Source organism: Triticum aestivum, chromosome 1A (assembly GCF_018294505.1).
Source record: "Triticum aestivum cultivar Chinese Spring chromosome 1A, IWGSC CS RefSeq v2.1, whole genome shotgun sequence".
Taxonomy (NCBI): Eukaryota; Viridiplantae; Streptophyta; class Magnoliopsida; order Poales; family Poaceae; genus Triticum; species Triticum aestivum.
The window spans coordinates 591,758,060-591,902,238 of record NC_057794.1 but is presented as its reverse complement, the minus strand read 5'-3'; positions in this window follow the sequence as shown (position 1 = coordinate 591,902,238).

Genomic DNA, 144,179 nt, shown 5'->3' with positions numbered 1-144,179 from the left:
ACCGGGATATGCAATGAATCAAGAGTGACACGTATGAAATAATTATGAATGGTGGCTTTGCCACAAATACGATGTCAACTACATGATCATGCTAAGCAATATGACAATGATGAAGCAGAACGGTGGAAAGTTGCATGGCAATATATCTCGGAATGGCTATGGAAATGCCATAATAGGTAGGTATGGTGGCTGTTTTTAGGAAGGTATATGGTGGGAGTATGATACCGGCGAAAGGTGCGCGGTATTAGAGAGGCTAGCAAAGGTGGAAGGGTGAGAGTGCGTATAATGCATGGACTCAACATTAGTCATAAAGAACTCATATACTTATTGAAAAAATCTACAAGTTATCAAAGCAAAGTATTACGCGCATGCTCCTAAGGGGATAGATTGGTAGGAAAAGACCATCACTCGTCCCCGACCGCCACTCATAAGGAAGACAATCAAAAAATAAATCATGCTCCGATTTCATCACATAACGGTTCACCATACGTGCATGCTACGGGAATCAAAAACTTTAACACAAGTATTTCTCAAATCCACAACTACTAAACTAGCGCAAGTTTAATATCAACATCTTTATATCTCAAAACAATTATCAAGTATCAAACTTCTCATAGTATTCAACACACTCATAAGAATGTTTTATTATTAATCTTGTATACCAAGCATATTAGGATTTTAAGCAAATTACCATGCTTTTTAAGACTCTCAAAATAATCTAAATGAACCATGAGAGATCAATAGTTTCTCTAAAACAAATCCACCACCGTGCTCTAAAACATATAAGTGAAGTGCTAGAGCAAAACTACATAACTCAAAAGATATAAGCGAAGCACATAGAGTATTCTAACAAATTCCAAATCATGTATGGCTCTATCAAAAGGTGTGTACAGAAAGGATGATTGTGGTGAACTAAAAATTAAAGACTCAAATCATACAAGATGCTCCATGCAAAACACATATCATGTGGTGAATAAAAATATAGCTCCAAGTAAAGTTACCGATAGAAGTAGACGAAAGAGGGGATGCCTTCCGGGGCATCCCCAAGCTTTGGCTTTTAGGTGTCCATAGATTATCTTGGGGGTGCCATGGGCATCCCCAAGCTTAGGCTCTTGATACTCCTTGTTCTATAATCCATCAAATCTTTACCCAAAACATGAAAACTTCACAACACAAAACTTAAAGTAGAAAATCTCGTGAGTTCCATTAGCGAAAGAAAATAAAAGACCACCTCAAGGTACTATAATGAACTCATTCTTTATTTATATTGTTGTTATACCTAATGTATTCCAACTTCTCTATGGTTTATAAACTATTTTACTAGCCATAGATTCATCAAAATAAGCAATCAACACACGAAAAACAGAATCTGTCAAAAACAGAATAGTCTGTAGTAATCTATAGCTAGCGCAAGATCTGGAACCCCAAAAATTCTAAAATAAATTTATGGACGTGAGGAATTTACCTATTAATCATCTGCAAAAATAATTAACTAAATATCACTCTCCAAATAAAATGGCAGCAGTTCTCGTGAGCGCTAAAGTTTCTGTTTTTTACAGCAAGTGTAACAAGACTTTCCCCAAGTCTTCCCAACGGTTCTACTTGGCACAAACACTAATTAAACACAAAAAACACAACCAAAACAGAGGATATATAAACTATTTATTACTAAACAGGAGCAAAAAGCAATAAATAAAAATAAAATTGGGTTGCCTCCCAACAAGCACTATCGTTTAACGCCCCTAGTTAGGCATAACAAGGAAGGATAGATCTAGGCATTGCCATCTTTGGTAGGCAATCCATAAGTGCCTCTCATAATATATTCATAAGGTAATTTAATTTTCTTTCTAGGAAAGTGTTCCATGCCTTTCTTAATGGAAATTGGAATCTAATATTTCTTTCCTTCATATCAATAATTGCACCAATCGTTCTAAGGAAAGGTCTACCAAGAATAATAGGACATGAAGGATTGCAATCTATGTCAAGAACAATAAAATCTACGGGCACATAATTCCTATTTGCAACAATAAGAACATCATTAATTCTTCCCATAGGTTTCTTAATAATGGAATCCGCAAGGTGCAAGTTTAGAGAGCAATCATCAAAATCACGGAAACCTAACAAAACACACAAAGTCTTTGGAATCGTGGAAACACTAGCACCCAAATCACATAAATCATAGCATTCATGATCTTTAATTTTAATTTTAATAGTTGGTTTCCACTCATCATAAAGTTTTCTAGGGATAGAAACTTCCAATTCACATTTTTCTTCATAAGATTGCATCAAGGCATCAACGATATGTTTAGTAAACGCTTTATTTTGGCTGTAAGCATGAGGATAATTTAGCACGGATTGCAACAAGGAAATACAATCAATCAAATAGCAATTTTCATAGTTAAATTCCTTGAAATCCATAATAGTGGGTTTAGCAACATCTAGGGTTTTAATTTCTTCAATCCCACTTTTATCAATTTTAGCATCAAGATCAAAAAATTCCGAATTCTTGGAACGCCTTCTAGGTAAAGGTGGATCATATTCAGTCCCATCATTATCAAGATTCATATTGAAAAACAAAGATTTAATAGGGGACACATCAATAACTTTTAGATCTTCATCTTTATTTTCATAGGAACTAGAAGAACACGCTCTTATAAAGGCATCTTTCTTAGCACGCATCCTAACGGTTCTTTCTTTGTACTCATCAATGGAAATTCTCATGGCTTTGAGAGACTCATTGATATCATGCTTAGGTGGAATAGATCTAAGTTTCAAAGAATCAGCATCAAGAGAAATTCTATCAACGTTCCTAGCCAACTCATCAATCTTAAGCAATTTTTCTTCAATCAAAGCATTAAAATTATTTTGCGAAGTAATAAATTCTTTAATATTAGATTCAAAATCAGAGGGCGTCTTATTATAATTTCCATTAGAATTGTTGTAGGAATTACCATAATTATTAGAGGGATTACTAGGATAAGGCCTAGGGTTGAAATTTCCTCTATACGCGTTGTTACCAAAATTGTTCCTACCAACAAAATTCACATCCATAGATTTATTATTATTCTCAATCAAAGTAGACAAGGGCATATCATTAGGATCATAAGAAACACTCTTATTAGAAAATAGTTTCATAAGTTCATCCATCTTTCCACTCAAAACATTAATTTCTTCTATCGCTTGCACCTTTTTATTAGTAGATCTTTCAGTATGCCATTGAGAATAATTAACCATAATATTATCTAGGAGTTTAGTAGCTTCTCCGAAAGTGATTTCCATAAAAGTGCCTCCCACGGCCGAATTTAAAAGATTTCTAGAAGAAAAATTCAATCCGGCATAAATTTTTTGTATAATCATCCACAAATTTAAACCATGAGTTGGGAAATTATGTATCATTAGTTTCATTCTATCCCAAACTTGTGCAACATGTTCATGATCAAGTTGCTTAAAATTCATAATATCATTTCTAAGAGAGATGATCTTAGCGGGAGGAAAATACTTAGATATAAAAGCATCTTTGCACTTGTTCCATGTATCAATACTATTTTTAGGCAAAGATGAAAACCAAGCTTTAGCACGACCTCTAAGCGAAAAAGGAAATATCTTCAATTTAACAATATCATTATCCACATCTTTCTTCTTTTGCATATCACACAAATTAATGAAGCTATTTAGATGGGTAGCGGCATCTTCACTAGGAAGGCCAGAAAACGGATCTTTCATGACAAGATTCAGCAAAGCAGTATTAATTTCACAAGATTCAGCATCGGTAAGAGGAGCAATCGGAGTGCTAATAAAATCATTGTTGTTGGTATTGGCGAAGTCACACAATTTAGTATTATCATGAGCCATTGTGACAAGCAAGAAAACTAACACACAAGCAAACAAAAAGCAAGCGGGCAAAAAGAGGCAAATGGAGAAAGAGAGGGAGGATAGAGAGAGAAAGGGCGAATAAAACGACAAGGGTGAAGTGGGGGAGAGGAAAACGAGAGGCAAATGGAAAATAATGTAATGCGGGAGATAAGGGTATGTGATGGGTACTTGGTATGTTGACTTTTGCATAGACCTCCACGGCAACGGCGCCAGAAATCCTTCTTGCTACCTCTTGAGCACTGCGTTGGTTTTCCTCGAAGAGGAAGGGATGATGCAACAAAGTAGTGTAAGTATTTCCCTCGGTTTTTGAGATCCAAGGTATCAATCCAGTAGGTGGGCTACGCGCGAGTCCCTCGTACCTGCACAAAACAAATAAATCCTCGCAACCAACACGAATAGGGGTTGTCAATCCCTACACGGCCACTTACAAGAGTGAGATCTGATAGACATGATAAGATAATATTTTTGGTATTTTTGTGATAAAGATGCAAAGTAAAATAAAGGCAAAGTAAAAATAAAAGGAAATAACTAAGTAGTAGGAGATTAATATAATAAAGATAGACCTGGGGGCCATAGGTTTCACTAATGGCTTCTCTCGAGAGCATAAGTATTCTACGGTGGGTGAACAAATTACTATTGAGCAATTGACAGAATTGAGCATAGTTATGAGAATATCTAGGTATGATCATGTATAAAGGCATCACGTCCGAGACAAGTAGACCGACTCCTGCATGCATCTACTACTATTACTCCACTCATCGACCGCTATCCAACATGCATCTAGAGTATTAAGTTAAAAACAGAGTAACGCCTTAAGCAGGATGACATGATGTAGAGGGATAAACTCATGCAATATGATGAAAAACCCATCTTGTTATCCTCGATGGCAACAATACAATACGTGCCTTGCTGCCTCTACTATCACTGGGAAAGGACACCACAAGATTGAACCCAAAGCTAAGCACTTCTCCCATTGCAAGAAAGATCAATCTAGTAGGCCAAACCAAACTGATAATTTGAAGAGACTTGCAAAGATAACCAATAATACATAAAAGAATTCAGAGAAGATTCAAATATTGTTCATAGATAGACTTGATCATCAACCCACAATTCATCGGTCTCAACAAACACACCGCAAAAAGAAGATTACATCGAATAGTTCTCTACAAGAGAGGGGGAGAACATTGTATTGAGATCCAAAAAGAGAAAAGAAGCCATCTAGCTAATAACTATGGACCCGTAGGTCTGAGGTAAACTACTCACCACTACTAGGGAAAACCTTATACACAGAAATTTAGCAACAGCGCGGGTTAAAAAAGGGTGCTAGTGCTAGATAGCAGTAGTGGTTCAGAATAAACCGCGCTGCAGATACGATCCTAGCAGTAGCGCGTGTTCCCGTAAAAGCGCTACTACTAATATTCCCATTGCAGGAACGATGGGCTACGCATAGCAGTAGCGGCCTTGCAGGAAGCGCGCTACCGCTAGGGCATGAGTAGCAGCGCGTTTCCCTGTAACAGTGCTACTGCTAATGGAAATAAAATAAAATGAAAAACAAATAGAAAAGTAAATGAAAATGAAAGAAACAGAAAAAGGAGAAAGAAAAAAATAAAATGTAAAGCAAAATAAATGAAAAAGCGGAAAAACAGAGAAAGGCTTAGCTGTAGCGTGTGTTAGTAAGAGGCGCTGTAGCTAACGCAGCTGCAGCGCGTTTCCAGGACCCCGCTATAGAAACGGAAAAGGAAATAAAAAAGAGAGAAAATTACATATGTATAGCAGTAGCGCGTTTTCGAAAAAGCGCTATAGCTACCTTAGCTATAGCGCATTCTGCGAAATGCGCTACCGCTAGTTTTCACTTAACCAAAAAACCGTTCCCCCCGGCCACCACTTGCCCCCCAAATCTCTCGACCCACCCTGCCGCCGTCTCCCCGATTCGCCATCGCGCCACTTCGCCGCAGTCTCCTGCCGACGTCGATGCCCCCGGAGCCACCAGACAGTGCGCCGTCGATGCCACCGGAGCCGTCCCCAACGCCACGCAGCCGCGCTACCTCATCAACGCCACCGGAACCGCCGTCGATGCCACCGGATCCTCCCTCGCCACAACCGCCTCCCTCGCCGTCACCGGAGACGCCCCTGCCTCCCTCGCCACCACCGGAGCCATCCTCTGTAAGCCCCCACCCCTCCTCTCTCTCTCATGCATATGTTAGCTAGTTTAATTATGTTAATTATCTAGGTTAGGGCAGAAATTTAGTTAGGGCTTTGATAGAGAAGTGGTTAGGTTAACTAGTTTAATTAGGTTAATTACCTAGGTTAGTGCAAAAATTTAGTTAGGGCTTTGACAGAGAACTAGTCAGGTTAACTAGTTTAATTAGGTTAATTATCTAGGTTATTTAGGCAAGTTTTATTTTAAAGATGATCCCTTCCTAGACTTTTATTGTTGATTATATATTTTCATTGAAGTGGTCATGTTCTTTGTGCCCAAGTGGCTTTGTTGTTTGAATGAAGCTGAGTGGCCTATATATGTTTTGCCGGAATGTTGATTCATTTCCGTTCTGGCAAATTTCAGGTTCTCTATTTGTCCACTTTTTAGCAAAGGTCATGCCGAAATTTTCCGTGAATTTCGGCATGACTTGTGCTACAAACTAGGACATATCGAGTGCCCAGGATTTGCCGTACTAGGAAGGAGTCAATGTTCCTACAAAACATAGGCCTTTTGTATGTCATTATTCATTTTATTAGGTCTAGAATTAATTTACTAGATTTAATCGTAGGAAACATGGCTAGCAACGATGAAGGACAGGGTTCTGGTGATTGCGACGACGTCTACTGGGCAGCAGCCGAATTTTTTAGCCTTGCCGACGATCAACCGGTGGCATCGGGGACTGAGACCGACACGCAGACCGGTGCTGAGACTGAGACCGGTGCTGAGACTCAGACCGGCATCGAGACCGGCGCTGAGACTGAGACCGGTGCTGAGACTCAGACTGGCATCGAGACTGGCGTTGCCGCGGGGAGCGGAGCCGGTGTAGAACAGAAAGCAAAGAGTCAACGGCTTCCTAAGAAACTCAAGACTACTAGACTGGTGGTCACGGAGGTGGACGACGGCAATTTTGAGCCAAAGGCGCCTGAGGAAGCGCGTCGGTGCTATGGCAATCAAATATGCTGCATCGTACGGACAACCGCCACCATCAATGATGAGAAACTACCAAAGATAGAAAATATGAGGAGCTCCCTCCTAAAGAAGTTTCACCATATATTCTTGTTCCGGGCCGGAATGAGAAGGATTATGAAGATCCAGATGAGGACCATGACTAAGTTTAGCAACACGTTGGCCGCTTGGAAAAATCGAGTGAAAGCAAAGATCATCGACAATAAGGAACCCTACTTCGAGATTTGTTGACACATGAACACCTCACGTGTACCCTCGACGCCGGGGGTGATGCACCGCAACTCACGTCAAAGGAGACCCGACCAACAGCGCGATACGCAAGACAGTCGGCGGGCGCTTTTGCAGACCCGAAACCCCGTGCACCCGGGAGGGACCCCATCAGGGATTGTGGCGGCTCTGGGCTGCCCTAGGTCGATTTGCTCGCCCCTAGAGCCTCGGGATTCGCAGCTCTCAAACACGAAGGACAGCGAAGAACGAGAGAGAAAAACGGCGGAGAGATAAAATGTAGATGAAAAAATAGTATATTGATTTGTTCGATTGTGTGTTGTTCAATCGGCTGTCACCCCCAACATATATAAGAGGCGGCTGTACTTCCCGTACAAGCAAAGGATTCATCTAGGCTTTCCTTACAAGAACATTACATCAATTCACGACCTAGAGTCCTAGTTCTGGTTCCACTTAGATTCAGCCCGAATCTGATCCAATGTTCTGTCTTGCTCCTTGTGCGGGCTTGGAATCTGCATATGACTTCCGATGGAGACGGTTCAAATATCAATCTTGTACGCTTCGATGAGGCCAACAATCCGTATGTTGATCACTTTTCCAAATAAGGCCATCTTGAATACTCCACGGGGTCATCTTTAATTTCGAGTCGGACTCGGTCATATGGCTGACTGGACCGTCCGACTCTTGTAGCGTCTCTGCAGGTCGTATACTACGTCGGATGATGATGACTCCAAAAACAAAGTTGACTGTTTCGATGTTACGAATAACTCTCATGTTGAACACTTCTTCATTTGAGTCCATCTAGATAATCATTTGAGCCCATCTTCAGCTTCTGGTCGGATTGGCCTTGACAGTTTCCACCCCAGCAAGCTTTTTCCCGGCAAGCTTTTCAGCCCCGGCAAGGTCTTCGCCCGGCAAGCTCTTCCCCTGGCAAGGTCTTCGCCCGGCAAGATTTTCCTCCCCGGCAAGGTGAAGTTTCTCATGTAAAATACCCTATCACTTGAGGCCATCTATATTGCATTTTGCATTGTGCCAAAATCAGGTGTCAACACATGCCCCCCTATTTTCTGGCAGAGCCTGCGTGCCAGAAAATATTTTGCCTAGTGTAATGTTGAAGCACAATATCAACACTCCATCGGCTGTGTATTTTTCCCAGGGCAATAATTATGTATCGGCCATGTTTGTGCTAAGGGCGATAATCGTATATCGGCCATTGCCTACTTAGGCTTCTTGCCACACACTCGAGTAGTACTTCTTCAAATATTTGCCATTGAGAGCTCGAGGTAACAATGCCCCTTGTATGGATTCCACCAAATAAGAGTTTCCGGGAACTATTCTTGTAATTCTAAAAGGACCTTCCCAACTTGGAGACCACTTCCCGAATTTTCTGTCTCTTGAACCAATCGGGAGAACTACTTTCCAGACGATATCGCCAACTTGAAAATTCTTCAACTTAACCTTCTTATTGTAAGCCCTTTCTACCCTCAACTTGTCCCTCTCTATGGCCTTCAAAGCAGCCAAACCTTTATCGGCAACCTCATCAATATTGTCCATCATCAAGTTATAAAAGTCTACTACCGATAAATCATTTTGTTTGGCTATTCTCAAAGCATTCAAATTCACTTCTACCGGTAAAACAGCCTCTTGACCGTATACTAGCTCATATGGAGTCACCTTCGTAGCACCATGTCTTGAGATCCTACGTTCCCACAAAGCTTCAAACAACAACTCATGCCATCTCCTTGGATTATCCTCAATCTTCTTCTTGATGAGCTTGATTAAAATTTTATTGCTAGACTCATCTTGTCCATTGGCTTGGGCATAATATGGAGAGGAATTGAGCAATTTTATGTTATAAGATTCGGCAAATTCTCTAACTTGGTGTGACATGAAAGAGGAGCCTTGATCTGTAGTCAATGTTTGAGGAATGCCGAATCTATGAATAATGTGCTCGGTTATGAATTTAATCACCTCCATATGTGTCATGTTCTTGAGAGGTACTGGTTCAGACCATTTAGTGAAATAATCGGTTGCCACCAATACGAACCGATGCCCCTTTGAGGAAGACAGATGAATTTGTCCAATAAAGTCTAAACCCCATCCTCTGAAAGGCCACGGCTTGATAATGGGATGTAATATAGGAGCAGGAGCCAACTGAATATCACCAAATTTTTGACAAGCTTCACACCCTTTGTAATATCTGAAGCAATCATTAATCATAGTCGGCCAATAAAATCCAGCACGTCGTAGCAACCATTTCATCTTGGGAGCCGATTGATGAGTGCCACAAATACCTTCATGGACCTCCCCCATAGCAACTCTCGCTTGGTCCTCGTCCAAGCACTTTAGAAGAACATCATCAACCGTTCAGCGATAGAGATCATCATCTCTCATTGTATACTTGAAAGCCATCCGCCGAACAGCCCTGTCCACCCTTCTACTAGGATCACACAAATAATCAACAATGGGTTTCCTCCAGTCTTGACTTTCTCCTGCATTGAATATTTCATTAGTGGCCGAAACGGTGGGCTCCGGTTCGGCCTCCCCTACGTCGGCAAGACTAGACATCGGCTTTTCAGAAATATGAAACACGCCATGATCAACATGGTAGCCGGATGCATGTTGTGCCAACTCATTTGCTTTCCAATTGTCATGTCTATATATATGAGCAATGCTAAAACAATCCAAAGTAGAAATTATATCTAGACATTTATTAAGATAAACATTAAGTGATTCGTCCAAACACTGAAAGACTTTGGATATTTGCTGCACCACTAGTAACGAATCACCATAAGCCTCAATATGTGTAATACCTATAGCAAGCAACATCTCTAAACCGAATAACAATGCTTCATATTCGGCTTGATTATTTGTGCAAAAATACTCTAAGCGGCATGAGGCTTCAAAAACAGCACCATGAGGAGATATGTAAACAATACCAACACCTCGGCCATTGCTATGAACTGAACCATCAAAATATAATCTCCACGGTACTAATGATACAAGGTTTATGTCAATGTCATACTTGTCATCAATCCGATGTTCAGCAATAAATTTAGCAACGATTTGGCCTTTCATGGATTTTAGAGATTCATAAACCAAATCATATTCAATCAAAGCATAAGCCCACTAGCCAATTCTACTGCTAAGAATTGGCCTATGCAACATGTATTTAATGAAATCAGTTTGACAAGCTACTATACAAGCACTCGGCACTAAATAATGTCTCAATTTTGTGCAAGCATAATATAAGCATAGACATAGTTTCTCAATAAATGTATACCTTGTCTCGGCGTCCAACAAGCGTCTGCTCAAATATGTAATAGCATGCTCTTTTCCCTCGGTTTTTTGAGTCAAAACAACACCAATAACTCCTTCTTCTGCTGCAATGTAAAGCCTGAAGGGTTCCCTATGCTTGGGTGCTTTCATCACCGGAGGAGTGCACAAATAATTCTTGATCATATCAAATGTTTCTTGCTGTTTTGCCCCCCAAGTGAAATCAACATCATTCTTTAACCGAAGGATAGGAGTGAACGCATCAACCTTCCCTGACAAATTAGCTATGAACCTCCTCAAGTAATTGACCTTGCCAAGGAACTTTTGCATATCTCTCTTGCATCTTGAAGCTTCCACTTTCTGTATGGCCTCTATATTTTTGGGATCAATCTCTATGCCATCTTCATGGATAATGAAACCCAAAAACTTACCAGCCAACACACCGAATGCACATTTCAAAGGATTCATCTTCAGTCCATACTTTTTCATTCTTTCAAAAGCTAAACGTAAATCGGCCAAGTGGGATTCAAAAACATCCAATTTGACAACAATATCATCAATATAAACTTCAAGTATGACACCGAGTAAATCATGAAAAATCAAATTCATAGCCCTTTGATATGTGGCACCAGCATTTTTTAATCCGAATGTCATCACTGAACATTCGAATAAACCAAGGAAACCAGGGCATCCGAAAGCTGTTTTGGACATGTCCTCTTCGGCCATAAAAATTTGATTGTAGCCGGCATTACCATCAAGAAAGCTAATAACTTTATGTCCAGAAGCATCATTAATAAGCATATCGGCTATTGGCATGGGATACTCATCTTTGGGTGTAGCCCTATTCAAATCTCTGAAGTCAATGCATACTCTCAACTTGCCGGATCCTTTCTTCTCCACTGGGACAATGATAGAAATCCACTCGGCATACCTGCAAGGTCTAATAAAATTAGCTTTAAGCAAACGACCGATCTCTTCCTTGATCCGGTCATATGTTTTTGGATTAAACTTTCTGGCCAATTGTTTATATGGTCCCAAACCAGCCTTTATAGGTAACCGATGCTCCACTAGCTCTCGGCTTAAACCTGGCATCTCATGATATTCCCATGCAAAGCAACAAACATATTCTTTCAATAGCTCGATCAACTTAGCTTTATGATCGGCTCTTAAATTTGCATTTACAAATGTCGGCCTAGGAGTTGAACCATCTCCTATATCTATCTCTTCTAATGGATCGGCCGATGTAAAACCTTGTCCTAATTTATCCATATCATCTAACTCTTCTATGGAATCATACATATCGTTCTCATTGGACCAATATTCTACAAGTCGCTTTTGTAACCACTCTGAGTTAGGATCCATTTAAGCATATCATACCTTGGAGCCGATTGCATTCAGTCGGCTTTAAAGAGACGGGCACGAAACCATTCTTGGTTGCGCTGAGAAAATCAAACTCTGACAAGTCACGTCCTGTCAAGCAAGTAGCATTTGGGTGTTGCCAATCCACTAATGCCTCGGCTAAAGCAACATAGGCCGAGTTATTCGCATGAATGACTTCGACTTCATCATCAACCCACTGGATCAAAAACTGGTGCATAGTGGACGACACGCACTGGTTTGCATGGACCCAATCACGACCTAGTGTGACATTGTAGTTACCTTGCACCTCAGCGACAAAGAATGCGGTAGCCAAAGTTTTACTTCCCACCGTGAGCTCCACATACATCACACCTTTGGCTTCAGTTTTCTCTTTGCCTTCAAATCCATTGAGCACCATGTTGGTCTTTATCAACTCTTCATCATGCAACCCCAATTTTTTTGAAGACCGAATACGACATAAGATTCACCACAGCACCACCATCAACAAGCATCCGAGTGAGCGGTGATCCATTGATATGACCTCTGAGATACAACGGTTTCAGATGCATTACTGGGTCTTTTGGCTTCTCGAATATTGCATTTTTAGGGCCAAAATCCAGCTGAGCCACCTCCCCTTCCTCATCTACAGCTCGAAACTCAGTAGGTAAGTAATACACCATATTGATATCCATACCTTCATGAACCGGCGTAGACTCATAGTCCAACATATCATCCTCTTCTTCAAGTGCATCCACCGATTCTGAAATTTGTCCAAGTGAAAGAGAAGTAAGAAGTGTCGCAGACGATGTAATAGCTGTCGCATCGTCCTCCTTTGGTGGCGCAGGTGCTGCTGTGATAGGTGTAGAAGCGATTGCATCTTGTATTTGTTTAGGCCTCCACACTTGTTTTGTAGGCACCATGGGCCGTGTGTCATTGAACAACTTATCCCTTTGCTTCTCGGCTTCTTGTTTTGTCATCTCTTGACTCCTTAACCTCTGTAGTTTCCTCTTTTGTGTTTTTGTCAGCCCTGGAGGACACCACTTTGGCTGAGTGTATTTAGGATCTCTCATCTTTACTTGGCTGGTGTTTCCTTCAAGGTCATTAGCCATGTACTTTGGCGCAATAGCAAGTATCGGCTCAGTCAGATCGTTATGCATAATCGGCTGTTGTATGGCGAATGTTTCAGAGCGCAAGATGAGTGAGTCGGTATGGGTTTTCTCCTTGCCTTTGCTTGACTCGACCATTGCAGCACTTGGCGATTTAACACGCCATTCTTGCTTGCCGACCCTTTTATGATTATCTTGCATTGGCCGATTTACACCATTGTTCAAACGGCCTCGTGTGGGATAAGAAAGACTCTCACAAACGGGCCTCCTTGGTTCTGCCCAACCCAGATGAAAAGCATAAGGGGCCATTGGGGGCTACCTCCATCCTCCATTGAAGTCCCCCACGTAGTATGGCACATAGGGGGGGTGGCGGCATCCATGGTCCTGGCGCCCACGACCCATATGGCCTTGCATGATGCTGAAATTCTTCCCGAGGAGGTGACCTTGAGCGCTTCTAATTTGATGACCGGTTAGAGCTAGAACCGGCCGCATGATTGGCATTCTTGGATAACAACAACATATCAAAAGTTGGCTTGATTTTCTTGCGCTGCACTTTTGCCTCATTCCTCTTCCACTTGCCAACTTCTGGACTCTTGGGTTTCACAAATATAACTCGAGTATTTTCTAGCACTTGCGGTTGCCCTCCGAGTGTAGGATTCTTGATGGTGACTTTGAACACTTCCTTGCCATCGGGCTGCTTATCAAGCACAACATGTCTCCCCAAGACCTTGTTGCCCTCCTTGTCTTTCCTGGGCTCACCAATAATGACATTAGTTTTATTAGCAGATTCGGCTACCTCCAGCCGAATGAGTGGCTTCTTCAACTCCAAATCCATGGTATTCATTGGAAAAGGTTGTTTATCAACTTGCATCTCAGAAAAGTTCAATCCTCCGTCATTAATGGCTGATTGTATCTGTCGTCGAAAAACATTGCAATCATTAGTAGCATGAGAAAAAGAATTATGATACTTGCAATAAGCGCGCCGTTTCAGCTCTTCAAACAGCGGTAATGTATGAGATATTCTAATAATTAGCCTGTAGCAAAGCATCAAATATTCTATCACACTTAGCAATGTTAAAAGTAAACTTCATCTCTTCATCATGATTCTTATGAATCGGTTTTAGATCATTGCAAGTAAAGGGTTTGGCCTTAGATGGCCAAACAAATTCAGTAGAAAAAACATCACCCTCATCGTCCGAGTGATCACTATCATATTCCACCATATTCATCTTTGGACGATCGGCTTTGTATCTTTGCACTTCTTTGAGGTCTTTGCTTCGTCTTTCCTAAGCCAAAGCCCTTTGTAAGACTTGGTTGATATTGAAGAACTCATAGCCTTCTAGCTTTTCTCTAATGGGAGTTCTCAAACCACTCAGCACTAGGTCCGCCAAGTCCCTCTCGGTTATCACCAAACTAAAACACCGGTTTTTTGTTTCTCTGAATCTCTTGACATAATCGGAGACCGATTCATCATGCGTCTGTTTAAGCGATGTTAGATGTGACAACTTGAGTTCATTGTCGCTGCTATAAAAGTGATCATGAAACTTCTGCTCTAGCTGTGACCAAACCCAAATGGAACCATGTGGTAAAGAAGAAAACCATGAAAATGTGGTACTAGTTAATGATAAAGTAAATAAACGCACTTTCAATTCATTCAGTGAGCCTGCCTCACCTAATTGTGCCAAATATTGACTAACATGATCCCATGTGGTTTTTGTACCTTCTCCATTAAACTTAACAAAATTTGGAATTTTATATCCTGGAGGGCACTGGATGGCATCAAAGTACTCGGGATACGGCTTATGGTAAATCCGATTCCGAGGTAACTCAACTCCAAAATTCTCTCGAAGCATCTTAGCCATCTCTTCTCTAAGATTAGCTAGACCATCATCCATAGTGGACGATGAAGCTTGTGGCAGTGGCATAAGAGGAGTAGGGTTACTAGCTGCAGGTAGGAATTGTGGCATGTATGCCGACCCATAATTTGGTAGTGGTCGAGTGGTTGTAGCTGTAGGTAGGGTTTGGTTCGGCGTTGCCACCGAACCTGGCATGCTCACAATAGGGTTGATGGGTGCAGTCACAATCTGATTTGTTTGGGTAGGATAATAAGCCATCGGCACGGGAGGCGCCGATGCAATAGGTAAAGCCAGATTAGGGTTTTGCACACTAGCAGCTACACCATCATTACCACTAGACAATTGAGATGTATTCTTTTGAGCATTAGTATTTTCTATGAAAGTTTGGTAGACTAGATTGTTAACATCAGCAATACAACTTTCAATCTCAGCACACTGCTCAGGAGAAAAGGCAGTACTTACAGAGGGTTTAACCTACTCGGCTTGAAGAGGAGGGAACTTGATTTCTTCAATCGAAGTGATGTTGCCTTGGCGATCCTTCTTGAACTTTGCAAGGAACTCCTGCAAGTCCTTCTCCTCGCGCGCCTTCTTGTACTCCTCATAAACTTGGCGATGATCGGCTGATATCTCATCAAGACTGGGCTTAATGATGTTATCAGCGTCTACCTCAGATGGCTTGGGAATATCAGACATGGTGGATGATGACGATTGATCTTCGTTCCCCAGCGGACTCGCCAAAAAGTGTGTTGACACACGAACACGTCACGTGTACCCTCGACGCCGGGGGTGATGCACCGCAACTCACGTCGAAGGAGACCCGACCGATAGCGCGATACGCAAGACAGTCGGCGGGCGCTTTTGCAGACTCGAAACCCCGTGCACCCGGGATGGACCCCGTCAGGGATTGCGGCGGCTATGGGCTACCCTAGGTCGATTCGCTCACCCCTAGAGCCTCGGGATTGGCAGCTCTCAAACACGAAGGACAGCGAAGAACGATAGAGAAAAACAGTGGAGAGATAAAACGTAGATGAAAAAATAGTATATTGATTTGTTCGATTGTGTGTTGTTCAATCGGCCATCACCCCCAACATATATAAGAGGTGGCTGGACTTCCTGTACAAGCAAAGGATTCATCTAGGCTTTCCTTACAAGAAAATTACATCAATTCACGACCTAGAGTCCTAGTTCTGGTTCCACTTAGATTCAGCCCGAATTTGATCCAATCTTCTGTCTTGCTCCTTGCGCGGGCCGTGGAATCTGCATATGACTTCCGATGAAGACGGTTCAAATATCAATATTGTACGCTTCGATGAGGCCAACAATCCGTATGTTGATCACTTTTCCAAATAAGGCCATCTTGAATACTCCACAAGGTCATCTTTAATTTCGAGTCGGACTCGGTCATTTAGCTGACTGGACCATCCGACTCTTGTAGCGTCTCTGCAGGTCATATACTACATCGGATAATGATGACTCCAAAAGCAAAGTTGACTGTTTCGATGTTACGAATAACTCTCATGTTGAACACTTCTTCATCTGAGTCCATCTAGGTAATCATTTGAGCCCATCTTCAGCTTCTGGTCGGATTGGCCTTGACAGCTTCCACCCCAGCAAGCTTTTTCCCGGCAAGCTTTTCAGCCCCGGCAAGGTCTTCGCCCGGCAAGCTCTTCCCCCGGAAAGGTCTTCGCCTGGCAAGCTTTTCCTCCCCGGCAAGGTGAAGTTTCTCATGTAAAATACCCTATCACTTGAGGCCATCTCTATTGCATTTTGCATTGTGCCAAAATCAGGTGTCAACAAGATTGTAAAGGATAATCCGACAATCACAGAAGAGCAGTTTCAAATATTCAAGGAGGCTTGCGAGGCCGAAGCTGCCAAAAAAAAGTCTCAGTACATGAAGGGGCTTCAAGAGAGGAACATTGGGAGCCACCACCTCGGAAGCCGTGGTTACGGCGGAAAGAGGTCCAAATGGGCCAAGGAGGATGCGGAAGCCGCGAGTCTTGGCATCCCAGACCGCTTGGCGGATTTCACTGTCCCGCAGGAGCGTGACGTCCTCAGGGCCCGGCACCATTGGGACCTAGTGAACAAGGTTTACGAGACAACACCGGTCATTACGGAGTTCATGAGACTGCTGGTAATATTAGTCTCTGATCAATTCGACTGCACACGTTACTCATATTTGTAAACGATCCTTGTGCCTTTTGCAAAGAGGGCAGCACCGGATTGCGGCCGGAAGCGACTGGCCGTCTGAGGCATTGGCGAGGCCCAAGTGGGACACTCCATTCAACTGGGCATTGAATATATTGAAACGCCAACCGATGGATACTCGACCGTCGTATGGACGCGTGCACGGTGTCGGAGATGGCATCACATGGAAGAAGTACTACCGTGATACCACGGAGGAGAGAAAGGAAAGATAGAGGTTAACTGAAGAAAACATCGACAAGAAGGTTGAGATTGCGGTTGAGAAGAAATCATCTCAAACAGTCGCAACAGCGGTAGCTGCCGCAAAACAGGTGGTTGCAGATTTGCCTACTTCCTTGGTGACGGGCATTATCACTTGGACAAGGCAAAATCCAGAAAAAAATGCAGAGGACTTTCCCCTTGCCGACTTCTTGGGGAGCAGCTCGACTAGCGTTGCACCAGCACCTGCTCCCGCATCGGCTCCCGCACCTGCTCCCGCACCGGCTCCCGCACCGGACGTGCTCGGTGGTGCTTCATCTTTGGCTGATCTCAACGCCCTCACGGTATCTTTCACACCGGCCCCCTTCAATATAAATGTATAATCTCCCGTTTTCATTGCCTTTCGGATGTCTCACGTCGCAGACTTTTCTTTGCAGGCCGACGAAACCCCGTGCACCATATTGTACACCATCGGCGACCAGAAGGTGGACGTGGGGAAGGCGATGATAATGAAGCCGAAGGAACCATTGTTCCACAGCCGGCCGATCCCCCCGAACGTCTTCAAGGTTTCCGTGGCCAGTGTCAAACCGGACCATGAGAATTTGCCTCCTCCAATACTAGCGGGGGATGACGACGAGACACCGTGGTGGCTTGGTGATTGTTACAATGGGTGGGTGCTGTTGTGGCCAAAGAGTCTGCTTCGTCTGGAGGCGGCCGGGAGCACACCCACGAGCACGCAGCCTCAGCGAGGTATGAACATCAACACCCCACCTACCCAATTAGCGTCGGGTGTTGGGTTGGGTGATAGCGGACGGGGTAAGGAGGAGGCTCCATTAGTCTCTGATGACGCCGCCTCAGCCGCCTCAGCAGCCTCGGCTTCAGGACCGTATAGATATCCCCGATGTGGATAAATGGCATATCCCCGGTCAACCAATCCTACCTGCAACAGCGCTATGGGCCAGATTCGGTGATCTAAGGAGACTTCATGACGATGTGCTACGGGTAGAGAAAGGCCTCATCGCCTCGAAAGATCCAGGATACCCACTCTACGTGGTTAATGTTCCGCAGCAAATGTCGTACGTTGATAGCTTCCCCGCGGATAAGTTCTTCCTCCGATTCGATTACATGAAGCTGGATTTTAAGTTTGTCTGCCTTTATGCCTTGCACATGAACTACATCATCGGGGTTGAGAAGCTATCTAATATCTGTGTCGCTGACCCGTACTACATGCACGAGGGCTTCTTGGGAGTCTGCGCAAAGCACCGTGAATACACGAGGGATTACATCGTCACTTTCATGCTCGCCAATAAGGACAAGGAGGCGATTCTCGTGCCTTATCATCCCGTGTAAGTCATCCGCGCTACTATCCTTCCTTCGATTTCAATTATTCATTTGCACGGTGGAGGCTAATTAATTTGAGGTGTACTTATTTTGCGCAGCGGCAAGCGTGCCGTCCTCATCATCCTCTACACCAGATTCTCCCACGCTCTTTACTTGGACTCGTCGAAGAACATTCACAAAAAGGATTACACCCACATCAAGGATGTCCTCGACAGTGCTATGTTTTACTACCAAGCAAGGGGTGGAGAGGTCAGGGACAAGAAGACAAGGGGCGGCAGGGCCGCCTTTGTCCATAACACCGACTTCTGCTACATCCAGCAACTGAACGATTCTCTTAATGATGAATTCTCTATCCTACACCACATGCTGGAGTACAGACGGGATCACCAGAACCTTCACATGTCACCTAGATCCGGCGATGCCCATATTCTTCAATGGGTAAAGGACATAGGAGATATCGAGGATCATCGACTTCGAGCTGAGTTCTATAACATCCAACACGAACTTGCCCAAATCATCATGAAGGAGGTCGTCGGAAAAACAGGGATGTTCTACGGAGAAGGACTAATGTCGCGGGAAGACATCCGAACATGGATAGCCTTTCAGCATCTCGACATGAAGCCTTTCACTAAGCTCAAGGACTATCTCCCTGACTTGGATGGATGGAACGACATGTTGGAGTGATTGTCGATATATGACAATGTGTCCGTTTAGTCCATACTTTCTGTATGGAAAAACTTTGAGTTATGCATGGTGAAACTTTATTTGTGATGTAATTAAACCGTCCTCCTCCTCGACTAGTGAAAATCACTCTAGTTAGGGCATTTTGGGGTACGATGAACTTTGTTATTTATGCTTATGATATGTTGTTTCTATTTTTGCCAAGTCTGTCTCTTTCTGTTGATCAACTATATATGTTGCATATCATCGACTCATGTGACGATGCAGGTGCATAGATCATAGATGGCGAAGAAGTCCTACGCCAGGAGTATATATACGACAAGTGGCCGGAGTGTCAGGCCCAGGTGTACCGGTTTCCGGTTTCCGAGCGACAGGCAGTAGTTAGTTTAGGTTCACGCTAATGCGAGAGAGGGATACGAACTCATGTACTCAAAGTGATAGCTCTTCTCGCGTATATCATTGTTTAGGTGGATGACGATGTATTTGCAAGTAATCGAGACTTGTATCGCTATTTTCGAGATGATGACCAGAGACCACTTTGTGTTGGATGGTGATTATGATGAGACTATTTGTATGTATATGCTATGATTACATCTGTGGTCTCGCAGGAATTTCTATGTGTATCATTAGCAATAGCGAGCTTCCACTAAGCGCGCTGCTGCTACACTTGTGTAGCAGTAGCGCTGGTGAGCACGCGCTACTGCTATGTGTTAGCTGTAGCACACCTAAAACCTGCGCTACTGCTAGCCTTTTCCCTAGTAGTGCACACTTCATCGGAGGGGCTAGCTATGGTGTTTATGTAGAAGCGCTCCGTGATCGATGCCCCCTCCGGCGGAGCTCCGGAACAGGCCCCAAGATGGGATCTCGTGGATACAGAAAGTTGCGGCGGTGGAATTAGGTTTTTGGCTCTGTATCTGATTGTTTCAGGGTACTTAGGAATATATAGGAGGAAGGAGTACGTCAGTGGAGCAACAGGGGGCCCACGAGGGTGGAGGGCGCGCCTGGGGGGGGGGTAGGCGCCCCCTACCTCGTGGCCTCCTCTTTTGTGTCATGACGTAGGGTCCAAGTCTCCTGGATCTTGTTCGTTGAGAAAATCACTTTCCCGAAGGTTTCATTCCGTTTGGACTCCGTTTGATATTCCTTTTCTTCGAAACCCTAAAACAGGCAAAAAACAGCAATTCTGGGTTGGGCCTCTAGTTAATAGGTTAGTCCCAAAAATAATATAAATGTGGATAATAAAGCCCAATAATGTCCAAAACAGTAGAAAATATAGCATGGAGCAATCAAAAATTATAGATACGTTGGAGACGTATCAACACCATTTCTGTTCCTCGCGTTGTCCAGCTAGAAAGAACATGACAAAACAAAACTTTTGGCTTAAAACATAGGCACTAGGATGAGACAACTATGAAAATGATGCCTGAAAAGCAAAAGTATATATAGACACCAAAATCAACCTCAGAAAGAAATAAAAAAATTCGCTCTAGGATTTCAACAGCGCTCTAGGTTGATTGGGTATATGCATGGTCACTATAAAAAACACTCCTGTTGCACAAATAACAAAACAGGGAAACTAGAAAGAGTGAGCATGCCCTCACACGCAAGACCGACTAGGCACGACACACGACAAGAAGATGATGGACCATAGGAGATAGTTTCAACCCCGACGGATAAAGGTAAAAAACTAGAGTTTGCTAGCCTGGTGAGAGCTAGCTTGGACTGACTAACTTACTAGCTCCTTGCCTTTCATAGGTTACAACTATTGTTATCTATAACGACAAGCTAGACGAAGCGCCATTCAGATGGTAACAATGGTTGTTGGATCAAGCATGCTCGTCCTAGACAACGAAACACCGCTGCATCGGTATGCACTTTATTAAACATCCACGCTGGAGGCACCCACCGGCTGCCACTTCTCCCTCCGCCCATCGCCATCCGGAGATAATTACAAGAGGATTTTGTTCTTAGATCATCTGTTTTTTGAGTGTGCTAGGGCAGCCGGACACCACCGAACCATTCGAATAGGTGGGTCGACCCAATTTTGGGTGCCGATAGTTGTAATAGCCATTATCATGAAATGTTCATCAGTGAGGATTGTAAACCTCGTGTATATAGAATTATGTAATGTATTGATCCAAAATCACCTTTCATGCTCGAATAGAAATGAGGCCGCATGTACCACTTATTTTTCTTTTAACCGATAGAATCTAGATATTCTAATAACATGCTAAAAGTGTGTCTACCACTAAATGACGCTATTTGAAATGACAATGTTGTGTTACTACTGTCTAGAGTATATTGGTTCTAAGACGATGCAAAATGATGTTGTTTGGAAGGACAAAGGTACTAGTGTTATTCTAAGTGTGATGTATATATGTCAGACAGGACCTACCTACGTCAGAGAGAGTAAAAGACCGAGGGTGGTGGAGTGTAGGTGACACCATTTTTGTTCCTTGCACTGTCTAGCTAGAAAATAACATCACAAAACGAAACTTTTGCCTCCAAAAATAGGAACTAGCATGAGACAACTAAGCAGATGACGTACGAAGAAGCAAAAGGATAGACACAAAAACCAACCTCGGAAAGAAAGAAACACATGTCAGTGTAAGATTTCTACATCGCTCTGGGTTGATTAGGTATATGCATGCTCACAATGAAAAATACTCCTACTGCACAAACTAGACAACGGGGAAACTAGAAAAGAGTGATGATACCCTCACACGCAAAACCGACAAGGAAATCGTGACGCACAACAAGAAGATGACGGGCCATAGGAGATAGTTTCAACCCCAGCGAATAATGGTAAAACGAAGAGTTTGCTACCTCGTTGAGAGTTAGGTTGGACTAACTAACTAGTTCCTACCTTTCATAGGTTATAACTATTGTTATCTACGACAACAAGCTAGATGAAGTGCTATTCAGATGGTAATAATGGTTGTTGGATCACACATGTAGGTCCTAGATGACGAACTGGCGTGGCATCAGCATGCACTTCATCTGAATCCTGCCACGCTAGAGACACTCATCGGACACCAGTTCTCCATCCGACAATTTCCAGTCGGAGGGAACTAAAAGAGTATGTCCTACCGATATCATCTCTTTTTTGAGTTTGCCAGGGCAGTCGGACACCACTGACCCATCGGAACAGGTGGGTCGACCCAAATTTGGGTGCTGATGGTTGTAATAGCCATTACCATGGCATGCACATTTGTCAGGATAGTTAGCCTCGTGTTTATGGAATTATGTAAATACTCGAATATAAATGAAGTTGCATGTACACCTCATTTTTCTTTTAAACGATGGAATCTAGATATTCTAATAACATGCTAAAAGCGTGTCTACCATTAACTGATGCTATTTGAAAAGACAATGTTGTGTTACTACTGTCTAGAGTCTATAGTTCGAAGATAATGCTAAATGATGCTATTTGGAAAGACATAGGTACTAGTGTTACTCTAGGTGTGATGTACATGTTATACTGGACGTACCTACCATAGAGAGACTGGAAGACTGAGGTAGGTGGAGTGGAGTGGACACCATTTCTGTTCCTTGCGCTGTCCAGCTAGAAATAGCATGACAAAACAAAACTTTTGGCTTAAAAAATAGGCACAAGGATGAGACAACTAAGCAAATGATGCCCAAAGAAGCAAAAGGTTAGACACCAAAATCAACCTCATAAAGAAATTAAAAAAATTCACTCTAGGTATGGGATTTCAACAGTGCTCTGGTTTAATTGGGTATATGTGTGGTCAATATAAAAACACTCCTGCTGCACAACACAACACAACAGGGAAACAAGAATGAGTGAGCATGACCAACTAGGAAATCACGACACACGACAAGAAGATGATGGACCATAGGAGATAGTTTCAACTTTGATGATTAAGGGTAAAAACTAGAGTTTGCTAGCCTGGTGAGAGCTTGGTTGAACTAACTAACTAACTAGCTCCATGCCTTTCACAGGTTACAACTTTTGTTATCTACAACAAACAGCTAGACGAAGCGCCATTCAGATGGTAACAGTGGTTATTGGATCACGCATGCAGGTCCTAGACGACGAATCGCCGCCGCATCGGTATTCTCTTTATCTGAAACAACCACGCTGGAGACACCCGCCGGCTGCCACTTCTCGCTCCGCCCATCACCAGCCGGAGAGAATTAAAAGAGGATGTCCTGCCTAGATCACCTCTTTTTTGAGTGTGCCAGGGCAGCTGGACACCACTAACCCATCCGAACAGGTGGGTTGATCCAAATTTGGGTGTCGATGGTTGTAATAGCCATTACCATGGCATGTCCATCTGTGAGGATAATTAGCCTCGTGTATATAGAATTATGTAATGTATTGATCCAAAATCACCTTTCATGCTCGAATAGAAATGAGGCCGCAAGTACCCCTTATTTTTCTTTAAACCGATAGAATCTAGATATTTTAATAACATGCTAAAAGTGTGTCTACCACTAAATGACGCTATTGGAAATCACAACATTGTGTTACTACTATCTATATTATATTGGTTCTAAGACGATGCAAAATGATGTTGTTTGGAAAGACAAAGGTACTAGTGCTATTACAAGTGTGATGTATAGGTCAGACATGACCTACGTACCTCAAAGAGAGTAGAAGACCGAGGGTGGTGGAGTGGATTGGACACCATTTCTGTTCCTTGCACTGTGCAGCTAGAAAATAACATCACAAAACAAAACTTTTGCCTCCAAAAATAGGCACTAGCATGAGACAACAAAGCAACTGATGCACGAAGAAGAAAAAGGATAGATACTGAAACCAACCTCGGAAAGAAAGAAATTTCACTGTAGGATTTCTACAACGCTCTAGGTTGATTGGGTGCATGCATGGTCACAGTGAGAAACACACCTGCTGCACAAACTAGACAACGACAGGGAAACAAGAAAGAGTGACCATGCACTCACACGCAAGACCGACTAGGAATTCGTGACGCACAACAAGAAGATGATGGGCCATAGGAGATAGTTTCAACCCCGACGAATAATGGTAAGAGGAAGAGTTTGCTACCTCGTTGAGAGCTAGGTTGGACTGACTGACTAGCTCCCTACCTTTCACAGGTATAACTATTGTTATCTATTACAACATGCTAGATGAAGTGTTATTCAGATGGTAATAATGGTTGTTGGATCATGCATGCAGGTCCTAGATGACGAACTGCCATGGCATCAGCATGCACTTCATCCGAATCCTGCCACGCTGGAGACCCTCGTCGGATGCCACTTCTCCATCCGCCCATAGCTAGTCGGTGAGAACTAAAAGAGGATGTCCTACCGAGATCATCTCTTTTTTGAGTTTGACAGGGCAGCTTGATGTCTACTATGCAACTTTATTCTTGTAGACACGTGTTGGGCCTCCAAGCGCAGAGTTTTGTTGGACGGTAGCAATTTTCCCTCAAGTGGATGACTTAAGGTTTATCTATCCGTGGGAGGTGTTGGATGAAGATGGTCTCTCTCAAACAACCCTGCAACCAAATATTAAAAAGTATCTTGTGTCCCCAACACACCAAATACAATGGTAATTTGTATAAGTGCACTAGTTCGGTGAAGAGATGGTGATAAAAGTGTAATATTGATGGTAGAAATATATTTTTATAATCTGAATAAATAAAAACAGCAAGGTAGCAAATAGTAAATGGGCACAAAAACGGTATTGCAATGCTTGAAAATGAGGCCTAGGGTCCTTACTTTCGCTAGTGCAATCTCTCTACAGTGCTAACCACCCCTCAAAGTGTCATGAAGAATCACTCCAAAGTTCCTATCTAGCGGAGAACATAAGAAGAAATCATTTGTAGGGTATGAAACCACCTCGAAGCTATTCTTTTTGATCGATCTATCCAACAGTTCGTACTAAAATAACACCAAATAATTTCAGATTAATAGTACTCAATCCAACACAAAGAACTTCAAAGAGTGCCCCATGATTTCTACCGGAGAAACAAAGACAAGAACGTGCATCAACCCCTATGCGTAGATTACCCCAATGCCACCTCGGGAATCCATGAATTGAGTGCCAAAACATATATCAAGTGAATCAAAATAATACCCCATTGTCACCATGAGTATTCATTTGCAAGACATATATCAAGTGCTCTCAAATCCATAAAAGTATTCAATCTGATAAAATGAAATCTCAAAGGGAAAACTCAATTCATCACAAGATAGAGAGGGGAAAACACCATATGATCCGACTATATTCAACAAGCCCACGATACATAAAGATCATGACATCTCAAGAACACGAGGGACTACTCCCTCTGCATTGCATATGCGGGTGGACTACTCCCTCCGCATCGTGGTGGCCGCCGGGATGATGAAGATGGCCACCGGTGATGATTTCCCCCTCCGGCAGGGTGCCGGAACGGGGTCTAGATTGGTTCTTCGTGCCTATAGAGGCTTCCGGTGGCGAAACGTCTGATCTAGGTTAAACCCCAGGGTTTTCGGGATATTTTTCAATTTATAGGGTAAAGAGGGGGTGCGAGAGGCCACCAAGGTGGGCGCAACCCACCTGGGCGCGCCTGGCCCCCAGGCGCGCCCTGGTGGGTTGTGCCCCCCCCCCCTCTGGGCACCCCCTAGGTGCTACTCTAGCACATTGTTGGTCTTTCTGGTCCATAAAAAATCCACAAAAAGTTTCTCGGTATTTGAACTCTGTTTGATATCGATTTCCTGCGATGTAAAAAACAAGCAAAAAACAATAACTAGCACTGGGCACTGGGACAATAGGTTAGTCCCAAAAAATGATATAAAGTTGCCATAAAATGATTGTAAAACATCCAAGAATGACAATAAAACAGCATGAATACTTCATAAATTATAGATACATTGGGGACGTATCAGCATCCCCAAGCTTAATTCCTACTCGTCCTCAAGTAGGTAAATGATAAAAGAAATAATTTGTGAAGTGTGAATGCTAGCAAGGTGCACAAGTTTGATCAATGATAATTTCAGTCACTTTTCCTATCATCATAACAACAATTCTTTCTTATAAAACTTCTCATGTTATAGTAGCAACCAATTCACATGTTAAGGTTCAAACAATGAATTCTCTTAAGCTCAACAACCTATGTTCTCAGTCACCAAGAAATTGCAATTCAACTTATTCAACAGTGTCTAAGTAAGAGCTCCACATACTCAACCATCATATAGTCTTCTATGATTGCTAGCACTCACCGCATACACATGAGCAAAATGTTTCAACCAGACAAATAGAAAGATAGGGGCTTATAATTTAGCCTCCCAACGTATTCACCTCAAGGGTGATGTCAACAATAATAACTAATGCTACCCATATCCAACTGGATATATGTGCCTAGATCTTTCCTCACCACATGATGCTTGCCAAAAGAGAAAACTAAAAAGGAATAGAGAGAAGAACTTTGACTCTTGCATGAAGGTAAATACATAAAAATAATAGATAGGCCCTTCGCAAAGGGAAGTAGAGGTTGCCATGCGCTTATTTGTTTGTATGCTCAACCCCTTAGTGCAAAAGAACGTCACGTTATATTGCCCCTTATGATAGGAACCTTTATTATGCAGTCGGTCGCTTTTATTCTTTGCCATCACAAGTTCGTACAATGCTCAAGTTTCTCTTACACTAAATGATCTAACACTTTTAGAAGCAATTTTTATTGCCTTATTGCACCGATGACAGCTTACATGAAGGATCTTGCTCAATCCTTAGGTAGGTATGGTGGACTCTTGAAAATAAGATTTGGGTTTAAGGGTTTTTGGATGCACAAGTAGTATCTCTACTTTGTGCGGAATTTTTGTCTAGCAAGGATGGGGGGCAAGCACCACATGTTGATGGATCTATGAAAATATAAATTCTATGTGAATATGAACAAACATAAACCATTACGTTGTCTTCCTTGTCCAATGTCAACAATTTTGGCATATAATATTTTGATGGGGGCTCACAATGACAAAAGATATCCAATATAGTGTATTTGCATGTGAAAGTTCTCTTCCTTATACTAATTATTCATGAATTGTTTGTATGACCAATATTGTGATTGCCAAGCTTCAAAAGATTTCACTTTCTAAACCCAATGTGAATCTACCACTAGGCATGATATAATTTCAACTTCATGATATTCAATTCATTCAACAATTTACTCATAGGATATAAGTGAAGATCATGCGAGTAGTTAAGTAAATGGGTAGCTAATTGAGGGCTCTCTCTTATTAAAAACTTTCAGATCTAAATTTTTTATTAAAAAATCAATCAAAACAACACAAAATGACATTCCAAGAATAGCACACATCATGTGAAGAAGTAAAAACTTAGGCTCAATCGATACTAACCGATAACTATTGAAGAAGAAAGGTGGGATGCCTACCGGGGCATCCCCAAGCTTAGATGCTTGAGACCTCTTGAAATATTATCTTGGGGTGCCTTGGGCATCCCCAAGCGTGAGCTTTTGTGTCCCCTTAATTCATTTTATATCATGGTTTTCCAAAATCTCAAAAGCTTCATCCACAGAAAACTCAACAAGAACTCGTGAGACAAGTTAGTATAAACCAATGCAAAAACCTTATCATTATCTACTATAGCAAATCACTAAAATTATTATTAAACATTGCATACCAAATGCCTCTGCATATTTAATACTCCTATCCTAAAATAGAATCATTAAACAAGCAAACATATGCAAACAATGCAAACATAACAGCAATCTACCAAAAGAGTACAGAATGTAAAGAATGCAAGAGTATCAATACTTATTAAACTTACCACACTGTAGAAAATTTACCACGCTGTAGAAAATTAATCAGAGCTTATTTTGCAAAAAAATTCAACATTTTATCACATTATGACTTTTCTAGGGAATTTTTGCAACATCGATAAACTTTCTGTTTTGAAACAGCAACATGTAGACTTGCAAAATAAGCATGCCAAAGGCTAAACTTGCCACTTTTATTCAAATAAAAGATGAAAAATTTATTCTAAATAACATCAAGAAAATCCTAACAAAATAAATTGACGCTCCAAGCAAAACACATATCATGTGACGAATGAAAACATAGCTCCAAGTGAGGTCATCGATAATGTTGGCGATGAAAAAGGGGATGCCTTCCAGGGCATCACCAAGCTTAGTTGCTTGGATCTTCCTTAAATATTACCTTGGGGTGCCTTGGGAATCCCCAAGCTTAGGGTCTTGTCACTCCTTATTCTCCTCATATCAACATCTCACCCAAAACTTGAAAACTTCAATCACACAAAACTTAACGGAACTTTGTGAGATAGGTTAGTATGATAAAGAGCAAACCATTTCACTTTTGGTACTGTCAAAGACAAGATTCATAATTGTTCTCACACAATGCCTACTATAGCATATCATTTCCACAATTTATATTGAGCAATAAGCCATAGAAACTAGAAAACAAGCAAACTATGCAATCGAAACAGAATCTGTCAAAAATAGAACAACCCGTAGTAATCTGTACTCCAACTATACTTGGCTACAACAAAAATTCTTAAAAATAGGAAAATCTAGGTAATTTGTCTATTAATCCTCTGCAAAAAGTGTCAGCCTTTTATCACGCTTCTGTTAAAAATGAGAATTGTTTTCGTGAGCGCAAAATTTTCTGTTTTTCAGCAAGATCAAATAAACTATGACCCACACTATTCCAAAGGCTTTACTTGGCACTTTATTGAAACAAAAGCAATAAAACATGATCACTATAGTAGCATAATCATGTGAACACACACAAATATTAGGTAAAAGTGTTGGGTTGTCTCCCAACAAGCGCTTTTCTTTAATGCCTTTTAGCTAGGCATGATGATTTCAATGATGCTCAGGTACAAGATAAGAATTGAAACATGAAGAGAGCATCATGAAGCATATGACTAGCACATTTAATTCTAACCCACTTCCTATGCATAGGGATTTTGTGAGAAAACAACTTCTGGGAAAAAGAATCAACTAGCATAGGAAGGCAAAACAAGTGCAACTTCAAAACTTTCAACATAAAGAGATGAAACTTAATATTATTGAGATAATGTAGAAGCATATGTTCATCTATCATAATAATTTCAGTAAAATCATGAATGAATTCAACAAAATAACTATCACATAAAGCATTCTTTTCATGATCCACAAGCATAGAAATTTTATTAGTCTCCACATAAGAAAATTTATTCTCATCAATAATGGTGGGAGCAAACTCAACAAAATAACTATGATGTGATTGAAAATTAAAATCATAATGACAAGTTTCATGGTTATCATTATTCAATATAGCACACATGTCATCACCATAATCATCATAGATAGCAACCTTGTTCTCATAGTTAATTGAAGCCTCATCCAAAATGGTGGATTCATCCTTAAATAAAGTCATGACCTCTCCGAATCTACTTTAATCATTATAATCATCATTAATAGGAGGCATGCAATCATTATAACAAATTTTCACATCAAATGTTGGGGGACTAAAAATATCATCTTCATCAAACATAGCATCCCCAAGCTTATGGATTTGCATATCATTAGCATCATGGATATTCAAAGAATTCATACTAATAACATTGCAATCATGCTCATCATTTATGCCAAACATTTTCTTGAATTCTTTCTCTAACAATTGAGCACAATTTTCCTTTCCATCATTTTCACGAAAGAAATTATAAAGATGAATAATATGATGCAACCTCAATTCCATTTTTAGTTTTCTTTTATAATCCAAACTAGTGATAAACAAGAAACTAAAATATTCGATTGCAAGATCTAAGGATATACCTTCAAGCACTCACCTCCCCGTCAATGACGCCAGAAAAGATCTTCGTTGACGGGATGTGAGTGCCACTTACATAACTTCCCCGGCAACGGCGCCAGAAAAGAGCTTGATGTCTACTATGCAACTTTATTCTTTAGACACGTGTTGGGCCACCAAGCGCAGAGTTTTTTAGGACAGTAGCAATTTTCCCTCAAGTGGATGACCTAAGGTTTATCAATCTGTTGGAGGTGTAGGATGAAGATGGTCTCTCTCAATCCAACACAAAGAGTACATAATGAAACAAAGACAAGAACTTCAAAGAGTTCCCCAAGATTTCTATCGGAGAAACAAAGACAAGAACGTGCATCAACCCCTATGCGTAGATTACCCCAATGTCACCTCGGGAATCCATGAGTTGAGTTCAAAACATATATCAAGTGAATCAAAATAATACCCCATTGTCACCACGAGTATTCATTTGCAAGACATATATCAAGTGCTCTCCAATCCATAAAAGTACTCAATCCAATAAAACAAAATCTCCAAGGGAAAACTCAATTCATAACAAGATAGAGAGGGGAAAATACCATATGATCTGACTATATTAATAAAGCCCGTGATACATCAAGGTCGTGAAATCTCAAGAACATGAGAGAGAGAGACTAAACACATAGCAACTGGTACAAACTCTCAGCTCCGAGGGTGGCTACTCCCTCCTCGTCTTGGTGGCCGCCGGGATGATGAAGATCGCCAACGGTAATGATTTCCCCCTCCGGTAGGGTGCCAGAACGGGTCTAGATTGGTTTTTCGTGGCTACAGAGGCTTGTCGTGGCGGAACTTCTGATCTAGGTTAACCCCTAGGGTTTTCGGAATATTTGGGAATTCATAGGGTAAATAGGGGGTGTGGGAGGACACTGAGGTGGGCACAACCCACCTGGGCGTGCCTGGGCCCCCCAGGCGCACCCTGGTGGGTTGTGCCCCCCCCCCTCGGGGCTCCCCCAGGTGCTGCTCTGGCCCATTGGTGGTCTTCTGGTCCATAAAAAATCCACAAAAAGTTTCGCGGTCTTTGGACTCCGTTTGATATTGATTTCCTGCATTGTAAAAAACAAGCAAAAAACAGCAACTGGCATTGGGCACATGGTCAATGATACGTCTCCAACGTATCTATAATTTTTGATTGCTCCATGCTATATTATCTACTGTTTTGGACATTATTGGTCTTTATTATCCACTTTTATATTATTTTGGGACTAACTTATTAACCGGGGGCCCAGCCCAGAATTGTTGTTTTTTGCCTGTTTTAGGGTTTCGAAGAAAAGGAATATCAAACAGAGTCCAAACGGAATGAAACCTTCGGGAACATGATTTTCTCACCTAATACAACTCAGGAGACTTGGACCCTACGTCAAGGCACGTAACAGGAGGCCACGAGGTAGGGGGGCGCGCCCTACCCTACCAGGCGTGCCCCATCCCTCATGGGCTCCCTATTGCTCCACCGACGTACTTCTTCCTCCTATATATATCCACGTACCCCCGAATGATCAGAGACGGAGCCAAAAACCTAATTCCACCGCCGCAACTTTCTGTATCCACGAGATCCCATCTTGGGGCCTGTTCCGGAGCTCCGCCGGAGGGGGCATCGATCACGGAGGGCTTCTACATCATCATCCAAGCCTCTTCGATGAAGTGTGAGTAGTTTACTTCAGACCTACGGGTCCATAGTTAGTAGTTAGATGGCTTCTTCTCTCCTTTTGGATCTCAATACATTGTTATCCCCCTCTCTTGTGGAGATCTATTCGATGTAATCTTCTTTTTGCGGTGTGTTTGTTGAGACCGATGAATTGTGGGTTTATGATCAAGTCTATCTATGAATAATATTTGAATCTTCTCTGAATTCTTTTATGTTTGATTGGTTATCTTTGCAAGTCTCTTCGAATTATCAGTTTGGTTTGGCCTACTAGATTGGTTGTTCTTGCCATGGGAGAAGTGCTTAGCTTTGGGTTCGATCTTACGGTGTCCTTTCCCAGTGACAGAAGGGGCACCAAGGCACGTATTGTATCCTTGCCATCGAGGATAACAAGATGGGTTCTTTATCATATTGCATGAAACTATCCCTCTACATCATGTCATCTTGCTTAAGGCGTTACTCTATTTTCATGAACTTAATACTCTAGATGCATGCTGGATAGCGGTCGATCAGTGGAGTAATAGTAGCAGATGCAGTCAGGAGTCGGTCTACTTGTCTCGGACATGATGCCTGTATACATGATCATACCTATATATTCTCATAACTATGCTCAGTTCTGTCAATTGCTCAACAGTAATTTGTTCACCCACCATAGAATACTTATGCTCTTGAGAGAAGCCACTAGTGAAACCTATGGCCCCCGGATGAAGATAGACCCGGGGCCATAGGTTTCTCTAGTGGCTTCTCTCAAGAGCATAGGTATTCTATGGTCGGTGAATGAATTACTGTTGAGCAATTGAAAGAATTGAGCATAGTTATGAGAATATCTAGGTATGATCATGTACATAGGCATCACATCCGAGACAAGTGGACCGACTCCTGCCTGCATCTACTATTATTACTCCACTCACCGACCGCTATCCAGCATGCATCTAGATTATTAAGTTCATGAAAACAGAGTAACGCCTTAAGCAAGATGATATGATGTAGAGGGATAAACACATGCAATATGATGATAACCCCATCTTGTTATCCTCGATGGCAACAATATAATACGTGCCTTGCTACCCCTACTGTCACTGGGAAAGGACACCGCAAGGTTGAACCCAAAGCTAAGCACTTCTCCCATTGCAAGAAAGATCAATCTAGTAGGCCAAACCAAACTGATAATTCAAAGAGACTTGCAAAGATAACCAATCATACATAAAAGAATTCAGAGAAGATTCAAATATTGTTCATAGATAGACTTGATCATAAACCCACAATTCATCGGTCTCAGCAAACACACTGCAAAAAGAAGATTACATCGAATAGATCTCCACAAGAGAGGGGGAGAACATTGTATTGAGATCCAAAAAGAGAGAAGAATCCATCTAGCTAATAACTATGGACCGGTAGGTCTGAGGTGAACTACTCACACTTCATCGGAGGGGCTATGGTGATGATGTAGAAGCCCTTCGTGATCGATGCCCCCTCCGGCGGAGCTCCGGAACAGGCCCCAAGATGGGATCTCATGGATACAGAAAGTTGCGGCGGTGGAATTAGGGTTTTGGCTCCGTATCTGATCGTTTAGGGGTACATAGGTATATATAGGAGGAAGGTGTACGTTGGTGGAGCAACAGGGGGCCCACGAGGGTGGAGGGCGCGCTTGGGGGGGGGGGTAGGCGCGCGCCCCTACCTCGTGTCCTCCTCTTTTGTTTCTTGACGTAGGGTCCAAGTCTCCTGGGTCTTGTTCGTTCAGAAAATCACGTTCCTGAAGGTTTCATTCCGTTTGGACACCGTTTGATATTCCTTTTCTTCGAAACCCTAAAATAGGCAAAAAACCAGCAATTCTAGGTTGGGCCTCTGGTTACTAGGTTAGTCCCAAAAATAATATAAAAGTGGATAATAAAGCCGAATAATGTCCCAAACAGTAGATAATATAGCATGGAGCAATCAAAAATTATAGATAGGTTGGAGACGTATCAATGATCTAGGTCGGGCCATTGCCGATGCAGAGAGAAACTGCGCAAGTTGCAGCGCATGTTAGGGGATCACAAGAAATTGTTGTACCTGAATTGTGAAACTAACAATAAAAGCTGGGCACCACACTGGAATTACTGCAATGGAAGGTAGAGAATGGTGTATCTAACAAGGCATTTGGACAGTTGCTGGTAAAGTTAAAGAAGATGCTTCCAAAGGACAACGAATTGCCTGAGAGTACGTGAGGGAGTCCTGGATTAGGGGGTGTCCAGATGGCCGGACTATACCTTCATCCGGACTCCCGGACTATGAAGGTACAAGATTGAAGACTTCGTCCCATGTCCGGAAGGGACTTTCCTTGGCATGGAAGGCAAGCTTGGCGATACGGATATGTAGATCTCCTACCATTGTAACCAACTTTGTGTAACCCTAACCCTCTGCGGTGTCTATATAAACTGGAGGGTTTTAGTCCGTAGGACAACATACAGAACAACAATCATACCATAGGCTAGCTTCTAGGGTTTAGCCTCTCTGATCTCATGGTAGATCTACTCTTGTACTACCCATATCATCAATATTAATCAAGCAGGACGTAGGGTTTTACCTCCATCAAGAGGGCCTGAACCTGGGTAAAACTTTGTGTCCCTTGCCTCCTGTTACCATCCGGCCTAGACGCATAGTTCGGGACCCCCTACCCGAGATCCGCCGGTTTTGACACCGACATTGGTGCTTTCATTGAGAGTTCCTCTGTGTCGTCGCTGTCAGGCTTGATGGCTCCTACGATCATCAATAGCGATGCAGTCCAGGGTGAGATCTTCCTCCCCGGACAGATCTTTGTCTTCGGTGGCTTCACACTGTGGGCCAATTCACTTGGCCATCTGGAGCAGATCGAAAGCTATGCCCCTGGCCGTCAGGTCAGATTTGGAAGTTTAAACTATACGGCTGACATCCGCGGGGACTTGATCTTCGACGGATTCGAGCCACGGCCGAGCGCGATGCACTATCACGACGAGCATGATCTAGCTCTGCCGCCGAACAGTGCCCTGGAGGCCACACCTGCATCGGCTTCGACCCTTAATTCGGAGCCAACTACGTCGATCGAGGATGGGTGGTTGGACGCCACCTCGGGGGCTGCGATCCCAACGGCGATCAAGCCGAACACCAGCCCCGCACTCCGCGAGACTCGTGACTCCAAGGAGCCGGACTCCTCTCCGGACTCCGAACCCTTCGCGCCCCTGCCAATCGAATCCGATTGGGCGCCGATCATGGAGTTTACTGCCGCGGACATCTTTCAGCACTCGCCTTTCGGCGATATTTTGAAGACACTAAAGTCTCTCTCTTTATCAGGAGAGCCCTGGCCGGACTACGGTCAGCAAGGATGGGATACGGACGATGAAGAAATTCAAAGCCCACCCACCACCCACTTTGTAGCCACTGTCGACGATTTAACCGACATGCTCGACTTCGACTCCGAAGACATCGACGGTATGGACGCCAATGCAGGAGACGATGAAGAACCAGCGCCTATTGGGCCCTAGAAAGCCACCTCGTCATATTACATATACATGGTGGACACCCCAAAAGAAGGAGATGGCGATGGAACAGCGGAGGATGACCCCTCCAAGAGGATGACCCCTAAGCGCCGGCGTCAGCAGCGCCGCTCAAAATCCCGCCAAAGCAAATACGGAGATTCCAGCACGGGAGATAATAATACTCCGGGGAGTGCCGAAGAAAACCCCCTGTAGCAAGATTCAGCACAGGAGGATGGAGAAGCCATCCCTCATGAGAGAGCGGCAGACAGAGAGGTCGAGGACGATAATCATACACCTCCCTCTGAAGACGAGGCAAACCTCGACGATGACGAATTTGTCATGCCAGAGGATCCCGTCGAGCAAGAGCGTTTTCAACGCAGGCTTATGGCCACGGCAAGAAGCCTCAAGAAAAAACAGCAACAGCTTAGAGCTGACCAAGATTTGCTAGTTGACAGATGAACTGAAGTCCTTGCGGCCGAAGAGCATAAACTTGAACGCCCCTCCAAGAGCTACCCAAAGCGCAGGTTGCTACCCCGATTAGAGGAGGAAGCACTTAAACCTACATCACCAGCACTTGATACGGCCGACCGGCCACCTCATGGCCGTGACGAGAGGCATCTCGGCCCTCCACTGAAGCCGCACCCCGTACCAAGGCACGGGAAAATGCGCCTGACCTGCGGGATATGTTGGAGGACAAGGCAAGGCAAACGAGATCGATCTACGGATCGCGTGGGCGCCCCACGACTCGAGACGGTAACCGTCACGCCGGACACATATCCGGTAGGGCCGAACATAGTAGACAAAGCTCATTGGAGCTACGTCGTGATATAGCCCACCCACTATGCTTCACAAACGAAGTAATGGATCATCAAATCCCCGAGGGTTTCAAACCCATAAACATCGAATCATATGATGGCAGAACAGATCCTACGGTATGGATCGAGGATTATCTCCTTCATATCCACATGGCCCGCGGCGATGATCTCCACGTCATCAAATACCTCCCACTCAAGCATAAAGGACCAGCTCGGCATTGGCTTAACAGCTTGCCAGCAGGATCAATCAGTTGTTGGGAGGACCTGGAAGCCACATTCCTCGACAATTTCCAGGGCACTTATGTGCGACCACCAGACGCCGATGACCTAAGCCACGTAATTCAGCAGCCAGAGGAATCGGCCAGGCAATTCTGGACATGGTTCCTGACAAAGAAAAATCAAATAGTCGACTATCCGGACGTAGAGGCCCTAGCAGCCTTCAAGCACAATATCCGTGACGACTGGCTTGCCCGGCACCTTGGACAGGAAAAGCTGAAATCTATAGCAGCACTCACGACACTCATGACCCGCTTTTGCGCGGGAGAAGACAGCTGGCTTGCTCATAGCAACAATATGACCAAGAACCCTGGTAATTCGGATACCAGGGACAGTAGTGGCAGGTCGCGTCGCAACAAGCAGAAGCCCGCATTAACGGCGACAATGCTGAGGATACGACAGTTAATGCCTGATTCAGGGGCTATAAATCCGGTCAGCAAAAAAAGCCATTCAAAAGAAATCCTAGGGGCCCGTCCAGTTTGGACAGAATACTCGACCGCTTGTGCCAGATACATGGCACCCCCGAAAAGTCGGCCAATCACACCAACAGGGATTGTTGGGTGTTCAAGCAGGCAGGCAAGTTAAATGCCGAAAAAACCGACAAGGGGCTGCATAGAAATGACGACGAAGAGCCCCGGCCGCCGAACAACAGTGGACAGAAGGGTTTTCCCCCACAAGTGCGGACGGTGAACATGATATACGCAACCCACATCCCCAAGAGGGAGCGGAAGCGCGCGTTAAGGGACGTATACATGGTAGAGCCAGTCGCCCCAAAGTTCAACACATGGTCCTCCTGCCCAATCACCTTTGATCGAAGGGACCATCCCACTAGCACCCATCATGGCGGATTCGCCGCATTGGTTCTAGACCCAATTATTGACGGATTTCATCTCACTAGAGTCCTTATGGACGGTGGCAGCAGCCTGAACCTGCTTTACCAGGATACAATGCGGAAAATGGGCATAGATCCCTCGAGGATTAAGCCCACCAAAACGACCTTTAAAGGCATAATACCAGGTGTAGAGGCCAACTGTACAGGCTCAGTCACACTTGAAGTGGTCTTCGGATCTCCGGATAATTTCCGAAGCGAGGAGTTAATGTTCGACATAGTCGCATTCCGCAGTGGCTATCACTCACTGCTCGGGCGAACCGCATTCGCCAAGTTCAACGCAGTACCTCACTACGCATACCTTAAGCTCAAGATGCCAGGCCCTCGAGGAGTAATTACGGTCAATGGAAACACCTAACGCTCCCTCCGAACGGAGGAGCACACGGGAGCCCTTGCAGCGGAAGTACAAAGCAGCCTCTCCAGGCAGTTCTCCAGTCCGGCCATTAAACGTTCGGACACCATCAAGTGCGCCCGGAGTAACCTACATCAAGATCGCCTGGCACGTTCCGATCAGGCGTAGCAATGCGGCCCCAACCCCAGCCCTCACAAAAACGCAACACCAGTGCTTCGCATACATAACTACGCTCTAGAAATACCATGGGTACAGGGGGAGGGGCACCATCACGGCACGCCCAAAACACGGCTTAAACCGCACCAGGGGCTGCCGATTTTTTAATTTTCTCTTACTTTCAGGACTCCACTCTTCGGAAGGCCGGTTCGGCAGTTCAATTGCCGCACAAACGATGCAAGAACCAGGGAAGCAGATAAGCCATGCCGCATTACGGAACTCCCAGGTGGTCTCTATCACGAGCAGTATACCTGTTTCGCGTACCATTCCGCAACCTGCCCTTAGTGCGGACATGTTAAATAGTCCAACCTTTTGCTTATCGCATTATTTGTATCATTCTGCTTTGATCGCAACCCTTTTTATTAAACAATGCATAGCTTTTGTCTATTTTTGCATTACTCTTTTTTACAAATATATGTTCCTTAACGACATGTTGCACCCGTACACTTTGGTACGGCCAAAATACGCCAGGGGCTTTAGTACCCCTCAATATGGTGTGAGAAGTCCGAACACTTTAACAAGTGCGGCACCCCGAACTTATAGCATTATATGCATTGGCTCCGAATCATGTCTTGGGTCAATAGTTGGGTTTGCCCGGCTCCTATGTTTTGGTGCCTTACGTTCCGCTATATCGGCTAAGGTAGCACTAGGAGAACTACTACGATTGTGCCCCAGTTGAGCTGGGTCGAGCACATCAGTAGAGAAAGCTAAAACCAACTGTCATGATGAAGCGAGAGCTGGTCGCTGTTCGAGAGGTTTTTCGAGTCCCTAAAGACTTATGCCGCTTAGAGCGAGGAGTCGGCTCTGTCCGGCCAAGGCGTGGATAGCGCCCCGAAGTCGGTCTTCCGAATACCAGGGGCTTCACAGAAATTTAAAATTATAGAATTCTATGGCTAAGTGAGAGTGTTCACGCATTATAGTCTGATTGCCTTGTTCGTTGTGCTGAACGCCTCCCTCGAAGGACCCAAACATGGGAAAACGAGCGCTCAGGTTTATCCCCGAACACCCTAGCACTAGCGGCACGGGGGCAGATGCCGACGACTCGCCATCTCTCAGAATTGATAAACAGCCGCACAGAAGGTAATATTTTAAATTCCAACAGCATTGCTTAGCGCATATGAACAAGTTATCAGCGCATAGGACAAAACGAGCGAGTTCTACTCAAAAATTACATCCCTGGAACATTCATCCGCCATAAGGCAGGCACCCTTCAGAATATCCTTATAATAATTCTCGGGCTTGCGGTGCTCTTTCCCTGGCGGTGGCCCGTCCTTCACAAGCTTCTCAGCATCCAGCTTGCCCCAGTGCACCTTAGCACGGGCAAGGGCCCTACGGGCACCTTCAATGCAGACAGAGCGCTTGATGACTTCAAGCCTTGCACAGGCCCCCACCAGCCGCCGCACCAGCCCGAAATAGCTCCCAGGCAGAGCCTCTCCAGGCCACAGCCGAACTATGAGGCCTTTCATGGCCTGTTCGGCCGCCTTGTGGAGCTCGACCAGTTGCTTCAGCTGGTCGCTCAAGGGCACGGGATGTCCGCCCTCAGCATACTGAGACCAGAACACCTTCTCTGTCGAGCTGCCCTCCTCGGCTCGATAGAATGCAGCGGCATCGGACACGCTACGGGGAAGATCTGCGAACGCTCCTGGAGAGCTCCGGATTCGGGTAAGTAACAAGTAACTCACGTTTATGTGTTTGCTTTGCATAAAGAATGCCTTACCCGCCGCTATCTTTTTCACTGCATCCAACTCTTGGAGGGTCTTCTGGGATTTGACCTTGGCAAACTTGGCATTTTCAATAGCCGCCGCGAGCTCGGACGCTCGCGTCTTTGAGTCAAGCTCCAAACTCTCATGTTTTTTCATGAGAACCTAGAGCTCTTGCTACATCTTGCCAACCTGGGCCTCATACTTCTCCCGCTCGGTGCGCTTCGTGGCCACCCTCTTCTCGGCCTCGAGCAGCGCTTGCTTAAGGGTCGCCACCTCAGACATGGCCCCTACAATAGCCACGATAATCCTGTCTTTTTTTGCAATTGCACCTTTTTTTATATATATTTAAAGAAGGTATTTCTTACCTTCCTTGTCCTTGAGCTGCTTCTTGGCACGTTCGAGCTCTTGCTCGGACTGCTCGAGATTCTGCTTTAGCGTGTCCACTTCCGTAGTCAGTGCGGCGGACGCCAGCAGAGAAGCCTGCATACGCATATTGACTCCTTTTTGTTAGACTCCTGCGAATTTTATTTGATCCTCTATTCGGCTTTTCTTCCCGAACACCAAACAGAGCATCAGGGGCTACTGTCTATGCGGTAATATTATTTACACATTCTTTACTTACCTCAAAGCCTGTAAAAAGGCTAGTACAAGCTTCAGTCAGTCCGCTCTTGGCGGACTGAACCTTCTGGACCACCGCACTCGTAATGGTACGGTGCTCCTCGTCGATGGAGGCGCCTTTGAGCACCTCTAACAGATTGTCTGGCGCCTCCGGTTGGACGGGGGTCACCGGCACTCTGGAACCTTCGAAGGTTCCGGAGCGGTGTCAGGCCTAGAGCCGGCCTTGGAGCCCTAGGGGGTTTTATCCCCTTTACTCCTGGAGTCCGGGAGGTCACCTTGCGGTGCCTCCAGGACCACCTCCTCCTGGCTTGGAACCTGTTGAGACAACACTTCGTCGTCCGTAGGGCGGGGGGAGGTAGCCGTCGGAAGCGAATTCACATCCGACGAGTCCAGTGAACCGCTCGACGACGTGTCGAGCCGGTCTTTGGGTGGGCTGCATAAACACATTCGACATAAGGGAAAGCTGTGCAATAAAGGAATACTATGAATTACTCTGGTATCCGGATACTTACGATTTCGCCAGGGGCTTGGCCCTGAGCGGCCACTCCTCTCCGCCGTCGTCAGCGTCGGGGGAGTAGTCCAGAGGAAGGGTTTTCCCCTTCTTGGACCCTTCGGCCTCCCCAGTGAGGGCGGCCTTCCTTTTCTTCTCTCCTCCCGCTGGAGGGGGAGAGGTCTCTTCTTCCTCCTCCTCGTCTTCACGGGAGGAATGCGCCTTGGAGCCGTCGGATGATGAACCCGACACCTCCTGGCGCCGGGCACTTTTTCGAGTCCCCATTGCCTTCTTCGTGGCCTTCTTCTCCAGTACCACATGGGGTGCCGGAAGAGCAGCTTCGCCAAGCGGGCATCGGCTGGGTCTTCGGGCAAAGGAGCCGGACAGTCGATCTGTCTGGACTTCGGCTGCCAAACCTGTCAAAGGTGAGGGAGCTTAGATCCCGCATAGAGTTAAACTATGAAAAACTAATACCCTGTAAAAGGTACAAACTACTTACCGCGCTAGCGTGACGCTGCGCGCTAAATCCGCGATCCTCGGTAGCGGATGCGGGAGCCTCGGCGCCCTTGAAAAGCACCTTCCAGGCATCTTCGTACGTCGTGTTGAAGAGCCTGCTCAGAGTTCGGTGCTGCGCCGGGTTGAACTCCCATAGATTGAAGGCCCGTTGTTGACACGGGAGGATTCGGTGGATGAGCATAACCTGGACTACGTTGACAAGCCTAAGCTGCTTGTCCACCAGGGTTTGGATGCATGTTTGAAGTCCAGTTGCCACTCCTTTGCTGCCCCACGACAGGCCCGTCTCTTTCCAGGACGTGAGCCGCGTTGCGGGTCCGGACCGGAACTCGGGGGCTGCGACCCACTCAGGGTCGCGCGGCTCGGTGATGTAAAACCACCCCAATTGCCACCCCTTCAGGGTCTCCACAAAGGAGCCCTCGAGCCATAAGACGTTGGGCATCTTGCCCACCATGGCACCTCCACACTCCGCCTGGTTGCCACGCACCACCTTCGGCTTGACATTGAAAGTCTTGAGCCATAGGACGAAATGGGGGCAGATGCAGAGGAAAGCCTCGCACACGACGATAAACGCCGAGATGTTGAGGATGAAGTTTGGGGCCAGATCATGGAAATCCAGGCCATAGTAGAACATGAGTCCCGGACGAATGGGTGGATAGGAAAGCCCAGTCCGCGGAGGAAGTGGGGTAAGAACACTACCCTCTCATGGGGCCTTGGGGTGGGGAGGATCTGCCCCTCTTCGGGAAGCCGGTACGCGATGTCGTTGGACAGGTATCCGACCTTCGTTAGTTTTTTTATGTGTCCCTCCATGATGGAGGAGACCATCCACTTGCCTCCCGCTTCGGACATGGCTGGAGAAGGTTGAGGTGGGGAGTGCGGACTTGGGCGCTGGAGCTCGAGTGCGCGAGAATGGGTAGGCAAAGGAGGAAGAAGGCATAGGTGAAAAGGTGGATCCTTATCCCCTTATATGGGTGGACGCAACTTCGTGTCCCCACCAGCCTGGTAAAACTCGCTTATCTCCAAGCGCCGTAATCAATGGCGCGGTTGGGTTACCCACGCCCGTATTGATGAGAATCCCGGAATAAGGGGACACGATCTCTGCTTTAACAAGACGTGCCAAGGAAACCGCCTCGCATGACACGCTGAGGTGGGATAATAAAACGATTCGAATAAAGGCTTGGCCGTGGTGCAATGTCGCACTACGGAATATGTCAGCATATTAGATTTGTGTAGATATTATTCTCTCTGTGGGAATATGTGGAAACTTATTTTGCAGAGCCGGACACTATCTTTATGTTCAAAATCTTCTATGAAGTACTTAGAGGAGGAACCCGCCTTGCAGTGCCGAAGACAATCTGCGCGCCGGACTTGTCGTTATTGAAGCCTGGTTCAGGGGCTACTGAGGGAGTCCTGGATTAGGGGGTGTCCGGATGGCCGGACTATACCTTCAGCCGGACTCCCGGACTATGAAGGTACAAGATTGAAGACTTCGTCTCGTGTCCGGAAGGGACTTTCCTTGGCGTGGAAGGCAAGCTTGGCGATACGGATATGTAGATCTCCTACCATTGTAACCGACTTTGTGTAACCCTAACCCTCTCCGGTGTCTATATAAACCGGAGGGTTTTAGTCCGTAGGACAACATACAGAACAACAATCATACCATAGGCTAGCTTCTAGGGTTTAGCCTCTCTGATCTCGTGGTAGATCTAGTCTTGTACTACCCATATCATCAATATTAATCAAGCAGGACGTAGGGTTTTACCTCCATCAAGAGGGCCCGAACCTGGGTAAAACCTCATGTCCCTTGCCTCCTATTACCATCCGGCCTAGACGCATAGTTCGGGACCCCCTACCCGAGATCCACCAGTTTTGACACCGACAGTACGTATGAAGAAAAGAAGGCTGTCTGCCCTCTAGGTTTAGAGGTGAAGAAGATACATGCATGCCCTAATGACTGCATCCTCTACCGCGGTGAGTATGCGGATTTGAACGCGTGCCCTGTACGCGGTGCATTGCGCTATCAGATCAGTCGCGATGACCCTGGTGATCTCGAGGCCGAGCGCCCCTGGAAGAAGATTCCTGCCAAGGTGATGTGGTATGCTCCTATAATACCACTATTGAAATGTTTGTTCCTAAACAAAGAGCATGGCAAGGCTATGCGATTGCACAGAGAATACCGTATGAAAGATGGAAAGTTGTGAGTACCCGCTAATGGATCGCAGTGGAGAAAATCGAGAGAAAGTACAGGGAGGAGTTTGTAGGTGACGCAAGGAACGTATGGTTTGGTCTAAGCGCAGATGGCATTAATCCTTTTGGGGAGCAGATCAGCAACCATAGCACCTGGCCTATGACTCTATGTATGTATAACCTTCCTTCTTGGTTGTGCATGAAGCAGAAGTTCATTATGATGCCAGTACTCATCCAAGTCCCTAAGCAACCCGGCAATGACATTGATGTGTACCTAAGGCCATTAGTTGAAGAACTCTTACAGCTGTGGAATGGAACATGTGTACGTGCGTGGGATGAGCACATGGGGGAAGAATTGGACCTAAAGGCATTGCTGTTCATGACCATCAATGATTGGCCTGCTCTTAGTAACCTTTCAGGACAGACAAACAAGGGATACCATGCATGCACGCACTACTTGGATGATACCGAGAGTATATATTTTGGTAATTGTAGGAAGAATGTGTACCTGGGACATCCTCGATTTCTTCTGAGCAGGCATACTATAAGAAAGAAAGGCATGCATTTCAAAGGTGAGGCGGATCACCGGACGAAGCCTCGCCACCGTACTGGTGTTGATGTACATGATATGGTCAAGGATTTGAAGGTAGTCTTTGGAAAGGGTCCTAGCGGACAACCTGTTCCGAATGACGCCGACGGACGCGCTCCCATGTGGAAGAAGAAATCTATATTTTGGGACATGTCGTATTGGAAAGACCTAGAGGTCCACTCCGAAATTGACGTGATGCACGTGATGAAGAATCTTTGTGTGACCCTGCTTGGCTTCTTCGGTGTGTATGGGAAGACAAAAGATACACCGGAGGCATGTGAGGACCAGCAATGTATGCACGGAAAAGACGACATACATGAGGGTCATGCCAGCTACGCTCTTAGCAAACAAGAGAAGGAAATCTTCTTTGAATACCTGCTCAGTACGAAGGTACCGTCTGGCTTCTCGTCGAATATAAATGGAATAATAAATATGGCAGAGAAAAGTTCCAGAACCTAAAGTCTCATGACTGCCATGTGATTATGACGCAATTGCTTCCGGTTGCATTGAGGGGGCTTCTATCGGAAAGCGTTCGATTAGCCATTGTGAACCTATGTGCATTCCTCAATGCAATCTCTCAGAAGGTAATCGATCTAGAAATCATACCAAGGTTAGAGAATGATTTGGCGCAATGTCTTGTTAGTTTCGAGTTGGTGTTCCCACCATCCTTCTTCAACATCATGACACACGTCCTAGTTGACCTATGCGAAGAGATTAACGTTCTTGGTCCTGTATTTCTACAGAATGTGTCCCCCTTTGAGAGGTTCATGGGAGTCTTAAAGAAATATGTTCATAACCGTGCTAGGCCATAAGGAAGCATCTCCAAGGGCCATGAAAATGAGGAGGTGATTGAGTTTTGCATTGACTTTATTCCTGACCTTATGCCGATTGGTGTTCCTGAATCGCGGCATAAGAGCAGACTGGATGGAAAAGGCACGCTAGGAGGGGATCAAATAATATGTATGGACGGGCAATCTCTCACTCAAGCACACTACACAGTTCTACAGAATTCCCCCTTGATGGCTCCGTATATGGACAAACACAAGAATTTTCTATGCTCCAAACACCCGGAGTAGTCTGACGACTGGATTACACGTGAACAAACGGGGACTTTGATAACCCACAAGTATAGGGGATCACAACAGTTTTCGAGGGTAGAGTATTCAACCCAAATTTATTGATTCGACACAAGGGGAGCCAAAGAATATTCTCAAGTATTAGCAGCTGAGTTGTCAATTCAACCACACCTGGAAACTTAATATCTGCAGCAAGGTATTTAGTAGCAAAGTAATATGATAGTAGTGGTAACGGTGGCAAAAGGTAATGGTAGCAAAAGTAATATTTTTGGTGTTTTATAGTGGTGATAACAGTAGCAACGGAAAATTAAATAAGCGAAGAACAATATATGGAAAGCTCGTAGGCAATGGATCGGTGATAGAGAATTATGCCGGAAGCGATCGATCATGTAACAGTCATAACCTAGGGTGACACAAAACTAGCTCCAGTCCATCAATGTAATGTAGGCATGTATTCCGAATATAGTCATACATGCTTATGGAAAAGAACTTGCATGACATCTTTTGTCCTACCCTCCCGTGTCAGCGGGGTCCTAATGGAAACTAAGGGATATTAAGGCCTCCTTTTAATAGAGTACTGGGCCAAAGCATTAACACATAGTGAATACATGAACTCCTTAAACTACGGTCATCATCGGGAGTGGTCCCAACTATTGTTACTTCGGGGTTGCTGGATCATAACACATAGTAGGTGACTATAGACTTGCAAGATAGGATCAAGAACTCTCATATATTGATGAAAACATAATAGGTTCAGATCTGAAATCATGGCAGTCGGGCCCTAGTGACAAGCATTAAGCATAGCAAAGTCATAGCAACATCAATCTCAGAACATAGTGGATACTAGGGATGAAACCCTAACAAAACTAACTAGATTACATGATAAATCTAATCCAACCCATCATCGTCCAGCAAGCCTACGATGGAATTATTCATGCACCGCGGTGAGCATCATGAAATTGGTGATGGAGGAAGGTTGATGATGGCGATGGCGAATGATTCCCCCTCTGGAGCCCCGAACGGACTCCAGATCATCCCTCCCGGGAGAGTTTAGGGCTTGGCGGCGGCTCCGTATCGTAAACTGTGATGAATCCTTCTCCCTGATTTTTTTCTCTCCGAAGACGAATATATGGAGTTGGAGTTGAGGTCGGTGGAGCGTCAGGGGGCCCACGAGGCAGGGGGCGTGCCAGGGGGGTAGGGCGCGCCCCCACCCTCGTGGATAGGTGGTGGGCCCCCTGGCATGGATCTTTCTACCAGTATTTTTTATATATCCCAAAATAACTCTGCGTTGGTTTTCAGGTCATTCTGAGAACTTTTATTTCTGCACAAAAATAACACCATGGCAATTCTGCTGAAAACAGCGTCAGTCCGGGACAGTTCCATTGAAATCATGCAAGTTAGAGTCCAAAACAAGGGCAAAAGTGTTTGGAAAAGTAGATACGACGGAGACGTATCAGACTTTCGCCGGCTGGTTGCAGACACATGTCATGCATGACGCCTCTATTGAAGATGACGTGTACTTGCTGTCCCAGTTACCATCTTCGAATGTAATGACTTTCGAAGGGTACGAGATAAATGCGAATACATTTTACACGATCGCCCAAGATAAGAAGAGCACCAACCAAAATAGTGGTGTCCGCTTTGATGCAGCAACCAAGATGGTAAAGGAAACATATTATGGTTACAAAGAGAACATATGGAAACTTGACTATGGACATGGTTTGAAGGTCCCTTGCAAATGGGTGCAGTACGGAATGCCAACAATGGATCTCAACAATCTTGCGTATGCAGACGAACCATTCGTCCTAGCCAATGATGTGGCACAGATTATCTATGTGAAGGACATGTCCACCAAGCCGAGAAAAAGAAAAGATAAGGTAGCGAATGCATCATACAATGAGCCAAAGCACCATATAGTTCTTTCTAGGAAAATAAACATCATGGGAGTGAATGACAAGACAGACATTTCAGAAGATTATGAAAAGTTTCATGAAATTGCACCATTCACAGTGAATATTGACCTGAGCATCCAATTAAATGATGAAGATTGTCCATGGTTATGGTGCAAAGGGACACACGCGAAGAAAATCACACGGCCCAAAGATCCCACTCTGGGATGTGATCGGCTTCTTACGATCATCACTTTCTTCTCTAGTGACTTTCCGGAGTTATATATATGGAAAGTCCTACTTCGAACAAACTGGAGGGAATCTTTGTAATAGTTAGGGTACTTATGTGTTTTGGCATTTGAAATGCGAAGAAATTTTATGTGCAAATAAATTCTTTCATGCATTTACTGATTATTCAGCTAAATGACCCTCAATTGGAAAACACTTCAAATGAACTATGAAAAGGTTGAAAGTTGGCATGGTATGATAATTTCACCCACATAACATGTGCAAAAAAGTAGTGAGGGTTACGACCAAAACTGGATGCACTTCGTGTACAAAATGGACAGTCTCTTTCGAAGTATCAGGGTTTCGGACGAAAACTCATCGATTACACAGGCATTTCATTTTCTAAATAACCTAAGTATTACCAAATTGAATATAATGATAAAACACACTAATATTAAACATAAGAAAAAAGAATCACTGGAAAATCTATTTTTAAGGTTAAGTTATTCACAAACTAGTGATCCACACAAATTTCAAATAATTCAAATTTAAACTATTCAAATTTGAAAACCACCGGCACTAACAGATAGTTTGTAATTTTTTGTACCTAAAGCAAAATATTCACAAAGAAACTCTAAATACATCAAAAAACAAATCAAAAATAAATTAAAGAAAATAAATAAAGCAGAAAAGAAAAAGATGAAGAAAAAATAAATAAATAAGGCCCGCCTACTAGGCCACAGCGGCCCGCATACGACAAGAAACCCAACCTCTAGTTGGGCTAGGGTGTAGGCCCGCTAACCCAGGAGGCCCAACAGGGCATCACACAAGAGGTAGGCCCAGAAGGCTTTGCTTTAGAGAGGAGCTCGACACAGCAGCGGCAGCGAGGCTTATAAGCAGGTGCGGGCGCCCCTCGGCTAGCGAGGTGGGACTAAACTTCTGCGCCCCTCGCCTGGCAGCGCACGACCTTTAGTACCGGCTGGTAGCTCCAACCGGTACTAAAGGGGGTGGGGGTCTTTAGTACTGGTTGGAGCCATGACTCGGTACTAAAGGGGTGTCGTTCCCGCCGCTTGGCCTGGCCAAAGTTGACCTTTAGTACCGCTTAGTGGCTACAACCAGTACTAAAGGTCCCTCCTATATAAACAACACTTCAAATAAATTCATTCTCCCTTTGTTTCTTCCTCTATTTCTCCATTGACGACGCACCGCCTGCCCCGCTCGATAGACACCGTCACCGCCCCCGTCGCGCGCTGTTGCCGTCAGCGTCCCCGTCCTCGTCGCCGCCCCCGTCTCTATCGCTACCTCGGCCCGTCCCCGTCGCGCCGTCCCCGTCTCCTCCGCCCCCGGCCCGTCCCCGCGTCGCCTCCCCCGCCGCACCCCGGCACGTCGCCGCCCCCGTCTCCGCCCCCATAGTCTCTCCTTGCCGTCGCCGTCGCCCCGCTGTGAGCTCTCCCCCTCTCCCTCGGCCCCGGCCACCATGGCCGCCCCAACCCGGGCCCACACACACATGCATGATGAACACGCATACACATTTTCTTAAGTTAATTAATCTATATGTATTTTTGTATGTTTAATTAGTTTATATGTTTTAGATTATTATTATTTCACTAGTATATATGAATGACTGCATGTTAGATGGATATAATTAGTGTTTAATTAGTATGGATTTTTTGTATATAATGTTGTTTTTCTATTTTTAATGGATGTATAGAAGTTGCTTTTTCTGTTATTAGCGTTATATGCTTAATTAGTGTTTCTATTGCATATCCTAGTATAGAAAAAAATTGCATAGGAAAAGGTTGACCATATATATATATATTTGTTAGACGAAGGACTAGGAGAAGTTGCATAGGAAAAAGTTGCTCAAAATTTCCTAATATAATGACATTGCATATATAGGAATTTTTTCATAAGAATTCAACGATGCCCGGCCCACATCCTCGCCGTCGACCCTTTCGCGACAACGTCCTGGTTCAGAGGACCCATGTCCGGGACTGGGCTCCGCCGGGCTGGCACTGGGAGGTGCTACCTTCAGGGGCTCACCGCTTGGTGAAGAACCCGGCCCCGGGTCCCGTCATCGACCCTGAGCTCCTTTGGTGGCATTTGCGTGGGCCACATTCGGTGCAGAGGGAGCCGGCCCCGCCGGAGGTGGTGCCTCACCGTGTCAGGGAGGAGGACGAGCACGTCCGTCGCTAGATGGTTGCTATGGATGTCAGGTTCTCCAATACCTGACAGGTTCTTTGGGGAGATGACCGAAGCTATGATCCTGTGATGGTTCCTTCTTTTTGGGTGTCCACCGCCCCTGCCTCAGGAACCACGAGTGTCCTAGATTCTTCTATAGTATTCGATCTTTATTAGCTAGCGAGCTAGTGATGTACTAAATATATAATATTCGAGACGATGTACTCGAAATTATATATATATATATATTATTCGGGACGATGTATTCGAGATTATGTACTATGATTCAGTTTTTACTTATTGATTGCATGCATGCATTGTAATTTGAATACTAAATTGTTTTATATTTCTTCTTGATTAGTTAAATAAAAGCTATGGTGGACAATACCAGCAGGGAGGAAGAAGAGGTCCTCTTCGATATCATACGCTCCCCTCGCGGGCCATATGATCAGAATGAAGATGATGATGGCTCCCAATATCTGAACAATACCGGGGAGGGTGATGATATGATATTCGATCGCGACGACCGAATTGATGAAGTCATGAACTATGATGATGATGACGTTGAAAATGATTATGATGACGCCGAAAATGATGATCTTGAAATAATAGAGGCCGGCGAGGTATATTTATATAAGCAGGCATCTGGTGATCATCACATGTTTTTAATGATTTGAAGATATATTAACGAATCGATCTTTCTTCTTTCAACCCTCCGGATCGAGCAAATCTTCTACAGACAGCAGGCCAGTGCGAGGCTCGGCAAAAAGTTGAAGGATGGCGTAAAGTACAACATCAATGCCATCAAAGCTAATGGCGAACCTAGCGTGCCTAAGAACTTTGCGAACAAGTTCATTCGTCTGTGCGGTGTTCTTGTAAGGGACCAACTCCCGATCTCCATTCAAGAATGGAAAGAGCCAACAAAGAAACGTCCAGATCTTACTTGGGTTGACGACAGAGCAAAATCAACGCTTTAGGAATCTCTCATGGAACATTTCACCCTACCAGATCATTTCACTAATGATGATGTGAAGAAAGTCAAGGACGCTGCTCTTAGGAAGATGGCAATTGCATTCAACACCCACAAGAAAAAAATGGCCAAGTACGTCGAAGGAGGAAACAAGACTCCAGAATTCTAGGGAACACTGGAGAAGCAAAGGGAACACTGGTCCGCTTACATGAAATTCAAGGAATCATAATTATCTAAGGAACGGTTGAGAAAAAACAAGGCCAATGCCGCAAAAAAGAGCAGTTCCATAGGCTGGGGCAAGGTGGCTACGCGGTGGCAATGCCTAAGTGGAATAAGTCTGAGCAAGAGATGCAGGCTGCATAGGTCACTCTAGTTACATTGAGCTGGCCCCCCAGGTGCAGAACTTGGTTCTATGCGCATGGGGGGGGGGTTGGACCCGAAGATAGGCTAGGTTTCGAAGAAGGCGTGTCTTAAAGGAGCCGATGATAAGTTACTTGATGCAATAGAAGATGCTCGAAAGGGGGTGTTCACGCCCAACAGATAGAACGATGAGCTTACGCACGCCCTGGGAAATCCTGAACACCCGGGAAGAACACGAGGCAAGGGCATTGTTCTGTGGTACGAGGGCTTTTCAGACTGGAACAACGACTACAGAAGCCGTGCGAGAAGGAAGATGGAGGAGGAAGCAGGAAGTAGAACACCTTCAAGGCCTAGAATCAGCGCACGCGGACTTGGCACTCAAATCCCAGCGGCAGCAGTAGCAGATCGACTCACTTAGCTAGGAAAGGGGGTCTCAGCAGCGGCAACAGCTAGCGGATGATCCAGCATTGGATAGCAACATCCCATCCATGCCGAGAAGGAGCATAGGTTCCGCCCCGGGCGACGTACTGCTAGATAAATACCCTGTGGATGACATCATGAAGAACACTAACTGTGAGCTGCACTTCAAAATGAAGAACATATCCATGAAGGTGGCGGACACCATTGCTTATACAAATTCCCCCGAAGTAACCTTCCATTTCAACCCGATTCCAGCTGGCTATGCTCGTGTCCAGGTTGATGAAGTGGTGGACCAATATTCGGGGCTAGAGCTTGACATTCCTGGAGGTGACGAGGAGCACACACTGGGAGAGGACGAACATCGTATCATCCTATGGTGAAAGGATTGCATCATCTTTCCAAGGCCACCGACACTGCATCAGCCGACTCCTCCTCGAAGTCCGCCACCGCGTCAGCAGACTCCCGCTCCTCCAAGTCCACCAACACGTCAGGCCACCTCTCCTCCTCCAAGTCCGGCACAGCGTCAGACCACTCCTCCTACTTCAAGTCCGGCACAATGTCAGGGCACTCCTCCTGCTTCAAGTCTGACAACGTGTCAGGCCACTCCTCCCGCTTCAAGTCTGGCACAGCGTCATGCCACTCCTCCTGCTCCAACTTAGCCACGTCAGTCATCTCCGCCGCTTCAGCAATCGCGGAAGAGAGCCGCCACAGCTATGGTGCGTAGCGATATGAGTCGAGGCCATACAGGACGTACATGCAGAGGCAAGTGATTTCAATATGGTCCAAGCCTCACTCCTCTTCCTCTGAGGCCTTACGACATGACCGAGGAACAAAACGCAGCCATAGTAAAGACCCAAGTGGACGCACATTTTGGACCGAAACCGGCACTGCCGCCAAGGGAGAAAGTGCCTGAGGAAAAGATTGACCACTTTATTCGTATGGCTAGACCACCAACTCCCAAGCCTAATGACTCAGACTATGAGCGCCAAATTAGGAAGGCACATCAAGCACGACTACAGAAGGAGTCAAGCTCGAGCTCGAGCCAAGCAGCTGACAAAAAATGCGGGAAAACCGTTCTCCAGCTGGGTGAACATGCGGCGCAACCGATTCCCCCGCTTGTTGTGCCAACAGATGAGAGTACCAGTGCCCCATGTGGGCGAACATTCCCTAGCTGGGCATTCAGCTGGTAATAACCGACGAGCATAGAAGTCAGGATAAAATGCTTGGTATCACTATTGGATAACTCCTCGTGATTGAGCCCATGTCTTCCCTTAGAGAGGAGGACATAAAACGGAAATATGTCCGTGGCGAACCTTTGGTCGAGCCTGAGGAGGTCAAGAAACTCCCAACGAGAATGTCTGAATTGCATGATTGGTACATGAAAATTACCAAGATTTCCAATCGAGAGTCCATTAGGGTGAATGTCAAGGAGGAACATGACTTCCATGGGCTAGCTGTCTCCGTTGAGTATTCAGAACTATTTCAGTTATTCAATCATGATGCACTCGACAAATCTATCGTCAGTTGCTATTGTTTGTAAGTGATTTCTTTCTGTAATTTAAGTCTCAAGCTAGCTGTAGTGCTCATTAATCGATCATTACCTGTAATTATCCTTAATATATTCTTTTCTATGGTATTATGCAGGACGAATATGTATGAAATGAAAAAAAACTAGACGCTATGGCATTGGGTTCATTGACCCAAATACCATTAATGAAGCCACATGGAAATTGGAATGGTATAAAACAGATGTAGAGAAAAAAAATGCTAGAGTTCTTGAAGCGCCTCAATAGCAATGAAGATATACTACTTCCTTCCAACTTCCTGTGAGTCACACTGTCTTGTACTACAAATTCTATTTTAGCTTACTAGCTAGATAGATGTTAATAATTAAGTATATAGGGTTTAGGGTAGTTGATGAGTGTTATGCACATGCCCGCTTAATTAAGAAATGCAAACGTGTGCGCACGTAGTTACCACTGGATCTTCTTAATCATTAAAGTTGAAGAAGTAACAGTTGAAGTACTGGACTCACTACTTAAAAAACAAAAGGACTACACCATCGTGAAGGGGATAGTCGACAGGTAATTTCAAGCATTATTAACTATATCTCAGCTTCTTTAGTTCGTCATTTTCAGATATCAACTATTTAATAACTCCTTTATTCATTTTCTTTGCCGACGGGCAGTGTCGTGGGTTTGTCATGGCAGATGTCCTTGTGAAAGGACTTAGTCGTGGAGCCATCGCTACGGGTTAGCTTAAAGGGGTTAAACCGGACAAGGGGACACAGGGAGTTTTATACTAGTTCGGCCCCTTCGAGGAAGGTAAAAGCCTACGTCTAGTTGTGATTGGTATTGCTAGGGTTTCGAAGGCCAGGGAGCGAATCCGCTTTGTCTGGCTCTCGAGTTGTTGTCTGTCCCTCAACCGCGGTCGGGTCGTCCCTTTATATTCATGGGTTGACGCCCGCCGGGCTACAGAGTCCCGAAGCCGGATCATAAATGTGTCCGGTTCGGTCTCTACTCTTCCTATCTTACAATACAAGTTACATGACTAGGTCGGTTTACATTTACGGGCTCTAACCCGCCTTTGGGCCTTGGGCCTTCCGTAAAGCGCCATCATCCTTGCATCTTCATGGGCTTCTAATCTTCAAAGGGTCAACCCGGCTACATAAGGCCGGTTTACCTCCAGTAGTAATATCCCCAACATTAGGCCCCAGATTGGTTTGAACTTGTTCATGTCAATCTTCTACACTTCGAAAAAATCTTCTCTCATATCTTCACCTTGATCTTGTAAACCGCCGTGACGTCATACTTCCAAATTATGATAAACCGCCCTGTCGTCATCCATCCGTCAATGTCAGAGATTACCTTCATTTAATGTGTATTCAGTCACCGAGGCAACACCTTTATTAACTTATCCATTTTTTGGGCTCCTCGATTCCCGCACTTGCCATTTTACCGCTTCGCCTTATAAATAAGGGCAGAGGACCCCTTTCTTTTCTTTCCGCTACCCATTCATCTCTTCTTCTTCCTCTCGACGACCCCGCACTCGAGCACCGCCGTCATCTTCGAACCTCGCCTCTGCTTCGTCGTCGGCCGCTGCATCAACCTGTTCGCACCAGAGTTCCACAACGCCCTTTCCGCAGCTTCTGTGGTCGCAGTAAGTCCTTTCCCCCTCCTTTCCTAGATCCATTAGGGTTTCCTTGCTGTTCTTGAGGTTCGTTGGAGATTATAGCACTGTTCTTCCTTGGCTCATAGATTAATGCTTCGTACTTATCATATCCCTTGCCGTGATGAATCTTTTGTTACCCTCACAAATCCTTATACGCAGAAAACTGCTGCAGTCCTTCATAAACTGTTTCGGGTCTTACCCTTTTTAGGTCGAAATATTTTGCTTTTCTGTCTTATCTTATATCCGAAATATTTATACATATCTGTGATATCTGTTTCTCCTCACACCATCATAAGCGGTTTAACTTTGCATAATCAATCTGTACCATTAGCCCTCTGATAAATCGGAAGAGCCTTTTGTCTCCATAATTATATTTCGGTTTAATAGTGTCTGAGTACCCCTGTCGTGGTATTACCTTTTATGCATTATTGCATTGATCTCTGGTTTATGCCATGTCCTCTATCAGTATGTCTCTTACTCCATTGTATCGTGCATATAATCATGCGTGATTTATAAACCGGCCTTTCATTTTCAGCTTGTTTGTTTCGCAATGGCCAAACAATTCACTGCCTGCAACTAGGCTCGTTCCCGGGTTACTGAGACTCAGTTGAATGAGATGGTCAGCATCAGATCACTACCTAGGAAAACTGAAATCAAATGGCGAGTTCCCGGAACCGAAAATCCTCCGACCCCAAGGCAGGGCGAGGTGGTTGTCTTTGTTGATCACATAGGCCGTGGCTTCAAACTACCAGGATCAAAGTTTTACCGAGATGTGATTGCCAGCTTCCAACTTCATCCGCAAGATATCGGTCCCAACTCGGTCTCCAATTTATGCAACTTCCAGGTCTTCTGTGAAGTATATTTACAAGAAGAACCAACTGCAGAGCTGTTCCGGGATTTCTTCCACTTAAACCGGCACACAGAGTTTGTAAATGGACCGAACATAGAACTTGGTGGTGTCTCGATTCAAAAGCGGAAAGAAGTTGAATTTCCTCATACCAAACATCATAGCCACCTAAAGGAATCGAACCAAACTTGGTTTTATTGCAGAGACACTTCGCCTGAAGATGAAAATCCCCTCCCCGGCTTTCGTGATCACAGACTATCCAACACTCACCCAATGCCACAATGCCTGAGCTCTCCAGAAAGGGAAAAATACGCTCCTTAACTCGCCAAACTCCGGGCCTTTATGGCGAACGGTTTAACATGCGTGGACTTTGTGCGCTGTTGGATATCCTGGAGTATCCTGTCGCTAAGCCGGCGTCCCGGTTTAATGTGTGAATATACCGGTGAGGTTGACGACCCTCAACGCCATTGCAACATCCAATTATCTGATTAAGAAGTCACTGAAGGTGTAAAGAAGATTCTGAATGAACCGGAACTAATCTGTAGTCAAACCGGTCTGAGTCCCTTCTATGCCAAAAACAAATCGCCTGCTGTAAGCATTATATTTCCCCCTCATCTCTAATATTTTTAGCTTATGCAACCTGTAATCCTTCTTCTTTGTATATAGGGAGATGACCCCTTCTGGAAACGGAAAACCGTAGAGAAAGCGGCAAAGCCGACTGGAGACAAAGCGGTCAAGCCATCCCGCCCAAAGACCAAAGCTGTAAAACGGCCATCAAAATGGAAAATGGCTGACCGGATTAATATGGAGCTTGACGATGATACTGATGATCCAGAAGTTGAGGTAGAACTTGACTCACTTGGCTCTCTTTTCATGTATCTCATTAACAATGATCTTCCTCAGGAGGATGCAGAAGCTAGTCAAGCTGATGATGTAGAGGTAATTAGCCTTTCCTCCGGTTCAGACTCTATGCCAACACAAAAAACTCGCCAAGCAGTCCAGAAAGTAAGCTTTTCTCATCCTCTTGCTCACTTGGATCCAACATTTATTTTGAAGACTCAGCAACATGAAGCTCGCCGGACAACCCAACACTATGGCCAACAGGTCACTTCAGCCGGTTTACCTGATACTCCGGTTCGGAAGCGCCGGTCTGAGGTCTCTCCTACTTCTGACCATTCTTACCCCATGGCAGGTTATTTCAGACAGGCTCTTAATCCACCCGATTCAAATTATCAGGTGACACCTCCTTCATCTTCTGGTGAATCGACAGCAACTCAACTCCCCCCTTTGAAAACTGTGGCCGGGTGAGTTGTAAAAACCTTTCCTTTCAATGCGTCATAAATCCTTTGAATAGGATGTTAATCCTCTTTTATTCTGTTTGCAGGGCCAAAGCCAGACCCAGTAAGAAAGCTCGGACCACCAATCCGCTCGAAGATCCGGTCGCCGAAGAAGAAGAACCAAGAGGTGAACCGGAACAAACTCGTGAACCGGAAAGCCCTCATCCTGAAGCTGCTTCAGATAACCTGCCCCTTCACTACTAGGAATAGGCCTACTAATGGCGCACCAGTTTTGCCTACTAATGGCGCATCACTGGTGCGCCATTACTAGCACGCCACTAGTAATTTTTACTAATGGGGCACCACTGATGCGCCATTAGTATCTGGTATACTAATGGCGCACCACTGGTGCGCCATTAGTATAGGCCACGGTGCGCCATTAGTATAGGCCACTACTGCGCCATTAGTATAGGCCACGGTGCGCCATTAGTATTTTTGAATTTTGAAGGCGAGAAAATAGTAGTGGCGCACCGTCTAACCCCCACCGTGCGCCATTGCTATTTTTGAATTTTGAATTTGGATCTGGATCGTGATTTTTTTGCCCATTTTTTGCTAGTTTTTTTGCTCGTTTTTTGGCACGATATTATTTCAAATTTTGTTCCTGTTTTTGGATCTTGTACGTTATTTTGCCGTGTTCTTTTGCTGGAGAGGAGTTTGCCGGAGAGGAGGAGGAGGAGGTCACCGGAGAGGCGCTCGCCTACATCGCCGGAGAGGAGGAGGAGGAGTTCGCCGGGAGGAGGAGGAGGAGGTCGCCGGAGAGGAGGAGGAGGAGGAGGAGGTCGCCGGAGAGGAGTTCACCGGAGCATCGGAGAGGAGGAAGGAGAAACCATGAGGGGATGGGAGAAGAGGAGGGAGGAGGAGGTCGCCGGAGAGGAGGAGGAGGTGGTCGCCGGAGAGGAGGAGGAGGAGGTCGCCGGAGAGGAGGAGGAGGAGGAGGTCGCCGGAGAGGAGGAGGGTAGTATGGTGGAGGAGAGAAGGGAAGTTGCAGTGGAGGAGAGGAGGAGATGGAGTGGAGGAGAGATGGAGTGGAGGAGAAAAATGAAGGAGGAGAGGACCACGCCCAGCCATATATATGGCATAGTAACGGTGCACTGCGGGCAGGTGCGCCATTACTAACTTTTTTTTATTTTTTTTATTTATTTTGAATTTTGAAGGCGGGAAGGTACTAATGGCGCACCATGGGCAGGTGCGCCATTAGTAATTTTTTTTTATTTTCTTGACTTATTTTGAATTTTGAAGGCGGGAAGATACTAATGGCGCGCCATGGGCAGGTGCGCCATTAGTAAGTTTGAAATTTTTTGAAATTTTGTGCCTCTCCAGATCTTAAAAGCCCCGTATATTTTTCTGTTAGGTTTTTGAGGATTTTGAAAATGTTTAACGGGGTTCCCCCGGTTAAATTCGGATGTAACTTTTCGAGTAGATAATTTTTCATATAAAAAACTTTTTCATCCGAGTTCGTACGCAAAAGTTATGCCCATTTTTACAAATTCTCGAGAGATTTTGCAAAAAAGTCGAAAATTCATGTTTGTAAATTTTGCTAACAACTAGACCACATATCACATGGGAATCTTATTTTCTTTTATTTTTTGACATTTCTATCATTTTCTTTTATTTTTTTTGAAACTGAAAAGGCGGTCCACTGGGGGGGGGGGTGCATTCGGGCGAATGGTTGGGTCAAGTTACTAATGGCGCACCGTGGCATGGTGCGCCATTTTTAGTTCAACTAGTAATGGCGCAGCACTGCCACGGTGCGCCATTAGTAGTTTAAAAAAAATAATTTTTTTTTACTAATGGCGCACCGTGGATGTGGTGCGCCATTACTAGTTCAACTAGTAATGGCGCACCACTCCCACGGTGCACCATTAGTAGTTTTGAAAAAATTAAAAAAAAATTACTAATGGCGCACCGTGGACGTGGTGCGCCATTAGTATTTGCACCACTAATGGCGCACCAACACATGGTGCGCCATTAGTATATAGTAATGGCGCACCACATGTCTGGTGCGCCATTAGTGTCAATTCCATCTATAGCCCTTTTCCTAGTAGTGCTTGAAGGCCAAACTACTGATGAACCAGCAGACGGTGATCCTGCCGCGCCTGATGCTGAACCGGCAGAACCAAATCGGGCTAGTCCGGTGAAATATGTTGAAATTCCAATATCATCAACCCAAAACCCTGAAGGCCAAGGTGATGATGTTATTATTACTGGAATGGGCCACAGCTCTCCTGGCCATCCCGTCATTTTGGTTCAACACGGTGCCAAAGAAGAGCAAGCTGCCAGGGAGAAAGGTAAATGGAGCAGCGATTTATCCAACTATGCTCATATTAACGCTGATGAGCTCCATTCTGGCTTCTTGAACCGTCTGCACTCAAACCGGGATTATGAAGCCGGTTTGGTGAACTTGATGAAAGAGCGATATTCCCTGTTCAAGAATTCATCTGATTAACCAGTTAACTTGCCGATTAATCCCTACTCGTAGGGTCATCGAGTAGCCGATAAACCGATAAATCATCTGATTAATTGATTAAATGGCCGATTAACTTGCCGATTAGCCTATTAATCCCCTACTCGCCAACCAACCGAGCAGCTACGAGTTAACGATTTCCTCAACAATGGCGATATGAGGTAAATTCCGCTCCCTTTGTTTATTGATTTATAGCTGAAATACAATACAAGTAGCCCCCAAGGGCCGTTTTATGATTGTTAATCATAAACCGGGTCTTTGTAACACTTTAAGAAACTCATCATTAATCCTCGCAATGGCAGGTCTCTAACAATAGATAAGACTCATCTTGAAATAATTAGATAACTTTCTGCAGCATAGCCCCCAAAGGCCGGTTTAACTTGGCAAGATAATCCGGTTTTTAATCCACACATCCGTTTTAGAACAGACGCACATTAGCCCCCAAGTGTCAAGGATAATGCTTGCATTGTTCTGGAGACTTGTATAAAGTGTACTACTTAAGAGAAAATAGGCATTAGCCCGCAAGTATGAAGTGCATAACTTTGTTATACGCTTTGTACTTAGCACATATATTTACTGTTTGTTTAACATACCTTCAATGTGGCAGGCTGAACTGAGAAGCAAAGATGCCCAAAATTCTGACTTGCAAGAGAATGTGAAGTCACAACAAGCCGAGGCTGAAAAAACCAAAGAAGAGCTGACCCAGGCCCTGGCCGCGATGGAAAAGTTGAAAGAATCTTTCAAAAAAGATCGTGCTGACTGGGAAACCGAGAAATCCGGTTTAATCAAAAGAGTTGTAGATGTCGAGGCAGTCCTGAAGCCAGTGGTAGATGAACTTGCCGGTTTGAAACACCAACTCAATGCTATGACCTCTGCTTTCTTTGGTAAGTACCCACTTTACGTTTGTTGTATAAGTTGATGAACCTTATAATTGACCAAAATGTTGATAAAATCTTTGACAGGTACCGGATCGCTCATCTTGGCACAGATATGCGGATGAAACTCGAAGCGTCATACACATTGATTGAACAGTTGTACTCTGGGTCTCAGCGGGCTATTTGCATGGCAGCTTATAACAAACCAGCTCCCACTTTGATTAAAGAAACTCTTGAGAAGTTGGCCATGTTACCAGCCTGCATCGCCGATTTGAAGAAAGCAGCTGCCAGAGCCGGAGCTTTAACTGCACTTATTCGAGCAAAAGCCTGGATTCCAGATCTTGAAGCGGAAGACATCATCAAAGGATACCCAGGTGTTAAAGAAGATGGTTCCAACTTTTATAACGATGATCTCCGGTGGCTGACCAAACAGATGCGGCCAACAGCCAGCAAGTTGGCCGATGATACAGATTTGTCCCATTTTCAACCGTTTTACAATGCGGAGGGGAAGAGGCCGCCGGCCGACATCCATGAAGTTGAAGAACTTGTGCCTCCGATTCGTAAGCACACTTATGCTCCTGATATTAACCCCTCCAATCTTATCCATGAAGAAGCAGTGTTTCATGCTTTAACTGGAATCGATTGGTCAACGGTTGATTTCCAGCGTCTGGGGAGGGATGAAGAAGTGCCCACACCAACTGACCCTCAACCATCATACCGTCCAGACGAAGCATCCTAAACTGGTTGCCGGTTTACTGGCCACCGTGTGCCGATCTTGTGAAAAACAATCATGCCATTGGAGCCGTTTTGAAGGCTTCTTGTAATAGGATAGCTAAAAACTCCTTTATTTGCCATGCCATCGAGCATGTTTTGTAATGCCTCATGACAACTTGTGCCACACTTTGGGATATATTTATGCATAACCCATCATGAATTGTGTTCCTGGGTTTAACAACTTAAAAGTGTCTAGCGGTCTACCGCTAGACTGGTCAATATATCCAGGAAGTGTACAGGACATAGATGAAATAATCAAAGTGTTTGTACAAAAAGCAGTATACATAACATACCTGATTGGTTGACCAACGGTGTATACGACAAAGGTGTTAATACCAATCCGGAGCGTTGATAACCTCATCTCTATACTGCTGGTTTATATATTAAACCGGACCGGGATAACTACCGTGTTTTCTTTATAACACTAGTGATTTAATCAAACCAGACCGGGTCAATAAACACCGGTTTATAACTCATCATGTGTTAACAACTTGTAGTTGAGAAGCAAGCCGGGTCAAGGACAATGGTTTATCAAACAATACTTATGAATTTCAACAAACAAAACTCAAACAGGAAAATATGCAAGGCTTTTTACGAGCTGCTAGGCTCCAAATCGAGGCTTTTCTTGGGCTGCCAGGCCTCTGAGTTAAACCTTTTAACAAAGCCTTTTAAGATGGGCCTCCAATTAACCAATCATCGTTTTAACTTTAACAAGTTCAGGGTCTATAAAAGATTAACATGTCAAACGTTCGATGGGTCATACCAGGATTACCTGGACAGGAGTGGCTTACTTGATGAAGGCAGGTTCACCCGGGTTTTTAGGTGAATACACCATGCTTCCAAGCAGTGGCTTGATAGCCAATTACGAGGGTCCTTTCAAACTCTTTGTTGCTTGCACAAAGATCCCCCAAGTAACTTTGTGAGCTGTGCTCCATGGGTGCCCATGTTTGAGTTTGTGCTTTATGCGACACTCTCTTTGGCCCCACATAATTTCCTTTCTGGCTAAACGCCTATCAAGAGGTGTAGCTGTGGTGTGATAACAACCAAGCCCCCTAGTGATATCCCTTTCTCATTTCAAACCGATCAAGAGGTGTAGCTATGGTTCTGATATGACCAAGCCCCCTAGTGATATTCTTTATATCCGTGCGGCTGTAGATACTGGTTTAACAAAAAACTCTGCTTTTTCACTAGAAACTCTTGTCAGCTCACACATGATGTAAAAAGAACAGAGACCCCGCTTTAATGGAGGCTCCGATTTATTATATAATATATACATTATCATAAATATGTACATAAGAAGAGCCTGTGGCTCAAGTATCACTAGTAGAAAAATGGTCAAACGTGAAGCACATTAGTGCCGGTTTGTATTTGAGCCGGCACTAATGTATAAATTAGTGCCGATTCCAACGGATAGCCGGGCCGCTTTCATTAGTACCGGTTCGTGGCGAACCTTTAGCACTAGTTCGTGCTACGAACCGGTACTAATGAGAGTGGTGGCAGGATGTTGTCAGAGTGGGGCCCCTCCAGCACCTCTGTTCTTCCCCCTTTCCCCTCTCCGTCCCTCTCCTCTGTTCTTCCCTTCTTCCTCTCGAGTTCATCACAAAATTTGCCCAAAATTTGTCAAGATTTGAAGGCCCTCATCCATTCAAATGATCACAAAGGTTAGCAACTTTGTCCTTTCATCTCTCATTGCTAGATTAGCTCTTGCATTGGTTTATATAGTGATTAATTGATTAATTTGTGATTTTAGTAATTTGGGAGGATATATATATATATATATATATATATATATATATATATATATATATATGTGCTAGTATTTGATTTATATGCAATTTGAGGTCAAAAATAACACTTAGTTTGCATATCTAGGTGTGGTTTCCTTAGTGCCTTCTAAATCTCCATCGTAGCCACCGTCGATCGCCCGCACCATCCCGTCGCCGGCACCACCTTGTGGTGAGCCTCTTGTTCATGAAATTTTATATAAAAATTGATGTTTGTGTGATTTGGATATACAGTTACTCGTATAATTATCTTACCCGTACGTTGTTTGTTATACATATAGTGCCATGGTTTTGATATCCGTCCCCGTCGGCCCTAGTCCTTGTTATGATTCGGATGTGGTATGTATATTCTCTTTTAAAACTAGTTGCATTTCGTGTTTATGACAAATTATGCCCATCAAGTTGACATAGAAATTTTTTCTAGGAGGTATCTGAACCGGAAATTCCAACCGACCCTATTGCCGAGAGGTTAAATTTAGTTGAAAGAGAAACGAGTACTTGAAAGAAAAATTGAAAAGAATTGAGGGGGAGAAGATGGAATTGGAGTTGCATGTTGCCGATGTCGTCGATGATCACAAGATCAAGATGGAGAAAATGCGCTTGAAGATTAGAAAGATTAGAAAATATGCCATTGATAGTGAGGCTTGGTATCATTATGCTGTTGGATCCATTGTTACCTTAGTTGCGATCTTGATCATATTTGTTGTTGCATTTAAATGCTTTAGCTAGAGAGTTATTTGTTTGTTGCATATAAGTGTTGTATGAACTTTATGTATGAACTTGTATTAATTTGGTCTATTCGGTGTTGTGTAATGAAGATGAGCCGGCAATGGATGTACGATGACCGATGCTCTCCCCGGTTCGTTGAGGGAATGCGTACTTTTCTGCTTGCGGCTGAGGCAAACAAGCGGGCGGATGGTTTTATGCCTTGTCCATGTGCTCGCTGTAAGAATGGTCACAATTACTCTACGTCAAGAACCATTCACGTCCACCTGTTTAAGACCGGTTTCATGCCCCATTATAATGTTTGGACCAAGCACGGAGAAAGAGGGGTTATGATGGAAGACAATGAAGAAGAAGAGGACGACGACAGCTATCCTGGCCATGGGTTCCCTGAATACGATGATACAACAATGGGGGAAGAAGCTGAGCCGGTAATGCGGGAAGAAGCTGAGCCGGCAATGCGGGAAGAAGCTGAAGAAGAGGCATCAGATGAGCCCGTTGATGATCTAGGTCGGGCCATTGCCGATGCAAAGAGAAACTGTGCAAGTGATTTGGAGAAGAAGAAGTTGCAGCGCATGTTAGAGGATCACAAAAAATTGTTGTACCCGAATTGCGTAGGTGACAAGAAAAAGCTGGGCACCACACTGGAATTGCTGCAATGGAAGGCAGAGAATGGTGTATCTGACAAGGGATTTGGAAAGTTGCTGGTAATGATAAAGGATATGCTTCCAAAGGACAACGAATTGCCCGAGAGTACGTACGAAGCAAAGAAGGTTGTCTGCCCTCTAGGGTTAGAGGTGCAGAAGATACATGCATGCCCTAATGATTGCATCCTCTACCGCGGTGAGTACGAGGATTTGAACACTTGCCCGGTATGTGGTGCATTGCGCTATAAGATCTACCGCGATGACCCTGGTGATGTCGAGGGCCGGCGCCCCAGGAAGAAGATTCCTGCCAAGGTGATGTGGTATGCTCCTATAATACCACGGTTGAAACGTTTGTTCCAAAACAAAGAGCATGCCAAGGCGATGCGATGGCACAGAGAAGACCGTAAGAAAGACGGAAAGTTGAGAGTACCCGCTGACGGGTCGCAGTGGAGAAAAATCGAAAGAAAGTACGGGAAGGAGTTTGCAGATGACGCAAGGAGCGTATGGTTTGGTCTAAGCGCAGATGGCATTAATCCTTTTGGGGAGCAGAGCAGCAACCATAGCACCTGGCCTGTGACTCTATGTTTGTATAACCTTCCTCCTTGGTTGTGCATGAAGCGGAAGTTCATTATGATGCCAGTGCTCATCCAAGGCCCTAAGCAACCCGGCAACGACATTGATGTGTACCTAAGGCCATTAGTTGAAGAACTCTTACAACTGTGGAATGGAACAGGTGTACGTGCGTGGGATGAGCACATGGGGGAAGAATTTGACCTAAAGGCGTTGCTGTTCGTGACCATCAATGATTGGCCTGCTCTCAGTAACCTTTCAGGACAGACAAACAAGGGATACCGCGCATGCACGCACTGTTTGGACGGTACTGACAGTATATATTTGGCTAATAAGAATGTGTACCTGGGACATCGTCGATTTCTTCCGAGCAGGCATCCCGTAAGAAAGAAAGGCAAGCATTTCAAAGGTGAGGCGGATCACCGGACGAAGCCTCGCCACCGTACTGGTGCTGATGTACATGATATGGTCAAGGATTTGAAGGTGGTCTTTTGAAAGGGTCCTGGTGGACAACCTGTTCCAAATGACGCTGACGGACGCGCACCCATGTGGAAGAAGAAATCTATATTTTGGGACCTGCCCTATTGGAAAGACGTCGAGGTCCGCTCGGCAATCGACGTGATTCACGTGACGAAGAATCTTTGTGTGACCCTGCTTGGCTTCTTGGGCGTGTATGGGAAGACAAGAGATACACCTGAGGCACGGGAGGACCAGCAACGTATGCACGGAAAAGACGGCATACATCAGGGTCATGCAAGCTACGCTCTTACCACAGAAGAGAAGGAAATCTTCTTGGAATGCCTGCTCAGTATTAAGGTACCGTCTGGCTTCTCGTCGAATATAAAGGGAATAATAAACATGGCAGAGAAAAAGTTCCAGAACCTAAAGTCTCATATTGCCACGTGATTATGACGCAACTGCTTCCGGTTGCATTGAGGGGGCTTCTACCGGAAAACGTTCGATTAGCCATTGTGAAACTATGTGCATTTCTCAATGCAATCTCTCAGAAGGTAATCGATCCAGAAATCATACCAAGGTTACAGAATGATTTGGTGCAATGTCTTGTCAGTTTCGAGTTGGTGTTCCCACCATCCTTCTTCAACATCATGACGCACGTCCTAGTTCACCTATGCAAAGAGATTAACGTTTTGGGTCCTGTATTTCTACACAATATGTTCCCCTTTGAGAGGTTCATGGGAGTCTTAAAGAAATATGTTCATAACCGTGCTAGGCCAGAAGGAAGCATCTCCAAGGGCCGTCAAAATGAGGAGGTCATTGAGTTTTGTATTGACTTTATTCCTGACCTTAAGCCGATTGGTGTTCCTGAATCGCGGCATAAGGGCAGACTGGATGGAAAAGGCACGCTAGGAGGGGAACAAATAATATGTATGGACGGACATTCTCTCACTGAAGCACACTACACAGTTCTACAGAATTCCGCCTTGGTGGCTCCGTATATGGATGAACACAAGAATTTGCTACGCTCCAAACACCCGGAGCAGTCTGATGACTGGATTACACGTGAACAAACCAGGAGTTTCGCAAGCTGGTTGCAAGCACGTACCATGCACGACACCTCTATTGAAGATGACCTGTACTTAATGTCCCAGTTACCATCTTCAAATATAATGACTTTCAAAGGGTACGAGATAAATGGTAATACATTTTACACGATCGCCCAAGATAAGAAGAGCACCAACCAAAATAGTGGTGTCCGCTTTGATGCAGAAACCAAGATGGGAAAGGAAACATATTATGGTTATATACAGGACATATGGGAACTTGACTATCGACGTGGTTTGAAGGTCCCTTTGTTTCGGTGCAAATGGGTCAATATGACACGAGGCGGGGTAAAGGAAGACCCGCAGTACAGAATGACAACAGTGGATCTCAACAATCTTGCGTATGCAGATGAACCATTCGTCCTAGCCAATGATATGGCACAGGTTTTCTATGTGAAGGACATGTCTACCAAGCCAAGAAAAAGAAAAGATAAGGAAGCGAATGCATCGTACGATGAGTCAAAGCGGCACATAGTTCTTTCTGGGAAGAGAAACATCGTGGGAGTGGATGACAAGACACACAAGTCAAAAGATTATGAAAAGTTTGATGAAATTGCTCCATTCACAGTGAATATTGACCCGAGCATCCCGTTAAATGATGAAGATTTTCCATGGCTACGACGCAAAGGGACACACGCGAAGAAAAAGTTTCACACCCAAAGATCTAGGATGTGATCGGCTTAACTATCATCACTTTCTTCTGTATTTCACACCCAGGAGGGAATCTCTGTAATAGTTAGGGTAGCTAGTTATGTGTTTTGGCATTTGAAACGCGAAGAAATTTTATGTGCAAGCAAATTCTTTCATGCATTTATTGATTTTTTCAGCTAAATGACCCTGAAATTGAAAAGCATTTCAAATGAACTCAGAAAAGGATGAAAGTTGGCATGGTATCATAATTTCACCCACATAGCATATGCAAAAAAGTAGAGAGGGTTACCGCAAAAACTGGATGCACTTCGTGTACAAAATGGACAATCTCTTTCGAAGTATCAGGGCTTCGGACGAAAACTCATCCGTTACAAAGGCATTTCATTTTTAAATAACTTAAGCATTACCAAATTGAATATAATGATAAAACACACTAATATTAAACATAAGAAAAAAGAATCACTGGAAAATGTATTTTTAAAGTTAAGTTATTCACAAACTAGTGATTCACACAAATTTCAAATAATTCAAAATTTAAACTATTCAAATTTAAAAACTACCGGCACTAACTGAAAGTTTCTAAAAACTATCAAAAATATTCACAAAGAAACTCTAAATACAGCAAAAAACAACTAAAAATAAATAAAACAAAATAAATAAAGCAGAAAAGAAAAAACTAAATGAAAAAAGCCCACCTATCGGGCCACAGCGACCTGCATACGACTAGAAACCCAACCTGTTGTTGGGCCAGGTTGCAGGCCCGCAAGCCCAATAGGCCCCACAGGGCAGAGTAGCAGAGGTAGGCCCAGAAGGCCTGCTTTAGAGAGGAGGTCGAGACAGCAGCGGCGACGGGGCTTATAAGCAGGTGTGAGCGCCCTTCGACTAGCGAGGTGGGACTAAACTTCTGCGCCCCTCGCCTGGCAGCGCACCCCCTTTAGTACTGGGTCGTGGCACCAACCGGTACTAAAGGCGGGGCCTTTAGTACTGGTTGGAGCCAGGAACCGGTACTAAAGGGGCGTGCTTCCCCCCGCTTGGCCTGGCCAAAACAGGCCTTTAGTACCGGTTGGTGGCTTCAACCAGTACTAAAGGTCTCCCCTATATAAGAAACACTTTGAAAATTTTCAGTTTCTCATCTCCCACTTCTCTCTGCCGCCGCCCCGTCTCGCGCCGTCGCCACCCCCGTCGCGCCGTCCCCGTCGACTCCGCGACGCCCCCGTCCTCGTCGCGTCGTCCCCGTCGACTCCGCGGCACCCCTGTCGCCGTCCCGGTCGCCGATCCCCTCACTTTGCCGTCGCCGTCGCCTTTGGATCGACCTCGCCCTCACCGTCGCCGTCGCCTCGACCTTGCCCGCGCGCGCTGTGAGCCCCTCCCCTGGCCCCTCTCCTCCCTCCAATCGATCGTAGCGCACACCGGCACCGGCGCCGGCGCCGACCGTAGCACACACACAATCGCGCGCGCACACACACACTACATGCACACACACACACACACACACACTACACACACACTAGACGCGCACACACACACAATTTTTCTGTTCTTAGCTTTTAGTTTTTTCTGTTTTTCTATTTTTCATACAAAGTTTTAGATTAATGTCAAATAGTATGTAGAAATGTTAGTTATAATATATATAATGTCAAATGTTATAGAAATGTTAGTTATATAGAAATGTTAGAAATTTTGGAAATGTTAGTTTTAGCTAGCTAGATGAATTAGATTAATTTCAAATTGTTAGACGATGATCGAAGTTTTTTTAGTTTGTTATATTTTTAGTTATAAAATTTAGAATTTGCATATATGAAATCTTCACAATCCATCATTTAAAAAATGTTACTTTACTTTTGCGGCATATAGTATTTTGTTGTCGACGATGCCCGGCCCTCATCCTCGCCGTCGACACGTCCGCGACGACGTCCTGGTTCAGAGGACCCATGTCCGGGACTGGGCTCCGCCGGGCTGGCACTGGGAGGTGCTACCTTCAGGGGCGCGACGCTTGGTGAGGAACCCGGCCCCGGGTCCCGTCGTCGACCCTCATCTCCTTTGGTGGCATTCGCGTGGGCCACTTTCGGTGCGGAGGGAGCCGGCCCCACCGGAGGTGGTACGTCGCCGTGTCAAAGAGGAGGACGAGCACGTCCATCGCTACATGGCTGCTATGGATGTCAGGTTCTCCAATACCTGGCAGGTTCTTTGGGGAGATCACCCGAGCTATGATCCAGTGATGGTTCCTTCTCTTTGGGTGTCCACCGCCCGCACCTCAGGAACCGCGAGTGGCCTTGATTACTCTGTAGTATTCGATCTTTATTAGCTTGCTAGCTAGCTAGCTAGTGATGTATTCAATATTATATCTATTATTCGAGACGATGTATTCGAGATTATATCTATTATTCGAGATTATACTAAATTGTTTTATATTTATTTTGGCATAGTTAAATAAAAGCTATGGCGGACAATACCGACAGAGAGAGAGAACAGACCATGTTTGATATCATACGCGGGCCAGATGATGATCAGAATGAAGAAGATTTTGACGGCTCCGAATTTCTAAACAACACCGGAGAGGGTGATATGATATTCGATCGCGACCACCGAGAAGATGAAGTCATGAACTACGACGAAGAACATGTTGATCCTGAAACAACAAACACCGGCGAGGTATATATATTTATATAAGCAGGAATCTGGTGATCATCGCATGTTTTAAATGAGTTGAAGATATATTAACGAATCGATCTTTCTTCTTTCAGCCATCCGGATCGAGCAAATCTTCAGGCAAAAGGACGAAACGAGGCCCGAACAAAAAGTTGAAGGAGGGCGTAAAGTACAATATCGAGGCATTCAAACCTAATGGCGAACCATTAGCGCCTAAGAAGACTGCGGACAAGTTCGTTCGTTAGTGCGGAGTTCTTGTGAAGGACCAACTCCCGATCTCCCTTCAAGAATGGAGAAAGCCAGCAAATCCACGTCCAGATGTTACTTTTGTCGATGAGAATCAAAAAAATCTGCTTTGGGATACTCTCATGGAACATTTCACCCTACCAGATAATTTCACAGAAGTAGACGTGCGGAAAGTCAAGGACGCTGCTTTTAGGTAGATGGCGGTTGCATTCAAGAACCACAAGAGAATGACGTGGGACAAGTACGTCAAGGGAGGAAGGAAGACTCCAGTATTCGAGGGGATACTAGAGAATCAAAGTGCTCATTGGGACGATTTCGTGAAATTCAAGGATTCAGAATTAGCTAAGGAACGGTCGAGAATAAACAAGAAGAATGCCGAAAAAAAGGATAAGTTCCATAAGCTGGGGCCAGGTGGCTACGCGGTGGCAATGCCTAAGTGGGATAAGTCTGAGAAAGAGATGGAGGATGCAGGTGTCACTCCGGTTACTAAGAGCTGGCCCCCCAGGTGCAGGACTTGGTTCTATGCGCATGGGGGGGAGTTGGACCCGAAGACAGGCAAGGTTTCGACGAAGGCATGTCTGAACGGAGCCGACGATGCGCTACTTGTTGCAATAGAAGAGGCTCGATCGGGGGTGTTCCAGCCCAACAGAGAGAACGACGAGCTTACGCGTGCCCTGGGAAATCCTGAACACCCGGGAAGAACACGAGGCAAGGGCGCTATTCCGTGGTATGAGGGGTTTTCGGACTGGAACGCCGACTACAGAACCCGTGCGAGAAAGAAGATTGCGGAGGAGAAGAAGAGGAAGATGGAGGAGGAGCAAAGGAAGCTTGACTATGAACGCCTTCAAGGCCTAGAAGCAAGTCAAGCGGAATTGGCAGCTAAATTCCAGCGGTAGCAGGAGCAGATCGACTCACTTAGCCAGCAAAGGGGGTCTCAGCAGCTGCAGCAGCTAGCGGATGATCCAGCATTGGATACCACCGCCCCATCCATGCCGAGAAGCAGCGTGGGTTCCGCCCTGGGCGACGCAGTAGTGCTGGATAGATACCCCGTGGATGACATCACGGAGAACACTAACTATGGGCTACACTTCAAAATGAAGAACATATCCATGAAGGTGGCGGACGCCGTTGCTTTTTCAAATTCCCCCGAGGCAACCTTCCATTGCAACCCGATTCCAGCGGGCTATGCTCGTGTCTTGGTTGATGAGGTGGTGGACCAATATTCGAGGCTAGAGCTTGACATTCCTGGAGGTGATGAGGAGCACATACTCGGAGATGCCAAACATCGTATCATCCTATGGAGAAAGGATTGCATCATTTTTTGAAGGCCACCGACACCGCGTCACCCGACTCCTCGTCGAAGTCCGCCACCAAGTCAGCAGACTCCCGCTCCTCCAAGTCCACCAACGCGTGAGGCCACTCTTCCTCCTCCAAGTCCGGCAAAGTGTCAAGCCACTCCTCCTCCAAGTCCGACACAGCGTCAGACGTCCACTCCTCCTCCAAGTCCGGCACAACCTCAGGCCACTCCTCCTCCAAGTCCGGCACAGCTTCAGGCCACTCCTCCTCGTCCAACTCAGCCCCGTCAGCCGTCTCCGCCGCCTCAGCAATCGCAGAAGAGACACCCCGCAGCTATGGTGCGTAGCGGTACCAGTCGAGGTCATAGTACAGGAAGTACAGGCGGAGGCAAGCGATATAAATATGGTCCAAACCTCACTACTCCTCTTCCTGTGAGGGCTTACGACAGGACCGAGGAGCAAACCAATGCCATAGTGCGGGCAGAAGTCGACGCCCATTTTGGACCGAAACCGCCACCGCCGCCAAGGGAGAAAGTGCATGTGGAAGTAGTTGACCACTTCATTCGTATGGCTCAACCACCAGCTCCTAAGCCTGTTGACACAGACTATGAGCGCCACATCAGGAAGTTACATCGACAACGTCTACAGAAGGAGGCGAGCTCGAGCTCGAGCAAACAACAAGCAGCTGTCAAAAAATGCAGGAAAACCGTTGCACAGCTGGGAGAACAGGCGGCGCAATCGACCCCCCCGCTTGTTGTGCCGCCAACAACACATGACAGTACGCGCGCCCAATATTATTGTGGCCAAACAGTTTATGTTCCCGAGGTGGGCGATGTGGTAATAACCCAGGAGCATATAATGCAAGCTGAAGAACTCAAGATCACTGTTGGACAACTCCTCGAGATCGAGGACATGCCTGTGATTACAGAGGAGGAAATAAAACGGAAATATATCCGGGGCCAACCTTTGGTCGAGCCAAAAGATGTCAAGAAGCTCCCAACGAGAATGTATGAATTGCATCAATGGTACATGGACATTATCAAGAGATCCGATCGAGAGTCCCTCATGGTGTATGTCAAGAAGGATCATTACTACCATGAGAAAGCTGTGACCGTTGAGTATTCTGAACTGTTTCAGTTATACAATCAAGACCCACTCGACAAATCTATCATCAGTTGCTATTGTCTGTAAGTGATTTCTTTCTGTAATTTAAGTCTCAAGCTAGCTGTAGTGATCCTTTTGATCAATCATTACCTATAATTATCCTCACTATATTCTTTTCTGTGGTATTATGTAGGATGAAGATGTATGAAATGAGAAAAGGTGGACGTTGTGGCATTGGGTTCATTGACCCAAACACCGCTAATGAATACACATGGAAAATGAACAAGTATTATGAAAAGCAGGTAGAGGACAGCATGCTAGAGTTCTTGAAGCGCCTCAAATACAATGAAGATATACTACTTCCTTACAACTTCCAGTGAGTCACACTTTCTCGTACTACAAATTATCTGTTTTTGCCTACTAGCTAGCTACATGTTTTTGCTTACATACGCCCCCTTAATTAAGACATGCAAACGTGTGTGCATGCAGATTTCACTGGATCTTGTGTATCATTAAAGTTGACGCCAGAACAGTTGAAATACTGGACTCGCTACTCAAAGCAAATAGTGACTACAACATCTTGTATGGGATAGTCAACAGGTAATTTCAATCATTATTAACTATATATCTCGGCCTATTTAGTTCGTCATTTCATGATATGAACTATTTAATAACCCCTTTATTCATTTTCTTTGTCGGGGGGCAGGGCTTGGGCAAGGTTCATCAGCGTCACGGAAGGCGAATGGAAACCACAGCTGAAATGGTTTCGATCCAAGGTAAGTAATTAAGTGGTACTAGCTAGCTAGCTAGCTGCCATCTCTTTAATTATCATGCTTGATTAATTATTATCTGATCAAATTAAATTCCATTCTCGTAATAAAGGCCCTGAAGCAGGTGCAGGGGACTGATCTGTGTGCATTCTGCGTTTGCAAGAACATTCGCATGATGGCGTCCGAAAGGAGCAGATCTCAAAGACAGGAATGAGTACGCTTGTCAGAACACTATTCACAATTTGTACACCATTATCGATATCTAGTCACACAACTAATACACATGCATATTGATCTCCTTCTTAACAGTTCAAAGAGGTGTGGGACAAGCTCCTACAAATGGAGCGCATAGAAGCACTTCAAGAGGAAATAGCGGGATTTTTGCTCGACCAGGTCATAAATCCGAAGGGAGAATACTATTACCCGCTACCGCCCCCATCGAACAGGTCATGAACCACTTCCAATTGTCATCGTGCTCCGAAGGCACCAATTAGGCTAATGCCACTGGCTCCAAAGGCAACATGCATATGTAGGAGAAATTGTATATAGCTATACATGTGTGTATGTGTAAATTAATATGGTGGTTTGTGAGACATTGATGATATATATATGATTGGTTCTACTAGAAATTCTATTTATATATATATATATATATATATATATATATATATATATATGCATAACGTGTACAATGTGTAGTACCGTAAAATACCAGCAAGCGAAAAAGAATTAAAATGGAAAACACAAAATTAAATGAAAAAGAAATCATAAAACCAAAAATCCCCCAAACATTTTAGTACCGGTTGGTGTTACCAACCGGTACTAAAGGGCTCCCGGCCCCCGGAGCTGGCTCGTGCCACGTGGTTGCCCTTTAGCACCGGTTCGTGCTGAACCGGTACTAAAGGAGAGGGGCCTTTAGTGCCGAAATGTTAGTGCCGGTTCCGAAACCGGCACTAAAGGGCCTTACGAACCGGTGCTATTGCCCGGTTCTGCACTAGTGTATAGTAAGGTCGAAGAAGAGCTATGTTCCATGGCCGCTTGGTCTCCTCCTCCGATTCACGTGAGTCTTTATGCTCTCGAATATCAATGAGGTAGTAAGACCCGTTGTGCAGATTTTTGCTGACCACAAAGGGTCCTTCCCAAGGTGGGGATAACTCGTGCATATCAGTCAGATCCTGGATGAGCCGGAGCACCAAATCGCCTTCTTGAAAGGTTCTGGTTTTAACCCGGAGGCTGTGATAACGTCGGAGATCTTGTTGATAAATCGCCGATCGTGCTGCTGCAAGATCACGCTCTTCATCCAACAGGTCCAGAGAATCCTGACGTGCCTTCTCATTATCAGCTTCAACATAAGCTGTCACACGGGGCGAATCGTGACGGATGTCACTAGGAAGAATGGCCTCCGCTCCATAGACCATGAAGAAAGGTGTATAAATCATAGACCTATTGGGTGTGGTGTTGATGCTCCATAACACAGAAGGTAGCTCCTCAACCCAACAACACGGCGTCCGCTTTAAGGGAACCATAAGCCTGGGTTTGATACCCCGTAGAATTTCTTGATTTGCCCTCTCTGCTTGACCATTAGATTGGGGGTGAGCCACCGACGCTAGATCGAGCCGGATGTGCTCACGTTGACAAAATTCTTCCATCTCCCCTTTTGACAAGTTAGTACCATTATCTATTATAATGTTGTGTGGAAAGCCAAACCGGAATATCACATTCTTGATGAATTGAACTGCCGTGGCTGCATCACACTTGCTGACTGGCTCTGCCTCCACCCATTTAGTGAATTTATCAACAACTACTAACAGGTGGGTCTTTTTGTCCTTAGAGCGCTTGAAGGGTCCAACCATATCAAGCCCCCAAGTTGCAAACGGCCACGTAATTGGAATCATCCGCAAATCTTGAGCTGGAACGTGCGCACGGTGGGCAACTTTTTGACATCCATCACATCTCTTGACTAAATCCTCCGCATAAGCATGCGCCGTCAACCAATAAAAACCGTGGCGAAAAGCCTTGGCAACCAAAGACTTTGAACCGGCGTGGTGACCGCAATCCCCTTCATGGATTACTCGCAAAATCTCACAACCTTCTTGAGGAGAAACACAGCGCTGAATTGCTCCTGAAACACAGTAACGATGTAACTCCCGTTGAGTATGGTCATGGACTCTAAACGCCGAATTAACTATCGAGCCAACGTCTCATCGTCTGGTAACTCGCCCCGGTTCATGTAAGCCAGATATGGGATCGTCCAATCCAGTATGGCATGCAGAGCTGCCACCAACTGAGCCTCCAGATCAAGAATAGCCAAATCTTCTTTGGTTGGCACCTTGACTGACGGATTATGCAACACATCAAGAAAGACATTAGGAGGGACCGGTTTACGCTGGGAACCAAGATGACTTAAAGCGTCCGCCGCTTCACTCTTCGGCCGGTCTATATGGTCCACCTGATAACCCTTAAAATGACCAGCCACTACGTCCACCTCTCGCCGATATGCATCCATGAGTGGGTCCTTAGAGTCCCAAGTGCCAGACACCTGCTGAGCCACTAGATCTGAATCGCCGAAGCACTTAACCCGGCTCAAATTCATCTCCTTAGCCATCTGAAGACCGTGGAGCAAAGCCTCATATTTAGCTGCATTGTTAGTACAAGGGAACATTAAACGGAGGGCATAACAAAACTTGTCACCTCGTGGGGAAGTTAGTATGACTCCAGCCCCCGAGCCCTCCAACTGTCTGGACCCATCAAAATGAATAGTCCAATATGTATTATCTGGTTTCTCTTCAGGTGCATGTAACTCCGTCCAATCATTGATGAAGTCCACGAGTGCCTGGGATTTGATCGCTGTGTGGGGTATATATTTGAGCCCGTGAGGTCCAAGTTCAATAGCCCACTTGGAAACCCGACCAGTTGCTTCTCTGTTTTGAAAGATGTCGCCCAGAGGAGCTAAACTGACCACTATGATGGGATGGCTCTGAAAATAATGTTTAAGCTTCCGGCTTTCCATAAACACTCCATACACCAGCTTCTGCCAATGCGGATACCTCTGCTTTGACTCAATGAGCACCTCGCTGATATAATAAACCGGCCATTGAACCGGATATTCCTTGCCAAGATCCTTGCGCTCTACTACAATGGCTACGCCAACAGCCTGGGCATTAGCAGCCACATATAATAATAACGGCTCTTTATCGATTGGTGCTGCGAGCACAGACGGTTCAGCTCGCTGCCTCTTCAGATCCTCAAACGCTTTATCAGCTGCCTCACTCCAGACAAAGTTATCCGTTTTCTTGAGCATCTGATATAAGGGGATGGCCTTCTCTCCAAGGCGACTGATAAACCGGCTCAAGGCTATAATCCAGCCGGCCAGACGTTGAACATCGTTGATACACGCCGGTTTAGCCAAGGACGTAATTGCTGCAATTTTTTCGGATTAGCCTCAATGCCTTTGTTTGACACCAGAAAACCTAAGAGCTTGCCTGCCGGGACAACAAAGACACACTTCTCCGGATTGAGCATCATCTTATAAATCCGAAGATTGTCAAAGTTTTCTCTTAAATCATCTATCAATGTCTCCTCCTTTCTGGATTTTACCACAATATCATCCACATATGCATGAACATTGCGCCCAATTTGTTTATGAAGGCAATTCTGAACACATCGCTGGTAAGTTGCCTGGGCACTCTTGAGTCCAAAAGGCATGGAGACATAGCAGAAGGCTCCAAAGGGAGTTATGAAAGCTGTTTTCTCCTGGTCCTTAACCGCCATTTTGATCTGATGATAACCAGAGTAAGCATCCGGAAAACACAAACGGTCACAACCTGCCGTAGCATCAATTATCTGATCAATGCGAGGGAGAGCAAAGGGGTCTGCAGGGCAAGCCTTGTTTAAATCTGTGTAATCCACACACATGCGCCAAGTGCCGTTTTTCTTAATTAAGAACCAGCACCGGATTAGCTAACCACTCTGGATGAAAAACCTCGACAATAAACCCTGCGGCCAACAGACGGGCTACCTCTTCACCGATAGCCTTCCGTCTCTCTTCATTGAAGCGGCGGAGGAACTGCCGGACCGGTTTAAACTTAGAATCAATATTGAGTGTGTGCTCAGCGAGTTCCCTCGGTACACCTGGCATGTGAGAAGGTTTCCATGCAAAGATGTCCCGATTCTCACGGATGAACTCGATGAGCGCGCTTTCCTATTTGGGATCCAGGTTAGCACTGATGTTGAACTATTTGGATGAATCGCCAGGAACAAAGTCAACCATCTTAGTATCTGTAGCCGATTTGAACTTCAACGCTGGATCATGTTCTGTAGTTGGCTTTTTCAAAGAGGTCATGTCTGCCGGATCAACTTGCTCCTTATAGAATTTCAACTCTTCCGTGGCACAAACTGACTCAGCATAAGCCGCATCACCTTCCTCACACTCCAAAGCAATCTTTCTACATGCATGTATTGTGATAGTCCCCTTATGACCTGGCATTTTAAGCTGTAGATAAACATAACACGGCCTCGCCATGAATTTAGCATAGGCCGGCCACCCAAACATGGCGTGGTACGGACTTTTGATATTTACCACCTCAAACGTCAATGTTTTTGACCTTGAATCATAGTCATCTCCAAAAGCTACCTCCAGAGCTATCTTGCCAACAGGATATGCAGACTTACCAGGCACCACACCATGAAAGACCGTATTCGACGGTTTAAGATTCTTATCTGTCAACCCCATACGGCGGAATGTATCATAATATAAAATGTTGATACTACTTCCCCCATCCATGAGTACTTTGGTAAACTTGTATCCCCCAACTTGAGGGGCTACCACCAGGGCCAAGTGACCTATCAACCCGGGGTGGGTGGTCCTCTCTACTCCACAGAATAGGTTGCTCAGACCAGCGTAAATACTGAGGTACTGCCGGTTCAACAGAGTTTACTGCCCTTTTGTGAAGCTTCTGATGACGTTTAGACAAACTAGTACTAAAGACATGATATTGTCCGCTGTTTAGCTATTTGGGATTGCTTTGATAACCCGACTGTTGTTGCTGCTGCTGATTCCCCTGATGGTTGTAACCTCCCTGGTTGCCTTGGTGCCCTTGATTGAGGTGTCCGATTTGGTTGCCTCGAAACCCTAAACCGGAACCACCCCCTCCGTAGCCCGGCCAATGGAAACCTCCTCCTGAACCGCCGGGCGGGTTGTTATCATACTGGAACATATTGGAATTCTTGAAATCCTGCATGATATAACAGTCCCTCCAAAGATGTGATGCTGGCTTCTCCTTTGATCCATGCTTTGGACAGGGCTGATTTAACAGGCGCTCCAAATTGGGGCCTGAACCTCCGCCCCTCTAGGGTTGCTTGCCCTTACGGCGCTGGCCATTCTCCTGTGCATTGGTGTTAGCAACAAAGTCCAAGCTATTGTCGGCCTTGTGCTTACCGCCGTTTCCATGGCCTGTCGAATTATGCTGCTGACCCTTGGCATTGCCGTTCTTCTTACCTTTCCCCGGTTTATCCTCCTCTGAGTCCGGGTCCTTGGTATTATCTGAATCGGCGTATTTAACCAGAGTGGCCATGAGCATTGACATATCATTGCAGTGACGTTTGAGTCTTCCCAACTTTTGTTTGAGTGGTAAGAAACGGCAATTGCCCTCCAATGTTAACACTGCAGTGTCTGCATTGATACGATCTGATGAATGCAAAATCGCTGAGACCCGTTTGACCCAATGGGTCGTGGACTCCCCTTCCTCTTGGACACAAGCGGCCAGATCCACCATTGACATCGGTTGCTTACAAGTATCTTTTAAGTTCTGGATAAACCGGTGCTTTAACTCGGCCCATGATCCGACAGAATTGGTTGGTAAGCTCTTCAACCAAGTGCGAGCTGTTCCTTCCAACATCATGGTGAAATATTTAGCACACACTGCCTCATCCACATCTAACATCTCCATTGCCATCTCATAACTCTCCACCCACACCTCTGGTTGCAAATCGGCGGTGTAATTTGGTACCTTACGAGGTCCCTTGAAATCCTTGGGCAGTCTCACATTACGCAAAGCGGGGGTAAGACACGGCACCCCTAAGGAACTGAACACCACACCTGGCTCCACTGAGGCCGTAGGGTGAACCGGAGTATGTTGTCGTGCTCCGTGTCGAGCTGCCAACTCGGCCTCCCGACGTGCGCGGCCATGGTCCACAACATCCTATGCATTAGCGCCTCCCCCTGCCGGGTTGTTTCCTCGTGGTGAATTTCGGCGACGTGCACTACTAGATACGTCCGGTTCGTGCTCCACGTGTCTGCTATAGCTTCGGCTTGGACGGGGAGTGGAATGAATCATCTCTTGACTATGTGAATACGCCTGCTGTTGATTTAGTGTTGTTTGAAGGAGATCCTTGGCCCGACGTGCTTCCACTGCAACTGGTGACTCGCCGTCGGTTGGGAGGGCCGCTAGGCGTGAAGCGGCAGCCACAATGTTGTCCAATGGGTTGGAATAATGCACAGGAGGTGTTGGTACATACTATGGCACAACGTTGTTCTGGCGAGGCGGGTCCATCGTGCACGGTTAAACCGGCGCCCCTGTTCCCGGCACCTCCGCCCGGTTTAGTATGGGTTGGTTACCAGCTCCTGCTCCTGGTGTGTTAAAGAGATTCTGCGGCTCATAAACCAACGGGAGACGCGATCAGTACCTTCTTCTCATGACTTCCTCTGAAGCATTCTGATCCAGCCTAATCCGGTAGGCCTGTGCTTCCAATTCAGCCCGCTCTATAGCCATCCTAGCATTCTCTATCGCCAGGTCCGCTTTGTCCTAGGCTATCTAATCTTTCACTTTTGTAATCTCCACATTGTGCTGATCCCTGGCTGCTGCATCCACCTCTGCGGCCATCAACGTTGCCAAAGCGTCGAACAAATCAGATAGGACTTGGGCTGGAGGCGGCGCTGAGCTTCCTGCCCCTACTGGTGTGGCCGTTGTTGAACCGGAGAGCATTGTTGCGGCGGTAGATAACGAGGCGCTAATTGTGTGCCGGCCATGAAGATGGCAGCCTGGTTTGGCAGATCAGGGGAATCCGGAATACTGTTGCCCTCGGATCCTCCATCAATCCGGCCATCCTGTAACTAGTAAAGTGATTCGGTCTCTCCAGAAGACTCGTCATCAGAATAGACCATGGTCTCTCCATCGGACACCGGCCCGTCCTCGTACCTCGATCCATGGATGACACCCATGAAAACATGCCTTGCCTCGGGCTGAACCGGCGAAGAACTTGCACGCCGAGCCATTTCGATGATGTCGGTCCAGATGTCCGGCTCAGGGGCCGGTTCGCCAATCTTGCCGATGAAGACGTGAATCCCACCAAAGGGGACCGAGTACCCGTATTCGATTGAATCGGCCTCGGGACCCCATCCTGCATTGTCGATGTAGAGCTTGCCGCGATGACTCTTCGTCATCCGGCCCATAGCGTATCCCTTAATTCCATCGAAGCTGCCCTTCAAGAACTCAAAACCAACATGTGATAGCCCCACGGTGGGCGCCAACTGTCGTGGGTTTGTCACGGCAGATGTCCTTATGAAAGGACTTAGTCGTGGAGCCATCGCTACGTGTTAGCTTAAAGGGGTTAAACCGGACAAGGGGACACGGGGAGTTTTATACTAGTTCGGCCCCTTTGAGGAAGGTAAAGGCCTACGTCTAGTTGTGATTGGTATTGCTAGGGTTTCGAAGGCCAGGGAGCGAATCCGCTTTGTCTGGCTCTCGAGTTGTTGTCTGTCCCTCAACCGCTGTCGGGTCGTCCCTTTATATTCATAGGTTGACGCCCGCCGGGCTACAGAGTCCCGAAGCTGGATCATAAATGTGTCTGGTTCAGTCTCTACTCTTCCTATCTTACAATACAAGTTACATGACTAGGTCGGTTTACATTTACAGGCTCTAACCCGCCTTTGGGCCTTGGTCCTTCTGTAAAGCGCCATCATCCTTGCATCTTCATGGGCTTCTAATCTTTAAAGAGTCAACCCGGCTACATGAGGCCGGTTTACCTCCAGTAGTAATATCCCCAACAGGCAAGGCTTGGGAAAAGTTCATCAACGTGACTCCAGGCCAATGGTGAAAAAAGCTATATTGGTTTCGACCCAAGGTAACTAATTAAGTAGTACTAGCTAGCTACCATCTATTTAATTCTTGTTTCAATACCATTAATTAATTATCATGCTTGCTTAATTATTATTTGATTAAATTCCATTCTCGTAAAGGCCCTAAAGCAGACGCAGGGGACTGATCTGTGTGCATACTACGTTTGCGAGAACATTCGCAGGATGGCGTCCGAAAGGAGCAAATCTGATAGACAGCAATGGGTACGTTTGCCAGAACACTATTCACAATTTTTACATGATTATCGATATCTAGTCACACAACTAATACACATGCATATTGATCTTCTTCTTAACAGTTCATAGACATGCGGGAGCACCTCCTACCAACGGAGCGCACACTAGCAATTCAAAGAGGAAAGAGCGGGATTTTTTCTCGACCAGGTCATAGATCCCAAAGGAGAATACCATTACCCGCTACCGCCCCCATGAACTAGTCCCAATTGTCATCGTTCTCCAAAGGCACCAAGGCAACATGTAGGATAAATTGTATATCGATAACCCACAAGTATAGGGGATCACAATAGTTTTTGAGGGTAGAGTATTCAACCCAAATTTATTGATTCGACACAAGGGGAGCCAAAGAATATTCTCAAGTATTAGCAGCTGAGTTGTCAATTCAACCACACCTGGAAACTTAATATCTGCAGCAAGGTATTTAGTAGCAAAGTAATATGATAGTAGTGGTAATGGTAGCAAAAGGTAATGATAACAAAAGTAATGTTTTTGGTATTTTGTAGTGATTGTAACAATAGGAACGAAAACGTAAATAAGAGAAGAACAATATATGAAAAGCTCGTAGGCCATGGATCGGTGATAGAGAATTATGCCGAATGCGGAACTAGCTCCAATTCATCAATGTAATGTAGGCATGTATTCCGAATATAGTCATACGTGCTGATGGAAAAGAACTTGCATGACATCTTTTGTCCTACCCTCCCGTGGCAGCGGTGTCCTAGCGGAAACTAAGGGATATTAAGGCCTCCTCTTAATAGAGTATTGGACCAAAGCATTAACACATAGTGAATACATGAACTCCTCAAACTACGGTCATCACCGGGAGTGGTCTCGGTTATTGTCACTTTAGGGTTGCCAGATCATAACACATAGTAGGTGACTATACACTTGCAAGATAGGATCAAGAACTCACATATATTCATGAAAACACAATAGGTTCAGATCTGAAATCATGGCACTCGGGCCCTAGTGACAAGCATTAAGCATAGCAAAGTCATAGCAACATCAATCTCAGAACATAGTGGATACCAGGGATCAAACCCTAACAAAACTAACTCAATTACATGATAAATCTCATCCAACCCATCACCGTCCAGCAAGCCTACGATGGAATTACTCACGCACGGCGGTGAGCATGATGAAATTGGTGATGGAGGATGGTTGATGATGACGATGGCGACGGATTCCCCTCTTCGGAGCCCAGAACGGACTCCAGATCATCCCTCTCGAGAGGTTTTAGGGCTTGGCGGCGGCTCCGTATAGTAAAACGCGATGAATACTTCTCCTTGATTTTTTCTCCCCGAAAGTGAATATATAGAGTTGGAGTCGAGGTCAGAGGAGCTCCAGGGGGCACACAAAGTAGGGGGCGCGCCCCCCACCCTCGTGTCTAGGGTGTGGGCCACCTGGTCTTGATCTTTTGCTAGTATTTTTTTATTATTTCCAAAAAGACGCTCCGTGGAGTTTCAAGTCATTCCAAGAACTTTTGTTTCTGCACATAAATAACACCGTGGCAATTCTGCTGAAAACAACGCCAGTCCGAGTTAGTTCCTTTCAAATCATGCAAGTTAGAGTCCAAAATAAGGGCAGAAGTGTTTGGAAAAGTAGATACGGCGGAGACGTATCAACTCCCCCAAGTTTAAACCTTTGCTTGTCCTCAAGCAATTCGGTTGACAAACTGAAAGTGATAAAGAAAAACTTTTACAAACTCTATTTGCTCTTGTTGTTGTAAATATGTAAAGCCAACATTCATGTTTTCAGCAAAGATTATAAACTAACTGTATTCACAATAACACATAGGTCTCATGTTTACTCATATCAATGTCATAATCAACTAGCGAGCAATAATAATAAATCTCGGATGACAACACTTTCTCAAAACAATCATAATATGATATAACAAGATGGTATCTCGCTAGCCCTTTCTGAGACCGCAAAACATAAATGCAGAGCTCCTTTAAAGACCAAGGACTGACTAGACATTGTAATTCATGGTAAAAGAGATCCAGTCAAGTCATACTCAATGTAAACTAACAGTAATGAATGCAAATCACAGTGGTGCTCTCCAACTGGTGCTTTTTAATAACAGGATGATGACTCAACATGAAAGTAAATAGATAGGCCCTTCGCAGAGGGAAGAAGAGATTTGTAGAGGTGCCAGAGCTTGGTTTTGAAATAGAGGTGAATAATATTTTGAGCTTTATACTTTCATTGTCAACATAACAACCAAGAGATGGCGATATCTTCCATGCTACACACATTATAGGCGGTTCCCAAACAGAATGGTAAATTTTATACTCCCCCTCCACCAACAAGCATCAATCCATGGCTTGCTCGAAACAACGAGTGCCTCCAACTAAAAAGAGTCCCAGGGGGAGTTTTGTTTGCAATTATTTTGATATAGTTTGCATAAAGCATGGGACTGGGCATCCCGGTGACCAGCCATTTTCTCGTGAGTGAGGAGTGGAGTCCACTCCTCTTGAGAATAACCCGCCTAACATGGAAGATACGGACAGCCCTAGTTGATACATGAGCTATTCAAGCATACAAAACAGAATGTTTATTTGAAGGTTTAGAGTTTGGCACATACAAATTTACTTGGAACGGCAGGTAGATACCATATATAGGTAGGTATGGTGGAATCATATGGAATAACTTTGGGGTTTATGGGATTTGATGCACAAGTAGTATTCCCGCTTAGTACAGGTGAAGGCTAGCAAGAGACTGGGAAGCTGCCAGCTAGAGAGCGACAACAGTCATGAACATGCATTAAAATTAATCAACATCGAATGCAAGCATGAGTAGGATATAATGCACCATGAACATAAATATCGTAGAAGCTATGTTGATTTTCTTTCAACTACATGCGTGAACATGTGCCAAGTCAAGCCACTCGAATCGTTCAAAAGAGGATACCACCCTATCATACCACATCACAACCATTTTAATAGCATGTTGGCACGCAAGGTAAACCATTATAAGCTCCTAGCTAATTAAGCATGGCATAAGCAACTATAATCTCTAATTGTCATTGCAAACATGTTTATTCACAATAAGCTGAATCAGGAACAATGAACTAATCATATTTACAAAAACAAGAGAGGTCGAGTTCATACCAGTTTTTCTCATCTCAATCAGTCCATCATATATCGTCATAATTGCCTTTCACTTCCACGACCGAATGATGTGGATAATAATAATAGTGCGCATGCATTGGACTAAGCTGGAATCTGCAAGCATTCAATAAACAGGAGAATACAAGGCAATATGGGCTCTTTTGTCAGATCAACAATAATGCATATAAGAGCCACTGCAACAATTTACTCATGGTCTTCTCCTATGAACCCCCAAAGAAAAGAAAATAAATAAAACTATTTACACAGGAAAGCTCCCAACAAGTAAAAAGAAGCACAGGAAATATTTTTGGGTTTTCTTTTAATTACTACTACAAGCATGGAAAGTAAACTAATTAAAAGCTACAACTAATTTTTTTTGTTTTTCTTAATGTTTATTAAACACACAAGAAGAAAGCATAAAAAGGAAAATAAATTACCAAGGATATTACAATGAAAAAGTATGAGCGCCGACATCTAGCAATGAGTGTGTGAACATGAATATAATGTTGGTGAGAAATACGTACTCCCCCAGGCTTAGGCTTTTGGGCTAAGTTGGTCTATGGCCAGGGTTGGCCTCGAGGATATCCATAGTAATAGTTGGGGTCGTACTGCGAAGAAGAAGACTCTGATTGCCACTGGTTGGCAATCATCTCCGGATCCCACTGGTAATTAGACTGTCGTGGAGGATAAACTTGTGGTTCTGACTCTAGCTCTATGGCTGATGTAGGGTTCCGGTAGGCGTGAATGTCCTCCGGCGAGACGAGGTACTAGCCTATATAGATAAATCAAACAAGGAAGGAGCCGGCAAGGAGATAGTCTCAGGATGACGTTTATCAAAGAACAATTTGTATTTAAGCTCCCCTTCCCAATTCTTTATAATAAATTCATGCGCTACCATACTCTTATAATCTAAATAAATAGTAGGCATCAATTTTTCTTCTTTTTCATAGTACATAATAGGTATGTTATAGTATGCAGCAAGGCGTGAAGCATAGATACCACCAAAGATGGGGCCCTTTGTATGGTTCAGACTTAACCATTTAGCAATAATACCGCCCATACTAACAGAGTCATCACGGAATAAACCATGGAACAAAATAAAAATATTAGGAACACTAAGGTTTCCACAGTTTCTGCGACCAATTAAGCAACGACTAGCAAATATTGCAAAGTAGCATAAAATCGGAAAATGTATGCTAGTGATTCTTGCATCAGAAACCTTCCTAGTTTCCCCTACAGTGATAGTGTCAATAAACACATCCACATCTGTACGATGTGGTTCCTCTAAGCTACCCTCGAAAGGTATTTTGCAAACCCTGCAAAATTCATATAGTGACATCTTCTTAACCACATCATATAAATGAAACTCTACTGAAGGAGGTGATTCCCTAGGATAATAGTAGAAGTTTTGCACAAAAGTATTGGTGAGTAAGAGATACTGTTCGCGTTGGTCGCGGGGGAAGTCGGTGAGGCCTGCATTCTTAACAAATTCATAAAAATCCTCATAAATCTCGGTTGCTCTCAAGAAATCATCGGAGGGCCATTCACACGGCCGAACCTCCGCGGTCTGAGGCAGATTATATTTGGGCTTCTTTGCTTCTTCATTTTGATTTTCCTTCGAGCTTCGGCTCGATGAGCCCCTCACAAATCTCTTCATTATTCTCTGAAAATCTCTGAAATTTTTACTAACTTCAAATAAAAGTAAGCCAAACTTCACAAAATTGATAGCAACCACTCCTACAAGTGCCTAGAGGCAATATCATGCATCAGAACTACTTTTGACCATATAAATTTGACATGCAAGCTCAAGAACAGGGTCACCTGAGGAGCAAAAATATGAAATGAGTAAAGCACTAGAACAAAAACTAATTGGACCATTAGAGGAGTCACATACCAAGGAACAATCCCCCAAAGCAGTTTTGTGAGAGGTGCTTTGAGCAAGGAGATCGAAAATCGCAGTAAAATGAGCTAGAACTCGGGCTTGAGCTGGATATTGGTGTTTGTGGGAGGAAGAACAAGTGTGTGGGTGCAGGAATAAATGGAGGAGGGCCACCGTGGGCCCACGAGGCAGGGGGGCGCGCCCTCCACCCTCATGGCTAGGTGGATGCCCCCCTGCTGTGTTCTCAATGCCAAATATTATCAAATATTCCAGAAAAAATCATATTTAAATTTCAGGGCATTTGGAGAACTTTTATTGTCGGGGTATTTTTACATTGCACGGATAATTCAGATAACAAACAGAAATTACTATTTTTGCTTTATTTAATATAAATAACAGAAAGTAAACAAAGAGGGTACAGAGAGTTCTGTTTTCTAAATTCATCAATCTCATGATCATCAAAAGTAATCCATTAACAAGGTTGATCAAGTCTTGTTAACAAACTCATTCTGAATAACATGGAACCGGAGAATTTTCGAATAACACTAGGTTACCTCAATGGGGATATGGACATCCCCAACAATAAGAATATCTTATTTCTTATTGACAGTAGGTAGAGGAAATTCAAAACCTCCAAAAATAATCGATGGAAATTTTCCAATAGAATTGATACTATGAACTTGAGGTTGTTTCCTCGGAAAATGTACCGTATGCTCATTACCATTAACATGAAAAGTGGCATTGCCTTTGTTGAAATCAATAACAACCCCTGTAGTATTCGAAAAGGGTCTTGCAAGAATAATAGACATACTATCGTCCTCGGGAATATCAAGAATAAAAAAGTCCGTTAAAATAGTAACGTTTGCAACCACAACAGGCACATCCTCACAAATACCGACAGGTATAGCAGTTGATTTATCAGCCATTTGCAAAGATATTTCAGTAGGTGTCAACTTATTCAAATCAAGTCTATGATATAAAGAGAGAGGCATAACAATAACACCGGCTCCAAGATCACATAATGTAGTTTTAACATAGTTTCTTTTAATGGAGCATGGTATAGTGGGTACTCCTAGATCTCCAAGTTTCTTTGGTATTCCACCCTTAAAAGTATAATTAGCAAGCATGGTGGAAATTTCATCTTCCGGTATCTTTCTTTTATTAGTAACAATTTCTTTCATGTACTTAGTATAAGGATTCATTTTAAGCATATCTGTTAATCGCATACGCAAAAGATAGGTCTAATCATTTCAGCAAAGCGCTCAAAATCCTCATCATCCTTTTTCTTGCATGGTTTGGGAGGAAAAGGCATGGGTTTCTGAACCCATGGTTCTCTTTCTTTACCGTGTTTCCTAGCAACAAAGTCTTTCTTATCATAACGTTGATTCTTTGATTGTGGGTTATCAAGATCAACAACAGGTTCAATTTCTATATCATTATCATTGCTAGGTTGAGCGTCAACATGAACATTATCATTAACATTATCACTACTTTCAGGTTCATTACCAGATTGTGTTTCAGCATCAGAAATAGAAATATCATTTGGATTCTCAGGTGTTTCAGTAATAGGTTCACTAGAAGCATGCAAAGTCCTATCATTCTTCTTTTTCTTCCTTTTATAAGGACTAGGTGCATTTATATTATTTCTCTGAGAATCTTGCTCAATTCTCTTATGGTGGCCTTCAGGATACAAAGGTTCCTGAGTCATTTTACTAGTTCTGGTAGACACTCTAACAGCATAATCATTATTCGTACTATTCAATTAACTGAGCAAATCATTTTGAGCTTTAAGTACTTGTTCTACTTGAGTGGTAACCATAGAAGCATGTTTACTAATAAGTTTAAGTTCACCTTTGACATTTGCCATATAATCACCCAAGTGTTCAAGCATATTAGCACTGCGTTTTAATTATCTACCAAAATAAGCATTGAAGTCTTCTTGCTTAACCAAAAAGTTATCAAACTCATCTAAGCATGGGCTAGCAAACTTAGTAAATGGGATTTCAGCTTTATTATATCTATAGAGAGAATTTACCTTTACTACCTATGTCGGGTTATCAAGACCATGTATTTCTTCAATAGGTGATGGATTAAAACCATATATTTCTTCAACAGGTGGTAAATTAAGACCATGTATTTCTTCAATAGGAGGTAAATTCTTAACAGTTTCAGCTTTAATACCCTAGTCTCTCATGGATTTCTTTGCCTCTTACATATCTTTGGGACTGAGAAATAGAACACCTCTTTTCTTCGGAGTTGGTTTAGGAATAGGCTCAGAAATTGGCTCAAGAAGTGTCCAATTATTTTCATTGGTGAACATATTATTCAATAGAATTTCAGCTTCATCCGGTGTTCTTTCCTTCAAAACAGAACCAGCACAACTATCCAAGTAATCTCTGGAAGCATCGGTTAGTCCATTATAAAAGATATCAAGTATTTCATTTTTCTTAAGAGGATGACCAGGCAAAGCATTAAGTAATTGGAGAAGCCTCCCCCAAGCTTGCGGGAGACTCTCTTCTTCAAGTTGCACAAAATTATATATATCCCTTAAAGCAGCTTGTTTCTTATGAGCAGGGAAATATTTAGCAGAGAAGTAATAAATCATATCCTGGGGACTATGCACACAACCAGGATTAAGAGAATTAATGTAGTGACCAGACCTCAAACGGACCAAACTTTGTGCTCCGGTGTCATCCCTGGATCAGTAATGCTGACACCACACAATACTTGAAGGATTTATAACAGAGTAGCAATCACACACTTATTACATCGAGTGTCTCAAAAGAGAACTTATTATGATAAATATGGCTTAAGGCCATCTAATAACGATAACAGCGGAAGGCTTGGAAGATAAGTGAGTCCGTCAACTCCAATGGCATCATTGAGTATAGAACCACGACCTAAAAGCACCTTACTCATCGTCTGAAGAGTCTGCAACATGAACGTTGCAGCCCGAAACGGGTCAGCACATGGAATATGCTGGCAATGTAACACACAGAGAGCAATGAAAGGATAAAACTATACTACATGCAAATTTGGCTGGTGGAATGCTCTATGGTTACAGTTTTGCGGAAAGCCAATTTTTCCCTACTGCAAAGGAATACTTTATAATTAACTATCATGATGGTTGTTGAACATTGAGAATGGTTGACAGCATTCTCAATCCCAATTAAGTAACATCATTAGAACCCAATAAAATTAATTAGAGTAACATGATGAGATTCACATGATAATCCAAGTACTAGATACTCGAGATCTCCATAACCGGGGACACGGCTAACCATGATTAGTTTAAACACTCTGCAGAGGTTTGCGCACTTTTCCCCACAAGACTCGATCTCCTCCCTTGGGATTCTCGCACTACATGATGTTTGAGAAATGGATGACCGAGACATAGTCCTTCAGAAGCGCTTGCACCTTACGAACGGGTAGACCGTACCAACCTACATCCCCTACATCTGCTAGTCTACCATTGTAAGAGTTCGCACGACTTAGTCAACTATGCTAGAGCCCATAGTATCTTGTGGCTGCACACGGAAGTTTCTAGTATGAATAATCTCATGATCCCTTTGAGCCTGAGTGGCGGTCCAAAGAAAAACAGGCAATCGCTGGAATACCCAGGTGCCTCAATCCACCCAGATGTGTATTTAAGTTGCCACCTTAGATAAACCATTTATTTAACAATCCCACATCTGTCATGGATACACTCACCCAATCCACGTCTAGTAGCATAGCATGGCATAATAAGCAAATGTAGAAGTAACTCCCAAAGGTTTGAATATAAAAAAGGTAATAGGTGCTACCTCATCTACTTCGCAAACCCACAATTTAATTAGATCCTAATCATGCAATGTGTGAGGGTTGATCTAATGCAATAAAAACTGGGTAATAGGAAGTATGATCAAAGTGTTACTTGCCTTGCTGACGATTCACGAAACCTAGCGATTCGAAGTAGCAAGCGGCGCACTCCGGGTACTCTAACGCAAACAAACAAGCATACAATAGGTACTCGACTAATGCACAGGTAAAACTCAAATAAGAGACCTAACCAGAAAGTTCAACTTAAGAACTTCGGTTGGCAAAAAGAATCTAATCGAACGAAGCAACAAAAGACAAACGGCAAAAGAAATAGGCTTCGTTTACTATTATGGATCTAGGTCAAATTTTACAGAGGCAATAACTTGTTTGAGTTGGTTAAATGGAAAGAGGGTTTCGAGACGAAACTCCAGGCGCTTGAATCGCCTGATTCCGATAAACGAGCGAAAAGTTATACTAGAATAAAAATCGGATCAAAAATCGCGATCAGAAAAATCGTGGATTTAATCCGAGAAAAAGAAAACGACGAACAGATTAACGAACGAACGTTCGTTATCTGGATCTAAACGATAAACGCGTTCGTTAAAACGAACGAACGAGCGAACGCTTGCTAATTAACTAAACCGAGAAAAAACGATCTATAAAAAAAACGGTTAAAACCAACGGTTTTTAAAAAAAACCGGCGGGCGGCGGCGGTTTCGACCTCGTCAGCGGCGAGCTCCGGCGGCGACGGGCGGCGGCGGAGGCTGCGGGGCGCGGCGGCTTGGGCTGGAGGCGGCCCGAGCGCTCGCTATATAAAGCCTTCCCCCCGGAGGAGTCTGGGCCGGATACGGCCCGTAGGTCGGTTCGCATTTTTTTTAAATGATTACGCTCATAAAAAACAAAAGGAATACTAAACGGACTCCAAAAATCCCAAAATAAATTTTCCCCGGCTTCTAAAATCAAGCCGCACAGGATGCACATTTATTTGGGTCCTAAATGCAATTTTGAAAAACACGCATTTTCCTAAATTCAAATAAAATAGCAAATAAAACCAAAATAAAATCTTATTTGATTTTATTATTAAATCCTTAATATTCTTTTATTTTGGGAAAGTCATTTTATTCTGTCTATCATATTTTTATGATAGAAATAATTGAAGATAAAATAAATAAAATCAAATGATCCTATTTTCAAAATTTGAGGAAAACTCAAATATGAAAATAACAAAATCCCCAACTCTCTCCGAGGGTCCTTGAATTTCGTGAAATTTCTGGATCAATCAAAATGCAATAAAATATGATATGCAATGATGATCTAGTGTATAACATTCCAAATTGAAAATTTGGGATGTTATAATTAAACCATATCTTAGCATCACCATTTAATGAGAACAAAAATATTTTAAGGATATAAAAATAATGAGTTCTCTCATCATTAGTGAACAGGGTGGCTATACCATTTAATTTAGTAAGATGTGCCACAACAGTTTCAGATTCATAGCCATAAAAATGATCGGATTCAACAAAAGTAATTATATCAGGATCAACAGAGATTATATAATCCTTATCAGTAACACAGATAGGTGAAGTAGCAAAAGCAGGGTCAGGTTTCATTCTAGCATTAAGGGATTGCTGCTTCCATTTTGCTAATAACCTCTTTAGATCATATCTATCATTGCAAGCTAAAATAGCTCTAGTAGCTTCTTCATCCATAATATAACCCTCAGGAACAACAGGCAATTCATATTTATTAGGGGGAGAGTCCTCATCATCACTTTCATCAATATTATCAGTTTTAATAATTTCATTCTCTCCTGTTGGGGAACGTAGTAATTTCAAAAAAATTCCTACGCACACGCAAGATCATGGTGATGCATAGCAACGAGAGGGGAGAGTGTGATCTACGTACCCTCGTAGACCGACAGCAGAAGCGTTATGACAACGCGGTTGATCTAGTCGTACGTCTTCACGGCCCGACCGATCAAGCACCGAAACTACGGCACCTCCGAGTTTTAGCACATGTTCAGCTCGATGACGATCCCCGGACTCCGATCCAGCAAAGTGTCGGGGAGGAGTTCCGTCAGCACGACAGCGTGATGACGATCTTGATGTTCTACTGTCGCAGGGCTTCGCCTAAGCACCACTGCAATATTATCGAGGACTATGGTGGAAGGGGGCACCGCACACGGCTAAGAGAACGATCTTGGAGATCAACGTGTGTCTAGGGGTGCCCCCTGCCCCCGTATATAAAGGAGCAAAAGGGGGGGTGCGGCCGGCCCTAGGAGGAGGCGCGCAGGAGGAGTCCTACTCCTACCGGGAGTAGGACTCCCCCCTTTCCCTAGTTGGATTAGGACTTGGGGGGAAGGAGGAGAGGGAAGAAAGGAAGGGGGGGGGGCGCCGCCCCCCTCCTTGTCCAATTCGGACTTGGGGGGGGGGAGGGGCGTGCGGCTGCCCCTAGGCTTCCTCTCCTCTTCCTCCACAAGGCCCATTAAGGCCCATTAGGTTACCGGGGTGTTCCGGTAACCTCACGGTACTCCGGTAAAATGTCGATTTCACCTGGAACACTTCCGATGTCCAAACATAGGCTTCCAATATATCAATCTTCATGTCTCGACCATTTCGAGACTCCTCGTCATGTTTGTGATCACATCCGGGACTCCGAACGAACTTCGGTACATCAAAATATATAAACTCATAATGAAACTGTCATCGTAACGTTAAGCGTGCGGACCCTACGGGTTCGAGAACAATGTAGACATGACCGAGACATGTCTCCGGTCAATAACCAATAGCGGAACCTGGATGCTCATATTGGCTCCCACATATTCTATGAAGATCTTTTATCGGTCAGACCGCATAACAACATACTTTGTTCCCGTTGTCATCGGTATGTTACTTGCCCGAGATTCGATCGTCGGTATCTCAATACCTAGTTCAATCTCGTTACCGGCAAGTCTCTTTACTCGTTTCGTAATACATCATCTCACAACTAACTCATTAGTTGCAATGCTTGCAAGTCTTATGTGATGTGCATTACCGAGAGGGCCCAGAGATACCTCTCCGACAATCGGAGTGACAAATGCTAATCTCGAAATACGCCAACCCAACATGTACCTTTGGAGACACCTGTAGAGATCCTTTATAATCACCCAGTTATGTTGTGACGTTTGGTAGCACACAAAGTGTTCCTCCAGCAAACGGGAGTTGCATAATCTCATAGTCATAGGAACATGTATAAGTCATGAATAAAGCAAGAGCAACATACTAAACGATCGGGTGCTAAGCTAATGGAATGGGTCATGTCAATCACATCATTCTCCTAATGATGTGATCCCATTAATAAAATGACAACACATGTCTATAGTTAGGAAACATAACCATCTTTGATTAACGAGCTAGTCAAGTAGAGGCACACTAGTGACGTTTTAGTTTGTCTATGTATTCACACAAGTATTATGTTTCCGGATAATACAATTCTAGCATGAATAATAAACATTTATCATGATATAAGGAAATAAAATAATAACATTATTATTGCCTCTAGGGCATATTTCCTTCATCTCCAGCCCTAGCAAGTTGTTCATCAAGAAATTCACGAAGTGGCATAGTAGTATCAAGCATAGAAGTAGTTTCATCATAAGTATCATGCATCGCAGAAGTTACATCATCAATAACATGCGACATATCAGAATGAATAGTAGAAGCATGTTTAGGTGTCGCAAGCTTACTCAAAACAAAAGGTGAATCAAGTGCAGAGCTAGATGGCAGTTCCTTACCTCCCCTCGTAGTTGAGGGATAAATCTTGGTTCTTGGATCTTTCAAGTTCTTCATAATGATAAGCAGATATAAATCCCAAGTGACTCAAAGAATAGAGCTATGCTCCCCGGCAACGGTGCCAGAAAATAGTCTTGATAACCCACAAGTATACGGGATCGCAATAGTTTTCGAGGGTAGAGTATTCAACCCAAATTTATTGATTCAACACAAGGGGAGCCAAAGAATAATCTCAAGTATTAGCAGCTGAGTTGTCAATTCAACCATGCCTGGAAACTTAATATCTGCAGCAAGGTATTTAGTAGCAAAGTAATATGATAGTAGTGGTAACGGTATCAAAAGGTAATGATAACAAAAGTTATGTTTTTGGTATTTTGTAGTGCCTTTTTGGTATTTTGTAGTGATTGTAAAAATAGCAACAGAAAAGTAAATAAGCGAAGAACAATATATGAAAAGCTCGTAGGCAATGGATCAGTGATAGAGATTTATGCCAGATGCGGTTCATCATGTAACAGTCATAACCTAGGGTGACACAGAACTAGCTCCAATTCATCAATGTAATGTAGGGATGTATTCCAAATATAGTCATACGTGCTTATGGAAAAGAACTTGCATGACATCTTTTGTCCTACCCTCCCGTGGCAGCGGGGTCCTAGCAGAAACTAAGGGATATTAAGGCCTCCTTTTAATAGAGTACCGGATCAAAGCATTAACACATAGTGAATACATGAACTCCTCAAACTACGGTCATCACCGGGAGTGGTCCCGATTATTGTCACTTCGGGGTTGCCGGATCATTACACATAGTAGGTGACTATAGACTTGCAAGATAGGATCAAGAACTCACATATATTCATGAAAACATAATAGGTTCAGATCTGAAATCATGGCACTCGGGCCCTAGTGACAAGCATTAAGCATAGCAAATTCATAGCAACATCAATCTCAGAACATAGTGGTACTAGGGATCAAACCCTAACAAAACTAACTCGATTACATGATAAATCGTATCCAATCCATCACCATCCAGCAAGCCTACGATGGAATTACTCACGCACGGCGGTGAGCATCATGAAATTGGTGATGGAGGATGGTTGATGATGATGATGGTGATGGATCACTAGTAGAAAAAGGGTCAAATGTGAAGCACATTAGTGCCGGTTTGAATTTGAGCCGGCACTAATGTGACCATTAGTGCCGGTTCCAATGGCTAGGTGGGCGGGCATCATTAGTACCGGTTCGTGGGTAACCTTTAGTACCGGTTCATGCCATGAACCGGTACTAATAAGGTTGTGTCAGGCTATGGTCAGGCTGGGGCCCCCACGAAGACCTTTAGTACCGGTTCATGCCATGAACCGGTACTAGAGTTTCTTTGTAAGCTGATTTTTAGTCCCACCTCGCCAAGAGAGAGGCAGTATGAGCGGTTTACAAGCCATGAGTGCACAGACAATGACGAAGAGGTGCAATGCTCACCTGCATGTTGATTAGCTTCAAGCCTTGCGGAATAATATAGATTGCACAGAGCTATGTGCAGTGCAGTCTACACTATTTCGAATGGCTTGAAGCAAATTAACCAGCATTGCACCTCTTTTTTATTTTTAATAGCTTATTTGAACTCCGGACCTCTTTTATGTTCAGTATGCAGCATTCAAAGCAATGTTATCAATTTCCAACATGTTCTGACATCATTTGTTGTTTTTCGGTCATTTACCTAATTGTTTAGAGAGCTAAATGACCGTGAAATTGAAAATCACTACAAAATGAATCCTGAAAATGTTGAAACTTGGCATGGTATCATCATATCACCCGCATACCATGCGCGAAAGAGTAGAGAGGGTCACGGCAAAAACTAGACGCACTTCGTGTACAAACTGGACAAACTCTTTTGGAGTATCAGGGTTTTGGACGAGAACTCATCTGTTACACGGCCACTTCAATGTTTTTTAAACTTATTTGAACTCCGGACTTCTTTTGTCTTCAGTACGTAGCATTCAAAGCAACGTCATCAATTTCCAACATTTTCTGACATCATTTGTTGTTTTTCGATCATTTACCTAATTGTTTAGAGAGCTAAATGACCGTGAAATTGAAAATCACTACAAAATGAATCCTGAAAATGTTGAAACTTGGCATGGTATCATCATATCACCCGCATAGCATGCGCGAAAGAGTAGAGAGGGTCACGGCAAAAACTGGACGCACTTCGTGTACAAACTGGACAAACTCTTTCGGAGTATCAGGGTTTCGGACGAGAACTCATATGATACACGACCACTTCAATGTTTTTTAAACTTATTTGAACTCCGGACTTCTTTTGTGTTCAGTATGCAGCATTCAAAGCAACGTCATCAATTTCCAACATGTTCTGACATCATTTGTTGTTTTTCGGTCATCTCTTGTTTACTAATTGGAGGCACCTTCTAAGCCTTCTCATTAATCCACATCTCGGTGATTTATATATATATATTATTGGTTCTACGAGAAATTCTATTTATATATATGCATAACGTGTACAATATGTAGTACCGTAAAATACCAGCAAACAAAAGAGAATTAAATGGAAAACTGTAGGACCTTGAAGTAGATGTGTCTAGAGGGGGGGTGATTAGACACTTAATGCTAAAGTTGTAGTTTTTAAGCTTTTTCGGTTTAAGTGGAGTTTAGGCACAATTTCAACATTCACAATACATATCAAGCAAGCATGCAAAGAGTATATAGGCAGCGGAAAGTAAAGCATGCAACTTGCAAGAATGTAAAGGGAAGGGTTTGGAGAATTCAAACGCAATTGGAGACACGGATGTTTTCCCGTGGTTCGGATAGGTGGTGCTATCCTACATCCACGTTGATGGAGACTTCAACCCACGAAGGGTAACGGTTGCGCGAGTCCACGGAGGGCTCCACCCACGAAGGGTCCACGAAGAAGCAACCTTGGCTATCCCACCATGGCCATCGCCCACGAAGGACTTGCCTCACTAGCGGTAGATCTTCACGAAGTAGGCGATCTCCTTGCCCTTTCAAACTCCTTGGTTCAACTCCACAATCTTGTCAGAGGCTCCCAAGTGACACCTAGCCAATCTAGGAGACACCACTCTCCAAGAAGTAACAAATTGTGTGTTGATGATGAACTCCTTGCTCTTGTGCTTCAAATGATAGTCTCCCCAACACTCAACTCTCTCTCACGGGATTTGAATTTGGTGGAAAGAAGATTTGAGTGGAAAGCAACTTGGGGAAGGCTGGAGATCAAGATTCATGTGGTAGGAATGGAATATCTTGGCCTCAACACATGAGTAGGTGGTTCTCTCTCAGAACATATGAGTTGGAAGTGTAGATGTGTTCTGATGGCTCTCTCCACGAGTGAAGAGGAGGGACCTCCACACAAAATCCAACCGTTACACACAATTTACCAATCTCGGTGGGACCGAATCAACAAACTCGGTCGGACCGAAATAGTAGACCTAGTGACCGTTAGAGATTTTCGGTGGGACGGACATGCAACTCGGTAGGACCGATATGGTTAGGGTTAGGGCATAACGTAATCTCGGTGAGAACGATTACACAAACTCGGTGAGACCAATTTGGTAATAAGCTAACCAGAGGGTTGGTCGGGCAAACTCGGTGGGACCGATTACACAAACTCGGTGAGACCGATTTTGGTAATGAGCATACACAGTGAGTTTGCATTGTAACCTCGGTAGTACCGATTGAACAAGATCGGTGAGACCGATTTTGGCAATGGACATACACAGTGAGATTACAATTCCATCTCGGTGAGACCGAGATTCCTATCGGTAGAACCGATTTGCTAGGGTTTGGCCATGGCTATGACAAGTGAAACTCGGTGGTGCCAGATAAAAATAATCAGTAGGTCCGAGTTTGGCTTAGGTTTAGGTCATATGTGGAAGTGGGAAAGTAGCTGAGCATTTTGGAGCATATCATTAAGCACTTGAAGCAAGAGGCTCATTAAGCAACACCTCATCCCTCCTTGATAGTATTGGCTTTTCCTATGGACTCAATGTGATCTTGGATCACTAAAATGTAAAATGAAGAGTCTTGAGCTTTAACCTTTAGCCAATCCTTTGTCCTTAGCATCTTGGAGAATTTCCCACAACCTTTAGTCCATGCCACTCGATTGTTGAACTTATCTGAAACATACTAGATAGAAATGTTAGTCCAACAAGAGATATGTTGTCATTAATTACCAAAACCACCTAGGGAGCACTTGTGCTTTCAAAAACACAAAATTAAAGGAAAAAGAAATCATGAATCCAAAACCCCCCAAACATTCTAGTACCGGTTGGTGTTACCAACCGGCACTAAAGGGCTCCCCGCCCCCGGCGCTGGCTCGTGCCACGTGGTGGGACTTTAGCGGCGGTTCGTGCAGAACCGATACTAAAGGGGGATCTTTAGTCCCCACCCTTTAGTGCCGGTTACGGAACCGGCTGTCGGTGTACAAAAAGAGGGGTGCACTTTTTGTACCCCTATAACTGTGCACGGGCAGTCAGAGCCGCGGGCACCACCACACCAAGCAAGGAAAGGGAGGTGAGCCAGGGTAAGACCGAAGCTCAAGGGAACTAAGATGATGCCAAGGCCAAAACCATGAAGAACAAAGGAGACAAAGTGGACTCCTCCGGCAAGATCCTTGCCGGGAGACAGTTTTAGCAACCCCGGCAAGACCCTTGCCGTGGCAACTCGCCCCACGCCTACGGAGCAAATCACCCTTGAGTCCACTGCACCTATGGGGTAAGGATTCGGGAGACATCCCTGTGGTGGCATGCAGATCTTTGTGAAGTCATTGAAGATCAGATACGTACAATAGAAGATGACGACCCTTTGTGGGATCCCAGCCGAGGAAGACCACAAGGCCCCCGGCAAGCGCCTTCCGGGGATGACAGCAGGCGCCCCGGCAAGACCCTTGCCGGGGCCCCGTCAAGGCCCTTGCCAAGAACATCCGCAGGGCCACCATCAGGCCCACGCCGACTAAACCTCCACCATCGTACGCATGTGGCTGCCGACCCAACCAGCTGGGCAGGCACCTATGTGGCGGCATGAAGATCTTCGTGAAGACCCTCCACTGCGCCACATCAGCTGCCTGCCTACCTACATGGCATCACAGGCATCGCTGGCCAGGGCGCGTGTCGACACAAGAAGTAGCAGCGATGAACGAGACAGCTTTCTCCCTCGTCCCCGATAAAGCAAGGACACCTAAGCAAGACGCATTAAATGCGCCTTGTCATGTAATGCGAGGGACAACCTCGCATCACAGTACCCTTTCCACCTCTTGCATGCCACTGTGGCAACCCCTTTTTCTATAAAAGGAGGCCCGAGGCGACCAGGAGGAGGATTCGGCTTTTTGGAGCTCCTAATGCCCCAGAGCTAGCTCAAGAACAGAAATATACATCCACCAAAGCAGGAGTAGGGTTTTTCGCATCCTCGCGGCCCGAACCTGGATAAACAAACTGTGTACTATCTGTTTGATCCACTCTTCTCACGACCCCGCGCCCCACTAACCGTAGTAGGGATTCTTGTGATCCCATAGTTGTCGTTCCCATCGACATCTTTGGCGCGCCAGGTAGGGGGCGCAGTTGTGAGAATCGGCTTTAGCAGTTAGTTCGACGCTTCTTCATCATCATGGCGCCTAAGAAGAAGACGACGGTGGCGGTTGGCCAATCGGAAGCTGGACAGCCCGTCCCGACGCGGGCGAGTAGCGGACCGGTCGCAGAAAGGACCCGAGGCGCTGCTCGCGAACACCAACGCCATCCCAGCAGCCGGAGTTTGGGAGGCGGCGATGTTTGTGCACCTGGTAACGGGCCACACATCGCCAAATCCAAAGGCGGAGCCAGGACCTCCGTGGGTGGAGCGGGGCCTTCCAAGGTCATCGCCGCCCACTACAAGAAATATGTGAACTTGTGACACTCACTATTGGTCTCTGAAAGGTCATAGTTTTTCATTTGCGACCTTTCTGTGACCAAAACCAGAAGGTCAAAAGCTGGCAGTCGTAAACTAAAATTATTGACCTTTTGTAAAAGGTCGTTGGTTCCATGACCAAATTTTTGGTCACTAGTAACCTCCTCAAGCCACGTAGGCATCCAGCGTGGCAAGCTGATGTGGCACAAGAATCAGCCCGGTCCGATTTGCCCATTACTTCAGCCTATTTATTGTTTTTCCCCTTTCAATTTTGGTTAGCTACATGGGCCAAGCCCAACAGCCATTTATTTTTGGGCCACAGTCTTTTATAGTATACATTTTTTGGGCCTCGGCCTTTTTCCAGTCCAATTGTCAATTTTCTTTTTCTTTTTCATTTTAAAGTAGGTCCCACTAGTCAAATGGGAATCAATTAGCAGGATCACTCTTTCGGTACCACACATTGGTTCTATATTTGTGCAATTACATAATTTGATTCAAACAAAGCCAATAAGGCTTAATATTTCACACAACAGCCAAGCATAGTACAATTCTGGTATTCGGCTATAAAATACAACTAAATATACACATAACTAGCTTCACACACAACTATCTCCAGTGAGCTAAAATGCATTGATGGGTGCGGTTTTTCTTCGGGATTCTTCTTCCTAGAGCTCATGTACACCCAACTTTTGAAGAATGAAAGCCAGCATCTGCAAATAATAAATTATGAAAAGTTAGAAACATAATCAAGTGAATCCGTGAATATAAAATTCTCATAACAATGAAAATTTGCTATAGAACTTCAGATTTAACACGAAACCATGCATATAACATTCACATAACAGCGAAAATTGAGATGTATTTTGCAAATGACAAGTACCAGCACAGTGCAAGTTAACAGAACAGATGAGTAGTACAAGCTATCAATGATTTTCCACTTTAGAACAGGGCACATGCATCAATTTTTATAGTCAGGAACAAAGAAGACAGTGTTGAAGGACCTAGGATACCAAACTGATCTTAGAAATGAAAATTGCAATAGGTACTAAATGTATATGGCTATACATAAACCAGTAGTAGTACTACTACTAGATGAAAATATGTTGCATGGTAAATCTCCAAAGTATACAACCAAGAATATAAGAATAAACCAGTTTCATTACATAGTACAGCTATGTAATTGAAATGCAAAAGATACATCTCCCATGTTCAGCAATCAGGATCAACCATGGAGTTTCTACTACTCCTACATCAGTAAGCTGATTATTTAAGATGCTAATGTTTACTTTTGAAGTACATTTATGGTTATCTGTAAGAATTTTTTCCTCATAAACATGCATGGAATTTCTATCTCAAAGAAGTATACATATTTATCTTGTTTAATTAGGCCAGCAGCACAAAACAACCATGCAGAAATGTCAGGGCAACACAGCAGCAAGGTAACACAGTAACACTGCTGATATGTTAGACCAAAAGATGTGAGCGACGGTAGACTACACCAACACTAACTAGGTAACAAAATTACTTAAGACTGTACCTCAGGAATTCGTTATCCACGCTAATATAAAATTCGCTCAAATGGAGCCTTGGAAATACCCTTTCCCAAGTAGTCAGATCCATATATCGTCCCTCAGTTCCAAAGCTTCATAAAGACCTACAGAAGAGGGATGATTCAGACAAGATTAATTCAACAAAAATAATACAATAACATTTGGTAAATAATGATATAAATAAGAATTTGTGCCTTCACCTATGTTTTTAAAGCATCCCTAAGGCGACGCCTAGGCATCGAAGCGCTCCCCCTCCACTTTGGAAAATCGACCGCTTTGGGCGCCTAGGCATCCAAAGCGCCCGCCTAGGCGTCGCCTAGGCGCCAAAGCGCCCCCCCTCCCTAAGGCGGTAAGGCATCGCCTTAAAAACATAGGCCTTCACTAGTTAGGAACTCAGGAACCAAAGCAAAATTTTAAGGTTGAAAAGGAGAGAGCGACGATAATAATAAAATAACTCACCAGTTGATGCATCACTGGGAACAACGGCCCTGGTGAAGGTTCCCTCTAAGCAGCACACATCAACCTGATGCACAAAACCATGAGAAAACCATGAGATTAACCAAATAACTAAGCATATGGCTGCAAGCCCAACAATTTGAATATTACGATGACTACTGCCAATAAATTTAGCCAAGACTGTTTGAGCACAAATTTTTTTTGCAGCAGAGCACTGGAAGAAGAGATGATGGATACTCTCAGATTCAGAACAGAATTGACACACGGGGTTCCATGTCCATTTTCCTTTCACCATATTGTCCTATTCGTTACTTTGGCATGTGAAATGCCGTTACAATACTCTAACATCAACCATAGTTGACTGCCTAGAGCATACGGAAGATAATTCATTGGGGCATGAGCACTAATAACTCGCAGTGTCGAGGGAAGCAAATCGTTGACTCAGACATCACGAAATTTGTAACTGAACTCGAAGTTAACTAAGCTCCTGACAATGTGATGGCATAGGATACTGAAACTGAACACGGACAAGATCCATGGCAGCACGAAACTACACATGGGGCCAAAAGTTACAGGCTCCTCTACTAGGAGATGTAGAACTCTACTAGTACTAGGAGAATTACCCTACAAAAATGAACCAGACAAGTCAAGTCTTTTGCTTCACTCAAGGACAAACCTGCTACACTACGTCCAAAGCATAGTCAAAACTGACAATCCGCTCGGGCGAATTTGCAGATAGATTAGAAACTGAAAAACGTAGCAGTTCATCCAGAAGAAGATACATAGCAGGGCATCTGCATTGGCAAGAGCCGAACGCACCATAATCTCATGACGAGGAAATCATCACTAATATATAGACCACCCAACACTAACAATGTTCACATCAACTGTCAATTTGGTCAGAACATCAAAGTATACAAAAACTGATGTGCTTCAAAACTAAACCGATGAAGCTGAAGCTAGGACATATCAGGCAGGTACAGTTTCGAGGATTTCCAGCAGCTCATATATATGACAGAAAACAAGATATCCTCCTACCCAACTACCACCAATAGCAATGCAAAAAGGAAGCAAAATAATTGGCTCAGAGGGACGACCATATCCTACCGAAGAAGAACCAATAAGCACACGAACCAATAAGCACACGAACAATAATTGGCTCAAGGGGAGATGGACGGGGGATGGGCGCGTGCGGGCGTACCTCGATGGTGGGGTTGCCACGGCTGCCGAAGATCTGGCGGGCCTTCACGGACTGGATCATTGACGCCATGGCCGGGGCTGATGCTTGTAGAAGAAGAAGCCATGGCTGCTGCCACCCGAGTAGTCCAGGCGTCCTCATCGCCGGTGAGGGTCCATCTTTGCCTTCATGGGTGCTTGCAGAGAGAGAGATTCAGATAGAGAAATCATGACAAATAGAGAGTACGGGAAGAGAGAGAGAGGCGGCCAGATCCGGCGAATGAAGCGGGCGACGCGAGCATGGGCTGGCAGGTCATGGCAGCGCGCTGGCTGGTCAAGGCAGAGCAGGGAGCCAGGGCGACGGAGGAGGGCCAGCAGGGAGAGCAACAGGGGACAGAGGTTGTGCACGCACGGGCAGCAGAGAGGCTCGCCAGCGGAGGGGGTGGGGTAAACTCAAGACCCTCACGGGAGAGGGTGGAGCAGCGGCGCTTGGGGGGTGGGGGTCGAGCTCCGCCGGAGGGAGGTGGCCAACGCGCGCAGGAATGGAGATGGAGGATGGGGGCTCTGACTTGGATTGGATCTGGGAGGGAGAAGGCGGCAGCGGCGATTGGGAGAAGGGGGCTAGGGTTTCGTGGGTGGATGAGGATGAAAGGGATACGGGGTGAGAGCGGCGAGGGGGGTGTGGGCTGCCGTTGGATCCGGGCGCATTCGACGGTGCTTAATCCATGATTCGCGTGAGCTCATTTTAGACCAATCAGAACATAGTATCCCCTTTGATGATGTTAAGACCATTTAAATTGGTCGTAATTGATTGAAAATAAGATTTTGAATCATGTCTGCTATTTGATGACCTAAGAAATTTATAAGAATATAGAAATAAAAAACCTTTGCATTGTGTCACCAAGTGTGACCTACTTTTCAGTAAAAATAACAAACTTTGAATAATGTTAATATCATTAAAAAAAGTGTTCTAAGATATGAGTTTTTTGTAAGAGAATCATTTTTGCGAGTGTCCAAAATGATATTTTTATAAAGAACCTAGCAAATATTTGTTGCAAATTTGGAGCACATCAATTTTATAATTCACAATCATAGCACATGTGGAGCACATCAAATACTTTTTCAAGCTTATGTTATTGTGTTTTTTTCTATTTGTGTCTCTTGCATTTTTTGCACAAGGGTGCATTTTGGAATGGCATAGTTTGTTCAAATGATCTCATATTGTGCACAAGGGCGCATCATGGAATTCCAAACATTGTTGCCTAAGGGAGTTTTCATTTTCTTTGCACGGATAATTCATTTTCCATTTTCTGAGTGCCCGAATTGAGTTCTTTTTGTGAAGGAACTACCATATATTTGTTGCAAAATTGGACCAAATAATTTTTCTAAAATACTAGGCCATATTTGATTAACAGTTGACAAAATGGTTGGGTGTCGAAAGTTTTAATGCACATCTGGTGAAAAAGACAAATTCCCACCGATTTAGCAGGAAGCGGGTCAAATTTGAACTGGAGCTGCCTCATAGATTGCTCTTTCTTTTTCCAAAAATCATTTATAGGTACATAAGTATCTATTTAATCAGAGAAACATCAAAAGTTTTGCATGATTCAACCACTAGGTAGGAACGGTCAAGCCCGTCGTTTTGACCGCATTTTGAAACGGGCATAAAAAATTCAAAAAAAATTAGGAAACCTTCGCATTGTGTCATTATATGTGACCAAGTTTTCAGGAAAAATAATAAACTTGTAATACGGTAATTATTTTAAAAAAAGTGTTCTCAGAATTGAGCTATCACGCGTGAAGATTCAGGGTTTTCAAGCCAAATGATCAATCTTATGGCCACATTCATGGCATAGTTTGTTCAAATGATATCATATTGTGCACAAGGGTGCATCTTGGAATTCCAAACAATGTTGCCTAAGGGAGTTTTCATTTTCTTTGCACGGAAAATTCATTTTCCATTTTCTGTGTGCCCGAATTGAGTTCTTTTTGTGAAGGACCTACCATATATTTGTTGCAAAATTGGACCAAATCATTTTTATAAAATACTAGGCCATATTTGATTCACAATTGACAAAATGGTTGGGTGTCAAAAGTAAAGACAAATTCCTGCCGATTCAGTAGGAAGCGGGTCAAATTTGAACTGGAGCTGCCTCATAGTTTGCTATTTAGTTTTTTAAAAAATCATTTCTAGGTACATAAGTATCTATTTAATCAGAGAAACACCAAAAAAATGCCAAGATTTAACCACTAGCTAGGAACAGTCATGCCCACCGTTTTGACCGCATTTTGAAACGGACATAAAAAATTCAAACAAAATCAAAAAATTGGGAAACCTTCGCATTGTGTCATTATATGTGACCAAGTTTCCAGGAAAATATTAAACTTGTAATACGGCAATTCTTTTTAAAAAGTGTTCTCACAAATGAGCTATCGTGCGTGAAGATTCGGGGTTTTCAAGCCAAATGATCAATCTTATGGCCACATTCATGGCATAGTTTGTTCAAATGATCTCATATTGTGCACAAGGGTGCATCTTGGAATTCCAAACAATGTTGCCTAAGGGAGTTTTCATTTTCTTTGCACAGAAAATTCATTTTCCATTTTCTGAGTGCCCAAAATGAGTTTTTTTGTGAAGGACCTACCATATATTTGTTGCAAAATTGGACCAAATTAATTTTCTAAAATACTAGGCCATATTTAATGCACAATTGACAAAATGGTTGGGTGTCAAAAGTTTTGATCCAGTGAAAAAGACAAATTTCCGCCGATTCAGTTGGAAGCGGGTCAAATTTGAACTGCAGCTACCTTATTGTTTGCTCTTTATTTTCTCCAAAAATAATTTCTAGTTACAGAAGTATCTATTTAAGCATAAATACATGGTTTGGTGGCGATACGTCGAGGTTTGGATGGTGGCCCAGGGCCCCAACTCCAAAGCGCGTGAACTCGCATGCCTGGTGCGTGGTCACCGCATGACCTTGGTGTTGACATGCGTTCTGGGAGGCCTAGGCATGTCTAGTGGGTTGGGAACTCCCCAGGTAGGTGCTAGGAAGAAAATTACAATAGAAGAATCTCACGAGGAGACTGACCTATATATGCTCAAAGATGAATTAGCAGCCAAGTGTTTGATTGGCAGTACGGGAAATGCACATGGCCAATGGGAGTGAGTTTTGCTGAGGATGATCATCTACTAAGAAGAATGTCTTCGCAAATTTTCAGATCAAAATGAGGATCCTAGGTGGTACTTGCTTTGCAAAGTACCACACTGGACAGAAATATGAATGTTGAAGCTGGGCTCAAAATAATGAATGGATTGAGATAAAACTTGGTGGAGAATGGTTATTTGGGCATTGGAAAGCACCGTAGAAAATTGATACCATTTGGACATGTCAAAGTGGTACTTCCTTCACAATGCTCTTCTACGGACAGAAACTTGGGAAAACTAGTGACAGAAATTGGATGAATGAAATGAGCTCAAATTTGGTGTAGGTAAGTTACATATGTATGGTCATGCCTTGGTAGATTTTCAGATAATTTGGGTAAGCCTAGCTATCTAGTACTTACTTCACAAAGCTTCTCTCGAGGTAGAAACTTTGGAAATTTCCTGAGAAAGATTTACTAGGAAAATGGAGCTAAATATTATCATGTGGATATGATTTGGGTATGGAAGAGTGCCCAAAGAGTTTGAGGGTAATAGGAGGGGTCTAGATAACACTTGCTTTGCAACATGCCAATCTTGCCATAAAATATAAATTGAACCTGGGCTCACATAGATGATTTCACAGAGCTGCAATTTGGAGGAGGGTGATAATTTGGGCATATGAAGGAACTGTATAAATTTCATGTCATTTGGATATATAAAAAACGTACTTCCTTCACAATGCTTCTAGGTGGACAAAAACTTTGGAAATTTGCGGAGGAAGATTTGCTAGGCAAATGGAGCTGAATTTTGTCATGCAGCAATGATTTGGATAAGAAAGAGTGCCCAAGAATTCCGAGGTCAATCAAGAATATATAAATAGCACTTCCTTCGTAAAGTGCTGTTGTGAACATAATAGGAAAATGAATATTGTTGAATTATTTTTGAACTAGGCAAGGAAGGATTTTTACATATTTGAAGAAGATATCACCGAAAGAATTTATGAGATTTTTTTGGGAATTTTCGAAATGATAGAAATATAGGTTGCTTCACAACCTACGGCAAAAATTGACACATGGACATGACACATAGGCAAAACTAATGAGGTGGCGCCAAGTCATACCAGTCCACCACAATTTACAAGGTTATGACCATCTATATTGGTCATGATCAGCTAGAAATAAGGCAGCGGACTAGTGCTTTCTGCTTTATGACCATTTCATGTAAGGAAATTACGTCCTTTTTGACCAAAATGATCGCAATGGTTTAGGGTTTGGAGCCCCCCGAACAGCTTTTGACAAATTTGTCTAAAATGGTCATAAATTTATTACCAATTCTTCCAGGGTCACTGACAGAAGGTCATAAGTTGACATATTTCTTGTAGTGGCCCCACCCGAGGGCGACGCTAGGGCCTCCAAGACTCCCACGCCGGCGCCAACAGCGCGCTCCTCCCAGGCAGCGCGCGACAAATGGTGTCATCACGCCGAAGATCCCGGGCGTCGCCACGGGAAGAGCCCCGAGCGCCACTCCCGGGAAGTAGAAGACATGCCCGCTCGCCGAAGCACTGGTGACAACGGCATGCAACCGCAGGGTCGTGATAGAGCTCCTTCTGACATGGTCAGAAGTAGAAGCGCGTTGCGACCCGTGCAGGTTCTGCTGCCACCGACGCCAGCAGAGGCCCTGGCACACACGCAGTTGCTCCTCGACTTTCCTCCCACTACGGGGAAACTCGACGAATGGAGAGCCACTATCCGAAGCCTTGTTGCAGTGGCCAACAAAGACGAACCAAGTCTGGTGGGGCCCTCGGGTCGACGCTCCGATGGAGTCCCACGCACCAGTGGCGGAAAGGCCGGCGGCGCCGCAACCACAGTGCATTCACCTCTTCCCCATCCGATACCGCGGACGCCGGCTCGTCGTGATGTCACGGGCGACGACATTTCCATAGCGTCGTCTGACCCATGGACCCACTGTGATTAGCGCCAAGTTCTTCGGGAACGAGCCCATGAAGACGCTCGAACAACTATCGAGCGCCGGCGCGGAGCGCGCTACCAGTCAGACAGGCGAGCAGGCCTGCTGTGAACCACCCAGCCCTGAAGAGCCCTGGAGGCCTACATTACGAGGTAGGCTGTCCGGCTTTTACCCATGAGCTGCGGCAGTTCCAGTTGCCCACTCGCCGCACCTTCAAACCTAACGTTGGCGAGAAGTACAACGGCAAGACCCACCCGTCTGAGTTCCTCAGCATCTACACCATCGCGATGCAAGCTGCTGGAGCCCGCGACGATAAGGTGCTTGCGAATTACTTTCCATTGGCTCTTAAACCCAACGCCATGTCGTGGTTGATGCACTTGCCGGTAGACTCTATTTCCTCCTGGTCGGATTTGTGCCATGAGTTTGTTGGCGCCTTTACTGGAGGCCACCAAGCCCATGGCCAAGCAAGCGACCTGCACGTCATTCCCCAGAAGGGAGGCAAGAGTCTGCGCAAGTATATACAGAGGTTCAACCAGGTACAGTACAATATCCCTGATGTTCACCCTGCCGCCATCATCAGTGCGTTCCATTAGAACGTGCGTAACCGCAAGATGCGCGAAGAGCTGGCAATGAACAAGGTGAAAGACGTGGCTGAACTCTATGTTCTTGCTGACATATGTGCCCGGGCTAAAGAGGGAAGCAAGTACCCCGGCGAAGATGCCGGCGTGGAAACCGACTCCTCAGATGAGGATACTACCGTCCCAGCAAAGAAAGGCCGGCGCCGCAACAGGAAGCGCAAAGGTAAAGCCGTGCTTGCCGTCGAGGATGCCGGCTCCGCCAAGAAAACCAAGGCAGATGACCCCGGCAGGGAAATTGCCGGATGTGTCGCCTGCCGGGCCTTGGCGGCTGCCGAGAAGCCAGGAAACTCCGACAATCAATACTACAAGATCCATCGCACCAAAGGCCATGATCTCCAGAACTGCCGACAGGTTGAGCTCCTTGCTGAGAAGCAGAGGGCTGAATATGAGAGGCGGTACAAGGAGAAAGGCCAGGACGGTGCTAAAGGGTTCGGCAAGAAGCGTGACGCCTAGGCGGGCCATCGCAGCAAAGATAAACAGCAGGAGAGGCCCTCCTGGGGCCGTGACAAAAAGGTAGAAGACGATGATCACGAAGAGGAAGATGAGTCTAGTGACCAAGAATTTCAGAAAGCTACAGAGGCCATGTGCGTCGATGGCGGCGCCTCGCTGCATACCTCTCACCGCCAGCTTAAACAGTGGGCGCGTGAGATTACAGTGGCAGAGCCGTCATTTGATGCCCAAAGGCCGCTGAAGTGGTCCGGCACACCTATCATTTTTGACACTGAGGATCACCCTGATCGCACTGCTGCAGTCGGGTGCTTGCCATTGTTGGTTTCACCAACAATACGCAACCTCAAGGTGACAAAGATGCTAGTCGATGGCAGGGCCGGCCTGAACTTAATCTCGCCTGCCGTGATCGAGAAACTGCAGATTCTTGATGAAGACCTCGAAGAGACAGGCACGTTTCAGGGGGTCAACCCGGGAAGAAGTCAACCAAAGGGAAAGGTCACGTTGCCCGTGACTTTTGGGAGTGATCTGAACTACAGGACAGAAAGGATTGTGTTCGACGTTGCCAAGATCCCCTTGCCTTACAGCGGGATCCTTGGCCGCCCAGCGCTGGCCAAGTTCATGGCGGCATCACATTATGCCTACAACAACCTGAAGATGCCGAGGCCTGTGACGATCATCACCGTCCCATCAGACAAGAAGGATGCGCTAATTTGCGCTGACCAACTCTACCAACAACCAGTTGCAGCAGCCGCCACTGCTAAGGCGCTTGCTCCTACCGCTGGAGCCCTGGGAAAGAAAAAGAAGAAGACCGGTGAGACCTTAGGCACCCACTCCGGCAAGCGCACCTCATCGGAGTGTAGAGCTCCCGTCGAGGACGTGCCAGAGAGCTCCACAGGCAGAAAGAAGAAATCCAGGGCCACACCACCGGGAACCAAGAAGGTTTTTGTCAAGGAGGAGGTCACGGGAGGGGCTTTCACCATAAGCTCCGCCCTTGACAACAAATAGGAAGACGCGCTCGTCACCTTCCTGCGGGTGGATGTCGATGTGTTTGCATGGCAAGCATCCGACATCCCCGGCTTTCCCAGGGAGGTGATTGAGCACCACCTTGCTGTATGTCCTCATGCGCGGCCCGTTAAGCAGAAGGTCAGAAAGCAAGCCTTGGAATGACAAGAGTTCATCACAGAGGTGATCCAGAAACTGGAAGCAGCGGATTTGGTAAGAGGAGTGCTCCATCAAACGTGGTTGGCCAATCCAGTGGTAGTGCGCAAGGCAAATGGGAAGTGGAGGCTGTGTATCGATTACACAGATATCAATAAGGCTTGTCCCAAAGACCCCTTCCCGTTGCCGCACATCGACCAGATTGTTGACTCCACGGCTGGGTGTGATCTGCTGTCATTCCTCGATGCCTACTCCGGCTACCACCAGATCTTCATGACAAGAGAAGACGAAGAGAAAACGACATTCATCACCCCATGTGGTACGTATTGTTTCATACGAAAGCCTTTCGGGTTGAAGAGTGCTGGTTCAACGTTTGCAAGGGCGGTCCAGATTGGTTTTGAAACCCAACTCCATAGAAATATGGAAGCTTATATGGATGATATAGTGGTCAAAACCAAGAATAGGACAACCCTCATACCGGATTTACAAGAAACATTTGCAAACCTACGCAAGATCAATCTCAAGCTGAACCCTGAGAAGTGCGTCTTCGGCGTCCTGTCCGGCAAGCTTCTCGGGTTCTTTTTGTCGCAGCACGGGATAGAGGCCAATCCGGACAAGATCAAAGCTATAGAGCAGATTGAAGCACCCAAGCGAGTCAAGGATGTGCGTCGGCTTGCTGGTTGCATTGGCGCCATGAGCAGGTTCATTTCCAAGTCCGCCGAGCGTGCCCTTCCCTTTTTCAAGATTTTGACAAAGGCGGGCCCAATGGAGTGGACACCAGAAGCCGGAGTAGGATTGCAAGATTTGAAGAGGTACCTCTCCTCCGCGCCAATAATAGTTGCGCCTAGGCCACGGGAACTGTTGCTGCTATACTTGGCGGCAATGAACCATGTGGTCAGCGCTGCACTAGTGGCGCAGAGAGAAATTGGTGATGAGGTAATAGCAGCGACAGAGCCTGATGCCACCGATGCAGAGACGACACAGCCAGTTGGAGTGCCGCCGAAGAAGAAAATGATGCAGCACCCGGTCTACTTTGTTAGTTCCCTCCTGCAAGGTACTCCGATGTGCAGAAACTGCTCTTCGGCCTTCTTATGGCCTCGAGGAAGCTGCGTCACTACTTCCAGGCGCACGAAATCACTGTCGTCACTCGCCTCCCTCTGCAACGGATATTGCACAATCCAGACGCAACGGGAAGAATCGTAGAGTGGGCACTGGAACTGTCCAGCTTTGGCCTCAAGTTTGAGAGTACCTCGATGATTCAAAGCCGAGTCCTGGCGGAGTTTGTTGCAGAATGGACCACGACGCCTGATGAAGAAGCCCAAGAGACTGCTCTCGCCGGCAAGGAGGCAAGTTGCGACTGGATCATGCACTTTGATGGAGCTTTCTCCTTACAGGACGCCGGGGCTGGCGTACTACTTGTCAAGGCAACTGGAGAGCACCTCAAGTACGTGATCCAGATGCACTTCCCCAAGGATGTGTCAAAAATAATACGGCTAAGTACGAAGGGCTGCTTGCTGGTCTTAGGATCGCGGCGGACCTCAGAATCAAGAAACTCGTCGTCAGGGGTGACTCGCAACTTGTCGTCAAGCAAGTCAACAAGGATTACCAGAGCCCGTTGATGTAGGCCTACGTCGATGAAGTGAGAAAGCTGGAAGAGCATTTTGACAATATACAGGCAGAACACGTTCCCCGAGCGGAGAATGACATCGCCGATTACCTATCAAAACACGCTGCCCTCAAGCTACCTGTGGAACCAGGTACATTTGTGCTTCGGCTAACTCAGCCATCCATTGATCCATCAACAGAGCAGAACAAGAGGAGAAAATTAGGGCCCGGAAAGTACTTTCCCGCCGAGCTCCCCGAAGCCGCCGGCAAGGATGTTGCCGGGGACACTGAGCCCGCCACAGGAAGGCTAGCTCCGACGGAGCATCAAGCTCTTGTCGTGGAGATAGCCGCTCCTATAGTGGAGGAAATGCCTTTAGTCCTCGCCGTCGAGCCCCAGGCTCCAGCGTGGGCACAACATACCGTCCGATTCCTCCAAACAGGGGAACTTCCTGAGGAGCAGGAAGAAGTGGAAAAAGTAGCCTGTCGCTCTACTATGTACCAGTTCGTCGATGACGTCCTGTACAGAAAGAGGCAGAACGGTGTGAAATTGAAGTGTATCCCTCGAGAGGAAGGACTGGGGCTGTTGGCGGAGATACATGGAGGCGTATGTGGATCCCACATCGGGTCGAGGGCCCTTGCCGACAAAGCGTTTCGGCAAGGCTTCTTCTGGCCCACCGCCCTCCAGGATGCGATGACACTAGTCACCAGGTGTGAAGCGTGTCAGTTCCATTCCAAGAAGCTTCATCGGCCAGCTCAAGCCTTTCAAACCATTCCTCTCTCCTGGCCTTTCTCGGTCTGGGGGCTCGACATACTGGGCCCTTTCCCCCGCGTTGTCGGGGGCTTTGAGTACTTGTACGTTGCAATCGACAAGTTCACAAAGTGGCCAGAAGTGGAACCAGTGAGGAAGGTCACAGTACAGTCAGCCGTCAAGTTCTTCAAAGGACTGGTGTGCCGTTTTGGTGTACCCAATAGGGTCATCACCGACAACGGAACGCAGTTCACAAGCCACACCTTCATGAAATATATTTAAGACCTCAGCAGCAAGGTCTGTTTCGCTTCCGTTACTCACCCACGAAGCAATGGTCAAGCTGAGAGGGCAAATGCTGAAGTACTGCGAGGCCTGAGGACAAAGACCTTTGACAGACTACACAAGAGTGGAAGGCGCTGGATTGATGAATTGCCGGCGGTTCTTTGGTCAATCAGAACGACACCAAATCGAGCCACCAGCCAGACACCCTTTGCCATGGTATACGGGGCAGAAGCAGTTCTCCCCATGGAACTCATATACGCTTCATGCCCGAAGCTTTGAGGAAGGCGACCTTGTTCTTCGGCGCGTTCAATTGGCCAAGAATTCCAACAAGTTGACGCCACAGTGGGAAGGCCCTTATCGGGTAATACGAGTCACCAGGCCCGGCGCAGTCCGCCTGGAGACCGAAGATGCCATTCCGGTGAGTAACTCCTGGAACATTGAGCATCTTCGCAAGTTTTACCCGTGAGGCGCGGCTTGCCGGCCCCCCCGGCAAGCCACCTTTTGTACGAGCCTTGCCGATGACGCATGTAACCCTTTGTACAAAGCCAGGCGCAGACCTTGAGCATAAATAAATGAAGCACTGGCGCCCTAAGTTATAGCATGCATGCTAGGTCGAGTCTCGTCCTTGGTTAGGGTTGATAGTGCTTAGCGGCGACTAACCCCTAGCTTAGAGGTCGAGTGTGCGTCTCTTTGTCTTTCTTTTGTCTTCTTTGGTTCATAGGACACACAGATATCCTTGCCAAACCACTTGGGGAGAAAAAAAGGAACAGACCAGCATCTAGACCCCGGCAAGCCAGTATTGCTGGGGGCTGCAAGAGCAAAGATTCACCCACGGCAAACCAGGGTTGCCGGGGGCTGCAGCTTCAGATAAGTTCTTCATCCCTTATCATGCATTACATTGGACTGAGGTATGTGAAACCTCATTTTTCCTTAAGCTACCGTGCTCCCCTAACTCTAGGCCCTAGGGCTCATTCCTGGGACCAAGTTTGGTCGTAGTCGCGGCAGCGAAAGGATGAAACAAGGAGCCTGAACCCGCCTCATCCCTGCCTCCGCCAAAGGCGTGAGAAAGGTCGAGGGAAGTGGGGAGACGGCAAGGCCTGTTGCCGGGCAAGAAAATGTTTATCTGAGAGATATCAAGGATTTACTCCTTGTCGTGGGTTCCACCCACAAACAAATGACCCGGCAAGCATCCCTTTTTCATTAAAAACATTCCACTTAGGTACAGTCCGTAGGGAATGAAAAACATGAATGAAGGGATTACAAGTTTTAAATTCAACAAAGGCCCGAAGGCTTACAAACTAAAAAGAGATAAGGTGCCCGTAATCCCTTTCTTGTCCCTCTCCTCATGAGGCAGGTCAAGGAGGCGAGAAGGGCAAAAGGAGCACCTAGGTGAGCTACGGGGAAGATGTAGGGAGAACATCTTGGTGGCCGTCCAAAGGCCGGGTGGTGATGGCGGCGCCAGAAGCAGAGCTCGAAGACGAGGCGGCAGGACGTCAGTACGCGTCGAAGGCGTCGGTGCCCGTGTACTCCGACTTGACGGCCTTGTCGCCCACCATCTTCCTCTTCCGCAGCCTCCCAATGCCAGCCGCCCAAGGAGACGACCCCAAGAAGTTCAAGGAGCCGGCGACACGGATGATGGGGTCACCGGTGCCGCACGGAGCAGCACCTGACACCTAGTCGGACCCGTCATCCTGCCGCCTACCGCCCTCGTCATCGCTGCCGCTGTCCTCCTTGTCTCTCCCGCCCGAGGAGGAGTCTTCACTACCAGAAGAGCTCTCCACGCAGCACCTTGTACGAGTCCCAAAGTGCCCGAAGACCTTGACAGAGAGAAGGCCACCCTCCATCAGCTTAAAATGGAGAGTGAGCCCCTCCGTCAAGCTATGCATATGAGCAAACGTCTTCCATCCCCGACGAAGATACATCACGTGAGGAGCGGGGAAGTCGACGTGGACCCGCGTGCCACTGATCCCGCAGCCCCTCATGTGCAGCCGCAATGACTCCGGCGGATCCAGATCCATCTCCCGCGCAAATGGAGTCGGGAGACGAAGGCAACGGCGCGGCGTGGCGGCCGGCGCAAACTGACGAAGAACTCACAAGGGTCATCCCCAACATGGCCCTCCATTGGAGGGGGAGCTGCTGGCGGAGGCGAGGCCGGCGCGCCACCCCGTCCTCCTCTTCCCCGAGCGCCCCGGCCTCGCCCACGGCCTCGCCCGATCCCCCTTCCCCACGCGGTTGGCTCTGCCACCGCAGGCGCAGGAGAAGGAGGGACGCGTTGTCGAGCGGCGACCCTCGCCGCCACCGTTGAAGGACCGGGATTCCCTCTCTCCATGACGGATTGAAGGGAGGAGCAGAAGCTGAAGGAAGAAGAAGATGAAAGAATGTGGGACGCCATCCCCCCTCCCGCTCTTTATAAAGGAGCCGGGTTGGGGCTCGGCCGCCCCGCTCGGCCAATCAAGATACGGAGGGCGCAGGGAGCCAGGACCGACCCGCCGCCCCAACCAGCGACGGCCCGGTTTCCCGCCTCCACCGTTTGCCACCCCAAGGGCATGGGAGACACGTGGCGGACGTGCAGAACTGAGGGGACGGGTGAGGCGACCTCTCCCCACCCCGTGATCGTGGGGAGTGGATGCCTTGAAGACAGCGCCTCAGTCCCATTCAGTAAATGGACCGCGCCTCCACGCCTCCCTCCGTTTGTGGGGAAGGCGCGAGTCGCCCCTTTACTACGACGTGATGCATGCGTGCAGAGACCAACCCCACGCATGTTGCCCACGTCATACCCACCTCCCCACGCCGCGCCACGCGCGCGAGTCGTGGGAAGCGCAGCACGCGAAGAATCTTACCACGGTAAAAACCGCCCCACCTGCCCGCGCACCATTTCTCAGCCTGACCCAACAACACGTTGCGCTTATCTGTGGCCCAGGGCCGGGGGCTCCTGTCGGTGTACAAAAAGAGGGGTGCACTTATTGTACCCCTATAACTGTGCACGATGACAGCAGATCCTTGCCGGGGATGACAGCAAGCGCCCCGGCAAGACCCTTGACGGGGCCCCGGTAAGGCCCTTGCCAAGAACATCCACAGGGCCACCATCAGGCCCACATCGACTAAACCTCCACCACCGTACGCATGCGGCTGCCGACCCAACCAACATGGCAGGCACCTACGTGGCGGCATGCAGATCTGCGTGAAGACCCTCCACTGCGCCACCTCAGCTACCTGCCTACCTACATGGCATCACAGGCATCGCTGGACAGGCGCGTGTCGACACAAGAAGGAGCGGCGACGGACGAGACATGTTTCTCCCCCGTCCCCGATAAAGCAAGGACACCTAAGCAAGATGCATTAAATGCGCCTTGTCATGTAATGTGAGGGATAACCTCGCATCACTGTACCCTTCCACCTCCTGCGTGCCACTGTGGCAACCCCTTTTTCTATAAAAGGAGGCCCGAGGTGACCAGGAGGAGGATTCGGCCTTTAGGAGCTCCTAATGCCCCAGAGCTAGCTCAAGAACAGGAATATACATCCACCAAAGCAGGAGTAGGGTTTTACGCATCCTCGCGGCTCTAACCTGGATAAACAAACCGTGTACTATCTGTTTGATCCGCTCTTCTCACGACCCCGCGCCCCGACACCGACACCTTCTAATCGTAGTAGGGATTCTTGTGATCCCATAGGTGTCGTTCCCACCGACACCGGCACTAAAGGCCCTTACAAACTGGTGCTATAGCCCGGTTCTGCACTAGTGCATCGGAACAGGTGGGTCGACCCAAATTTGGGTGCTGATGGTTGTAATAGCCAGTACCATGGCATGCACATTTGTGAGGATAGTTAGCCTGTTGTTCATAATATTATGTAAGTACTCAAATAGAAATGAAGCCACATGTACACCTTAATTTTCTTTTAACCAATAGAATCTGGAGATTCGAATACCATGCTAAAAGTGTGTCTACCACTAAATGATGCTATGTGAAAAGACAATGTTGTGTTACTACTGTCTAGACTCTATGGTTCAATGATGATCCTAAATGATGCTATTTGGAAAGACATAGGTACTAGTGTTACTCCAGGTGTGATGTACAGGTTAGACTGGACGTACCTACCTCAGAGAGACTGGAAGACAGAGGTAGGTGGAGTGGAGTGGAGACCATTTTTGTTCCATGCGCTATCCAGCTAGAATCAGCATGACAAAACAAAACTTTTGGCTTAAAAATAGGCACTAGGATGAGACAACTAAGCAAATGATGCCGAAGAAGCCAAAGGATACACTACAGGAATCAGCTACTTTGCCGTCTGCCATGGCGGACGGCAAAGGCATGAACGGCGGACGGCAAAGGCATTTGCCGTTAGCCGCGGACAGCAAAAGGCTCCGGCAAAGTGGCTACGGTAAACAGCTACTTTGTCGTCTGCTTCCTGGCGGCTGACGGCAAAGGCCCTTTGCCGTCAGCGGCGGACAGCAAAGAGAGCGGACGACAATAATTGCGCTATCAGTCCGTTAAGTGGCTAACGGCAGGCCTTTGCCGTCCGCCGCTGACGGCAAAATTTCTAGTGTCTTTGCCGTCCGCCGTATGATGTCATCTACACGTCACTACATGGCAGGTTCTTTGCCGTCCGCCACTGATGGCAAAGTCTTTGCCGTCTGCCACTGTAGGCAAACTGACCAAATGGTTCAGCTCCCAGGAAGCACAGCTAGATGCCACGTGTCTTCTTTGCCGTCCGCGGCAGACGGCAAAGAGCCCGTTGCCGTCGGTGGCAGATGGCAAAGAGGCTGCATATTGGCTCTTTTATCTGTTTTTTATTAAATCCAACAATTTTCATCACAAATATATATGACATATATAGATATATTTCAAAAGGCCATTACAGAGCAAACATATAAGATATCCAACACATAACTTCATCATCCAACCATATATATTACATGCATAGTTCCATCATACATAACAAGTTCAACATAGAGGCATCCAACCATATATATTACAACAGTTTCATCCAACGATACATGCATAGTTCAACGATACAAAAGAAACAGAGAAAGGGATAAGGAGCACTCCATCTATGCAAGCTTTCGTCAAGTGAATGAAATCTGCAAAATGAAAAATAAGAAAGTTAGAACAAGAAGAGTAGAACAAGAAGAAGAGTAGAACAAGAAGAAGACTAGAACAAGAAGAGTAGAACAAGAAGAAGACTAGAACAAGAAGAGTATATCATTTATGAGCTAACTTACGTGAAATGGATCATATATGAGCTAACTAAGTTGAAATGGGTCGTTTATGAGCTAGCTAAGGTGAAATGGATCATTTATGAGCTAACTTAGTTGAAATGGGTCGTTTATGAGCTAACTAAGGTCAAATGGATCGTTTTTGAGGTAACTAAGGTGAAATGGATCGTTTTTTAGCTAACTTAGGTGAAATGGATCATTTATGAGCTAACTTAGTTGAAATGGATCGTTTTTGAGCTAACTTAGGTGAAATGGATCATTTATGAGCTAATTTAGTTGAAATGGATCTTTTTGAGCTAACTTAGGTGAAATGGATCATTTAAGAGCTAATTTAGGTGAAATGGATCGTTTTTTAGCTAACTTGGTGAAATGGATCGTTTATGAGCTAAATTAGTTGAAATGGATCGTTTATGAGATAACCTAGGTAAGATGGGTCATTTTGGAGTTAACCTAGGTGAAATGGGTCATTTTAAAGCTAACGTAGGTAAAATGGATCATTTAGGAGCTAATCTAGGTAAAATGGGTCATTTTTGAGCTAACTTGGATGAACTGGATCATTTATAAGCTAACCTAGGTAAAATGGGTCATTTTAGAGCTAACTTAGGTAAAATGGATCGTCTATGAGCTAACTAAGCTAATTATGCAATTTTTGACATAAGTAAGCTAAGTACAGATCGTTTTAGAGCTAACTTAGGTAAAATGGATGGTTTTGGAGGTCAGTAAGCTTATTAAGTCATTTTGGAGGAGAAGAAGCTAAGTCTAGGTCATTATGGTAAGCATTGGAGGAAATAAAGCTAAGTCTAGGTCTTTATGCATGTGTTAAGCAAAACACTAGATAAACTTACCAAGATCCAGGAGGTGTAGGAGCGGGGTGGCTCGTGTCGGTAGCTGGAGAAGGATCGTGCGATGCTTGTCTGGAGTTACAACATGAATAATACCTGACACTACTAATAAAAGACCGACATGAATAATAATATGTGTATCACTTAAGTGTATCATCATCAAGTACAACATAAAAAAATGTAATACCTGACACTACTAATAATCTCGATCAGTATCATCAATAAATGCATAATCATCATCATCACTATAATCAATGACGGGCTCATAGGGTTCATTGGCATCAACATGTGCAAGGCCACCTTGACGTAATCGGTCAAGCATTGACAGGTCATCCGCAGCAGTAACCTCTTCTTGTTCCGGCTCTTCTTGTTCCTCCTCTGGGGTGATGTCAGATTCATTGTCGCTGTCTACTTCAATGTTTTGGGGTGAAGTATAGCGGTTCTTGAAACGCTTTTTGGAAAGACGTGCCTCTTGGAAGAATTCTCCTTCATATGTGTCTGGGTTAATGTGAGGTTCATAATCCTCTTCCTTTGGGGGAGAAAGTCTAGCACGTGGCGGCACTTCATAAACGACATCCCAACCTTTCAGATTTGGATTAGTTTGGCAGGCCCACGGTAGATAGAATACTTGGGTCGCCTGTTGAGCCATAATATAGACATCAGGAACATCTAAATGAGTGCTTTGGTTGATTTCAACTAGCCCTACATGTTCATGAGTCCTTCTAGTCTCCTTCGGCTGAAACCAATAACATTTGAAGACTACGACATTCGGTGGGTTTTCACCATAGAACAGAAGTTCATAAATTGCTTCAACTCTCCCATAATACTCGGTACCTCCTTCGCCGATAGCAGATACACAACAATTTGTTGACTTTCGGTCGGCCATAGATAGCTCTTTGCCATAGGTACGAAAGCGATACCCGTTGATGTCGTACTTGTCAAATGAACGGACCTTATAGTCAAAACCATTAGCGACTTGTCTCAATTCGGCGTCCATAGACTCTGAATTAGCCTACAAGTTTAATATGAAAGGATTGTTGCATTATGCACAAATTAGCGAATGAAATGAAATTGTCTAATAGAAATTACCGTTTGTTTGAACCAAGAGATGAAACCGGGATAGCCACCTCCTTGCTTTGCGAGAAGCTCATACTCTTCGACGGAATCCTTTTGGATCTCCGCTCCATACGAGAATATGGCGACGTATCGACTGTATGACATATCCAGGAATAAGAGTAGTTCAAAGGAAATAGAAGTTGCGAAACAATGTACCGAGAACTTACTCGATGTACGGCCGCACTTCTATCAGGTTGTTGAAGATATACAACGAAATGGTCCGCCATTCTTCGTTATCCAAAGATACTGGATGTGAAACACTAGCTGGTGCGAGATTCCCTTTGAATAGGCTGAGGTTGGATCCACCCTTTTTAGGCTCGTCAGCATTGTACCGAGGCTTCGGATTATGCAAATGACGATTTTTGGCTTCGTAGTGCGCTGTTACGAAGTTTGCCGCCTCCTCTGTGATGAATGCCTCAGCCATCGATGCTTCAATTCTACGTTTATTTTTACATTTTTCTCGAAGCGTCTTCTGCATCCTCTCAGTTGGGTAGCACCAACGATTTTGCACGGGCCCCCCCCAATCTTGCCTCGGTCGGGAGATGCAAAATCAAATGCTGCATTGGATTAAAGAAGCCCGGTGGAAAGATCTTCTCTAACTTGCAGATCAACTCCGGCGCCAACTCTTCCATTTCTTCTAGCACGCCAGGCGATAGTTCTTTCGCACAAAGAACACGGAAGAAATAGCTGAGTTCTGCCAGTACTAGCCATTCATCCTCAGGGATGAAGCCACGCAACATCACCGGCATTACCCGCTCAATCCATATGTGCCAATCATGACTCTTGAGACCAAATATCTTCAGTTTATCAAGATTCGCTCCCCTCTTTAGATTCGCTGCATACCCATCGGGGAACATCAACTGCTGTTGCACCCACAAGAGAATTTCCCTCATAGCTGGCCTTCCAAGATTGAACCATGCCTTTGGCTTCGTCCAGTTCTGCTTTCCTTTCGGTTCTTTCATGTTTTGTAACGGCCTATCACATAGCGCCTCCAGATCGACTCTAGCCTTAGTATTATCCTTTGACTTCCCATCTATGCCGAACAATGTACCAAAAAGTGCCTCGGCGATATTCTTCTCAGTGTGCATCACGTCGATGTTGTGTGGGCAAAGGAGGTCTTTGAAGTAAGGCAGATCCCATAAGCATGTTTTGTGAGTCCACGCGTGCTTAGTATTATACCCCTTGAAGTACCCTGGACGTTGTGGATCTGGCTCGAGAGTGTTTAACTGATCCAGGGTCTGTTGGCCTGTCAATGCAGGTGGTGCAGAGTTTTTGACAACTCTACCCCTGATGAAGTTCTTCTTGTCTTTCCTGAACTTATGGCGAGGATCCAGGAACTGTCTATGCATGTCGAAGCAAGAAAACTTGCGACCGGCCTGAAGCCAACGAAACTCAAGAGCTCCCTTGCATGTGGGGCACGGGAACCTTCCATGCACACACCAGCCAACGAATAGCGCATACGCCGGCAAGTCATGCGTCGAGTACATGTACCAGACACGCATTATGAAGTTCCGTTTGCTAAAGGCGTCGTATGTCTTGAACCCATTATCCCAGGCTTCTTGCAATTCGTCCTTAAGCGGCTGCATGTACACATTCATATTTTTGCCCGGATAGTTGGGTCCTGGAATTATCAACGTCAGGAAAATGTTCTTTCTTTGCATAATCTGTCCGGGGGGGGAGATTGAGTGGAAAGACAAATACGGGCCAACAACTGTATTGGGCTGCCGTCATACCAAACACACTGAACCCATCCGTGCTGATGCCGACTCGAGGATGCCTCGGATCTGCCGCTTTGTCAGCATGTAATTCATCAAACTTTTTCCATGCAACACCATCCGATGTGTGTACCATCATCAGATTCCCATCTGCATCTAGTTCGGTTCTTTTGCCTGTTTTGTGCCATGTCATCTGTCTGGCCGTCTCTTCGACCATGAAAAGACGTTGAAGTCTTGGTACGATTGGCATATACCGAAGAACACTAACGGGGATTTTGGTCTGTGTCTTCTCACCCATACCGTTGTCTACCACAATATACCTGGAAGACTTGCAAATGGGACAATAGTTCAAGTCCGCATAGTCAAGCCTAAATAAGGCACATCCTTTCTCACAGGCATGTATCTTCTCATAGGGCATCTTCAGTGCACGGAGGATTTTGTCCGACTGGTACAGGTTTGCAGGCATTACATGGCCTTTGGGTAGAAAGCGTCCAAATACTGTCATAATTGCGTCATAGCATTCTCTGCCCAAGTTGAACTGAGCCTTCAGAGCCATTACTTGTGAGATGGCATCCAACTGACAAAGCTCAGTGTGCTCGTGGAGCGGACGTTTCGAAGACTCCAACATTTCATTGAAGGCCTTTGCAGATTCCTCCATCTCCTCGTCCGAATCCCGAGCATCATCATAGCCTTGCACCATGTTTTCCATCCCGGTACCATGCTCGTCGGTGCGACGACGATCCACCTCAGCTCGGTCACGTTGGGCAGACTCACCATGAAATGTCCACACCGTATAATCGGGCGTAAAACCACTCTTCTGCAGGTGTTTGCCCATTTCAGCCTCTGTCTTCTTTTCCCAATTGCCGCACCGGAAACAGGGGCACCAGGTTTTCTTTTGGCCATTTGCAAATGCGGCTTGCACAAACCCCTTAGTTTTTGTGAACCATTCAGCGCTCCATTTGTTCTGACCAGTGTGACCGGTATACATCCAAGCACGGTCACTCATCTTGACTTTCAGAGCTACTGGACACACAACAATTATATATGTAATTCACCATGTATATATTCATCAGTTGATCTACTTTGTCAATTTTATTACGTCCATGCAACCTACACTCTAATAGGTAATGATAGGTCCTAATCCCACCCGTGTATGTGTAGATTGGGTTCATTTTCCCATGCTATGCTCCGGATCCGACGCAAAATTTCGGCAGCACCTCCCCGCTGTTCTCCTGATACACGTCTCTGCAATAAACAGAGAGGATGTGTACCCGGAGAACAACAGGGGAGGCACTGACGAAATATATGCGTCGGATCCGGAGCAAAGCATATGGGAAAACGAACCCAATCTACACATACTCGGGCTGTCCATGGATAGCGTTGGACAATTCGAAAGAATCAAGGTTATAAATATGCAAATGCATGCATATTTATAACTATGACGCTTTCGAACGGGAGACACATATTGGTTACGCATACTGATGATTCAAGACACATATATAGCTAGCTATCAAGTTTCATCGGAATAGATCAAATAATTAATGGGGGAGGAGGACTTGTCATTTGTGCTCACCCACGAACGAAGGGGCAGAGCTCGTCAAACGCACGGCGAGGTCGTCGAACACCAAACCTCGCAGCGATGAAACAACTGCACATTTAAAACTACACGATCAACACAATTATATATGATGTTTTTCATAACAAAATCGAAAAATATATGACCTAACTAATAATTCACAAATATATGACCCCGTCGGCCTCTGGAAGGCCAAAGAACACCTTTTCGGGAGGTGTCGGTGGTCGGGGTGTCCTGTCGGTGTCGGGGTGCCGTGTCGGGGTCGGGGTGCTGTTTCGGGGTCGGGGGGTCGGGGTGTCGTGTCGATGTCGGGGTAGTGCCGTGTCGGTGTCGGGGTGTTGTTTCGGGGTCGGGGTGTGGTGTCGGGGTCAGGGTGTCGGGTCAGGCTCGGGGTCGGGGTGTCGGGTCAGGCTCGGGGGGTCGGGGTGTCGGGGTCGGGGTCGGGGTGTCGGGTCAGGCTTGGGGGGTCGGGGCGTCGGGGTCGGGGTTGGGGTGTCGGGGTCGGGGTGTCGGGGTCGGGGTCGGGGTCGGGGTCTCGGGGTCGGGGTCGGGGTCTCGGGGTCGGGGTGTCGTGTCGGGGTGCCGGCTCGGGGTCTGGGTACCGTGTCGGGTCGGGTCGGGGTGTCAGGGTCGGGGTCGGGGTGTCGGGTCAGGCTTGGGGGGTCGGGGTGTCGGGGTCGGGGTGTCGGGGTCGGGGTGTCGGGGTCGGGGTCGGGGTCGGGGTGTCGGGGTCGGGGTCTCGGGGTCGGGGTCGGGGTCTCGGGGTCGGGGTCGGGGTCTCGGGCTCGGGGTGTCGTGTCGGGGTGCCGGGTCGGGGTCAGGGTAGCATGTCGGGTTGGGTTTTTTTCCTTTTTTCTTCTTCCTCTTTTTCCTTTTCTTCCTTTTTTCCTTTTTCTTCTTCTTCTTCTTCTTCTTCTTCCTCCTTTCCTTTTTCCTCTTCTTCTTCTCCTCCTCTCCTCTTTTTTCTTCTTCTTCTTCCTCCTTTCCTTTTTCCTCTTCTTCTTCTCCTCCTCTCCTCTTTTTTCTTCTTCTTCTTCTTCCTCTTCTTCTTTTTTCTTCTCCTCCTCCTCTTCTTCTTCTTCTCCTGATCTCCTCTTTTTCTCTTTTTCTTCTTTCCTAAAACTAAACTAAACCTAAAACTAAAACTAAAAAAATAGAAAAAGAAAAAAACTAAATCTAAACCTAAAACTAAACTAAAACTAAACCTATAAACCTAAAACTAATCCTAAAACTAAAACTAAATCTAAACTAAACATAAATCTAAAACTAAAAAAATAGAAAAAAGGAAAAAAAAGGAAGAAGATCACCTGCAGGGTGGAGGAGGGGGGCGGTGCGGCCTGGGGCGGCGGAGGAGGGGGCGGGGCGGCCTGGGGCGGCGGAGGAGGGGGGCGGGGCGGCCTGGGGCGGCGGGGGCGCGGAGGTGCCGGGGCACCGGGGCGTGGCGGCGCCCAGACAGCAGGGCGGTGGGGGCGGCGGGGGCAACGGGGCGAGGGGGGCGCCGGGGCAGCGGCGGGGGGCGCTGGGGCGGCGGCGGGGGGCCTAGGACGGCGGCGGGGCGTGGTGCGACGGGGCGGTGGAGGTGGGAGAGAAAGAGAGAGAGAGGGGGTGTGGGGCGCGTCCCCGTTAACGTTACGTGGGGCCTCCCTCTTTGTCGTCCGCCACCCTTTGCCGTCCGCTAGCGGACGGCAAAGAGGGGGCCCGTTAGGTTTTTTTTTGCAGCTCGTCAATGGGGCCCCTCCCTCTTTGCCGTCCGCTAGCCGACGGCAAAGAATCTTTGCCGTCTGCTAGCAGACGGCAAAGAATTGGCTGATGGCAAACTTGGTCTTTGCCATCAGCCAGTTCTTTGCCGTCTGCTTTTTGGAAGCTGATGGCAAAGATCTTCTTTGTCGTCCGCTAGCTGACGGCAAAGAACTGGCAGATGGCAAACTAGCTGATTCCAGTAGTGATAGACACCAAAATCAACCTCAGAAAGAAAAAAAATGTCACTCTAGGATTTCACCAGCGCACTGGGTTGATTGGGTATATGTGTGGTCAATATAAAAAACACTCCTGTTGCACAATCAACACAACATTGAAACAAGAAAGAGTGAGCAGGCCCTCACATGCAAGACCGACTAGAAAATCACGACGCATGACAAGAAGATGATGGACCATAGGAGATAGTTTTAACCTCGACGGATAAGGGTAAAAACTAGAGTTTGCTAGCCCGGTGAGAGCTAGGTTGGCCTGATTAACTCCCCGCCTTCCGCAGGTTACAACTTTTGTTATCTACAACAACAAGCTAGACGAAGCGCCATTTAGGTGGTAACAATGGTTGTTGGATCACGCATGCAGGTCCTAGACGACGAACCGCAACCGCATCGGTACGCACTTTATCTGAAACAGCCACGCTCGAGACACCGACCGGCCTCCACTTCACCCTCCACCCATCGCCAGCCGGAGAGAATTAAAAGAGGATGTCCTGCCTAGATCATCTCTTTTTTGAGTGTGCTAGGTCAGCCGGACACCACTGACCCATCCGAACAGGTGGGTCGACCCAAATTTGGGTGCCGATGGTTGTAATAGCCATTACCATGGCATGTCATTCTGCGAGGATAGTTAGCCTCGTGTATATAGAATTATGCAATGTATTGATCCAATATCACCTTTCATGCTTGAATAGAAATGAGGCCACATGTACCCCTTATTTTCTTTTAACCGATAGAATCTAGATATTCTAATAACATGCTAAAAGTGTGTCTACCACTAAATGACGCTATTTGAAATGACAACATTGTGTTACTACTGTCTAGAGTATATTAGTTCTCAGACGATACAAAATGATGTTGCTTGGAAAGACAAAGGTACTGGTGTTATTCCAAGTGTGATTTATAGGTCAGACAGGTCCTACCTACCCCATAAAGAGTAGAAGACCGAGGGTGGTGGAGTGGAGTGCACACCATTTCTGTTCCTTGCGCTGTCCAGCTAGAAAATAACATCACAAAACAAAACTTTTGCCTCCAAAAATAGGCAAATGATGCAGGAAGAAGCAAAAGGATAGACACTGAAATCAACCTTGGAAAGAAAGAAATCAATGTCACTGTAGGATTTCTACAGCGCTCTGGGTTGATTGGGTACATGCATGGTCACAATAAAAAACACTCCTGTGGCACAAACTAGACGGTAGGGAAACAACAAACAGTGACCATGCCCTCACACGCAAGACCGACTAGGAAATTGTGACACACAATAACAAGATGACGGGCCATAGGAGATAGATTCAACCCTGGAAAATGATGGTAAAAGGAAGAGTTTGCTAGCGGATGGCTGACTAGCTCCCTACCTTTTGCAACTTATAGCTATTATTATCTACAACAACAATCAAGAAGAAGTGCCATTCAGATGGTAATAATGGTTGTTGGATCACGCATGCAAGTCCTAGATGACGAACTGTCGTGGCATCTGCATGGACTTCATCTGAAACCTGCCACGCTGAAGACATCCATCGACCGCCACTTCTCCATCGGGCCATTGCGAGCCAGAGAGAACTAAAATAGGATGTCCTACCGAGATCATCTCTTTTTTGAGCTTGCCAGGGCAGCCGGACACCACTGACCCATCGGAACAGGTGGGTCGACCCAGATTTGGGTGCTGATGGTTGTAATTACCCTTACCATGGCATGCACATTTGTGAGGATAGTTAGCCTCATGTTTATAGAATTATGTAAATACTCGAATAGAAATAAAGCCGCATGTACACCTTATTTTTTTTAACCAATGGAATCTAAAGATTCTAGTAGCATGCTAAAAGTATGTCTACAATTAAATAATGATATTTGAAAAGAAAATGGTGTCTTACTACTGTCTAGATTATGTGGTTCGAAGATGATGCTATTTGAAAAGACATAGGTACTAGTGTTACTCGAGGAGTGATGTACATGTTAGACTGGACGTACCTACACTCATACGCGTCGTTGCTATACAAACGGTTTTTAACTGCTTTACGCGACGACATTTGGAACCGTCACGAGTGTGGGCGATAGGGGGGGTCCTTCCCATGCGATCTAGAAACCGTCGGGGATAGGCCCTCCTGGCGCACACGCTCGGCAAAATGAGGTCGTGTGCGACCGGCGAGTGCTCAGATACGAAAATACATACAGTAGAGCTAAAAAATACAATTATACATGCGAAATTATTTTGGGTCGCAAGTACATCCCACACAGTTAGTCCCCGCTAAATGTTTTCGTTCGTATGCACATCCCACACAGTCTCTCTAAGGAAAACGTTTCCATTCATAGGTACATCACACATAATTTTTCCTGTTAAATTGTTGTGATAGCGTTGCTATTGCACACGCCATTAACAATTTTATCGTTTGCGTTATTGAATGCATCACACACAGTCCATAGAAGAAACCGTGTGGCAAAGGTTGTCCATCACACACAATTTTTATGTGGTAAACGTTTGCGCAAGTGGCCTAACGCAAACAGTTTTTAACAGAAAGTCGTGTGTGATTGTTCATTGATCCAACATGGTTTATTCCTAGAAACTGTGTGTGTTCCTTGAGGTCATCGCCCACGGTATTTTTTGAATAACTGTTGCAATAGCAAAACCCAATTAGCGGGCTAATTTCCCTATTATTAATAATCCATTTATTAATCTAACTGAGATTCATATTAAGCACATAATATATTTCATTTCCATATTAAGGAAGCAGAATTTCATAGTTGAAATACATCAGAGTACAACATGATATAGCTTCAGCACTCAGCTACCCCATTACACAACTGCATCAGCACCAAGTTTCACATGCAACATGCAGAACCTTTCTATATTAGCATCATAGACGGTATATAGAACGATGCATCTCATCTGGAAAACCGCTGAAGCAGAAGGCGAATATTAATCCTTCATTCATGTTGAAGGTCTTTGCAACTTTAGGCCAGTGTCTCTGGATGATTGATCGTCCGTCATTCATCCTCTTCAGAAACACTTCAATATTGAACCGTGGGTGTTGTATGAAAACCTTCCTCGCCTCCTGACCATAGAGGTGGTTTGAGAGGTAATCATCAGTGAACTGCTTTGGAAAGGCCTGAAAACAGGGATGTGCATAACTATCTTCTCTATATTGGAAACGAGGCAAAGGAATAAAAAAAGCAAGGTATAATAGTGAGTATCATCTTGTAGTGAAATGATGTCTTCTTCATTGTGTAGACAAAGATCTTTTTGTTTTTTGTCGCTAATTTCTTTATCCTAACAATCTTTCTAAGTTTCTTGATTTTATTAATATTCATGGACAACTCATTTCCCCATATGCAAAAGGGGTCAAACAGTAGGTCAAAACCTCTGATAGCAGGACCTGCATGTGCAAGACCAAATTGTTAAAAACCTAAATATTAGAATGATTCCTGCAATTGCATAATAATGTGCTATTAGACAACGTAATATGCACGTGCTAACCTCGATTGTAAACCTCAGTGCTTCCCATTGTTTCCCTGCAACACATATAAGGTAGTTAGTCATCACGTTAAGTAAGAGTTCGCATGCTATCAGTAAAATATGTTGATGAAAAATAAGCATATTGTAGATTCATTAGATTAATTCAAGCCACATGGAAACCCCATTTATCCAAACCAAGCATGATTAAGAACTAGGAAATATAGCACTTGTATATGTTTCTCATGTATTAAGTGCAGCCAAATTTGATTTATTCCTCACATGCACAACAATACAAAATTCTAGCCACAACAATTGGACATCGCAATGCAGAACTGAACCAAGCAGTTAACTAAACACCACAACAAATGAGCCAAACATTAACTGAGCACCACATTGCACAATATAACATACTCCTAATAGAAGATCAGACAGTTAACCAAACCAAGCATGCTTAACAAGTTGGAAATATAGCAATTGTATTTGTTTCTCATGTATTTACTACAGCCAAATTCAATTTATTCCTCACATGGTATACAATAACAGAATGCACCCATAAGTATTGAATATCGCATTGCAGAATTGAGCCAAACAGTTAACTAAACACCACAACACAAATGAACAAAACGTTAACTGAGCACCACATTGCACAATCTATAACCAAACCAAGTATTCTTGACAAGTTGAAAATATAGAAATTGTATTCGTTTCTCATGTATTTTGTAAAATAAATTCGATTTATTTCTCACATGGAAGACAATACAAAATTGCAGCTTGAAGAATTGAACATCACATTTGCAGAATTGAACCAAATAGTTAGCTGAAGATGACAACTAATTAACAAAACAGTTAATTATTTAGCACTACACTACATATAGAACATATACACTAGAGCAACAGATTGCATGGTAAAATTAGATAGCACAATTCACTATAATTTGTGAAGAAAAGGTAGGAGCAGCACACACAATGGGTAAACCGAGCATGCTTAACCGGCGTAGCTAGCAAATGGCAAGGTGCTCCTCCAAGATCTGGGGGTCGGCACGAATGGCAGCCATCGCAACCTCATCCACGTGTGCGGCCGTGATTTGCTTCTTTCTGCCAAATGCTCCTAGAGGTCCTGGCTATACTGCGTGCACCATGGCTTAGGGTGGCACTTATTTCGTGGAGGGGTTGGTGATTTGGGTGGAAGGTCTCGCGCTCGCGCTGGTGGTCAGGGCATGTGGGATGTGGAAGGTGGAGGATGGGGGTCGGGTGTGGATTACCAGCTTGGATAGACGAGGCCGAGCAGCGTGAAGGAGGGTCACCGGCGAGGAGGCGGAACTGCAAGCAAGGAGTGAAGGTTTCAACTTGGAAAGGAAGGGGAAACAGGGGAAATGTGGATGTTCATAAGGGGGAGGGGGCGGGGAGGTGGAAGCCGAAAATTTGGAATCGCTTCAGTGAAAAAATTGGCACGCAAAGTGCCATCAGACACAGTCCCTTATTCACAACTGTGTACGATATGTGAACATCACAAACAATTCAGAGAGCTTAACCTGTGTATGATGAGTTTGAATGTCAAAAATTTTGGTTTGAATTTCCCTGGTTACAATGGTCATCCATGTCATTACATAATTTGGGTACAAAAAGGAGACTATAGCACACCCACACTTCTTAATTGAGCAAGTTCAGCAATTAAACAGAGCTAGCTGACCTAAACATTACTCTAACAAATTAAAGACTGGCGCTCTTAATTAAACAAAACAAAGAGTACTAGTACTACGGCTGGTGCTCGTCGATCTCCGCCGCCGCCTCCATGTCCAGCTCGCGCCCGGGGGTCTCTTGGGGAAGGGGCTCCATGGCATCCATCACACCATACTCAGCAAGCATCTCGCCATCTGCGTCCGCCATCTCTTTGGAAAAGGCCGCCACGAGCTGGGCACGGGCAACCGCAATCTGGGCTTGGACGGGCTCCGTCGTTGCAACGTATGCGGCGGAGGAATGCACGGCTGCTCGAACGCTCTCGGTGATTGCCAGCTCTTCGGCCGTGGGTTGCCGACCGTTATGGGAGAAGCTTCGTTCGATTTGTACGGTGACCACCTGGAGCTGGGCGTGGGCGGCCTCGACATGCTCGTCGGCGGCCTCCATCAAGGCTAAGGCCGCCGCTGCGGAACGGACAGCTGTTGTGCCGCTCTCACCAGTTGCTATCCCCGAGGCAGATGTTGCTGCCGCCACCTGAGAAGCAACAACGGCCGTTTGGGCTGGCTTTGCCAACCGGTCATAGATTGCGGCTGCGCTCATGCACCTTGTTAGCACGCGCATGGCGGCTGCGGCTGCGCTCTTGCCAGAGTGGGCCCTCGAGGTTGCCCTCATGACGCGGGTCCATGTGTCCATCTTTCACCGGCGACGATTGAACAGTGAACTGATATTTGGGGAGCGAGCTAGTGTGCTTGAGACGCCGACTGTGGACTGTAGCCGACGCACCTTCTCGCGTAAGCCAAAGGCGTACTTTACACCTACAGTGCTTCAGGATATTTTGTGGTGCATCTCACATGATTGGTGATAATAAACTATGTGCGATCTACTTGATTTTTCATCTTGATTTGAATTACATAATGGGGTCACAGCGGCAATGGACGGTGTTTGAATTGCTAGACCTATTATCTGTAGTGAACATGCAACTATATGTGTGTCATAAAGGAATTGGAATTATTTAGGGTTCGTTTGAACATTCCATACATTAAATTGGTTTTCTAGCCATTTCACATGCACAAATCAAAATTAAACTACATGTAGATGCTCCGGTGCACCAACATGGGTTGTAAAATCATATATGTGTCCATGGGTTTATGCTTATGTCCCATGCAAGAAATGGGATGAAACTCGAACACCATGGCACCCTGGCTCTCCGGCAAACATCGACATATATACTTGCTTTTGTAATTCTAGTAAATCCAAAATTCGTCCAAAATTCATGAAATTTGGAATGCTATCATGGAGCAGCATCAACATGTCGTAGTAAAATTTTTGTCCCATTTGAGGCAGGTTATAAGCTTCTCATAAACCAGAGCTTCTCACAACAAGTGTGATGGTTTCAGTAGGGAACATTTTACCTTTCTGGACGAAACGATATCAGTTGCCTCTTCTCGATTTCAAATTTTTTCCTAGTGTCAACGTAGAACAACAGGAGTGTTGTCTTAATTTTTGGGATTTTTTGGGGTTTGCTTGGACATTTTAATACATTAACTGAGTTTTCAATGCATTCATGTGCATAATTCAAATTTGAACTACATGCACATGCTCTAATGCATATAAATTGGTTAAAAATTCAAATATGTGTCCTTGTTTGCATGCTTAGGTACCTGGTTTTTAAATTCTAGTAAATCCAAAACTCGTCTAAAATTCATGAAACTTCGCATGCTATCATGGAGCGGCATCAACATGTCGTGGTAAAAAATTTGTCCCATTTGGGGTAGGTTTGGGTATATGCTTCTCACAAACCACAGCTTCTCACAACAAGCATGATGGTTTCGATAGGGAACGTCCCACATTTGGGGACGAAATGGTATCCATTGCCTCTTATTGCTTTCAAAAACTTTCTCGTGTCAACATAGAACAACATGATTGTTGTGTCAATTTTTGTGATTATTCGGGGTTCGTTTGGACATTTTTATGCATTAAGTGAGTTTTTAATGCATTTATGTGCATAATTCAAATTTAAACTACATGCACATACCCTGGTGCATATAAATTGTTTGAAAAATCAAATATGTGCCCTTGAGTGCATGCTTAGGTCCCATGCAAGAAATGGGAATGAATTTCAAACACCAGGGCACCGTTGATTGCTGGCAAAACGTTGAGATACTTGGTTTTAAAGTTCTAGTAAATCCAAAACTCATCTGAAATTCATGAAACTTGGCATGCTATCATGGAGCAGCATCAAATGTCGTGGTAAAATTTTTGTCCCATTTATGGCAAGTTTGGGTATATGCTTCTTACACACCAGAGCTTCTCACAACAAGCATGATGGTTTCAGTAGGGAACGTCCCACCTTTGGGGACAAAACGATATCCATTGCCTCTTATTGCTTTCAAAAAATTTCTCGTGTCAACACAGAACAACATGAGTGTTGTGTCAATTTTTGTGATTTTTCGGGGTTCGTTTGGACATTTTATGCATTAACTGAGTTTGCAATGCAATTATGTGCATAATTCAAATTTGTACTACATGCACATGCTCTAGTGCATATAAATTGGTTGAAAATTTAAATCTATGTCCTTGGGTGCATGCGTAGGTCCCATGCAAGAAATGGGAATGAATTTCAAACACCACGGCACCGTTGATTGCCGGCAAAACGTTGAGATACCTGGTTTTTCAATTCTAGTAAATCCAAAACTCGTCCAAAATTCATGAAACTTGGCATGCTATCATGGAGCGGCATCAACATGTCGTGGTAAAAAATTTGTCCCATTTGGGGCAAGTTTGGCTATATGCTTCTCATAAATCAGAGTTTCTCAGAACAAGCGCGATGGTTTCGGTAGAGAACGTCCCACCTTAGGGGACGAAACGATATCCATTGCCTCTTATTGCTTTCAAAAAATTTCTCGTGTCAACATAGAACAACAGGAGCGTTGTGTCAATTTTTGTGATTTTTGAGGGTTCGTTTGGACATTTTTATGCATTAACTGAGTTTTCAATGCATTTATGTGCATAATTCAAATTTTAAATACATGCACAAACTCTAGTGCATATAAATTGGTTGAAAATCAAATCTGTGTCCTTGGGTGCATGCTTAGGTCCCATGCAAGAAATGGGAGTGAATTTCAAACACCAGAGCATAGTTGATTGCCGACAAAACTTTGAGATACTTTATTTTTAAATTCTAGTAAATCCAAAACTCGTCTGAAATTCATGAAAGTTGGCATGCTATCATGGAATGGCACCCGACATGTTGTGGTATTTTTCGTGTCCATTTTGAGAGAAGGCGCACTCGAATAATGACAGCCAATGAAGGGATTTTGAAAAAATAGCTGCCACTTTAATATCTCAAACGTTTGTATAATTCAAACCGTGTGCGTTCTGTTAACCATTCACATGATGCCACATGTATTGGTTTTAATGGCTGTAGGAGGTGCCGTGCGCATAGCTGCTTGACCTTGACTGAATGGGAGGCGTGCGAGCGCAGTCCGATGCGCAGGCTGACCGAGAGGCGTGCAAGCTGTCCTTGAATGTGCAGCCTGACCGGGAAGCGTGCGAGATGTACGCTAGGAGGGCTCATTGGGAAGCGAGCCCTTTGACTTCCATGGCCGCCCACCTTCCTCTCCGTGCGTGCGCCCCCCTCAGCGGCATGGGACACCAGTGTCGACAACGGCATCCCAAAGGACAACAACAACAACGACGGCGTGGCATGCCGCCTCCGCCGCCGCCGGAAATAGCTTTTTCTTGGGTTTAATACTGTATCTCTATCATATGAATATAAATCCGCAGTACGACTGAATGAAAGATATGGTTTTAGCGAACTTGTGTTTTTCTCTCTTAATGTACAGACTTATCAAACGAGTTTCTTTTGAAGAAAACGTCAATGGTTTGTAAATATAAAACACTCATCGCAAACGTTTTAGTTACAACACCCATATGTAAACCGGGAGCTTCTCCAGGAAGCCAAGGGAAAATGTGCCGAGCAGGATTTTTGCGGCTCTTGATCGCAAACGTTTTAGATAGAACACCGTATGCAAAGTGAGAGGAGGATTTGTGCATCTCTTCAACGCAAACGGTTCTTTTGGATGACCCCGTGTGCAACCACTTACAAACAATTTGGTAAGATTTGCATCTGTCATATTGGGTATGTTACCATTTGTCAAACTGGAAAGATTGACATTTGTTGATCTAGTAACATTGCCATTTGTCAACCTTGTAACACTACGATTTGTCAAAATATGAAACTAAAAATCACCAGCAGTATCTAATTTTTGCAACTAAAATTCAGTAATTAAGCATAGATTTCATTTATAGATTAAGCATTCGTTCTTAATTTATATAAACAGTTCAACTTGACAGCTGAACCGACCAAACTTTTCCCCAATTGTTGCCAACCACGTACTGAAATAGCTCGTTTTATGTATGTTGTATAGTTCCACCACATCTATAGTCAGATGAACTGAACAAAATAGCCCCTAAATACTACTACTACTGCGGAGGGGCTTTGTACTACTTCCGGCTGCCTCTCCTCTGCCGAGCACGCTCAGTAAGAGGCGGAGGAGGAGGAGCCAACCGACGAGCTGGGCAACCGCAATACGGTGCCTGCCGCTGTTGCAGCTTCAGCGACGCTCACCTCAAACGCCCTCTGGCACTCCAAACGACCCCTCTTGAAGCGGTGGTTCTCCTCATAGATCTCCTGATTCCTCGCATCTGAGGCGGCGTGTGCCGCGGCCATGGCGGCGGTAAGGCTCTTTGCGTGCTTGACGAGGCGCTCCTCCTCCCGCAGGAACTCAGTGTAGCACGCAAGGTCGCTGACGCACGTGCGATAATCCACCTCTACCTCCCGCCTTCGGGTGGCGGTGGCAAAGTGCATGATGACCCCAACGGTTGACGGTGGGCTGGTGGCCACGGCGGCCGATGATGGGGTGGCGGCCTAGACCACCACCTCCCGCCTTCGGGCCACGATGGCGGAGCGGGTGATGGCCACGGTGGCCGGTAGTGGGGTGGCGGCCACGACGGCCACCTCCCGCCTTCGGGCTGCGGCGGCGGAGCGGGCGATGGCCTTGGCTTTCGACGGTGGTGTGGCGGCAACGGCGGCCGGCAACAGCTACCGACGGGTAGCAGCAACGGAGCATGTGGTGGGTGTTCCGCGCACACTCAACACGGACGCCACGCTCACTACACTATGGACTGCGCCGCCGCCGCGGTGTAGCCTCCCAGCTGGAGCTGTCCTCTGATGACGGTGGAGTGTTTGGGTGACGACGATGGACCGGTGCCATTGGCGATTGTGGGAGAAGCGGATGATATAAGCTACAGGGAGGGAGGGGAAATGCGGCGCGGCACTCGCCAGCCGTGAGTGTTTTTATAGCAGGCCGGTAAGCATTGGGATTTTGGGGGATTTCACCGAGTTAGGCTTGAAGCTTGCGCGGGAACCTGCGAGGTTGCACGGGAACGGGCTCACCAATGATTCATTGGCGCCACCGTTTGGCCAAAAGAACGCCTCCGCACGCTGCGCAAGCTTGTGTTGTAAGTCATTTGCTGCAGCGGGGTGACAAGACGTGCGAGAGGAGGACGAAAGGCCATGTACACATACGGTTAATAAAAAATGTTTGTGATATAATAAAATATGAATGCATGTCGACAAAGATTATATAGTTTGATTCATATTTGAACATAGTTTCCAATTATATAATTTTTATAACATGCATTAACATTTTGTTGGTTAAATTTGAGGGCAAAGTATGGCACAAAATATAAAGGGGGCTATAGACTAGACGGAGGTGGTAGCACACGGCCGCTCTCTACGCAGCGACGCAATTGTCGGTCGGCTTGCAGGCGACCATTTCCTGCGCGATCAACTGCTCTATGTGTGCGGTTGCTTGCGGTTCAGGCTGCCACGACACGCTCTGCTCGCGTCCCGCCGTGCGCGCTCTGCTCTCGCGTCCCTCTGGGTGCTCTACCCTCGTCCCTCCACACACGCTGCCAGTGTTTGGGGCCCGCACACGATCACGCACGTTCGTGTGCATGCGGTTGCGCCGGGCGCGGCGCGATGATGCAGTTACCCGCTGCAAAAGCTGCCATGCGAACGCGCCAAGAATCCACGCCGCCCGGCCCCTTTTATTCCTGCGGCCATTTACCTCCATCTCTTGTCTCACACAACACAATAAGCACAACCACGAGGACACATACAACAAGGACATCCCGTGGTTCCAATGGCACTCCTAGCAGCCGGCGACAACAACGGTGGGCAGTTCACCATGCAACATGTCGTGGACACCCACGTGAGGGGGGAAGGCTCCCTCGGTGGTGTACACGAATGATCCGGCCTCGGTGGAGAGCTCCATCCAAACTATGGAGCAGTTTGTTGCCGAGGACTAGTACCAAGTGGTCGGCTTCGACCTCGAGTACACCATGGGTCGTGTCGGCAACGATCAGAAGGTTGTCATCGCCCAGTTGTGCATGCGACATGATGTCCTCCTCTATCACTACCACCTGGCCACAAGGCCTTCCGAGCGTTTCTCCAGGTTTATCAACAGCTCCGACTACTGTTTTGCTACGATGGACACCACCAATGATCTAAAAGAGCTCAAGGTTTCGGGCTTGAAATGCCCGAATCTTGTCAACATCCAGCGCCACTACAAGGTCTGGGGCAGCGACAAAAACAAACGGAACTCCCTGGTTTACCTCGCCTCAGCCATCATCGACCCCTACTACATGAAGATGAAAAATGGGAGCAATAAGGACAATAACGCCTGGCACAATGTGTGGCATGAGAGACTGGATGAACAACATGTCAAGTACGCGGCCATGGACGCGTACACAAGCTACGAGATGTACAGGCAGATCATTGACATGAGGAACTGTCTTCTTCATGCCCCAGACGAGGGATCGAGCCATAGAGAAGTGGCGGGAGCATCACAAGGAGTAGATGACTAGATGATCGTTTCTCCTACTTTAGAATGCATGCAATTGTTTATTGAGGTGTGTGTGCGAATAATCTGTATAGTCACTTATATGTATATACATATACACATGTTATTCTACTGTGGACAGAGCAAATCACACGGCTTATTAGCAGCAACAGTCTCTGTTATTATTGGTCTTCGCACACATTTCTGATTATGGACCTGTTTGTCGCGTATCACACACATCTTGTAAAGTTGAACCGTTTCCATTGTGTTGCCTAATCACACACGGTTCATCCTAGTGAACCGTATGTTGTATATCGCAGACGCCTTCATCTGGCTGCCCATTTCTTTTGTTCCTCCTCATCCCAAACAGTTAATTGAACTGAACCGTATGCCCTGCATCAGACACGCAACTAAAATCTGAACCGTGTTTGATGCATCCATCATCGCAAACGTTTTGCATCTTTTTGATGGTTTTTTACACCAACGTTTGCGATTATGGCATCACACACAGTTTCGTTGAAGGATCTCTGATCGTAGTGTCACGTTTGGACCATCCTGCAGTAGTGCTACCTTAGAGAGACTGGAAGACAGAGGGAGGTGGAGAGGAGTGGATACCACTTTTGTTCCATGCGCTGTCCAGCTAGAAACATCATGAAAAAACAAATATTTTGGCTTAAAAATAGGCGCTAGGATGAGACAACTAAGCAAATCATGCCGAAGAAGCAAAATGATAGACACCAAAATCAACCTTGGAAAGAAAGAAAAAATGTCACTCTAGGATTTCAAGAGCGCTCTGGGTTGATTGAGTATATGCATGGTCACTATAAAAAACACTCCTGATGCACAAATAACACAATAGGGAAACAACAAAAAGAGTGAGCATGCCCTCACAAGCAAGACCGGCTAGGAAATCGCAATGCACGACAAGAAGATGACGGGCCATAGGAGATAGTTTCAACCCCGACGTATAAGGGTAAAAACTAGAGTTTGCTAGCCTGGTGAGAGCTAGGTTGGACTGACTGATTGACTAGCTCCCCGCCTTTCGCAGGTTACAACTTTTGTTATCTACAACAACAAGCTAAACGAAGCGCCATACAGATGGTAACAATGGTTGTTGGATCACGCATGCAGGTCCTAGATGATGAACCGCCACCGCATTGGTATGCACTTTATCTGAAACAGCCACACTGGAGACACCTGCCGACAGCCACTTCTCACCCCGCCCTCGTTATCCGATGAGAATTAAAAGAGGATGTACTGCCTAGATCATCTCTCTTTTGAGTGTGCCAGGTCAGCCAGACACCATCGACCCATCCGAACAGGTCGGTCGACCCAAATTTGGGTGCTGATGGTTGTAATAGCCATTACCATGGCATGTGCATCTGTGAGGATAGTTGTCCTCGTGTATACAGAATTATGTAATTTATTGATCCAAAATCTCCTTTCATGCTCGAATAGAAATGAGGCCGCATCTACCCCTTATTTTTCTTTTAACAGATAGAATCTAGATATTCTAACAACATGCTAAAAGTGTGTCTACCACTAAATGACGCTATTTGAAATGACAATGTTGTGTTACTACTGTCTACAGTATATTGGTTCTAATACGATGCAAAATGATGTTGTTTGGAAAGACAAAGGTACTAGTGTTATTCCAAGTGTGATGTATTGGTCAGACAGGTCCTAGCTACCTCAGAGAGAGTAGAAGAATGAGGGTGGTAGAGTGGAGTGGACACCATTTTTGTTCCTTGCGCTGTCCAGCTAGAAAATAACATCACAAAACAAAACTTTTGCCTCCAAAAATAGGCACTAGCATGAGACAACTAAGCAAATGATGAACGAAGAAGCAAAAGGATAGACACTGAAACCAAACTTAGAATGAAAGAATCAAATGTCACTCTAGGATTTCAACACTGCTCTGGGTTGATTGGTCATGCATGGTGGTAACAATGGTTGTTGGAACATGCATGCAAGTCCTAGACAACAAACCATTGAGGCATCATATGCACTTCATCTGAAACTGCCATGCTAGAGACACCCGCCGGCCGCCACTCCTCGATCCGCCCATCGCCTCCTCGCCATTCGGAGAGAATTAAAAGAGGATGTCCTGCCTAGACCATCTCTTTTTTTGACTGTGCCAGGGCGTCCGGACACCGCCGACCCATTCGGAGAGAATTAAAAGAGGAGGCCGTGCCTAGTTCTTTTTATAAGAATGCACAACTATATACAGAATAAATGCCTACATATGATTGATGAATTGGTGATATTGTGTATCGCTCTTGGTTGTTACTGTTGCATGATGAATGTCATCCAAATATCCATCGCTACTCCATGCATATGCTTTGCTCATATTGTCTTGCTACTTGTAAACTACGTTGGGATTTTCTCCGAAGAGGAAGGGCGGAGCATTACGGTAGAGGTACGTATTTCGCTCAGTAAGAACCATGGTTCGAACCAAATAGGAGAATCACACAAATCCTAGTGAACAGCACCTACAAACACAAAACCAAATACTTGCGCCCATCGCAGGCAAGAGGGTTGTCAATCCCTTTGAAACTTGGTACTTGCAAGGATTAAATCTTGTATAGGTAGATAGCTAAATTGCAAAACAAAATAAATATTAATAAATTGCAGCGAGGTATTTTATTTTGTAATATGATTATAGTAGCCCTAGGGGCCATAGTGTTCTCTAGAGGCTTGTCTCTCGAGACAATATCATACATTGGGTAGACAAATTACTGTTGGGCAATTGACAGAAAAGCGCATAGTGATGATGTTATTCATGGCAATGATCACACATATAGGCATCACTACCGTGATAAGTAGACCAACTCCTGCGTGCATCTACTACTATTACTCCACCAATCGACCGCTATCTAGCATGCATCTATGGTATTAAGTTGATGACAAACAGAGTAATGCCTTAAGTAAGATGACATGATGTAGACAAAGTAAACTCAAGCAATATGAATAAACCCCATCGTTTTATCCTTAGTAGCAACAATACAATACGTGCCTCGCTAGCCCTTCTGTCATGAGCTGAGGACACCGCAAGATTGAACCCACTACAAAGCACTTGTCCCACCAAAGATAAATCAATCTTGTTGTCCAAACCAAACGGATAGACCAGAGAGAAATACAGAGCTATCATAATAATGCATAATAAGGTTCAAAAAAGACTTAGTTACTTTCAATGAATAATCTGATCATAAACCCACCATTCATGGATCCCAACAAACACACCGCAAAAGAAGATTACATCGGATAGAACACCAGGAAGATCAAGGAGAAAATTGTATTGGAGATAAAATAGAGAGAAGAAGCCATCTAGCTACTAGCTATGGACCCACAGGTATGTGGTGAAATACTCACGCATCATCGGAAGGCAACAAGGATGATGAAGAAGCCCTCCGTCAGAGTATTGAAAAGGGCCTCTAAATGGAATCATGGAAGAACAGAAGCCTGCGGAGGCAGAAAAAGTGTTTCGGGTGGATCTCTGGGGGTTTCCCGATATTAGAAGTGGAATTAGGTCAGACAGAGCACATGGGGCCCACAAGGTAACAGGGCAAGCCCTGCCCCCTTTGGCACAGCCTGTTGCCTTGCCGTCTCCCCGTTTGTCACCGGGCTCCTCCCAGAGCTTCTAGGGTCTCCTTTGTCCAGAAAAAAATCATCAAAAACTTTCGTAGCTCCTTGACTTTGTTTGGTACTAATTTTCTACAAAACAAAAAACAAGTCGAAAACACAACTGGCATAGGCACTGGATTACTAGGTTAGTTCCCAAAAAATGATATGAAATAGCATAAAATGCATATAAAGTATCCATGATTGATAATATAATAGCATGAAATAGTCAAATTATAGATATGTTGGAGACATATCATGTCTTTGCTAAGTTACTACTATTGTTATGTTGCTACTGCTGCTATCAAAACTATCATATTTTTGTGCTACTAATTTTTCTACTGGGAAACTACTTTTTAGGTGTGGTTGAATTGACAACTCAACTGCTAAGGCTTATAATTATTCTTTGCCTCCCCTTGTGTCGAATCCGTAAATTTGGGTGAAATGCTACCTTCGAAGACTGTCGTGATACCCTATACTTGTGGGTTATCAATCGTGCATGTAACGAAGTTTAGTTTGGGCATCGAGATGTTTTATTTAGTATTGTGTGTCATCCACCCTGTAAAGTTAACCTAGAGAACTTGAATAATCATACTTGATGATGAACGTTGGTAGCTATGGTTTGTTTGGAAACCTTAGAAACCATGTAAAATAAAATCTTATATGTACCGATTAGAGGTGTATCACTAGGTTTTATAGGATGTGCATATGATGTGGTATAGCCTTCGTCATATTAATGAGATTATGTATGAGATGACTATATGATGTAACTAATGTGACCTGTGTGTCATGATTCGACAAGATTACGGTGACTATTACGATGGGTTTCATGAAAAAGTATGACAATGGACTAGATAGCTCAAGATTGGGATTTGCTCCTCTGGAGATGGAGAGATGTCTCTGGGGGGGGGGCTCTCAGTGTTACAGTATCCATTATCGTCTAGCTAGACACTACGTGATTTGATCACAGGGATGCCAAAACATGGGAAGGAAAAGAGAACACATTCGGTAACAAGGAAACTGGCATAGTGAACAAGTTGATTCACGGGGACGCCAATAAATCTCACCTCGGGTTTTCGTAAAATATTGAGAAGCAACAAGAATAGCACATGGTAGGTTCACTCGAATAGCCATTCATGTGGGTATAGTAGTCAATATGGATGTCCACGGTTCAACTATTGGTCATTGATCAGAAACAGTTCCGGTCATGTCTATATTTCACCAAACCTACAGGGTCACACGAACTTAAGGGACATCTATCTTTTGCATACTATGATATTAGGAGCTTGCGAGAAAGTCACGTGAACAGTTTTGGAGACGATGAAAATATTTCGGAGAAAAACTACGAAAGTGTTTCAAAGTAAACGGAAAAGTTCTGGAGAAAACCAAAAATTCCATCAAGCCGAAAATATTTTGGAGTGCGTCCGGAATTTTCTAGAGGGTTCTGCTACTTGAGAGCCGTGTTGGGGTTTTCCAGAAGATGAGAGGAGAGGCAGCACACTAGTGATAGTATTTGCCTCTGTGAGAACCAAGGTTTATTGAACAAATAGGGCAATCATGCAAAGCCTCATGAACAACACATGCACACACAAAAGCAAATACTTGCACCCAGCACGGGCAAGAGGGTTGTTAATCCCCTTGAACTCATTAAGTGCAAGGATCAAATCTCGTAGTGGTAGATAGATAAATTGCAAAACAAAATAAAAGAAGTAAAATTGTATAAAATATATTTTGATTCTTTATATATGATTAAAGTAGACCCGAGGGGCATAGTTTTCATTGGAGGCTTCTCTCTTGAACGCATAACATATGGTGGGTAAACAAATTACTATAGGGCAATTGATAGAAAAGTGCATAGTTATGACGATATTCAAGTCAATGGTCATGTATATAGGCACCACGTTCGTGACAAGTAGTACAACTCCTGCCTGCATCTACTACTATTACTCCACCCATCGACCACTATCTAGCATGCATCTAGGGTATTAAGTTAATAAAAAAATAGAGTAACGCCTTAAGCAAGATGACATGATGTAGACAAAGTAAAGTCAACTAATGTGAATAAACCCCATCGGTTTACCCTTAATGGCAAAAATACAAATACGTGTCTTCTCCCCTTCTGTCACTTGGACATAGAGCACCGCAAGATTCAACCCATCACAAGGCACCTCTCTCACTAAACATAAATAATTCTAGTTGGTCAAACCAAACAGATAGATCAGAGAGAAATACAAAGCTATAACAATCATGCATAATAAAGTTGAGAAAATACTCAATTACTTCACAAGAATAGTCATACCATAAACCGACAATTCATGGTATTGAAGTTCAAAGAGAGGGAAGAAGCCATCTAGCTACTATCTATGGATCCGTAGGTCTGTGATAAACTACTCACGCATCACTGGAAGCAGCAAGGATGATGTAGAAGCCCTCCATGATTGATTCTCCCGCTGGCAGATGATACGTCCATTTTACATCATGTTTTCCTACTGTTATTTATAGTGTTTTTAATCAATATAACACTTTATGGAGAAATTCTAATGCCTTTTCTCTCTTAATATGCAAGATTTACATGAAGAGGTAGATTGCCGACAGCTGGAATTCTGGACCTAAAAAAGCTATGTCAGAGATACCTATTCTACACATCTCCAAATGAGCTGAAATTTCACGAAGATTTATTTTGGAATAAATAAAAAATATTGGAGAAAATAAATACTAGAGGGGGCCACCTGAAGGAAATACGCCCTAGAGGTGATAATAAAGTTGTTATGTATATTTCCTTGTATCATGATAAATGTTTATTATTCATGCTAGAATTGTATTAACCAGAAACTTAGTACATGTATGAATACATAGACAAAACTGAGTGTCCCTAGTATGCCCGTACTAGACTAGCTCGTTAATCAAAGATGGTTAAGTTTACTAACCATAGACATGTGTTGTCATTTGATAAACGGGATCACATCATTGGAGAATGATGTGATGGGCAAGACCCATCCGTTAGCTTAGCATTATGATCGTTTAGTTTTATTTCTATTGCTTTCTTCATGACTTATACATGTTCCTCTGACTATGAGATTATGTAACTCCCGAATACAGGAGGAACACCATGTGTGCTATCAAACATCACAACGTAACTGGGTGATTATAAAGATGCTCTACAGGTGTCTCTGATGGTGTTTGTTGAGTTCTCATAGATCTAGATTAGGATTTGTCACTCCATGTATTGCAGAGGTATCTTCGGACCCTCTCGGTAATGTACATCACTATGAGCCTTGCAAGAAATGTGACTAATGAGTTAGTTATGAGATGATGCATTACGGAACAGGTAAAGAGACTTGCCAGTGACGAGATTGAACTAGGTATGAAGATACCGACGATCAAATCTCGGGCAAGTAACATACCGATGACAAAGGGAACAACGTATGTTGTTATGCGGTTTGAACGATAAAGATCTTCGTAGAATATGTAAGAGCCAATATGAGCACCCAGGTACCGCTATTGGTTATTGACCGGAGATGTGTCTCCGTCATGTCTACATAGTTCTCAAACCCGTAGGGTCCGCATGCTTAACATTCGATGACAATTTCTCTTATGAGTTATGTGATTTGATGAACCGAAGTTTCTTCGGAGTCCTA